Below are 144,179 nucleotides of genomic sequence, written 5' to 3' on the forward strand. Positions count from 1 at the left end.
AGAGAGAAAAGGGGGAGGGGGAGAGAAAAGAGCGAGAGAAGGGGAGAGGGGGAGAGAGAGAGAAAAGAGAGGGAGGGGGAGAAAGAAAAAAGGGGGAGAGAGGAAGAGAGAGGGAGAGAGAAAAAAGGGAGGAGAGAGCGAGTGAGAAAAGAGAGAGGGAGAGAAAAGAGAGAGGGAGGGGGGAGAGAGAAAGGAGAGAGAGAGAAGGGGAGAGAGAGAAGGGGAGAGAGAAAAGAGGGAGGGAGAGAGCGAGAAAAGCGAGGGAGAGAAAAGAGAGAGAGAAGAGAGGGGGGAGAGAGAAAAGAGGGGAGGGGGAGAGAGAAGAGAGAGGGGAGAGAGAAGAGAGAGAGGGAGAGAGAGAAAAGAAAGGAAGAGAGGGAGAGAAGAGAGAGGGAGGGAGAGAGAGAGAAAAGAAAGGAAGGGAGGGGGAGAGAGAAAAGAGAGAGAGAGAGAGGGGGGGAGAGAAAAGAGAGGGAGGGAGAGAGGGGGAGAGAGAAAAGAGGGGGGAGAGAGTGAGAAAAGAGAGAGGGGGAGAGAGAAAAGGGGGGAGAGAAGAGAGAGAGGGGGAGAGAAAAGAGAGGGAGGGAGAAAGAGAGAGGGAGAGAAAAGAGAGAGGGAGGGGGAGAGAGAGAAAAGAGGGGAGGGGGGAGAGAGAAGAGAGAGAGAGAAGGGGGGGAGAGGGGGAGAGAGGGAGGGAGAGAGAGCGAGAAAAGAAAGGAAGAGAGAGGGAGGGGGAGAGGGGGAGAGAGAAAAGAGAGGGAGAGAGAAAAGAGAGGGAGGGAGAGAGAGCGAGAAAAGAGGAAGAGAGAGGGAGGGGGAGAGAGAAAAGAGAGGGAGAGAGAAAAGAGAGGGAGGGAGAGAGAGCGAGAAAAGAGGAAGAGAGAGGGGGAGAGAAAAGAGAGGGAGAGATGGGGGGAGGGGGAGAGAGAAAAGAGAGATAGGGGAGAGAATAGAGAGAGGGAGGGAGAGAGAGAGCGAGAAAAGAGAGGAAGAGAGAGGGGGAGAGAGAAAAGAGACGGGGAGAGAGAGAAAAGGGAGAGAGAAAAGAAAGGGAGAGGGGGGAGGGAGGGGGGAGAGGGAGAGAGAAAAGAGAGAGGGAGAGGGGGGAGAGGGAGGGGGGACAGAGGGAGAGGGAGACAGTGAGAGAGAGAGAAGAGAGGGAGAGAGGGGGGAGAGAGGGAGGGGGAGAGAGAAGAGAGGGAGAGAGAGGGAGGGGGGGAGAGAGAGAAGAGAGGGAGAGAGAGGGGGGAGACAGTGAGAGAGGGAGAGAGAAGAGCGAGAGGGAGGGGGGACAGAGGGAGATGGGGGAGAGAGTGAGGAGAGAGGGAGAGGGAGGGGGAGACAGTGAGAGAGGGAGAGAGAGGGAGGGGGGACAGAGGGAGAGGGGGAGAGAGAAGAGAGGGAGAGAGAGAGGGGGGGGAGAGAGAGAGAGAAGAGAGGGAGAGAAGGAGAGAGAGGGGGGAGAGAGGAGGGGAGAGAGAGAAGAGAGAGGGGGGAGAGAGGAGGGGAGAGAGAGAAAAGAGAGGGGGGAGAGAGAAAGAGAGAGGGCGGGGGAGAGAGAGAGGGAGGGGGAGAGAGAGAGGGAAGGGGGGCAGAGGGAGAGGGGGGAGACAGGGAGAGAGTTTTCCAAAGTTACACGGGTCCTGATTAGATTTTTTTTTAATAGTCAATCAGCAGCAGGTCTAAACTGGTTTAGAGCTGTTTAAACCGGGTTCATCTCTTTTTTTTTTCCTGTTTTTATGTCCTTTATCGTATTTGTCTTTTATTTATTTACTTTTTAAAAACTTCTGTATAAGTTTGTGTTCATTTGATAGCTTTTTGTACTTGTTGATTTTTTTTTCTGTTCTAAAAAACTTTCAAAATAAAATATTGGGGGGACCCCCTCCCCGCTGGGTTTTCATTTCAAAATAATTTGAAGACACTTTTTTTTTTCTCGCCAATTATAATACCAATTTACCCTTACTTTTAAAATATTTCAAACAAGTTGTCATCTTAGAAAAAAAAAAAAAACATCTTTATATAGGTTTCGTCTTGGCATAGAACATTTTGAACCCAGATTGTGTCTAACTAAACGAGATTAGTTTATTTTAACACTGATGTACAACTGCTCAAACGGTTCTAAACAGTAATGTCTGGTTTAAAGCCTTTATAAACCAGTTTAAAATAACTTTAAACCAGTGTGATTCTTCATATGACGCTTAATTAAAAATATAATAACATTTTTGTGGTATAAATTTAATATGGCAATATGATTTTATTTTCAGGAATAAAAAGGTGGGTTTATGATACTGAAGAATTATTACTATCTTGACTGTAATTCTGTATCATTATCATAAAGGTATTATATTGTATTACTACTACTATTACTACTTATTATTCATTCATTTTCAAGCGCTTATTTTGGCCCGGGTCATGTGGTAGTAGATCAAGCAGCTCTTTCCACACTTCCCTATCATCGGCCAAGTCCTCTAACTTGCTGCCTCCTCCCAGTTGGTTGTGCCTGGAAGGCCTTCATGATAATAACAATGATGAGGATAATAATAGTAATGATGATAATAATAATAATTATTATTATTATTTCAGTAAATGTTTGGCATAAACTAAATTATGGCATTGCCCCATAAAGTCAACATTTCACAGCTGTGGTTAATGGACTACTATCAGTTAATTGAAGTTTATGTGACTTCAGGCCACTTTTTCATTTTATGCATTGTATTGTGTCTGTGCGGTGCTTGTTTATAATCTGGCACATTGTTTGTTATTCACAAGCCCGTAATCACCGAATCCTTTGTACTACTTACAGAACATATGATTATTGAATAAAATCGGAAATGACACACAGAGGACGTCGGAAAACGCCGCTGCCAAAAAAAGCACTGCCCGCCGATGCTACGCTGGTGCAGAGAATCAAACTATCCGATTGTTTCTGGGTTGTGCGTCGGAGACACTCCCTCACGTTGCTCCAACTGGACTGGAGAAAGACGTGTAAAGTCAGACAGAGGCATTACGGGAAATAGTGCGGTTTTACCTTCAAAATAAAAAGATTTCGACGCCACAAGACGCAATTGCCAGAGTTAAGATTAAGATTCGAATGCAGTTGCTCATAATGACATGAATTATGTCACAGGATTTATCCTGTTGTGCTCCCAACATATTTATTTCAGAGTTTAAGTTAACTAACATTCACTATGCGAAGCAATTTACAACAAAGCGATCATAATATATCTTGTAATAACAGCAAAGATAATATACATCTTGGTCAAAATTCAAGTCAAGTCTATTTATTTTTATCCAAGAGTTAAAAACAAATGCACAAATATTTTAATACAAGATTGTTGAGAAGACAAGGGGTCACCTCAGGCTACTTTTGTGACAAAATAAGTTGAGAATTTGGGTCTTCAATTTTCAATTCATTTGATTTATACAATGCCAACTTATAACAATAGTCATTGACAGTCAAAATTAATTTTTTAAGTGATAAGGACAAACTCCCTCAGTGGTTTTTAATTAAAATAACAAAATAAAACCACATTAACATTATATATAAGCGTGCTTTCTGATAGTATTGATTTGAGTTGACTGAAAGTGAAAAACTGGATTCAAAGTGATTTTGATCTGTGGAGTAGCTGCTTCAGGATTTTACTTTGAGAAATAATGAACTTTTAAAGTGTATAGCTATGTATATACTAGTATACAATTATTTATGGTTGTTATTATTATTATTATTATTAATTTTATTATTTTATGGTTATATCTAAACGTAAATTGTTCATTTCCGCGAAACCGGTTTAATCTCTTATTGTGAAATGTGAATCCGGTAGTGGTTGGTGGTGTTGTTTGGAGGTTGACAGTGCTATCAGCCAGGGGCAGCGGGCTCTCCCGGAACTCTGCAGCCGCAGCGGTTCTGACTATTTCAACATCGGGGTTCGGACCAACATGGCGGTGCACGGATGGAAATACTGATGACAGTCCGAAAAATCGCCTCGATTTGTACGATGGTACGAACGTCAGGTTTTCTTTCTCCCCTTTATCAATGATTTTGGTCAAGTTTCTGTCCGGAGCTTGGACGCTAAGCTAGCTTAGCATGTGTGCTAACATGATAAAAACACAAGCTTTTTCCACAAAGTTGTGTTCGTTAGCGTGTTAATTATCTACAGCTGTGCGGGTCTGTAAATGGTTCACTTTAATATGGTGTAAGGGACTAAAGAGTTTATTATCCTGGTTTGAACGTGTTTATTTGAGGACGCAGGTTGAATAAGCGGTCAAAACAAGCTAGCGTAGCTTGCTAGCCTAATGCTAACTCTGTCATACAGCAATTTAAATAAATGTCTTTTCTCCATTGTTGAGATCAAGTGAAAATTTAGGTGTGAGCTTGTGAAAAGCTGGAATTATTTAGTCTATTGATAAAACATGCTGTGTTTTGACAGTCAAATAATAGTTTAAGGAATATCTAAAGAAAAAGTTTATTTGTTCTGAGCGTCAGATAAACTCTTTTTCTGGTTTTATTCTTATTATTTTGTGTGATTTTTATTCACATTACTGGTTGATAGGACCCGAATCACTTCGCTGAAATTTATTCCTCCTCATCTGGGCTGTTTCTGCCTTCATACCCAAGAAATCGACCATCAACACTGTCTACTCTATGAGGAAAGAGAGAATATCAGCATTGCTTCGTTGCAGCATATGTTGGGTTTTTGATCTGGTTATAGCTGGGCTGCGCTTTGGAATATGCTGAGAATTTGCATTGAGAATCCTGTGCAGAGTCTGACTTTTTCTCCATTGAATTTTGGCGTTCAAAAGATTTGGTGCTTGCATGGAGTGAGTGTTGGGTAGGGACGTGCTTGCAAGTGGTTTTTTGGTGCCTTTGTCGGTGAGGAAAGGTTACCCTCGATACCCCGATTGTGGTGCTTGATAAGTTGAGTGAAGAGCCAGAGTGTCTGGATGTGTGATTTTTCTGGATCAAGACTAGAATAGAACAGAATAGTCTTTATTATCATTGTAAGGAGGGAGAGCGAAATTGGGGGTGGTCCCGCAGAGTTACTCTACACCACGAAAAACTGTTTAAATATGAAATATGTACTGTGTTTATATATATATATATATATATATATATATATATATATATATATATATATATATATATATATATATATATATAGTATTGAACAAATATCTCGGCGGTGTCATTCATGTTTTGATGAGAAATGTCTGGAAAGACTTTATGGAGTCATGTGTTTACTGGATAGAAGTGTTTGGAAATACTTTTACAGTTCTTCTGGGTCCTTGTACTTTCTGTCTTCTGTGCATATTTGTCTGTCCCAGATGGCTGAGTAGCATTGTGAAAGAAATGTGGCAATATTTTTGGTTGCTGCTCTGAAATGGCGGTTCCACATCATAATGTGTGAGAGGTTCAAGGATGGTAACCAAAGAATGCCTGGGAACATATCAGTGTTTTAACATTTTGCATGACTATCTCACAGTATGACTGCTGCTACAGCCTGCATCTAATAACCAACCAAGAGAAATGCAATAAGAAATGAAGCAATAACCAATGTGACACTGGAACTAAATAAAATAAAAATCAATGGAGGTAAATCCATGACCAGTGTATTCTGCTGTGCATCATTTAAAAAGGATATTGAACAGAATTTGTTCTTTTTTTTTTTTTTTAAAGTCATGCTACCTTTGTATAATGTGGGTTACATTTAAAAACTGGTCTGCCAGTGTTGAGGACTCATTGCAGGTTTTAAATCCAAAACCCTTGTGATGGTTAGATGCAGCGATAATGTAGAAGTGAGAGAAATCTATTTACAGAACAGTGGAACAGCTTTGTGCTGCAGCTCATCAGAGTCACTGTGAAGCGAATAATTATTCCCATGTTTGATTAATCTGTCAGTGAACGTTTTATTTACTTTGCAGCTGTTTAGTTTGTAGACAGAGGAGGATGTGAAAAATGTTGAGTTCTGTGAACTCTCATGTCACCGTGAACTTGTCTTGACAAAACATCAGATGCAGTAAACAAATGTTTATGGTGGTTAATTGACATAAGAACAAGAAATTTAAGTTTGCTTGACTCAGAAGATAATCCTAGTAATGTTTTTCTTCAGGGCGCCAATGCCTCTGCCTTGGAAAAGGAGATTGGACCGGAACAGTTTCCCGTTAATGAGCACTACTTTGGATTGGTCAATGTAAGTCACTCACTCACTCACTGCTTATTCGGGATCGAGTGGCACCTCCCACAGCATCCCCCGAAGCACCTGATCATATGCCTTCTCCAAGTCCACAAAACACATGTAGACTGGATGGGCTCCCAGGCTCCCTCCAGGATCCTTGTGAAAGTGAAGAGCTGGTCGGTTGTTCCAAGGCCAGGACGGAATCTGCATTGTTCTTCAATCCAAGGTTCGACTATTGGTTGAACCCTCTTTTCCAGCAGCCTAGAGTAGACTTTGCCAGAGAGACTGAGTAGTGTGATGCCCCTGTAGTTGGCACACACTCTCTGGTCCTCTTTTGTAAATATTGGGACCACCACCCCAGTTTGCCACTCCTTAGACACTGTTCCAGACCTCAATGTAATGTTGAAGAGACATCTCATCTAAGACAGTCCCTCCACAACCTTCAGCATTTCTGGACGGATCTCATCAACTCCCAGGGCCTTTCCACTGCAGAATTGTTTGACTACCTCAGTGACTTCCACCAGGAAAATTGATGATGATGGTCCTCCATCAGCTTCCGGCTCTGTCTCTACTGTAGAGGTTGCTCCAGTCTAATGCAGAAGTTCCTCAAAGTGTTCCTTCCAGTGCACGCTTACCTACTCAATTGAGGTCAACAGAGTCACATCCTTACTGTATATAGCGTGGATGATTCCCTGTTTTCCTCTCTTGAGGTGCCTCACAGTCCTCCAGAAGCACCTTTGTGCTGAACAAAAGTCCTTTTTCATGGTTGCTCTGAAGTCCTCCCACACCTGCTTTTCCTCTTCCACAGCAGAGGCTTCCACCCTTCTGGCCTGTCAGTACTTTGCAACTGCTTCTGCAGTCCTCAGAAATAACATATCCCAGAAAGACTCCTTCTTTATTTGGATGGGTTCTCTGAACACAACAAAAGCATCAGATAGATGTGTGTGTTGAAGTCTTTCTGCTGCATGTTTCACAACTGTTAATTGCTGAACTCAGCACTAAGACTAAAATTTCAGCAAAAAAAACTTAAGACCATAGAATGGAACCCAACCTGAACCCCCTCCAGTTTAGTGGACCCGTGAGAATGTTATAGTTGGCCCCATTTTAAAAGTTAAAGACTAGAGAGCATATTAATCTGTCTGTATCTGGATAGTGTTGTGTAATTATGAGAATCCACTGTCGAGTGACAAAAAAATATCTGCGCCTGTACAGTTTTATTTTCGTTGTTTAACTCACACCCTCATCTTCAGTAGTTGTTTAACTAAAAGCACATATTGGATGTGAAATCAAATGCCGTGTATCTCCCATATATAAATAACTCCGTGATCTTGTCTGAAAGTGCAGTTTAATTTGAGGGTGTGTCCAGACTGAGTGAATGTTTAAGAATTTCAGCATTTTTTTTTTTTTTTTTTTTTTTTTTAGTGTGCAAGTAGTAAACCTCCAGCAACAAGAAGGCGGATTAGTGTTACACACATATACAGTAAAAGTATGCACACTTATTAAAGAATGTACCGAACGGTTGCCTTGGTGACTGTAATAATTGTAATTGTTGTTGATCCTTCATTCTGTGTTTTTCATTCCTAGTTCGGCAACACCTGCTACTGTAACTCGGTGCTGCAGGCTCTGTATTTCTGTCGACCGTTCAGAGAGAAGGTGCTGGCATACAAGGTAAGTGTGGAGAGAAAACACGAGCGCTGTAAACCTGACCAGGTGTTGAGCAGCAGCCTGGCTGCTGAGACTGGAAAATGGGCCAGAAATGATCATTGCTTCTACTTTGGAAGGAAGAACTCATGAATCTGCAGTTTGGATGGAAGTGTGGCCATATTATTTAGAGTTTTAGAACATAACTGCTGTTAAACAATCTGAAAACTTCTACCGTTGAATACATATTTGTTTGCAGAAACTGTCTCTCCCTCACTGATGAGCACAGTTGCATCTAATCCATCATTATTCCAGCAGGGGTCCTGCCACGTCTGTTGGATATTACATAGGCAAAACAGAGTTTCTTTTTCGATTGATGTGGTGCATCAAAGTTCACCATGTGTGAAAGGATTTGTGCACATTATGTGGCCTTTTAATTTGGTGAGTTACAAGATGGGAGAATTGATCATTTTTGATTTCTTATCAAATTGGACTGACGGGCTCATTCATTCATCTGAGGCCTCGAAAAAGACTCGGTTTCATCCACATTTAATTGGTGTTGTCATTAATATTTTATTACCTGATGTTGAATCAAGTTCTGCTGTAGAATAATAAGTATGTCGGTGTAAGACACTCTGTCAGTATATGATGGAGATTTTGAGTTCCAGTTTGTTGCCTTGTCATTGTCTGTTGTTGAAGTTGGTGCAGCAGTGTGTTGTTTCTGGTCATGTGTGTTGCCGTCTCCAGGTGCAGCCTCGTCGAAAAGAATCCCTCCTCACCTGTCTGGCCGACCTGTTCAACAGCATCGCCACACAGAAGAAAAAAGTCGGCGTCATTCCTCCCAAGAAATTTATTTCACGACTGAGAAAAGAAAATGGTAACGACCAAATGATAACGTGTTTTTATATATATATATATATATATATATATATATATATATATATATATATATATATATATATAACTCAGTGGGAGTGAAGGAAAAGTCGTCTGTTCAACAGAAACCTTCTGTCTGAGCAAAAAGACAAAATTAGTTTGAATTGGCCAAAACCCCAACTGATGTCTCAGTCCAAATCCTGCTCCAACCTTTAGACCGCTGTAGCTCCGTTAGGAACCAAATTTTTAACAGAACACTTTGAATTTTACCTCAGAAAAGCTACATCATGTTTTATTTTTATTTTTTTTTAAAAGGTTGTAATTTCTTTTGGATGATTTGGTGTGTATGTATCAGCAATCTGTTACCATATTGGTAAAGAAATGCATATTTTCCTCATGGGGGGGCATATTTTGTCATTTTTGGTGGTAAAGGTCAAATATATTTTTTAAGTCAATTATTTGAACTACCGTTTGTTTTGATTTTATGTTGATGTTTTTAACGGCTTTACTTATCTTCTACTAGGCAAATAATAATTTTTACAGTATTTATAAAAAAAATGTGCGGTCTGAGATTCAGTGTTGTCACAGTTACTTTGAAAAGTTACTTTTAGTTACTTTATGCAGTTTTTGTTTTTTTTAGTTACTTTTATGCAGTTTTTGTTTTTTTGTTACTTTATGCAGTTACTTTAGTTTTTTTTTGTTACTTCATGCAGTTAATTAGCAGCTGCTGACAACTTGTAACTGATAAATAATGTAACTAGTAATCTAACTTGATTACTCTTAAGATTAAGTAATCAGCAAAGTAACTAATAGTTACTTATCTGAGTACTCAGTCTTAAAAGTAACCAAGTTAGATTGCTAGTCACCTTATTAGTTACATTACTTATAAAACTAATAAGTTTTTGGCAGCTGCTTATGAAGTTACTGTAAAAAGTAACTAATGAAGTAACTTTTCTAAGTAACTGTAGTAACACTCTTGGGATTGCAGTAGATCGATAACCTATAAAGTGCAATGTTTTCAATGATGGTTGAAGGACACACGTGTTTTCAGCTAAACATGACCTCTGTGATCTTCATTTTAGTGATATTGAACCATCAGTCAATAATTTGTTATAATGAGTAATATTTGGGATTTTTTTTTCTTCCTATGAGAAAGTGAAGCAGCTGCTTCTGTCAGAAAATGTGAAACTCATGACTTCCTGTGCAGCAGGGGATGTTTGCAGCACCAGCTGTTTCTTCAGAAATCTGAAATGATCTCTCATCACTTAACTCTGTAAAGCCGATGCTCTTTCACTGAGCTAATGACGAGGATTGATGGGGCAAGAAGGGATAAAATGGAGGGAGGCGGAGAGCAGAGGACAAGTGCTTAGAAAAGAGGATGCCAGGCTCACATCTGAGGAAGTAAAATCGTCCAAATCCTGGAGTAGAAAAAGAAGACTATCTTAATTGGTTCTGAGCCTCCTTCCCAACAATACTGATTTTGTTCTATTCCACTTCTCCTTCTGTCTTTGCGCCTCTGCAGCTTTTACCTGATGTCTCCAAATGATGTCTTCTGCCAGGTTTTAGGCCTGAAGCAGGGATTAGCTGTTTAGGGGCTGAGACTCTTAGGACGTCTTCTCCTCATCTCAGATCATCAGAGAAAGCTGCTGATTTGATTGTTTCCTTGAGTAAAAAGCTGCAGATTCTGTTTTTCACAGCACGTTCTGCTCTTGTCTCGTTTTTCCCTGTCGTGAGGTTTTGTTTTGCTCCTGCTAAGGAGTGACTTGGGAAGGTCATTTTGAACTAGGGGTCATCAAGTCTGCTCCTGGAGATCACCTGCTGTGCCACTGCTAATTATCAAATCAAAGCTTAACTAATCAACTGTGGTTGCAACACATTGAAAACATGACCTCCAGCAGCAGATTTGCTGAGCCCTGTCACCAACTAATGTGCAGCTGCTGAATGTTCTGCAGGTCATAACTATGAACCATTTGACCAAATAATTCTTCATCAGAAGTGCACCAGAGTGATCCTGTCAGTGCACAACCAGAAGCTTTTTGATCCATCTGGAAAAACTTTCCTCAGTAATCAAGTCCACCTGCTGCTTATTGTGAACATGAGCTTAACAGATGGGTGCTGCAGGGCGCCGTCGTTTATGCTAGCAAACTAACAATAACTTGTAGAAGAGGCATTATGTTTCTCAGAATCTTCCCTCACACCGTTCTGTAGCAGAATATCTTGTCGACGTAATGACATCACTGAAAAATACATTCTTATTAATCATCCCAACAAAGGAAGTGGGTGTATTAATTAAAAAACAAAACAAACATTTGCCCTGATTGTATTTTTTGCTTGTATAACTCATTAAAAAATTTAAAAAATCTACAACTCTGCAGTGGTAGACTATAAATATTTAGTATATTATCTTTTCATCCATCCATCCATCCATTTTTTTCCGCTTTATCCGGAGTCAGGTCGCGGGGGCAGCAGCTCAAGCAAAGCTTTTTAATTATTTATACTATTTCTGGCAGTATGTCACCAAGTGATGTGAGATTTATTTATAAGATGGGGTGTTGTCCTTCTTAGGCTTTTCTGCATGATCATCTGGGCCGATGCCAGGTCCCAGGTTCTAGATGTTTTTAAAATTTCCTTTGAGTCCCTCAAAAATGTGGACATTTTTATAAGATCTAGATCATCCTAACTTGGGTTCACGAAATTTTTCTGGACATGTTTATGATGTGAGAATTTGAACTTGTACTTTAAAATAATTGACAGGAATACAATAAGAATAAAATTTAATAAAATAGCAACATCGCCTCACTGATTGCTGGAACAATGCAGGTTGTTGGATTCATCAGGATCCGATGAAGAGAAATGTGTTTTTTCAGTGACCCGGAATTGCTGTTTCTTTTTATCCTGATGACTTTTTTATTATTCTTTTTTTCCCTGTTAGAGTTGTTTGACAACTACATGCAGCAGGATGCTCACGAATTCCTCAACTACCTCCTCAACACCATCGCAGACCTGCTGCAGGAGGAAAAGAGTCAGGAACGACAGCAGAATGGAAAACTGGTGCAGAACGGAGGAGGAGAGGGAGGAGACGGCGAAGGAGGGAAGGAGACGCAACAGACTTGGGTCCATGAAATCTTCCAGGGCACACTGACCAACGAGACACGCTGCCTCAACTGTGAAGCTGTAAGTGTCAGATTATTGTCATTAATGAGCTCGATAAGTAACTTTTTTTCTTTATTCCTGCTCTCCTACGGGAATGACAGAATCTCTTCCCCGCATGTGAAATGTGTTTGTGCTGCAGGTGAGCAGCAAAGATGAGGACTTTTTGGATCTGTCGGTGGATGTGGAGCAGAACACGTCCATCACACACTGTCTGAGGTGAACAGCACGGTTACCCAAAACATGTCGCTCCGCCCCTCTCCAGCTTTTCGTTGAATCCTGCTGAGTTTTACTCATTCTGTCTGTTTGCTACTCAACAGAGGCTTCAGCAACACTGAGACGTTATGTAGTGAATACAAGTACTACTGTGAGCAGTGCCGCAGCAAACAGGAAGCCCAGAAAAGGTGGGAAAGATGGTCCTGCTTCTGTTTGGTAGCTGGATTAAAAAAAAAACTAACAAACAAAAAATTATATTATGACTTTTTATTTTTGAGCTGTGGAGGATTAACATCATATACATGAAGTGCTAAAATTCTCAAAGACACATGGGGTATCTACTAATTATTCAGCAGAAGGGTGTGTGGTAGTTTAAGTACAGTTTACTAATACAGATGCAGTACTTGAGTAGCAGGTAGCTCAGTGGATCATGGAGTTGGGCTGCCAGTATGTAGACCTCAGTTTGATTCCTGGTCACTTGGACAAAACACTTCATCTGCATTGCTCCAGTCCACCCACCTGGAATTGGGTACCAGCCTTGGTTGGGGAAATAACCTGCTTCAGACAGGCGTTCCATCGAGGGGGAGTCGTAGACTCTGTCATCACCTTCACGAGACGGAACCCAGGAATAAGCGCCGGTACCAACGGGCCTCAGAGCCCGTATAGGACTTCTGTTTTCACGTCTGCTAACAACTACTACTACTAACATCGAGGAAAACCACTTTTTGTCTTAATACTGGTCACTGGTGGTTGGCTCTCACTGCGGTATTGTATCACTTCCTGTTCCGGAGCACAGCGGTGTTTTGCTGTATCTGTTAGCTGTTTAATCTGCGCAGTTAGATTGATCTAGTTAACTAGATAACGATTTGTTTCACAGTGTAATCTTCACGTGCCTTAACTAAAGCACTCCCTCTGCTGAATCACCTCTAAATTATTTACACATTATTCACTTTGTGTGTTTTTAGGAATCCGCTAGCTTAGCGCAGCTACTAGCTCTTAGCCGGTTTAGCATGGCGGCTTCTCCTGTCTCTCCCGCACTTTTCTGCTCTGGGTGTGAAATGTTTTAGTTATTCCTCGGCCTCCTTTAGCAGTAATGGTACTTGTAATAAGTGTAGCTTATTCGTAGCTTTGGAGGCCAGGCTGGGCGAATTGGAGACTCGGCTCCGCACCTTGGAAAATCCTACAGCTAGCCAGGCCCCTGTAGTCGGTGCAGACCAAGGTAGCTTAGCCACCGTTAGTTCCCCTCCAGCAGATCCCGAGCAGCCGGGAAAACAGGTCGACTGGGTGACTGTGAGGAGGAAGCGTAGTCCTAAACAGAAGCCCCGTGTACACTGCCAACCCGTTCACATCTCTAACCGTTTTTCCCCACTTGGCGACACACCCGCCGAGGAACAAACTCTGGTTATTGGCGACTCTGTTTTGAGAAATATGAAGTTAGCGACACCAGCAACCATAGTCAGTTGTCTTCCGGGGGCCAGAGCAGGCGACATTGAAGGAAATTTGAAACTGCTGGATAAGGCTAAGCGTAAATTTGGTAAGATTGTAATTCACGTCGGCGGTTGGACTATTGCAACAGCCTGTTCACTTGCCTGGGTAAGAAGGAGATAAATCGGTTGCAGTATGTCCAGAACTCTGCTGCGAGGCTTCTGACCTGCACCAACAGGAGAGCCCACATCACGCCTATCTTGGAATCCCTCCACTGGCTCCCTGTTGCCTCCAGAATTAATTTTAAAATCTTGGTTTTGACTTTCAGAGCACTACATGGTCAGGCTCCTGATTACATTGCTGACTTGATTCAGCCTTACACCTCAGCCCGCAGCCTCAGATCTTTAGGTCAGAACCTGTTGATGGTTCCTTGAACCTCCTTTAAAACTCAAGGAGACCGATCTTTTAAAGCCGTAGCGCCTCGTCTCTGGAACGAACTCCCTCCGTCCCTGCGATCCCTGGACTCTGTTGAGATGTTCAAAAAGCAACTAAAGACTCTACTTTTTAAACAGGCTTTTCATGGCCAATAATCTTTTAGTACTGAGTGTTTTACTGTATATTTTTATTGTTTTACCTTGTAAAGTGATTTGTGACCCCTGTCTGTGAAAAGCGCTATATAAATAAAGTTTACTTACTTACTTACTTACTTAATGACACCCGGTTACGCCAATCGGAGGTCACTAAAATTAACATTGAATCGGTGTGTAACTTTGCAAAAACAATGTCGGACTCTGTAGTTTTCTCTGGGCCCCTCCCTAATTGGACCGGGAGTGACATGTTTAGCCGCATGTTCTCCCTGAATTGCTGGCTGTCTGAGTGGTGTCCAAAAATGAGGTGGGCTTCATAGATAATTGGCAAAGCTTCTGGGGAAAACCTGGTCTTGTTAGGAGAGACGGCATCCATCCCACTTTGGATGGAGCAGCTCTCATTTCTAGAAATCTGGCCAATTTTCTTAAATCCTCCAAACTGTGACTATCCAGGGTTGGGACCAGGAAGCAGAGTTGTAGTCTTATACACCTCTCTGCAGCTTCTCTCCCCCTGCCGTCCCCTCATTACCCCATCCCCATAGAGACGGTGCCTGCTCCCAGACCACCAATAACCAGCAAAAATCTATTTAAGCATAAAAATTCAAAAAGAAAAAAATAATATAGCACCTTCAACTGCACCACAGACTAAAACGGTTAAATGTGGTTTATTAAACATTAGATCTCTCTCTTCTAAGTCCCTGTTAGTAAATGATATAATAATTGATCAACATATTGATTTTTTCTGCCTTACAGAAACCTGGTTACAGCAGGATGAATATGTTAGTTTAAATGAGTCAACACTCCCGCATCACACTCCCGCATCACACTAACTGTCAGAATGCTTGTAGCACGGGCCGAGGCAGAGGATTAGCAGCAATCTTCCACTCCAGCTTATTAATTAATCAAAAACCCAGACAGAGCTTTAATTCATTTGAAAGCTTGACTCTTAGTCTTGTCCATCCAAATTGGAAGTCCCAAAAACCAGTTTTATTTGTTGTTATCTATCGTCCACCTGGTCGTTACTGTGAGTTTCTCTGTGAATTTTTGGACCTTTTGTCTGACTTAGTGCTTAGCTCAGATAAGATAATTATAGTGGGCGATTTTAACATCCACACAGATGCTGAGAATGACAGCCTCAACACTGCATTTAATCTATTATTAGACTCAATTGGCTTTGCTCAAAATGTAAATGAGTCCACCCACCACTTTAATCATATCTTAGATCTTGTTCTGACTTATGGTATGGAAATTGAAGACTTAACAGTATTCCCTGAAAACCCCCTTCTGTCTGATCATTTCTTAATAACATTTACATTTACTCTGATGGACTACCCAGCAGTGGGGAATAAGTTTCATTACAGTAGAAGTCTTTCAGAAAGCGCTGTAACTAGGTTTAAGGATGTGATTCCTTCTTTATGTTCTCCAATGCCATATACCAACACAGGGCAGAGTAGCTACCTAAACTCTGTGAGTGAGATAGATTATCTCGTCAATAGTTTTATATCCTCATTGAGGACAACTTTGGATGCTGTAGCTCCTCTGAAAAAGAGAGCTTTAAATCAGAAGTGCCTGACTCCGTGGTATAACTCACAAACTTGCAGCTTAAAGCAGATAACCCGTAAGCTGGAGAGGAAATGGCGTCTCACTAATTTAGAAGATCTTCACTTAGCTTGGAAAAAGTCTGTTGCGCTATAAAAAAGCCCTCCGTAAAGCTAGGACATCTTACTACTCATCACTAATTGAAGAAAATAAGAACAACCCCGAGTTTCTTTTCAGCACTGTAGCCAGGCTGACAAAGAGTCAGAGCTCTATTGAGCCGAGTATTCCTTTAACTTTAACTAGTAATGATTTCATGACTTTCTTTGCTAATAAAATTTTAACTATTAGAGAAAAAATTACTCATAACCATCCCAAAGACATATCGTTCTCTTTGGCTGCTTTCAGTGATGCCGGTATTTGGTTAGACTCTTTCTCTCCGATTGTTCTGTCTGAGTTATTTTCATTAGTTACTTCCTCCAACCCATCAACATGTCTATTAGACCCCATTCCTACCAGGCTGCTCAAGGAAGCCCTACCATTAATTAATGCTTCGATCTTAAATATGATCAATCTATCTTTATTAGTTGGCTATGTACCACAGGCTTTTAAGGTGGCAGTAATTAAACCATTACTTAAAAAACCATCACTTGACCCAGCTATCTTAGCTAATTATAGGCCAATCTCCAACCTTCCTTTTCTCTCAAAAATTCTTGAAAGGGTAGTTGTAAAACAGCTAACTGATCATCTGCAGAGGAATGGTCTATTTGAAGAGTTTCAGTCAGGGTTTAGAATTCATCATAGTACAGAAACAGCATTAGTGAAGGTTACAAATGATCTTCTTATGGCCTCAGACAGTGGACTCATCTCTGTGCTTGTTCTGTTAGACCTCAGTGCAGCTTTTGATACTGCTGACCATAAAATTTTATTACAGAGATTAGAGCATGCCATAGGTATTAAAGGAACTGCGCTGCGGTGGTTTGAATCATATTTATCTAATAGATTACAGTTTGTTCATGTAAATGGGGAATCTTCTTCACAGACTAAGTTTAATTATGGAGTTCCACAAGGTTCTGTGCTAGGACCAATTTTATTCACTTTATACATGCTTCCCTTAGGCAGTATTATTAGACAGCATTGCTTAAATTTTCATTGTTAAGCAGATGATACCCAGCTTTATCTATCCATGAAGCCAGAGGACACACACCAATTAGCTAAACTGCAGGATTGTCTTAAGACATGGATGACCTCTAATTTCCTGCTTTTAACTCAGGTAAAACTGAAGTTATTGTACTTGGCCCCACAAATCTTAGAAACATGGTGTATAACCAGATCCTTACTCTGGATGGCATTACCCTGACCTCTAGTAATACTGTGAGAAATCTTGGAGTAATTTTTGATCAGGATATGTCATTCAATGCGCATATTAAACAAATATGTAGGACTGCTTTTTTGCATTTGCGCAATATCTCTACAATTAGAAAGGTCTTGTCTCAGAGTGATGCTGAAAAACAAATTCATGCATTTATTTCCTCTAGGCTGGACTATTGTAATTCATTATTATCAGGTTGTCCTAAAAGTTCCCTGAAAAGCCTTCAGTTAATTCAAAATGCTGCAGCTAGAGTACTGACAGGGACTAGAAGGAGAGAGCATATCTCACCCATATTGGCCTCTCTTCATTGGCTTCCTGTTAATTCTAGAATAGAATTTAAAATTCTTCTTCTTACTTATAAGGTTTTGAATAATCAGGTCCCATCTTATCTTAGGGACCTCATAGTACCATATCACCCCAATAGAGCGCTTCGCTCTCAGACTGCAGGTTTACTTGTAGTTCCTAGGGTTTGTAAGAGTAGAATGGGAGGCAGAGCCTTCAGCTTTCAGGCTCCTCTCCTCTGGAACCAGCTCCCAATTCAGATCAGGGAGACAGACACCCTCTCTACTTTTAAGATTAAGCTTAAAACTTTCCTTTTTGCTAAAGCTTATAGTTAGGGCTGGATCAGGTGACCCTGAACCATCCCTTAGTTATGCTGCTATAGACGTAGACTGCTGGGGGGTTCCCATGATGCACCGAGTGTTTCTTTCTCTTTTTGCTCTGTATGCACCACTCTGCATTTAATCATTAGTGATTGATCTCTGCTCCCCTCCACAGCATGTCTTTTTCCTGGTTCTCTCCCTCAGCCCCAACCAGTCCCAGCAGAAGACTGCCCCTCCCTGAGCCTGGTTCTGCTGGAGGTTTCTTCCTGTTAAAAGGGAGTTTTCCCTTCCCACTGTCGCCAAGTGCTTGCTCACAGGGGGTCGTTTTGACCGTTGGGGTTTTTCTGTAATTATTGCCTTACAATATAAAGCGCCTTGGGGCAACTGTTTGTTGTGATTTGGCGCTGTATAAATAAAATTGATTTGATTTAATATTGACCTGAATGTGCTGGTCACTATTTGTCACATTATGACTTACAGCTGGTTTGTAATAGTTTGCGTTCTTGTTTTACACACCTGGCCGTCAAAAACCCAAATATATTTGACTGAGCTGAGGTTGAACAAAGTCGCTATCAGATTACTTTAAAATCTTTTTAAGTTGGTCTTAAATCAGATCACCAGACTTTAGTTTTGACTTTCAAAGACCAAATTTTAATGTACATAAATTGATTATTAAAGTCGTAATCTCCCCTCTCGTCTCTCTTTCTGACGTCGTCAGGATGAGGGTAAAGAAGCTCCCGATGATCCTCGCCCTTCACCTGAAGCGCTTTAAATACATGGACCAGCTGCACCGCTACACCAAACTGTCCTATCGAGTCGTCTTCCCCCTGGAGCTCCGCCTCTTCAACACGTCTGGGGATGCCACCAACCCTGACCGCATGTACGACCTGGTGGCCGTCGTCGTGCACTGTGGCAGGTAGGTCTTAATAAATTGAGTATCTGCAGATTTTAGAGTTGCCTCAGAGAATCGATGACGTTATTCTCAGTGCTGATTGACATCGATGGACAGTTTTCTAACATCCCTCCTGTCTACGTTGCAGCGGTCCAAACCGCGGACACTACATCACCATCGTCAAGAGTCACGGCTTCTGGTTGCTGTTTGATGACGACATTGTCGAGGTGAGAATTTTTAATGTTGGGTTTGGTTTTCAAACCGGAGCCTGAAGGTTGCTCGTGTACAGAAAGAGTTCAGATTACTGTTTTTGGACGAGGCCGTGGGGAAAACTTTAAAATCCCTCTCCGCTCTCCACACGAGGCCCCAAACAGGAATTTGAAATGCCAGCATTTCAAATTCCGATAAGAGTGTGTGTGTGTGTGTGTGTGTGTGTGTGTGTGTGTGTGTGCGCGCCTCGCCCAGATACCTGTTTTTCCTTTAAATCAGGAGGAGTTAAATGTTTTTCTGATGTTAAGATAACGCAGAGACATGCAGAAAGAATCGAGGCAAAGGTGGACTGACAGAGGAGGACGCGGGAGTCTGCAGGAGTGATTTAGACAGAAATGTGTTGAAAGGGTCCACTTAGGAGAGATGGAAGGATACAAGACAGACTGGGGGGGAAAAAAAGACGCTGAAGGTCAGCTGGTGTCATCGTTTTCCTCTCCAAACATTCAGATTTAGTAATATATAAAACATTAGTCATCCCACTTCTCATTCAAACAGTTTTATATATATATATATATATATATATATATATATATATATATATATATATATATATATATATATATATATATATATATATATATATATATATATATATATATATAAGGGGTGTCAGAAAAAATCGATTCACGTCCGAATCGCGATTCTTATTTATCCAAAATGTCCAAGAATTCACTGCATGTACTGTTTGTCAGGCAACGGCTTCCGTACTACAGTGTCCCCGCGAGGGGGGTGTGGTTGTCCGGCGTGCTTGAAACACTCGTGAGTTGCAGAGTTCAGTGGCTAATTCAGCCAGCACCATCTTTGCTGAAGGCAAATGTTTGGATTTTATTATTTGCTGCGTAAGAAGGAGCTTGACATGACTTATGTAGTGTGCAAAATCTGCAAAATGAAAGTCAAGTACTTGGAAATACTTCAAATCCGTAAGCCCACATGCTACGCCATCACCCAGAGCTAAATGAGGGGAGCAGCGGTATCTGCTGACTACTGACCAGCGCTTCGCTAAACTTCCAGCCAACTCCGAACGAGCAAAGCACATAAGTAAATTTACATCTAGAATCACTTGGTTAACCTTGTAAAGCTGCATTTTCTTAAACATAAACATTTTTTTAAGTAATATAACTATTTCTCAGAGCTCTTTGAATTGAAAATCGATTCTGAATCGAATCGCCACCCCAAGAATTGGAATAGAATTGAATGGTGAGTTTTTGTATGATTCACATCCCTAAAATATATATATATATATATATATATATATATATATATATATATACGAGGTCTGTGATAAAATTATCCGACCTTATTATTTTTTTCAAAAACCATATGGATTTGAATCACGTGTGATTACATGCTTGAACCCTTGTGGGCATGCGAGAGTTTTTTTCACGCCTGTCGGTTACGTCATTCGCCTGTGGGCAGTCTTTGAGTGAGGAGTGGCCCACCCTCTCGTCGATTGTCTTTTCATTGTTTAGGAATGGCTCAGAGACTGCTGCTTTGTTTGATAAAAATTTTTTCAAAAACTGTAAGGCACAACTGAGTAGACACCATTCGATAAATTCAGCTGGTTTTCTGTAAAAATTTTAACGGCTGATGAGAGATTTTGGTCTTGTAGTGTCGCTTTAAGGACGGCCCACGGCGCCTGACGGCGATCTGCGCTCCGAGGCAGCAGCGTCTCGCCGTTTCAAGTTGAAAACTTCCACATTTCAGGCTCTGTTGACCCAGTAAGTTGTCAGAGAACAGAGAACTTTCAGAAGAAGTCGGCATGAGGAGTTTATTCGGACATTCCATTGTTAATGGACATTTTGTAATGAAAGAACGTGCGGGCAGAGTTGCATGTCGGGCTGGACCCGACCGCGGGTGGTCGCGACAGGAAAAACACCTCCGTTGGAAACCTTAACGTGCAAGTTGGAACATGCCCAAGCTGTTAAACAATTTCTCAGTTACTCACTTGTTGAAAGCCATCAAAAGCCGCCTGAATTTTACAAATGGTTTTCAACACGGAGGTGTTTTTTCTGTCGCGGCGCACACAGATTCGCCGAGTCATCACGGAAACGACTTGGCGAATTTGCATGCACGTCTTTCATTACAAAATGTCCTTAAACAGTGGAATGTCCATATAAAGTCCTCATGCCGGCCTCTTCTGAATCTTCTCTGTTCTCACACGACGTCCTGGGTGAATTAAGCCTTAAATTACGAGGGCTGTCCATAAAGTATAGGTCCTTTTTATTTTTTCAAAAACTATATGGATTTCATTCATATGTTTTTACGTCAGACATGCTTGAACCCTCGTGCGCATGCGTGAGTTTTTCCACGCCTGTCGGTGACGTCATTTGTTCATGGTAATGAGTCATTCATGTCATAAGGAGAGTCGTCAAGGAAGCCGGCAGGAGAGGTGTCCGTCCCATCATTAGGAGGAATAGCTGCCCTGTCATTAGGAGGGTGCTAACTAGAGCACAATAGGTGCTAATTAGAGCTATTGTTTAGTCACCAGCCTATAACAGTCTGCCTCTCGGTAGGAGGGGTTTGGTTAGGTTTAAAACTCCAGCTTTTGTGGCTTCTGTTATTCTTCTCTACAAGAGTCAAGACAGAAGTCAGACTACCAGAGCAAGAATTTTAGCTGAGGAAGCTTCTGTGATTTGAAGCGAAACGTCCTCGCGTTAAGCAACCCAGTCCAGTCGAAGATTCAAGCTTCTCTACTATGCTTGTGTTCGCTCTATTTATTTACGATGAGGCTTTTTAATCTGCCAAAATATTTTCTGAAAGCATCAGAAGCTGATTAATTGAAAATGGTTATTGACAGGTTAAAAGGCTTTAAAATTTTATTTTATTTATTGCTTAACATTAGCGTGTGACAGTGTCCAGGTTTTCTTCAAATGTGTGTCACAGGAAGTGCGTAGATGTTAGTTGTCCAAAAAAATTCTGTGTTTTATTTTGATACTTCCTGTGAACCAGGTTTGGGGAGAAAAAAAAAAATTCTGCTTCTAGTGATGAACTGTTAGTTGCGACACTGAAGGCGACATCGTGTTTTCTTCTTTTAAAGACGAGCGCGCGGTCAGCGGAGTGAAGACTGGTGGATTTCATCACTGGGTGTTTGAGTGTGACAATGAGCCAAAAAAATAAATAAATTCTACTGCATCATTTCACTGCCGTCTGCTGGCTGCCGTTTAGTGACGGCTGGATTTTAGCGCCGTCACACGTGGTGTTTTTGGCTTTTCTGTAAACGTTTTCCGGATGAAGATGAATTTAAATGTAAATGGGCTGGCAGTGAGCGATGTGTGCGTAAAAGCGTGTGTGCACTTGTGGAGGTCTGATGTGGAAAACGTCCCACCATCAGTGTCGTTATTCCACTATGGCGGGCGCTGGGGGAGGCCCGGTCCAACATCTGGTCTCTGACAGAAACCGCTCCAAATCTGGAAGATTCCGCTGAGTTTGCAGAGCAGAAACAGTCACGCTTCGTGCACGCTGCTGTCTTATGAGCTCTACTTCTCCTTTCACACACTTCTGATTGTTTATCTTTTGTATGTAGCAGTTTTGTAGCAGAATATTGTCAGAATACTTGATTTTAAATGCAGATTAGTAACGAGGATTAAAGGTGGATTTGGTGTCATATGTTCATATTAGTTTGTGTTTATTTTTCCTGTTGTGGGGCGAGTGGAGAATTATTTTTGATTGTTTTGTTAGGCTGTGTGAATAAAAAATGAAAATATATAGTTTAACCATATAATGGTGAAATAAAGAATTATGTTGTGTAATTTATATTGTTTAATGAAAACAGCAGAGTAATTGAACGAATCCTACTACAGCTCGGCCTCACTTGTGATTTTTTTTTTTTTTTTTTTTTTTAAATACTTGTGCAAACGGTTTCACCTCTGTGAAAAAGCTCACTATCATGACTAAATATCTTATGTATGATATCTCACACAGTTACAATGTCATAAATCAAACAGGAAGTGGAAAGAAGCTGAATTTCTTTTATTTATTTTCCCAAAAAAAAAAAAAAGAATTCCCAAGTAAGTAGCTTTGAAGTAGTGCTATTTTAGAGTTATATTTGAGTATTTTCTCTGATGGAAGTGTTTGCTACACATCATTAGTTCAGATACAATCAGAAATTTGATATTTCTGACTGTTAACTTGTAATTTCTAAAAATGTAATTTTTGGTAAACATTTCTTGTCCCTTTGTTGGGTTGTGTGGCTCGGAGGGTTGAAACGACGACTTTCAGTAATCTAACATATCTTGCCGTCTTGTTCTTCTTCTAGAAAATCGACGCTCAGGCGATTGAAGAGTTCTACGGGTTGACGTCGGACATTTCCAAGAACTCTGAGTCAGGTTACATCTTGTTCTACCAGTCCAGAGACTGAACTCAGTCGGCGGAAGAGCCCCAACAGACTGTCACTCAACAGAGGAGGAGGGGCTTATGCCTGCCACATGCTCCACCAAGTATGCTCGCATAAGTATCCAGGCTTTATTTCCTGTAGGATGAGCTTTGCACTGGAGCGCTGTTCGGTTGGTTCCATTGGGACGTGAGAGCAGATTATATGCCAGATTCCTGGATTATGACAGTTCAAACCCTCTGAATCCACACTGCACCTTAAAACAAGGCTCAGTCCGTAATACGCGGTGCGCTGTGGCATCAACTGGGACCACTGAGTGCGGCCAATCCAATCCACCGACATCGCCGTGTGCACTGGGCTCCATGTTTGGAGGTGAAACCAGGCTGGGATTGTTGTGGCCAAGCGGAGTAACGAGTCATCTCTTTGGGACGAGATACAAAAGCGCCGTTCTTGTTAGTGTGCTTATCATACCGTGCTAAATTAGCTTTTAAACTGAGTCATGGGCTACATGCTAACGCAGATGTACCATGCCAAAAAATCCCCCCCAAAAAAGAAAAGTCAAACACCTTCTCATATTTGACAGCGCTGTTGGATGTTGCGCACTAATACTATTGTTAGTGACCTCACGGGGGCGTGTCATAATGGTGTTTCAGATGCTAGTTTGCAGTGTTTGCTTCATACTGGTGGTTGGAGTGTTACAGGCAGGAGGAAAATCCAAACTTAGCCACCAGAGGTGCATAAAACTCATTACTTTTGTTTTTAAAAACATTTTTATTTAAGGTATTGATTTTGAGTACCAAGTTGGATCAGTTTCTGAAAATCTAATTTTTAATGATAACAGTTTGCAGTGCAAACCTCTGTAAGTTAACAACTGTTGATTTGTAATGATTATGTTGTTTTGAGCATTCTCCCGTTTTGACCTTATTTTGCCGGATGTGTTTTAGGATCGTAAACCTGTAGTTCCTAACTAAGCTGAAGGTGGCACCAAACTTCATTTAAGTTGGCGCTATTCCAACAGAAGAGTCAGTATTTCTTTTGAGTCAGTCGTCGTTTTTTCTGTCCTGATCTGAAGCTGGGGTGGGGTGGACTTGCGGTCCCGGGACAGGTGTGTGTTTGTTTGTATTCCAGCGGAGGAGCACGTCTGTGTTCTTGCTGTGGTCCATTTCTGTGCCATCTTCCAGAAGAATAAAAAAATCCCTTTCAGGCGTGGAAGGAATCCAATGCACTCGTTTTCACTCCTCCACGATTTGAAGTCATTATTTTTTTGTTTAGCTGACTTTTGTTGATTTTATTTTGTTTTCTAACTACAGTCAGTCGCGCTGCCGTTTTCCTGTTGCACAGAATCAGTTGTCACACTACATGCAGACTGAGCATTTCTGTCCATCTCTGTTTTGCAAAACTTACCATCTTGAAACAGGTGCAGCAGGTTCGTATATATTTGGGGGTTATTGGCGTTGCCGTGGTTACGCCTGAGTCCACGTGATGTCCACTGTTTACTCCTCTGTGGTCTTCTTCTGGAAGATGATTTTTTTATTTCCATCTGTTCTTGATCTGGCCAGTTATAAAACAGATTTTTATTATCTTTTTGACCAGAGAATATTTTCCGCCAGGCTTTTTAGGGGCCCTGAACTCATCGTCAGACTGTTTATTTTTGAGAATCTATCAGTCTGTTTCTTCATTGGCTGCAAGTCTGCAGACGAGCCGCCAGTTAGCTTCTTTTGGTCCCTTAGAAACCAGCGGCTGCACAGAGACGTGCAGTAACTCCTGCACCGTTGATCTGGATTTAATTACCCTAAAATTGGAACACCTTAAGCTCATTTAAAATTTGCTTTCAATTGTGACAGTGCTAACTTTGTTAGCGGTCAGTGTGCGTGCCCGCAAACTGTTTATTAGCCTCAAATTACTCCAATTTCAGCTGACTTGTTTGTGCTGCTAATGTGGAACACGACCACAGAGAGTGTATATTTAAATCAGTCTGTCTGACCCCGCCTCTCCTCTCCTAAAGGGCAAAAATAAAATAAAAAATTCACTATTTTGTACGGGATCGATCAAAATTCATTGCTAACCATTAGATTAGTTTATTAGTGGATTTGTAAAATTAACATTTTTTTTTTCAGTTGTGTGTGATTTGACACATTTCAGTTTATACAGTTAATTCACATCAGAAGAATGAGAACTTTTAAAAATAACTTTTTTGCAGGACGTAAAATTTGAATGCATTATACAGCTAGCAAATGTGAGCACTGCTGTAGCGGCCTCCTTTTCTACTCTACTTCCTTTCACTAGCTCAAATTGGTGAGCACATTTTCCAGTCGCGATGGTTTGCGTCAGAATGAACCGATTTTTGGTCTGAAATTGCGAACATGACTGGAGCCTGTAGCAAGGTTGCGAAACATTGTAGTTTTAAAATTAACATTAGTTATTATTTCTGTTTTTTTTTAATGAAGTTAACAGGCTTCTCATCAGGATTTTTTTTTTTTTTTTTAGTAGCGTAATGGGATGGAAAAATCACCTCAAAAAGCTGAGGGTTCGGGGGCCACTTAGGCAGCGCCCCGGTGGGGGGATCGGGGGGGGTTAGCATTATGCGCTTAGAAAAGACCTTTTTTGTCCATCTAAATAAATATACCAAATATTTCTGGAATTAACTTAGACGTTATATTTTTACCTTTTACATACCATGTTTCCAGAATATTGGACAATCAGACGCTTTAGCTCACAATAACTCGCAAATCATGAGGTCACAACAACATTTATTGAAAGTAAAGCAGTTGCATATACATTTCTATCATAGATTTTATTAAAGAATGCTCAGGCAGTAACGTCAATTCTTCGACCAAAACCTCTCTCCCCCCACCCAAAGCACAACCAGAGGGAGCTCATTGATATGTGATGTGAGTTTGGTTGCACTACAAGCAATAATTCAAATTTATTACAATAAAAAAAAAATTCCTGAAATTATATAAAAGTTTATTTTCCCATTGTGAATTTGGTGGCACTACAACCATAGATGAGACATTGAGTTTTTATCAAAGCATTTTCTTTCGCCGTGGTAATTTGTTGACAGTCCCTAAGCTCCGGTCTCAAAACCAGCTGCATGTCAAAATCAATGTAATTCATAAAGAACAGAGGACATCTCATTTTGGGGGAAAATTAGCGGTTTTGGTCAGTTGTAGTTTGTTATCTGTATAACAACGTTTGGAAAGAGGTGTCTTGGTTTTAAAACGGCGGTTAGCTTTGAAGTTATTGATTCCGGAATCGATCTTTCCAGCTTCACTCTGCAGAGAGATGCAGCATTAGGAGGAGCGATGTTTAATCAGTCCCAAAACAACACACGGAGAATATTATTATTATTATTATTATTGTTTTGTTTTTTTTCCTTTACATGAGGGGCTGTAACGCCAATTTACAAAGCGAGAAATATTAATGGTCAAGTCCATGTCAGAGAACTGCGTCGTTGGCTGCACCATGCACGTGAGGAACGAATAAAAACAGTCTGGTGTGAAACGGTTTATGATTCTCACTTCTTGCTCTCAACAATAGAAAAGCGTCCCAGTTAGCAACTTTAATCAGCAGAAAGGTGAGTCATGATTGATATCTTTAAATGGCTTTGACGGAGGTTGATGAAGAAATTGTGGATCCGCTGCTTATGAGTGGATCCACAATCAACGTTGAGAAATGACGTTTCCCGCTACATACCCTCGAAAACAACGTAACAGCCCAATTGCAGCGTAATTATTTCAGGCAGCAGCGTAATGGCCCGTTACACTGTTACCACGCTAGAGAGAACTATGGTTAAGTGAGCAAACTGCAGTAACTTTGTGATTCAGTTTCAGGGTCCACTTCTTTGTCGAATCAAGCAACAAAATTTCTAAATTTGTTGACACATTATTGTGTAACTCGACTTATTAAAAGTTTCACCAGCAGAATCTGCAGACTCCTAAAATGCTGCCTTTATTATACCACCATAAATTTTAGAATAATCAAAGTATTAATGAAGGAAAACAAGCGCACATTGTTTGGGAGGTAAAATGCAACAGAATCTGCTAAGAACCAGTTTTGATTCTGTTTTAAATTTTTTATCTGGAAACAATTTGGTCTTGAAGCTGTAAAAAAAAAAAAAAAAAGTCTGATAAATGTTTTTAAAATGCATGTTGACAGAAGGTTATTTTTTTATTTAAATACTATGAATGTTATTTTGAATGTTTTTTTTTTGTTTTTGGTTCACGTGTTTGGTATATTTTACTTGTCTGTGTTCTTGTGTTGTCGTTGGAGGATTTATTTAGATTTATTTTGGGAGTATGTAATAATATGTACATAAATACAGGTATTATTATTGGAATATAAATCACTGCGTGCTTTAAGTAATCAGCAGATCAAAAATGCTTTTGAAGTACTTTTTGTCCTGGTAGTGAATCAATACAGCCGGTAATTTAAATAACAAGCCCCGCCCCTTCCGGCATATATTAGACCAAATGACCAAGAGAAGGTTAAACGTGATTGGCTATCGTGTAACACGAGCTGCTACACAAACGATTTGTGTAAAAAGTTTATATTAATACATGAAAAGTAAAAAAATAAAATTACCATTTAAAAAACATTTAACCTTTTTTGTTTTATTTTTAATATTTTTGGTTGTACTTATTGAGAAAAATTACTTAAAGAATTTAACCGCATTTCATCAAATGTAGATCAAAAAGCTGTCAAATATTAATACTGTACCACAAAGTCAGAGTCGAGTCCCTGTTTCCCAAGTCTGGGTCACGTCCTTATGACGGTACTAAAAGTAATATTGCTGTCAGTTTTTACCAAGTTATTTCTAACAAAGAAAAATTTAAAAAATGAGTCCTTGTCTCCAAATTTTGAGTCCACGCTGTCGGTGTGAGTTTTTTCATAGCAGTTCCTCCTGTAACTGCAGCTAAAATACTACAGATGTTCAGCACAAAGTATTAAATAAAAATGTTTTGGTGTAATTTTCTTCCCCCCCAGTTTTAGAAAATATTTCTACTGGCCTTATTATTGTTATTTTGATGTCTCAGAAAGTAGAAGTGAATGAATGTGTCGCTAACTCTTCGTCACTGACAGTAGCTTCATCCACACTAACGACAAAGCTTCAGGCGACACCCAACAGCTGTGTTTTTGTCGTCCGTGTGCAAAATGTAAGAAAACTGAAAAAAAAATTCTTCAGCTGAGACTGAAATGTTTCTGACTGCACTGTTCAGACCTTCTTTCTTTCACCAGAGTTGTGACTGACGTTTGTTTGTCCTTGTGTGTGAAGCTGGTGGTTGTAAACAAACTGGCGTCAATGATGTTTGTATTTGTGCGTCTGCTGCCGTCTGGATGTTGACAGGATCCCAGTGTGACACCCAGCAGGTTTTCATCGTGTCTCAACAGTGTGAAATAAAACATAAGTGCTTTTCAAGATGGAATGTTTTCTGATTTTCTGTAGTTTTCCCATAATGCTTCCAGGCAGCAGGGAGACTAGAGCAGCCAGAGCACAGTGTGCGATGATTTGATCTGTTTAGATTTTTTTGTTAGCTTGCGAAATTTAGAAACATTGGCATAAAATTTTAAATGCTTGTTTTATACTGTTGTTTTGACGCACATCAGTCGAGCAGAATTATTCTGAAACTAATGAAATGATACCTTCAGATTTTGGGCTCTGGATCCAGATTGTAAGTATCCTTGACTCCCTAAAATATGTTTAATTTCACAAAATACCAGTATAATTTTATCTTTGGTAAACCTTTACAGGCACTGCCGATGGTTTCCAGAAGGATCTCAAGTTTGATCATGAAAGGTAAGTGACACAAAAAATAACTAATTTAACAAGTGTTAACATTTATACATTTAGCAGACTTGAGCTACTTTTAAAAAATGGGTGACGTTTGACACCACAACTGCCCCACATATGACCTGTTTCACCTTGATTGATTTCCCCAAGGAGTTCTCACCGCCTGGCTGCGTTTGGTGTCTGGTCCTCCCAACGAGGCACACCACTCGGCACAGGTCAGGAAAAGTTTTTTGTTTTTCTTTTTCTTTCCTCCTTTGCGTTTTTCTTCTTCCCAGAAATCTGTCAAATTCCTAGTCATCTCAGTCCAACCTGCACTCTGCTCGGTACATCCCAGCACAGTTCATCACAACAAAATTTTGGGCTTCAAAACCAGTTAAGAGTTTAACCAACCTTTTCTGCTGGGGCAACGCAGAGCAGCACGCCAAGAGTAAATTAACCTAAAAGCAAAAATCCTAGCTCTTAAAAATGGACTGCTTCTGCCAGTTGAAAATAAAACGAAACAAATTGGCATCCTTTTATTTTATACCTCATTATTAGGTGATTTATTTATAATTATAAGATGGTTGTAAACACGTCTGTTTTTAGGCGATAACCAGGTGAAACGAGGTTCCCGTTAAGATTTTCCAGTTGCGCTGCTGGAATCCATCTGTCTGTAGAGGACCACAGTGTGCTCTGATTGTAAACTTTGAATCGTGTGCATGGAGCAGCCAGGTAGTTTCACTGAAAACTATTGAACGTGAGCTCATCTTCACCCGGTGGTGTTTATTTTTCTTCTGACTCACTTTTATGACTGTTCGACACTCTGCCAAAAGTATGATGGCACATGCATGGCTAAAATCTGGTCTTCAACCAACAGATTAAAGGAGGAGCTGCAACACAGGACAGATTTTTTTTTTTTTTTTTTTTGCTGCATTTAAACCGTAACACAACTGTTTAAAAAAAAAAAAAATAAAAAATAAAATAATAAAAATAGGCAAAAACATCACATTGTCTACATGGAATCCAGAGAAGAGTTTATATTCACTCAGACAAAAGATTCTGTACATCTGATGAATTCCAAAGTAAGAAAACCGACACGGGAGTAATGGATTTATATACATTTCTGAATATGAAGCTCTCAGAGAAACATTTGTTTAATTGGCACGACTCTTGAACCTAATTCAGTTGTTCAAACTCTGTTTAGGCTGCCCTCTTGTGGTTAAAAGAACATTAACAGATTTAATGAACACTTTAAATTTTTTTAATGGGGTGATGAATCCAGAAATTTGTTTTTCTAGCTGAAGTCCCCAAAACCTGGCTGGAGCCAACTTTCCCAGAGGTCAAAGGTTCAAACTGTAGGTGAGTTACAAATTACAGTTTTTTGTCATAATGCGCTGTCAAAATGAGCGGCTTGTTTGTCAGAATTAAGCTCTGTTTGCAGCTCCAAACACTTAAGTATCAAATGCTCTTTAATTTATTACATTGCAAATTAATTTTTGAACATTTATATCTATGCAGCATTTTGAGTTTTAACATCTTAGGGTTTGTTTGTTTTTTTTTAAGTCAGAATTGGTAAAGTAGTTCACCATGGATGTCCTGTAAATGATGTGGAATAAGATAAAATGGGGTCATTTCTTTGTCCCTATCACCACTTTGTCCCTATCCAGCTTCTGTAGTTTTAGATTTCACTGTAAATACTGAATATACCTGAGTTGGCTGGTAATATCAGCTAATATGAGTCTCATTTTTTTTTACTGAATAAACAGTTAATGTATCATTTGTCCATTATTGTAAATAATGCTGTCAGAGCATTGCTGGGACCCCATCACCCCTTGGTCACATTAGCTACAAGAGACAGAAGTAAAATCCACATTTCTAGATTGAAATACAGTATAATGCCTCAACAAGATCAGTTGGACTTCAGAAACTATTTGCAGTTTCCCAGAATGCATCAGTGGCTGTGGTAAATTATTTCACTGATCCAATCATTTTTGACCTACAAATCCAGGCTTGCAGGCAAACACATTTATCAGCTCAGTGGAGTAAAATGGGTGGGGCCTCGCATATCTAATGTGAAGATGATCTTAGACTGGTAGCTGCTAAATTTAGTTAAATCACAGCTGGTTCTGAGTATGTTAGCAGTATTAATGGTCAAGTTTTGAATAAGTAATTGAAGCAAATTTGTTTTGTACTATGGAGTTTTATTGTATTGTTAGAGCAGGATTTTGGAGCCTGTGTTGGGTGTCAAATGTTTCAGCAGATCTGAATGTGAAGTCTTAAAGAATATAAAATACTTCATGTGTACATTCTGTACATCTAGTTTTACGCCATCCACTGTCGTATAATCTCAGGAGTTGCTTCATTTATTGTGTGAGCAAACGGTGCTTAAAAGCTGTCCACGTTTTCTGTCAGACAGTCTGCAAGGGCGTTGATGGCGTTTCCTGTCATCATACGATCGTCTCGAAGCTGGAGCCTTTCCCGGTAAAGAAGTCCCAGAAGTTGCTGGTGGGTGAGGGTTTGCTGTCCTCCCGGGGCGTCTGTCTGACCCAGATACTGTTCTCGTTTGAGCCGCTCAGACTGGAGCGGCTGCTGATGCCCAGTGTGAGGCTGAGCGCAGAACCCAGCAAGCTCCGGTGCTCCTGGACCTCGTGATTGGAGGAGATGGAGGACTGGGCCAGGCTGAGCAGGTTGTGGTGGGAGTGGAACTGCCGCATGTGGTGGATGGATTTCCTGGGAGGGACCTCAGAACCTGGAAGAGGAAGAACATGGTGAGTGATCGATCACATTCTCCACGTCTTCATCAAAACCAGACGGGATCAGCACCGTATGTGGATCCTTGATGCCTTCTGTTCTGGTTCAGCTTTAGGACGTTGAGGAAGACCTCGCTGCTCAGGCTGCCCTCGCTCCTGTTCCTGTCGGGGGGGAAGAGCGGTGACGGAGGTTGTAGTGGAGACAAACTGCCGCTGGAGGCTCCCACCGAGTCCAGAGACACTCCTGTGTCCCGACGGCCTCCTGACTCGCCGCTGCCCTCTGCAGTTACGTGGCTGTTGCTGCTGCACGGCGCACACAGGCAGACGGTGAGTTAGTTTAACGGCGTCGAAACGCATCATGTGAGCTGATAGCGTGGTTACCTCAGTTTCCTGCGGAGGAGGTAGTCGATGACGTCTGGGTCGGTCTGGATCAGACTCATCAGGACCTCCTGCTGCAGCTCCACAGACACCTGCACACACACACGTGATGCTCAGTGCTGCTGGGATTGGTCAGTGTGTGTGTGTGTGTTGCTGACGTACGGTGAAGAGCCTCCTGTAGTTCTGAATCAGCAGCAGCGTGACGTTGATGATGGCTGTGCTGTCCTCGATGCCCATGGCGTGCAGGCTGACGTCTCCTCGTTCTCTCTGCAGGAGGTTGGGCCCAAAGATCACGGCCAGGTTCGCCGCCGTCATCTTGTTCCCTGGAATCTAAACAGATGCCAGCCGGATGGAAAAGGTAAGATGACGATGAAAACTATCGCCAACTTTCGATTTGCTCCAACATTTAAGGTTTTGTTTCTTGAATGATCAGTTTGGTCCTTTAAATAATGCAGCAAATTCCACATCTGAGGTTACAAACCCATAAATTCACCAGATAAACTCCCTTTTTATTGTTTCATGTAACCTTTAAAATTTGGACCAGAGGTCGTCTCCATGACAACTAAGATTTATCAGGATAATGTTAAAATGTATTTATTTATTTTTCTCTGTTGCTGATTCAGCAGTATTGATGGATGAGACAATGTGCAGGTTTCTCCACACAATCTCCACGGTGAATATCGCCATGGAGACAGGAATCACAGGTTAAACTTCTATGATTAGGCTGAAAAGATGGAAGTTTCTAGTAAATACATTTTATAGTATGTTTTCATATTTGAATTTATGGTCTTACAGCAGTTCAATTGATGCTTCATATTTAAGGAGCCAAATAAAATAAATTTTGATGAGTGTGAGAGCCTCCCCCCCCCACCCACAGTATTTGTGTGCTTTAAAGTTGGTCCATAAGTACTTGGACGGTGACAGTTTTGTAGTTTTGTCTCTGTTTTACTGGAGTTGAAATGAAGCAATCCAGAAGTTCTTGTAGTGACGACTTTCATCTTTAATTTCAGATTTTCAGAGGACATAAGCAATTGGACAATTTAAATATGAAGATTATTGTTTATGCAACTCATCACTTTTACAGCAAGATTTCTTCAGACAATACAGGAACAATTAGAAGTCACTGAGTACGTCTTGAACTTAAGTCTTTAAGAAATACAAATGATATGAGACTGTGGTAAATCTGTCTGGCAGTTCCTAAAATCTGTGCAAGGAGACGAGTGAGGGAAGCCACCAAGATACCCATGAAGGTGTTAGAGGTTGTGCAGAGTGTAGCTTTTGCTTGTTGCATTAAATATACTTCGTCCATGGGCCAAGCAGGTTTTCGGTACCACTCAAGGTGACGAAACAACACTGAGAATCCAACCTCAGTGTACCATGGCCAACACAAAAATGTGGTACATCCATCCCAGGGTGGCAGCTGTAGTCAGGCAGGGGGTACACAGAGGTCAAAATGCTCCAGTCATGTTGAAAATTGTACTGCGTTATGTGTCTGATCAAATGTCAGTTTCAGTTTGTACAGGGGTCCAAAGTTAAAGGTGTTCCAATTTTGGTACAAAAATTATGCAAATTATTGTCTGGGTTAATAGGGCTTTAAAAGGAAAGGAACTTTTTTCTGCAAGTGAAGCATCTTTACCTTTTGACCCCTGTACAAACTGAAACTGATCTTTGTCACCATTTTCACTGTTTTTACCCCAGAACATTCAGTCATAGATAGTCCAAACTATTTTTGGAATCTTTATGATCAGACAAATCATGTGGTGTAGTTTTCAATATGAGTGGAGTATTTTTAAATCTTGACCCCTATGTAAACCTTCATTAACCCCTACCTGGCTACTGGCTCTGTAACAGAAGAATTTCTGTACAAGATAACAGATCTGATCTCCCATCTGCCTGACGCACAGTTTCTCCAACCACAGCTCTCTAGCACTTCAGAGTTGTGTTGGTGGCTTTCCTCATCACTATCCTTCTTGCACAGTGATTCAGTTCTTAAGAACTGCCAGATAAGATTCACCACACAGTACCATGCCGTTTGTATTCCTTCATGACTGATGGAAATTAAGTCCAAGATGTGTTCATCCCCTGACTTGTCTGAAGAAAACTGGCTGTAAAAGTGATGATTTGTATAAACAGTCTTTGTATTTAATTTGTCCAATTACTTATGAGCTCTGAATTTAAACTGAGTCCACACTACAAGGACATCTTGATGATTTCATTTTAACTGGTGCATGGAGACAAAACTGTCACTGTCCAGATACTTATGGCCCTGACTGGAACCAGAGAGAGTAAACAGGAAGACAATGTTATATATAAAAATAGGAGAGACCACCATGTTGTTCACAGAACTTTTTATCCCCATAGGGTTGGAACTTCCTGCTCCCCCTCCATGTGGTGTGCCCCGCCTCTTCAAGTGGAACTCCAGGATTGGTCAACCTGAGCTCTAGTTTTAGATGTTTATCTCCAGGTTTTCAGTCAGGACAAAAACGATGCTAATTGGTCCAGTGTTAAGTCTGTGGGAGGAGCTAAGAAAAGGTGGAAGTGTGTGTAAACTTGTGGGATTTTTGGTCTTCTCCCTGTGTGGACATGCTGCTCTGCACCAAGTCCAGGAGATGTTTGCTCCTGTTGTAAGCACAACAACAAACATCTCCACACAGGAAGACGACCAAAAATCCCACAGGTTTACACTGGACCAATTAGCATCGTTTTTGTCCTGACTGAAAACGTGAAGAGAAACATCTAAAAAATAGAGCTCAGGTTAACCAATCCAGGAGTTCCACTTGAAGAGGCAGGGCACACCACAACCTGTGGGCTGAGCAAGCAGAGACTGTACCTCTTCGTCATTCGTTCCGATGCTGTCGTGGGCGTAGCTCTGCACAGTGTGTAAGAGGGTGAGGAGGCGGAGCAGCGTGTCACAGTTACAGGGAGGGAGCAGGTAGAGGAGGTGCTGCAGGTACTGAAGCTGGTCTGCTCCCCACAGCACTGCAGGAGGAGGAGAAGAAGGAACAGTCTGATTAATAAAAAAAAAAAAAACTTACAATAAGGTGTGTGTGTTCAGTCTGTTATTTACTTACCCACGCGTGACTGATTGAAGAAGTAATCATCATTCATGGGTTAATAGTGCAGCAGATAACTGAAGCAATCATTCAAATAGTGATGCAAATACCATGTTTGGCACAAATACTCCTCAGACATATTACTCTTTTGAAAAAGCAGAGTGTCCACGTGAATTTTCAATAGGCAGACAGGTAGGGGTCAAATTTTAAAAATGCTCCAATCATATAGAAAACTACACCACACCACATTTGTCTGATCATAAAGATTACAAAAAGGTACAGTTTAGACTATCCACGAGTTCTATGGAGTTTTGGGGTAAGAACAGCAACAAGGGTGAGAAACATCAGTTTCAGTTTGTACAGGGGTCAAATGTTAGTTACTCCAATTTTGGTAAAAAGTGATGCAAATTATTAGTTGAGCTAATAGGTTTAATAAATCTAATAGTTTTGACTGTGTTGAATGTTTAGTGTGCAAACGACCTCCATCGGATTCAACTGCATGTGACATGTTACCCTGTAATATAATAAATAAGCATGGCGTGGTGCAAAATATAACTTTGCAACTATTTGCTCAACCAATAATTTTGCATAATTTTTTTTTACCAAAATTGGAGCAACTTTAACTGTTGACCACTGTACAAACTGACTCCATAGAATTCAGTCGCAGATAGTCCAAACTATACCTTTTTGGAATTATGATCAGACAAATAATGTGGTGTATTTTTCAACATGATTGTAGCATTTTTAAATTTTGACCCCTGTGTAATTCTTAAATTGACCCCTACCTGATCACCTATTGAAAATTCAAGTGGACACTGCTTTTTCAAAAGTGTAATGTCTGGGGAGTACGAGTATTTAATTTGGTGCTTGCATCACCATTTGAAGGATTCCTCTGTAAATATTCTCATCTGCTGCACTGTAAGTGGAGAACCTTTAGCAGGATTTATAAGATGGAACTGGAGAACTTGTGCCTCTTCAGAGTAAAGAGCAGGAACTCAGTATCACACATCAACACCCAGGAAATAAAACAGAAATGAGACATCATCCACCTTTAAGATCACCTACAGTGGTGCCCTGAAAAAGTACTGGAACACTTGGTATGATTTCACTCATTTTAGTGTGTTTATGCCATTTCAAGTACAAAAAAAAAAAATAATAAAAAAAAATAAAAAATACAAATTTCTAAATTGATCTTTAAACTCCAACTGAAAGCAAATCTGTACAACGTGATATAAATTCATTAAAAATATAAAAGCCAAGATGATGGGTTGTGTAAGTAATGGAACCTGTTGGTATAACACCTGTAAATAATACAAACAGTATGGCACTATACGGTAGATCTGTATGGAGTATAGACGGTACCCAAAAACTCTTCTCCTTCTTGCACAGTCAGTTTTTGAGAACTATCTTACTGCATACACATTTACCACAGAGTGCCATACTTTAAGTCCAAGACAAATGTTCATGTATCCATCCCCTGACAGAAAAGTGGCAATACAACTAATTATTTACAGGTATGTTACCGAAGTGTTCCATTACTCATACAACCTATCATCTTGGCTTTTATATTTTTAATTTATATCAAGTTGCAAAAATTTACTTTCAGTTTGAGTTGAAGGAAGGTTATTTTAATTTTTGTATTTGAAATGGCATAAACACATTAAAAATGTGTGAAATACCAAGTGCTCCAGTACTTCTGGAGGTCACTGTAAAAGGTAGATGATGTCTCATGCCTCCATCAGTTCCTCAAAGATGTAAAGTCTGTATGGTCATATGAAGACTATATTTTGTTTCCTGCTCTTAAGAAGACAAGAGTTCTCCAGGTCCACCCTTAAATCCAGCTGGAGGTCCCGCAATTAACCCCCATCAGTTCCTGCTGTATGTAAACATTTGACCAATGCTTGCCAGTTTTTAATATGTAATCATAAGTTAATAAAGAAAAACAGAGGTACAGGATTAACATGACTTCTCACGCTTAATGTCTCCACCCTGTTTAAAGTAGACCTGCATTGAGATAAATGTGGTCAGATCTCAGAAAGAAATAGCTGATATGTATTTAAGACCCTTATGAATGCAGTAAAGTAAATCTGCAATTCAGCGGAGAAAATCTTCGTTTAAAAATGACAAATTTGCAGCTAAAATTTGGACCTCCGCGAAAACTGTTTCTACATCCGAGACATTGCACTGACGTGAAGGAGAAGACGGAGCGCCACATTGAAACTGATTTTATCTGTTAGTAATGTTACTGTTATACACATCCTGGTTTCAACATCCAAAAGTAAGTTGCAATGAATGTGAGATACAGCTCTGCATGCTCAGATCAGCAGCGACATCGACAGCGGGTGACATTCTTCCCCAACCCTTATGCCTTGTTCTCACTGCCTCCGATGCGTTCACCGAGTCTGCGGGCTCGGTAAACGCCACGGCGGGCCACTCACACCTCCCCCGTGTCTGCTGTGCAGAGCTGCGGCCAACTTTGGCACCACCTCCCTGTCTACTGAATGGAGGTGCGGCCAACTTGGCAACAAGTCCAGAGAATACGCTCCCTTTTTTGATGCGGAGCGCTCCGGCCACCCGCAAGGACAGGCTTCTTGTGGAAAAATCTGCAGCACCGCACGGTTTCGGTAATCACAGATGCAGAGCTCTGTAGCCACTGAGAGAGGTTTGTATCTTTTTAATGACTTGGATTCTTTGCAGGTCCTGCATCCGTACCCCGCAACGGTAACACCGGAGGCTAAAGACAATAGGTTTTCAACGCGACACCACTCAATCAAATGGGTGTATCAAAACGTCCCCAAAAATAATTTTCAAGCAAAAATAAAAGAAATGTGTACTCAAATGTACCTGCAAGACAATATGAAGTTTTAAAAAAAGTTGATCCTTCCGTATAAGACAAGAAAAAGGTGCTTTTGCAAGAGATGCAAACTGACGTAAATCCACAAATTACAGTTGGCACGTGCAATGCATGCTGGGATAGGGTCTTCTCTCTTGTGTCTCGGCAGCGTCCCGGATGTGCTGACAGTTTTGCGGAGGGCTAACTTTTAGCTGTAAATTTGTCATTTTTAAACGAAGATTTCTCCGTTGAATGACATATCTGGGCTTGCAGATTTACCTTACTACAACCCCTGGCAAAAATTATGGAATCACCGGCCTCAGAGGATGTTCATTCAGTTGTTTAATTTTGTAGAAAAAAAAAAGCAGATCACAGACATGACACAAAACTAAAGTCATTTCAAATGGCAACTTTCTGGCTTTAAGAAACACTATAAGAAATCAAGAAAAAAATTGTGGCAGTCAGTAACAGTTACTTTTTTAGACCAAGCAGAGGGGAAAAAAATATGGAATCACCCTGTAAATTTTCATCCCCAAAACTAACACCTGCATCAAATCACATCTGCTTGTTAGTCTGCATCTAAAAAGGAGTGATCACACCTTGGAGAGCTGTTGCACCAAGTGGACTGACATGTCTCAAAAATCGAAAATGCACAACAAAACAAATGAGGAACGAATGGGAGGAAACTGGAGTCAACATCTGTGACCTAACTAAGAAACCGCCTAAAGGAAATGGGATTTACATACAGAAAAGCTAAACGAAAGCCATCATTAACACCTAAACAGAAAAAAACAAGGTTACAATGGGCTAAGGAAAAGCAATCGTGGACTGTGGATGACTGGATGAAAGTCATATTCAGTGATGAATCTCGAATTGGGCAAGGTGATGATGCTGGAACTTTTGTTTGGTGCCGTTCCAATGAGCTTTATAAAGATGACTGCCTGAAGAGAACATGTAAATTTCTACAGTCATTGATGATATGGGGCTGCATGTCAGGTAAAGGCACTGGGGAGATGGCTGTCATTACATCATCAATAAATGCACAAGTTTACGTTGATATTTTGGACACTTTTCTTATCCCATCAATTGAAAGGATGTTTGGGGATGATATCATTTTTCAAGATGATAATGCATCTTGCCATAGAGCAAAAACTGTGAAAACATTCCTTGCAAAAAGACACATAGCGTCAATGTCATGGCCTGCAAATAGTCCGGATCTTAATCCAATTGAAAATCTTTGGTGGAAGTTGAAGAAAATGGTCCATGACAAGGCTCCAACCTGCAAAGCTGATCTGGCAACAGCAATCAGAGAAAGTTGGAGCCCGATTGATGAAGAGTACTGTTTGTCACTCATTAAGTCCATGCCTCAGAGACTGCAAGCTGTTATAACAGCCAGAGGTGGCGCAACAAAATACTAGTGATGTGTTGGAGCGTTCTTTTGTTTTTCATGATTCCATAATTTTTTCCTCAGAACTGAATGATTCTATATTTTTTTCCTCTGCTTGGTCTAAAAAAGTAACCGTTACTGACTGCCACAATTTTTTTTCTTAATTTCTTATAGTGTTTCTTAAAACCAGAAAGTTGATATTTGAAATGACTTTAGTTTTGTGTCATGTCTGTGATCTGCTTTTTTTCTACAAAATTAAACAACTGAATGAACATCCTCCCAGGCCGGTGATTCCATAATTTTTGCCAAGGGTTGTATATTCACAAGGATATTATATGTAAATATAAGTCATTTTTGGGTCCAAAGATCTGACTGCATTTATTTCAATGCAGGTCTACTTTAACATGATTAAGATTTTTAAACTTCACACACACACATTGTTCGATAAAATGTAAAGCTGCTGCTGCTGCTGGTAACATCTTTTAGAATTAAAGTGACCTATAAAAGCTGACAAAGGACAGCAGGGCGGCTCGATGTGATGAAAACAGAGTTCAAGGAAATTTTCTTTCATGATTTCTTGTGTAAAACATATGTAAAAAAATGTAATTTCACAGCATCTAAGTATAAACAGATTAAAAAATATATACTATGATGCATTTTTAATTATCTTAGCCTCAAGAAATTCAAAATCCAATTAGTTTCCAAATTTAATATTTAGAGATTTTAAGGTCTTTTTTAAATTGTGGATACTGTTTTAATATAACTTATTGTACTTATTACTATTAATGAGTCTGTTTACTTGTTTAAAGAAAAACAGTCCAGAAGATTATACAGCGTTTATTCCATCAAGTTTACTCTTTAGCGTGTTGTCGCCCTCTGGTGGTTACACACAAGGAAATAATATTTGCGTCACCCATTGTGTTGTGTTGCTGGACTTACGGTTGGCGTGCAGGAAGGCCGGGTAAAGTTCTCTGGGCAGCAGAGGATCCGGCATGTCCCGCAGGAACTCTTTGAGCAGAGCCGCCACGTCGTGAACGCTGTGCTCCTCGTCCAGCTGGACGTCCGCGCCCATGTCAAAGTCGTCCCGCAGCTGGACACACAAAGGTTAAAGGTCACTAACCCTTTGAAAAATTTTTTTTTTTTTTAATACTGCAGGAAAATGAACTTAAGATGCTGCATGTAATTAATCTGTTCCTCAGAACCAGCAAACCTCTTTAAACCACTTCTGACTACAAAGAACGTTTATTTGATCGACATAACTCTTGTTGTCATGTGTGTCTGGTAACAAAACAGCTTAAAAAAAATTGCACACTGACAGCAGAGGAAGTCACCAAACGTTGAATTTGTGCAGATAAGAGTTCAGATTGTATCGTGACCAACGTTTATTTGATAAAATGAGTCAAACTGTGAGGCCTTTAAAGATGTCTGAGTTTGGAAACACACACACACACACATATATATATATATACATATATATACACACACACACACACAAAATTACTTAGAATTTTATATTTTCTGAATTTTAAGTAAGTTTAAATATTAATAAAGAATTTTAAATAAGTTTCACAGCATCCTGCAGACACTAATTTTTCCCTAATTGCACATTTTAATTCAGAATAAAATTTAATCACTTGGTCTTTAAAATTTTATGCACTTGCAGTGTTAGAAAAAAAAATTACAGTATAACCATTAAGTTGAAATACTATTAAGAGGGGAGGACATGTGCTTTATTCAACAAACTGCCCACTAGGGTGCAGCAGAGGGGTTAAAATGTTCTCACCTGTCTCACCCTCTTCTTCGAACTCCCAACTCGGAAAATGCCGACAGTCTGCAGACCTGAGGAGAAAAAAAACCCCTGGACTTTAAAATGAATTAAAAAGTAAAAAGAATCCTGATGATGTGCAGCAGTTCTGTGACATTTGGTAAAAATACAGCGAGCGTCTCACCATGCGTCTCGATGTGGCTGCAGCACCCCTCCAGCACTCGGGGAACCTGTCTGTAGACTGGGTTCAGGCTGAGTTTGGTCTGCGTCCGCCCCTCTGAAGGCTTCTTCAGCTCCAGCTCAGCAGGGTGGGACAGCTGCAGCGCCTCCAGCAGACGAGACTGACTATCTACAAGGTCTGAGATGGAGTCGACAGACAGCCCCCCCTACAGGGAACACAGAGAAATACAACTGTTTACCAGTGTTCAATAAAAAGATGAAAATGATTCTGATTTATAACTGGTTGTGCTGACCCGCCGCTGTCCTCGGCTCGTGTTCTCCAAGAACGTGGGTGACAGCGGCTTGTTTTGCGCCTCAAAAACTGGAGCCGGTGCCACCGAGTTTGCAGGCGGTGAAGCCGGACCACCTCCGATGAGGGACGAGTTGAAGAACTGTCGTTTCTCCTCGCGGAAACGTAGGATGCTGGCTTCCAGGTCCAGACAGTCACGTCGGCTCTCCTTCAGGGCATCCTGCCGCCGTTTGTACGCCTGGTCGTTGGCGATGACCTGGGACAGCGAGATGCCAAAAGCTTTTGGTGCAGATTCTGAGGAAGAAAAATTAAGAGAATAACAATGAATCAAGGCCACAGACACAGAAAGCTGATAGGTTTATTGTTCACAGAGAGCACACGATGAGAAGCAACATCAGAGATTAGAGGTTAAAGTAGATGAGCGCTATAAGAATAGACAGAATGGATGGACAGAGGGACAAACAGATAATCCCGTTAGAGCCGCAGCAGGAGCTGCAACACACTGTAATTACAACACAACAAAAAACCTTTTAAAAATGATTTTAAGTGAGCAGGTTGTCTGTTTTTCCTCTATAACGTAAAACAGCTCATCATCTGCAAACAACTGCAGAAATCACAACAGTTTAACCAAAAATCAGTCACAGACAAAAGGCTGCTTTAGTCCAGAGACAAAGCAAAAACCTTTTAAATGTCCACCACAGAAACTGGACATCAAAGAGAAGTGAGTCCCAGTAGGTTTACCTTGTGAACACACATTTACATAGAGGTTTTTGTCTTGTCATAGTTCAAAATGTGTTTGTGTTTAGTAACGTCAGGACTTTCGTGTCATTAGAGTCCCTGTGCACTCGAGCAGAGCCAACAGGAATGTCACCAGGTCCCAATGTTCCATGTTTTGATTAGCAGGGTTTTGCTTTAGCTAAGTCCGTTAGTGTAATAAGCTGGTGGCAGGTGTGTGTGTTTGACCTGCTGTGATAATCACGAGAACAGAGAACATCTCTCACACACACACACACACACACACACACACACACACACACACACACACACACACACACACACACACACACACACACACAAAAAAAACAAAACTTTATAGTCATTCCAGTTTAGACCAACACATATTTATTTCTGAGACATTTCCTCCAAAGACAGAGTGGAAACAACAGGAGTTGAGTATAACATTTAGGGAACATTCTCTGACGCATAAGCAGCTGCTTTGCTAAAATTGTGCCGAAAAAAATTTCGTACAAATTGTAATTTCCTTCTACGTAACTCACTGTGACCTGAATTAAAAACTGGTTAGGTTTGACTGGCAAATTAATGCCACCATCCAATTGCAAGTTATCTGTTATGTTAAGCAAATGAAGGTAGCAATCATACCAGCTAGCAGCGCCACCTATTTAATTTCACAGAAATTTGCAGTCGGTTCTCAGATTGAGACTGGAAAAATTACGGCCAGTTTACTATCGGAGTAAATAGTAATCCACTTTAGTCCCTGTAGTGGTTCTCTTCTATAGCTAGCTTAGCTAACACGTTTGTAACTTGCTAAAACGAGCCAACCTGTCAGCCAGAAAGCACCAATGAGATGTAAGAAATGACAAATTTCTTAATTACAATTATTAATTAATTGCATTTGGTCATTTTGCCCTGATGGGAATTTAAAATTCCGGCTCTGTTAAGTTTTTCGTTCTAGGGGCCTGGTCAGGTCGAGTTTGGGAGCGCACACTATTCATGTGCACTGTGTTACATCCACCGCCCACCCGCCAGGCAGGCAGGCCAATGGTCCAGCCACACCTCTGGACAGTAAACATTTATCTGCTGTTGCTAGGTGAGCGTGTCCTTGGCCTTCTGCAGCCATGTTACATGTATATACATGTACATTATATTATTATAGTATATGTATTTATATTTATTCCTTCCTCAAATGGTGGTAGAACCACTCTGGTCTTTTCTGGGTCACTTTCCAGTTAGCAGCATCACTAAATAATTTATAGTTGTTGACGTTGTGCTTTATGAGTGATGAGCGCAGCAGGAGCACATACGTCACCAAACCTCCTGTTCTGTTAATGCGTGCACATAAAATTTTCTTTGCGTGTAAATCCGGCCCTGGAGGAGTTGTTTTTGTTTTATGACGGTGAGTTGATGGTGTTCTCTTTTGTGCTGGAAGTCTATAGGACAGAAAAAGTCCCCCGAGCCGTCCGTGCTGCTCATATGAACACGGTTAGTGGTGAGTGCGCTCAGGCGTCAGTGTGGTATCGTGTTTAACCGCATGCGTGTTTGTGTCTCACCTCGTTCTTTCTTCTCCTTTGAAAAGGAGTCGAACTTCCTTCGCAGTGATTTTCTTCGTTTGCGTGTTTCTGTGAGAGAACAAAAAGACGTCATGAATAAAAGACGTCTCATTTAAAAGGTACTTACACATTTGTCTCTTTTTACGTCTGGTTTCGGTGATTTTAATAAGAGCTGTTCAGTCACACACACACACAATTTTTCATCCAGACAGACGATAACTTACAGTCCACAAGTTCACCAAGACGACATTTCAACAGATGACACTTTGTCTGACTTCACTGACCCAGAGATGAAAAACAAAAAGCTATTTCTGTTTGACTGCGTTTGAATACACATATAAAGTTAGAAAGTGCATTTTTCTTTTTGTTTAAGGTGCCCTTTTGGGGTTGGGGGTGCAGTCAGGTCCCCCTCCCCGTTCATTTTACGGTAAACTGTAAATTTTTCCTTTGATGCAGATGCTGCTACTTCTTGGATGGTGTTCTTGATCTGATCAAATGTTCCTTTAAAAGAGGGTGTTCTTTCACTTTCCACATCTTCCAGGCATATTGATGTCAATGAGGTCAGTGGTTTTTTCCAGACAGTTGATTTCTCCACAAACTAACATTTTTAGATCAACAGTGATGTTTTCGCCCTCTACAGGTAACAGATTCCAACTGCACGTACTGTGCATCCGGAAAGTATTCACCGCACCTCACTTTTTCATGTAATGTTACAGCCTTATTCCAAAATGGATCAAATTAAATTTTTCCTAAAAATTCTACACACAATATCCCATAATGACAATGTGAAAAAGTTTTTTTTTAAATTTATTAAAAATAATAATAATAATAATAAGCTAAGAAGTCACAGGTATACAAGTATTCACAGCCTTTGCCATGAATCTCATAATTGAGCTCAGGTGCATCCTGTTTCCACTGATCATCCTTGACATGTTTCTACAGCTTAATTGGAGTCCACCTTGTGTAAATTCAGTTGATTGGACATGATATGGAAAGTCACACACCTGTCTACATGTAAGGTCCCACAGTTGACAGTCAGAGCACAAACAAAGCTTGAAGTCAAAGGAATTGTCTGTAGACCTCCAAGACAGGATTGTCTCCAGCCACAAATGTGGGGAAGGAAGGTGCATCAACAAAGTATTGAGCAAAGGCTGTGAATACTTATGTACATGCGATTTCTTAGTTTTTTATTTTTTAATAAATTTGCAAAAATTTCAAATATACTTTTTTCATGTTGTCATTATGGGGTGTTTTGAGTAGAAATCTGAGGGTGAAAAATGAATTTACTCCATTTAGGAATAAGGCTGTAACATAAAATGTGGAAAAAGTGAAGTGCCGTGAATAATTTCTGGGTACGCCGTAAAATGTGTGAGATCACCTGAGAAATTTTATCAATGAGGAAAAATTAAAAATCTCAGCAGCCCAGATGTTTACTGTTTGTATGGTGTTTCTGCTTTTTAATTTTATAAAACAGAAGGTTGTTGATGACAACAGAATTATTAACTGGGCAGCATCATCAAAAAAGAAAATCCAAAATTATCCAACAGATATAAAACATTAGTACTCAACTTAAAGCAAAAGCTCAGACACTTAAATCGTATTATTAATTTGACAGAGAGACATAAACGTTCATGTCCAAATATTTAAGGACAGGACTGTTGGTGGTTTAATGCAGAAAGCCTCAACCGGTTATTTTTATTGCAGGAAGTGTAGGCTTTGTTTTTTAAGCAGAAAAGGCTCTGCTTAAGGTCAACACAGCCATAAATCCATGCCTACGTGCTAATGGCTAACACTACACGACACCCTCCTGCTGGGACCATGTTTACACCAGAAAAAGCCTTTGTTTGGGTTTGTAACACTAATGTTTAGAAATAACTCATTCAAGGCTGTATTATTCCTGTTAGTCCTGAATTACTCCATCTGGAAAATTTGGTAAGCAGAAACAGCAATGGGAATACAGCACATCCGGAAAGTATTCACAGCACTTCACATTCCCACATTTTATGTTACAACCTTATTCCAAAATGGATGTTTTTCCCCACAAAATTCTACACACAATACCCCATAATGACAATGTGAAAAAGCTAAGAGTTTTGCAAATTTATTAAAAATAATAATAAAAAAACTCATAAAATCTTACAGCACATGTCATTTCTTAGTTTTGATTTTTTTGCAACAAAAAAAAAAAAACTTTTCATGTTGTCATTAAATTGAATTTACTCCATTTTGGAATAAGGTTGTAAGTGAAGTGCTGTGAATACTTTCCGGATCCACTTTATTTCTCCCATTATTCCCAGGGAAGAGTGATGAACATTAATAAAAAAAAATAAAAAACTGAGCAGAGGAGGTCAAATTCTCATGGCAGGAAATTAAAGTTTATTGGTAAAGCACATGGTTCCTCCCACCACACACACACAGCAGCACGACGGCATTATTCCTGGTTGCACAGAGGTGAGAAGACACTGAGGAAAAACAACACGAAGCTACCAAACACAACAGCAGCACATACATTTATCTGGACAATAAAGTTTGTCAAAACTGCAAAATCTGATTTAAATCCAGATTACAGAATGCGCGGAACTCAAACCTCTGCTTGACTAAACCATTTCTGGTCCCGCTGATTTAATTGTGAAAATATCGTCGGTGTCCTCTCCGCGTTCATGAGCACACAAACAGATGGAGATGAAACACCTGATGGGAACAAGCGAGGGTCAGAGAGAGAACAGCGTTCATCCTGATCCAGGAAATGAGGCCGCGGAAAACCGGAGAGAATGTGCGTCACAAACGTGTTGTGTACACGTTTGTGTAAATTCAGTCACAGATTTAATGCATCAAATAATCAACCGGAGAGACAAACACGGAGCGCGGTGGGAGGCAGTGCAGAGACCGTGACGGACCACAGAAAGTCCTACATGACGGGGAATATATATATATATATATATATATATATATATATATATATATATATATATATATATATATATATATATATATATATTCCCACGTTTCCTCACAGAGTTCTTTGTCTCCGAGCCAAACACTCGTGTCTCTGATGCTGCAATTAAAGGTCAGAAATCCCAAATGTACTCATCATGGACACGGACGTCCTGGAGAAGGGAAGAGTGCGGGGCCAAGTTTTATTTAGCATTTCCTCAAACCCATTACGGTCAGAAATAAACATACAGCACACCTAATATTAGACTCAATGTCCTATGGTGGCCATCAAGAAGTTTCTCACAGAGTTCTGATTGGATATTTGTCAAGTTTAAGCAGGTCTGTTGGTTTGCTGGTTGAGATCCAACTTCTAATCAAAGTCCAGGCATTTCTGGTAACTTCGATGTCTGTTTGGGGTCACTGGCATCTCTGAACACGTAGCCCCGTCCAAGCTTCAGTTGATGGTTTGAGGTTTTAGTGAAGAATTCTGAGGTAGACCTTCTTCTTCACACAGTGAACCTCTTCCACTGCTATTAAAACAACCCCACGGCATGATGGTACCATCACCATGGGAACAGTCAGTCCAGCGGCTCCCTTTTACTCAAATATACCTCTGGTCACTGTGGCCAAACATCTCCATCTCCATCTCCAGGAGATTTGTCCATGTCTTCAGCTGAAGACTTTAATCAAGCATGAAGGTCTAGATTTTGGAGCAGGAGCTTCATTTTGGATTTTCCAATGGATTCACATTCAGGCGATGACACTGATGTTCTAGAAACGTCTACCTTACGGCAGGTTTGCCCCTTTGGGGTTCCTGACCTTCTGACCGTTCCTGTTTGAACACAAAATCTTGGACTCTGCAGTTGTTTACAAATGACTCCAAGAGATGTTGCAGACTTATGTGTATCTGCGATCATCTTTCTTTGGTTTTCACCGAGCTCCTCGGAATTTCCCTCTATATTGTGTGTTGGCGGATCCACATGAGTGCTTGTCAAACAAGCCAGCTGTAGTCCATCATCACTGACAGGAAGATAAGAGGTCTCATCAAGATTAAAAAAAACAGCCTAGAAACTTCAGGCACCACTGACATTATAATCCAATTCAGTGAATTAACTTTTTTTGTCCCGTGTTGATTTCACAAAACCCAAAACAGACCAAATGTTGTCACCATATTCTTTTAAGTAATAATAATAATAATATGTCACAATGGAAACAGATCAGATTCATTAATCAGCCTACATTGAGGGGGCGGGGCCAAACAGAGGACACTGTTGGACTAATTTGTCCATTTTCTCAATGCTGTGATCCCTTTGACATTTCTGTTGTTTTATTGGTATCTATGGAACAAATACCACAAATATATCCCAAGATGAGTCTGTGGGTTAAAAAGAAAAACCAAAACAAAACAAAGTTCCCAAACCAGCATTATTGGCTCAGGACCTGATAATATTTCATCGTGCACTCAGGTTCCTTGTTTTGCTGTTATCGAAACAAGAGCCTTTTTTCTACAATCAAAAAATGTAGTTGGATGAAAAATGTAGGCACTCTGGAATATTAGGATGGATCCAGATCAGGAATTGGGGCCCACCCATATTATTTTATTTATTTATTTATTTTTATACAATTAAGGACAGACCTTTATCACACATCCAAGAAATGTACATTCCTGCCGACATGATGGTTGTTGTTAAATTTCAGGAATGTTTGGCCTCAGTGGACGGACGCTCTCTCTAAATTTTTGTTGATAAATTGTTTTATTTTTTGTTAAATAATTCCTCACTGATTTTATCTCTGCTGGGAGTTAGTGTTTTGAGTGCTGTTGTATGCCGCGTCCTCCCTCGCTGGTTTACGAGGGTTTGGTAGATTGTATGGGAGACCAGAGATTGTGTTTGTAAATCATACAACCCCTGGCAAAAATTATGGAATCACCGGCCTCAGAGAATGTTCATTCAGTTGTTTAATTTTGTAGAAAAAAAAGCAGATCACAGACATGACACAAAACTAAAGTCATTTCAAATGGCAACTTTCTGGCTTTAAGAAACACTATAAGAAATCAAGAAAAAAAGATTGTGGTAGTCAGTAACAGTTACTTTTTTAGACCAACCAGAGGAAAAAAATATGGACTCACTCAATTCTGAGGAATAAATTATGGAATCACCCTGTAAATTTTCATCCCCAAAACTAACACCTGCATCAAATCACATCTGCTTGTTAGTCTGCATCTAAAAAGGAGTGATCACACCTTGGAGAGCTGTTGCACCAAGTGGACTGACATGAATCATGGCTCCAACACGAGAGATGTCAGTTGAAACAAAGGACAGGATTATCAAACTCTTAAAAGAGGGTAAGTCATCACGCAATGTTGCAAAAGATGTTGGTTGTTCACAGTCAGCTGTGTCTAAACTCTGGACCAAATACAAACAACATGGGAAGGTTGTTAAAGGCAAACATACTGGTAGACCAAGGAAGATATCAAAGCGTCAAGACAGAAAACTTAAAGCAATATGTCTCAAAAATCGAAAATGCACAACAAAACAAATGAGGAACGAATGGGAGGAAACTGGAGTCAACGTCTGTGACCGAACTGTAAGAAACCACCTAAAGGAAATGGGATTTACATACAGAAAAGCTAAACGAAAGCCATCATTAACACCTAAACAGAAAAAAACAAGGTTACAATGGCTAAAGAAAAGCAATCGTGGACTGTGGATGACTGGATGAAAGTCATATTCAGTGATGAATCTCGAATCTGCATTGGGCAAGGTGATGATGCTGGAACTTTTGTTTGGTGCCGTTCCAATGAGATTTATAAAGATGACTGCCTGAAGAGAACATGTAAATTTCCACAGTCATTGATGATATGGGGCTGCATGTCATGTAAAGGCACTGGGGAGATGGCTGTCATTACATCATCAATAAATGTACAAGTTTACGTTGATATTTTGGACACTTTTCTGATGTTTAAGGATGATGACATCATTTTTCAAGAAGATAATGCATCTTGCCATAGAGGAAAAAACTGTGAAAATATTCCTTGCAAAAAGACACATAGGGTCAATTTCATGACATAGGGTTAATGTCAACGAGCAGATGTGATTTGATGCAGGTGTTAGTTTTGGGGATGGAAATTTACAGGGTGATTCCATAATTTATTCCTCAGAATTGAGTGAGTCCATATTTTTTTCCTCTGCTTGGTCTAAAAAAGTAACCGTTACTGACTGCCACAATCTTTTTTTCTTGATTTCTTATAGTGTTTCTTAAAGCCAGAAAGTTGCCATTTGAAATGACTTTAGTTTTGTGTCATGTCTGTGATCTGCTTTTTTTCTACAAAATTAAACAACTGAATGAACATCCTCTGAGGCCGGTGATTCCATAATTTTTGCCAGGGGTTGTATTCAGTGTGTTCCCCCGTTACTCCACATGGAAAATCTAGGAAGTGTGCTCCCTAACGGTAGGAATTTACTACTAAACTTTCACTCGTACAAACTAAAAATCCTATTCATGCATTAAATAGAGACACATCACACACCCATCTGGATCCTGGTTAACAGGAAAAAAAGAATTTATGGATTTATCCCAGAAGAGAAAAAGTGCAGATAATAGTCAAGGGCATGAGAAAGCAGAAAGGGATGAGTGGACTCTCACAGGATGTACGAGGAACCAGAAACCACATCCCATCTTATCCTTACAAATCCTCTAAGGCCTGATGGAGTGAAGTGAAGCAAAGCAGGAAAATGAAGACAGCAAAGCTGAAATAACATGAATTTCTGGGAATTTCTTTAAACAAACAAACAAACGACATCAAACTGGTGGAAGAATCCTTGAGAACTTTACAAATCAAAGTGAAAAACACTTGCAGTAACGTTCAGTATGGAGAGGCTGTTGTAACGGTTTTACTTCCTGACTGTTTACTGCAGGCCTACATTAAAGTCAGCGTTAACATGTCAGCAAGCTAACGATGTCCCCCGCCCCAAACAGTTAAAAGTAGTTTATCTCTTATTTAATTTATTTACCACTGGTATAAAGTCGTTTATGGTCAATCCAATTTTAAAATATATATTTGGTTCAAAACCCATTTGTAGTGAGCAAACAGGATTTTAAACCACTCTATCATCAGCATAGAAGAGTTACAAATCAGATTAACTGTCATTTAACCAGATTAAAACCAGGGCAATCCATTTTATTGTTTCTTGTGATAAATTTAAAATAGTTTAAAAGACACTAGACCTGAACCTGTTGTCATGCTTGGTGTTAATGGGTGGGAGACTAGATTATCTCAAAAGAACTGCGACATTTGAGAACCTAGAACAAATCAAAAGAGAACTTTTACTTTTTGCTAAATGAAAATGTCTGATTTTTACAATAATAGTTTGGCTCAGGGTTGAAATGGCAGATCTGGTATGGACCTGTATGTTGATTTGGCACAAGTTTTACACCAGATGTCCTTCCAGACAGAACCTGAAATGCACAAGAAAAATGAGGCATGGGTGACCTCAAACCAAAGACCCTCTCGCTGGGAGAATTCTTGTACCACCGTGTTGCCCTGGTTATAAATATAATTCCAAAATATAAACAGGGCCATCAACAGGGCAACACTTGGACTAGTATGAAAATTAAATGCTACGACTTTAATAGAACTCTCATAGAAATGTTTTGGCAGAAAACAAACAATAGGGCTTTCTACCACATAAAGGAAGATATTTTTAAGGAGTGTTCACTCCTCCAGTGGAACTCAGAGGTTCACCAAATCTGTATCAAGCAGCACTGATGCTTTGTGAAGATTAAAAATTCAAAATCCTGCCAAGTGGTTCCACGCTGACTTATCACCTGTTTGCATACTGTAATTCTGCAATTCTTTGAAGTCTGAGTGGGAATAAAAGATTCAGCCACCATGAATCAGCATCATGTCATCCACATACCTTTGGGAATACTGATATTGAAGTCCAGGTCCCTCTCTTCCAGGTGGTACAGGGCCACATCCTGTAACCTGGCTCGCTCCAGTTCAGACAAACTTTGGATGGGGACTACCTGCAACCGCACACTCTGACCCAACATGGTCGCCCACGTGTGGTCGCCCTGTGTAGGGGAGAAATTAGCCGTGAACAAAAGTCTGGAAGGAGATGAAGGATCACATATGCACCCTCCCAAATAGAAGAACCACAATCACTGAGCTTTCCACCACAAGTACATGTTTGAGTACATGTGATTTCTTACTTCTTTTTTTTTTTAAACTGTCAATAAATTTGCAAAAATCATTGTCATTAAGGGGTGTTGTGTGTAGAATTTTGAGGGAAAAATATGAGTTTCATCCATTTTGGAATAAGGCTGTAGCATAACAAAATGTGGAAAAAGTGCAGGCATGAGAATACTTTCCGGATGCTCTGTATGTACACTGAGGTTTCTGAGCCTTCTACAGTTTTGGAGACAGCTTATATACTTGGCCACAGGGTGGTTGCGGGTCAGCAGAAAACAAAACTGTGGAATAGATGGTTTGTGGTCATGAATTCCAAGAAGTGGAGCTGACATTTGAGATAAACGTTAACTGTCACAGTCAGTTTAGAGAACGTCAACCGCTACATTATACAGTGTGTCATTCTACAAATGTCACAAAGTTAAATATTTACCACAGTTAGCATCACAAATTTTATCAAATATTAGTTTTTGGAATTGTTCCTTTTCTGTTTTATTTAAAAAGAAGCTTGATTTGAAATAACTTCAAATACATTTTAATCTCGTCTAAAACAGGGATTTTAAGTTTGATAGGTTTTAAATGTTTGTAAACAATAGAGCTGCAAAAATTAATTGAATAATTATTAGTCTATTATTAAATTAATTATTACCCCTTTTAGTTACCTATTAATGATTTTTAGTCTTTCAAAATAATGTCCAAAAAGTTCATTTTGTGTTGTTAGAAGTAAATATTTTGTAGCTTCTTTATTTAATTATTTGCTCCCATCTGACACTTTGATTGTGCACAAAACAAGGTTACTGACTGTGTCGTCTTGGGTATCAAGAAACTGATGGACATTTTTCGGCATTCTGAGATATTTTATGGACCAAACAACTAATCGATTAATCAAGAAAGTAATCAACAGAATAATCAAACACAAAACTGTTTTGAGTTTGGCTAATCTGGCTAAAATACAGACAATCCACTTCTACGTCATTCATCACAGAGGACAGACTGATTTAAAAATATTTCAAACACATTTTAAATTGATTTACTCCAGATATATAAATGTTCACAAAATAATAAATAATAAGACATTAAGCAGGTTTTTAACTGACTTCAAAATGTTTTAACAAAGACATGTCCAACGGTCAAACTTCAATAAAATATTTTTGGATTTGTGATATACTCTTTGCACAAAACAAATAATTTGAAGACATCTCTTTCCATTCTGATTCACTGTGATTACTTTTTAATAATAAACCAAACCTTTCTTTAATATCTAAAAATAAATGACAAATTACTAATGGATTTATTAGTAGCAGCTGTTTTCAGAGTTGAGCTCTTGGTTACATACGGATGCTGTTTTCCTGAAGTTTCCCGTTTGTCTCATTTATTTCTGTTCCCTTTGTTTGACCCTGCAGCCTGAAAATAATCACAAACACATGTTCCTCAGGGGGCTACCGGGCAGAAATTCCTCATTTTTGAGCCCAAAGTGAACACTGTCCATTTGATATTGATTAAAGTGATTAACGTTATGTCTGACTGGCTCCCACGTCAAACGCTTAAATGATTTAATCCGCTGTGCTGTGACGTCAGCGCCTCATTTGTCAAGGAGACGTCACTCTTTTGCAGTTAGAAAATGTGTTGGAAAATGTGTGACAGTTCACGTCTAGTGCTTTGGAAAACAAACCTGTAGAGTCTCATGCAATAAAATTAAGCCTGAAAATATGGAAGCATTCAGTGGAAATCTGCAAAACATCATTTAGAAGACCAAGGCTGAATTTTTTAAATGATTTTTAAATAAATAATAAGTAGATGGTCGAGCTTAGCTTTCCTTTGGGAATTTCCTACTTTCCATAATATTTAGTCAGCAGCTAGGGACTGTTGATGCAAAACTTTAACAGTGAATTCTGTCAACAGGTCCCCGGGAGCTTGGTCATGTAACGTCCTCAAGCTCCTGTCATGAATATCGTTTTCTCACTGTGAATCATCACACACAAATATCTAAAATCACAAACAAATTTAAATGATCTTATATATTGAAAGCCAAGTGGCCTCTGTGTACGTGTGCAACTTCAATCATAGACAAAACTGGGGAGAGCTGACATTTGCCGTTTGGTATGTTTATATATTTTGGGTCAAGGATGAACGCTGCGAAAATGGAAAGTTGACAGGACAAATGTTTTTGGAGAAATTAGGTTTAATAGGTAACAACAGTGATCAATGGAGGATGATATCACTATTAATCAGTCCCTGTAACCACACAAGCTCTGAACAAAGGAAATATCTCAACCTTGCCATTTGTAAAACATGACATCAATTAAATGTGCCAAATAATAAATACAATTATTCACAAAACTTTCTCATTTTAATTCCCTACACTTTCAGTTAAAATAATTACAGAAACTTTGTATAATTTATTACTATCTTTGAAAAATGTCAGTTACCTATTTAATAAACACTACCCAATCTAGAGCCCATGGATCCCCACGAGCAACACGCTAGTTTAGTAATTTAAGTCACTAACTCTGTAGCTAGCTCACTGGATACAGGAATATTACCAAAGCATAGTGTTGATAAAAGTGTTTGTTTTTTTTGTAAAGCATGGTTTTATTACCATTATTTTCCAAGAATATTTTGTTTATTAAAGAGACAAGTCTTTTCCAGAAATATGTTGTGAAAAAAGTATTCTGAACAATGTGGATCGCCAGTATTTGAGTGAATACACTGATTGCTGGAAAATTCAACTGAAGTTTGCTCTGAACTGTTGCAGCTACAATGCAAGAGTAACCGTCCCTGTATGCATCCATGTGTCAATACTACAGGATGAGCCTGGGCCTGGTTTCATAAAGCAGCCTAATCTTTTAGTCTACTAAACTTGCTTAGTCAACTATGGTTAGTAGCCCAACATTATCCGTCTAATCACCATTTCACATCAACGGCTACACTTGTAGATTAGCCGTCTTACGTTAGTATACGATTTTCACGGGCATTTAATGGCCTTGTGTGCGCCATTGCCAAGAAACGTCTCCAATGCGTGAGAGTTTTTTTTTTTTTTTTTACTTCTGAGTTGGTGTCATGAACTATCCAGCCTCTGTTTCGTTAAGTGGCTTTATTAACATTTACGGACACATATGAACTGCAGAACGACGGACTTAGGTCTTACCCTAGCAGTTCTTCTTCTACATCCTTGCAGCACTTCAGTCAAGCCTTTCTGTGCACACAACGCTGCTCAGCATAACAGGGACACCCGGTGGCTAATGTGAGAACTCTCACAAACATCACATGACAGTCAAGTGCTACAACCATGGCCAAAAGCAGAGGAAGCTCTCCTTTTGGAGGAATACGAGTGACATGGGGTGCTCAAGTGTTCCATCAAGAGGTGATACATGATAGCCACCATTTGTTGAGGAATGACACTGAAGTTTTGTCAAAAAAATATTAACCTCCTCTGTATCAGGCTAAAAACTTTAGTCTGGTAATGCGAAACTTTAGCCGCCTAAAGTGTGCAACAACTAATATCAAAAAATTAGCCAGCTAACTGAGGTTATTCGATTAAACAAGATTAGACCGCTTTATGAAACCGGGCCCAGGTCTGGAATTTGAGTTATGAATGGAAAAACGTCACACATAACTGGGACGATGGTCCTGGTTAGAGGTGCACCGATCAGGATTTTTTAGGCCGATCACCGAAATTTTGATCAGCCGATACCGATCAAGTACATATTTGGATCATGCCCAAAATAATAATAAATTAATATATAAACAAAAATAAATTTAAGAAATATTACAATTTGAAAACAAATGCACCCGAACGTGATGACAGCTGCAAATGCGTAATGCTAACTTTTAACATTGAAAATGCCATAGACATGCTAACACGTTAGCATCGCTCCAGTTTTTAAGTTATAAAATACATCTATCAACTGTTTCAGAAGACCATAACAGGTCGGTTTAACATAGAAAAGGTAAATAATACTCACAGACGTATGCTCTTTAGGGTTTTAGTGGGGGAAAAATTAAGCGAAAGAAATAAAGTATAAACAAAGCAACAGGCTCGAAGCATTGCTTCAATCTGCAAACCACTGGTTCGATTGGTTCAAGGTTCAGAGCAAAGCCGCGCTGCAGAAAAGATGATCACGGACCCGCTGCAGGGTCTGTAATCAATGTAGAGAAATTATCGTTTTTCTGACAAACACCCCCCAAAACAACTGTGCACTGTTGTGATCGGTCCTTTTGATCGGTACATTTTGCCGATCACCGATCAAACCGTGATCGGCCGATAATGATCGGTGGCCGATCGATCGGTGCACCTCTAGTCCTGGTGATTGACCAGTATGTCACAACTGAAATAAGCCCTACTTTTCAACCCTGGAGATTGAATTTAGACTCATGCCCATTTGGAGGTGGAGTTAAATTGTGGATATTTTTTACTATGGTTTCAAATAACATTTAACAACTTAAAGATGAAAATAATTAAGTTAAAGTTGGCAGCGACAACACGCTCACTGAGTGTTCCCCTTTAACTAAAAAACAAAGTCAGCATTTGGATTTACATGTTAATTACACAAAATTATTCTCACTTCTCGTAGTTATTAGCTAATGAAGTTACAGAGAAAATCTTCTCTGATGGTAAACGGATGTTTCTCGCTCTTTCCAACTTCATGTTCCTTATTTTATATTCCTCTCTCCCGTGTGTCTTATAATTTCACGCTGAAATCAAACAAATGTCAAACAATCACAAATGGACTGAACTCGTGAGTATAAAGTGTCGTCTGGATTTCCTACTTAAATTTTTAAGCATCTTTGAGCTGCTTTTTTTTTTCTTTTCTTGGAAGTCAAATTGAGGGTTACCTCTGCACTCTGTGGATAATTTTTTTTCCCGGCTCACTACATTTTCTAATTCCACCCTTAAAGGCTTTTCTGCTTCAGTGGTGTGGAACAATAAACTGAACAAAAATACTTTTCTATCAACTCCACATTAGACGGCTGGTCTGCCAGTACGAGTTTTTAATGGCTGACAGATTGTGTTGTTTAGTTGTTTTTTTCCTTCATTAATTTAGTAATAACAAGTGAGACAAATTCCAGAACACTTATTTAAAACTCTTATTGCGGACTGAGATCAGGGCTGCACCATGTCAGGCTGTTCAGTTCTGTAATCATGAAAAAAAAAGTGATTTCAATAAATAAATCCATGAACAGAGAAGGGCAAAGGTCATTTAATCAGACTAATTAATCCGCCGACTCTTACATCACAAATGATTCAATAATGCACCAACGGTGTGCTGCATCTTTATGAGAGGTGTCAAACTGAACCACACCGTGGATCATAAAAGTTAAATGAAACCCTCGTTTATTCTGAACAATTATTACACCTTTTATGGTTCAATAATCAGCTGTGTGTAACAGAACAGGAAATTACTGTTAGACCATAACAAATGGAGAGATGGGTAAAGGAGAGAGTGATGTGATGTGTACATGAACGAGAAGCTTCAGCAACAAAAAGCAATGATGAGACAGGCAGCCACGTTAGAGTTCATGATGATGCTGGGAAACGTTCAAGGAACAAAACACAATAAAGGTGTTGCAAAGGTTTCATTAAAATGAAGAGTTTTGGTTTCATCCCCAGGCGCACATTCTATCCATTCTTTATTTCTGATTTGAATTTCCCATTTTCTTGTATATTTTGTTGCTTATTTACTCACACAGAAGGCATCATGGTTCTCCCTAAAGTTGCTAACTTAACTTATGAGCTGACGTCAATGTGAATTTGGGCGGAGCTCTAGAATGAACCCCAGTTCTTTTTAATCATAATCCACCCAGCAGGTGGCAGAAATATTTATGGGATATTACATATGCAAAGCACAGTTGCTTTATCGACTAATCTGGTGCGTCGAATATAACCACTGTTTAATCATTTCATGATTATTGTGTACTCTTTAATTCTCGTGAGTTACAACATGATAGCATTTATTGTTTTTGAGTTATTGCTTGCACAAGCTGTGGACTAACACGACCAGCCGCTCATTGATGTTTATGCTCTACAAGCTGTAAAGTAATACCAGCGCACAGCACAGAATGCATATGATCTCAAAGGCAAACAGCGGGTCAGCCAGATTTAATGAACAACTTTTAGACACCAGCTGAAGAAAAAAAAAAAAAAAAAAGCTTTTCTTTGCCAGTCATGTTTTAAAAGATCCATCTTCTCATAATGGCCTAACTAGCTAAACGGTCTAGCTAAACACGATCTTCCCATTCTTCAAGTATCCGTGTTCTGTTTTGAATAACCTTCCTGGCGGCTCTCACTGCAGGGTACTCACAGAACACAGACCTGAACCTTGCACGCATTACGCAACAGCACTTAGCTATCCACGACTCACAACGAAGTACACACATGCACACTCAGATCCTCACAGACGCTAATGGGCCCCTTGGCAGCGTTAAAGACGAGGTTCAGCCTCACAGACGTCAACACAGCAGCTGACTAAAGGTGACACGATGCTGCACACATAAAGCCTTCTGGGATCGCACAGAGTCTCTGCTCTTTGGAAAGTCCACGGATGACGAGCACCAACAGAAAAGGATTAATTTAATGAAGTCACTTGTTTATGTATTAGTCTATATGTGTATTTCAATCATTACAAGGATGACACTCGTTAGAATGCATACTGCATCTTCCACAATGGCCCAAAATAGCCCATGTAAATTAAATTAAATTAAATTCATAATGAAATCTGGATTAGTTCCACCCCTTCTTGTCAACACACCCCAAAATGTATTGGTTTTAATTCCAGGTAAAGACTCGATCTTTTCACCGGGGGTTCTGAAAATAGACAAGTGAAATTTGAAAAGATTATTTTCAAACATATTGGGGTGATTCTTAGACTACGGGCACTTATTATGTCCTTTGATCATATTGTATGAAAAACAGAAAAAAGGGGAAATTTCACACTTTTATAGTTATCTTTACAATGAAAGTGTGTTAAGAAATTTGTTCTAGTAGTCTATGATGACTTTTTCACCTTTTTTCAGCATCATTATATGCAAATATTGCCGTTTTGTGCTTGTCTCACACCCAGACTTTTGATCTTCAATGATAAAAATTGAATGGTAAAGAAACGTTTTTTCTAATGTTTTAAAATATCTCAGAATAAAATATCAGTAAAATAATCAAAACATAATTGGGGTATTCAATGTCGTACAACTGTTGTGATTTCTTTAAACAAAATGTAGTTGTCCCACACTATTGCCGTAATTTCCACCACAACACTGTAATGTCCCTTTAAACAGTTTGTATGAAAGATTGTTTGGGTAGTTTCTATGGAGATAAACAGTGACATCAGAGCACATGTATATAGCGCCAAATCACAACAAACAGTTGCCCCAAGGCGCTTTATATTGTAAGGCAATGGTGTGGTGGAAATTACATTTACAAGGCCAATAGTGCCCGTAGTTAAAGAATCACCCATTGGCTGTGTGCACATTTAAAAATGAAAGACTTCAAATATTTAGGATCTGCAAATTTAAACATACTTTTGATGTCCGACACGGCGACACAATCCCCAAAGTCTGCACGACAACTGCATAACAATGTCTGATTGACGTGTCACAGCTGAAATAACCACTGTGTTTAAGAGATAAACATGAATCATTAGCATGTCAACAAAACGACACTAAGCAGAACATGTCGCAACTATCCCTTGTCTCCCCTACTTTGGATGGAAAATGGGTCACACAATTACATGGAGTCATTATATTATTTTTTTTTTCTTTTTTTTGAGAAACATACAGTTCTAAGAATGACTGTCTGAAAGTGAGCTGATTTTGATTAAATTACATTTGACATTTTCAATAAAAGCTACATCCAGACAATTTGAATAGTTAAAAAAGCTCCAAATTCATCGTTAAGAATTCTGTTAAAATGTTTACGCTATATGTCTCTAATATAAATTTAATCTAAGTAAAAATGTCCACAAAAATCTAATTTAAAATCCAAGACATCAAACCAAAAATAGAACTTCCTGGAAGGAAACAGTTTGCCTAATTTTTTATGCACATTTTTTTCAGTAATTCTAATAAACTCTAAACGTTTTGGTTTTTTCCACCTCTACAACAGCTTTCAAATTCAAAAACTCACTAATTGTTCACTACTTTATACTTGAATCAAAGATAAACATGCAAATGTTTCACATTTACAGAAACAAAATAAAAGTCTGCATCGTGTCCGTCATCTTAGGTTTTAAGCGTGAAAGCTGTCGTACCTGTGAGTGAATTTAAATCCCTTCGATCCTACTGCTTTTCGGGTCTCCGTTATGCAGATCTGAGCCCATCACAGCACTGAGCTCAATGACAGAGGACGGGCGAGCGAGACAGAAACAGAGTGAGGGGGGGAAGAGCGAGAGAGAGAGAAATAGAAGAGGAGGAGCGCCACATACTGGCCGAGCATCCAGGAGCGACAGAACATAAACGGGAGAGAGGAATGAGAGTATCAGGAGGACACAGGTGGGAGGGAGGAATGGAAGAAGGGGCAAAGGAAGGGAGAGCAGCAAGAAGAACGAAGGAACAGGAGGTTATAGAAAGAGAGTGTGAGGAAAAGAAGGAGGGACTGATAAGGAGGCAAGAAAAGTGGAAGGTGGAATGTAGGAAAGGAAAGAAGGGTGTAGATATAAGAAGTAGAGAGAAGAGGGAAGGAAGCTAAAGATATGATGGCAAGAATGTCAAAAGAAGTAGGAAAAAAAGAAGGAAAGATGAGAACTGAGAAATGGAGGAAGGAAGACAAGAGGAGATGGAGGGCGTCGGGGAAAACGGGGATAAGGTTGAAGAAATTAAAAAGGCGGAGGGGTAAAGGAAAGATCAGGAGAGAGCAAGAAATGGAGATGAATGGATGGAAAGGAAGAAGAGGGACGCTACGAGATAAAAAAAAGAAGACAAGGAAGCACAGAGTAGGAAAAAGGAGGCCAGTTGAAGTATGCAGCAAGAACAGGGAGAAATAAAGGAATGAAACATGCTGAAGGAAGAGAGAAGGAAAACAAAAAGATAGGAAGAAGGTGGGTAAAGGTGTTCAAGAAGGAAAAACAAAGGCGCACAGAGTGAATGTAGAAGACCAGGATGCATAAAAACGAGGAATCACAGAAAGATAACGAGTCAAAGCGGAAGAAAGTAAAGCGGGAACGGAAGGAAACGTCTCTGTCTTCCCGTTTAAAGCTTTTGGATTACACATCATCATAATCAAACGCAACCTCATCTATTTAGCCACTTTAAATGCCTTTAAATTCTGAAACAAAAAAAAACATCAATGCTTCACAATGAAATGTGTTTATTGCAGTAGAACAAGGCATGACCTTTGACCCTTAACCTGTTCTTTCAAAGGCTACAGCTGGATTGAAGAGAAAGTTTGCGTCAGCTTATTCTCCGATTCCGGCTTTTCTGATGCTTTCAAGTTCATAACGCTGCCATGCGTTTCCAGGTCAAAGGTCAGGACATTACACGCTTGCACGTCCTCAAAGTCATGTGCTGAGTCCAACTGTGGGCTTCAAAACAGGATGGGTAGTGAACGGTCTCACTCACACACTCTCTCTCTCACTCACACACACACACACACACACACACACACACGCACACACACACACACACCTGTTCAGCTTACTCGACAACACTGCCACCTACAGTTCCCACTCTGTCATGTCTTCTAGGCCTTGGCAGAGGTGTGTGCACAACTGAGTTTCCTTTTAGTTGTGTGGGTTTCTCTCACAGAATTATCTTATTAAATGAGCTTTTTTATCGTCGTTCTCAGAGGATAGCAGAAAGGGAAATGCCAACACTGACAGAGGAAACAAGATTTCAGTGAGGATATTGATAAAAAGCCTCTTCGTCTTTTCTAAACAGGACGTTCACATCCACACCCATCATCATCATCACCACCACCACTCAGACAACTTACACCCTGCTCTTCAAAATATCCTCTGTGCCTTCATCAAAACGATGATCAGTAAGAAGCCACGTTCACACTTCGAGTCTGAACTGCAGCAAAATGATTCCAAACGAATCAACTGATTTTGATTGACAGACTTTGACACATTAAGCCTTCATCACTAAAGACTGATCTAGATTTATAAAACAAAACCTGCACCACATGCATGTGCACCAAAACGTGGCTCTTCAGCTAACACACCCAACCCTGTACATTTTAGAGGAGAGGTGTCAAACTGGCAGCCCGAGGACTGGATGCGGCCAGTCAGCCAAACATTTACGGCCGATACCCTGCACATTTAACATGTTAAAGCTTACTGCTGTCACTACATGTCACGTTTTTGCATACATGTTTGATAGCAGCCATTTTTATGCCATGAGCCATGTATAATTAAGTTTGGCCAATCAGATCGTATCATAAGAGTAGCTAAATTGTGCTTTTTTCAAAGAAAAGCAGAAGGCGAAAACAGATTTTTGCTGTACGACTCAAACACTCAGCAATAAACAATTAAAATTTCCACAATTGATTGCTGCTGAATAACACATTAATTAGAGAAAGGACTTGAACAGGAAATGTTTTCTGGAGAGGCAGCAGACAGGCTTCATCGATAAATACACTTGGCAATTAATCAAGTTCATTTTTGTTTTCTTCCTTTTTCTTGCTTCATTACACAATGCTTCAAAAGTTTTCCTTCACTCAGCGATGAAGCTTCCCAGAGTTCATAAGGAGAGGAGTCTGCATTTTTGGGGATGTGATGTAATCAACATTTGATTTTGCAACCACACAATCTGTAAACATTCTATCGTTCATTTTTATCGTTCAAGTTCTTTGATCCAGACATTCCCCACTTTGTTTTTGCAATGGTGAAAAACAAAAACCCTGAAGAGCAGTGGAGGGAAAAAAGATACAGAAAAACAGGAGAAACTAGAGCACCGTGCTAACAGAGTGCAAACCTCCACCAACACTAGTTTCCAATTCCACCTCTTTTCACCTTGGAAAAAGTTTTCAAGGTCAAAGTCCTGTTGAAAGTGGCTTTTCATAAGATAAATTAGATGTGCTCAAATGTCAGGAGTATGTATTTAGTGCCATGCACCTGAATCAAAGTTTTTTGTTTTTACTTTTTTGGTTTCTGAATTCTTTTTCAGATCATTTTCACAGAACTTTGGTTATCTCTGCTGTGCACAATGTGTCACTGCTTTTTTGCACTTGGTTTCCGACTGATAACGCAAAGACAAACATGCATAAAATTGGAACCTCCATCCAATTTTGGTGGTGTAGGTAAATCTGTAACAGAAAAATGAGCATGACTGAGGCACATTTGACTGAGATATAATGAAAAATGTTTACCAAATGGGCTTTTCAATATTAAATTTAAATGTCCACAAAATCCACAATCCGGATCAGATCCGGATCAAACTTTGTCAGGTGATAGTGAGTGCCAGTCTGCACCTCACTTTCAAATATGAGAGTGACTGGTGCACGTTTGATTAAGATACAATGTAAAATATATATTAAAGGGGAGTTTCAATATTAAATTTAAATAGCCACGAAATGTGTAATCTGGATCAGATCTGGATCAAACTTTGTCAGCCGATGAAGGACACCATTCTACACAACGTTCTCAAATATGAAAGAAATTTGATCTTTTTTGACAGTTATTAATTTTTGAAAATTCATTCAATGTTAAAGGACAGGGATTTTTCTAATTTTCCAAGATTTTTCCTGACTTTGACCTTGAAAATTGAAACAGTTCTTGCCTATCAGAATATGAATAATTTGTAAAAACGTCATAACAACATATGAAAAATTGTGGGTTATGGGCCGTTCACAAGCATACGGGTGAAAACATAACCTCTGCCCAACTTCATTGGCGGAGGTAACGTATTGTTATAAATCTTATCTTCATGTCTGCTATTATCTATGACATTAATAAACTTGTATTCATGAATCATGTGATTCAACAAGAAAACCCTAAATCTCTGAGTTTTGAACTAAAGTGGAAACTGCGATTTATTTTCCCTGAACGGTGGTTCATGAAACATTAGATCTGTTGACGTTAAACTACAACATTTATTTTATGTAAACAAAAATAAATAAATAAATAAATAAATAAAACATGAAAATGACTGAAGATGTGTTAGATTCAGGTGCCATCATTATTTGTGCACTGTGATGAATCAAATTTATCTTACAGCCGCAGTCTGCTGTGATTAAAAATCCATCAAACAGTCATGTCCATATCCACCCACACTGAGGCCACACTATGTGTGAAGCACGTGCTCGTGGTGGCACCAATGACCTAACCATCCATCTTATGGGACGTGACACTATTTGGGGTCAGGCAGCAATTCCTCTGCAGGGAATAATAAAAAGGAAATACTGAAAATGGATTCCAGGGTTTTGATGAGCTGAAGGCAACTGACGCTGCTCTGCTACTCAGTTTTCTCATCTTTCTTCTCACAAGCAGTTCTCCAACATTTACTATAATACAACAATCACATCCAATGTGGGTTGAGAACTGGTTAGGCTTTGTGTTCAAGCTAGCGTAGCCTCTCTCACAGTAGGTCAATTGATAATTCTATCCTGGACTTTGAAAAACTTGTATTATAAGAGGCCAGTGACCCAGTTTTTCATCATAGGGAACAACAGGGTGGTGTCACCTGCGCGTTTACCACTGTGTCTGCCACCTGCACCGCAAACACCAGCAGTCGCTCTCATCCACTGCCAAATCAAACCCTGACAACAACGACGTGTGGGTTTCGCCGACGAATTTCCAGACACCTGCATCACATTGGACACTTGCAAACTGTTGACCGTCCAGCTGGAAAAGGATGAAATTCTAAGTGTCACAACCTTCATAAAGTGTAGCTGGACAATTCCATGAGACAGTCACGTCCATTACCGCTGTCAGTGTTGCTGCTGTAATCTAGTCGTCACAGAGAGTTCTTATTCTCAGCAGGAAGAAGAAGAAATAATGGACAAATCTTAATTCTCTGGGATGGAAAGAACAAGAAAGAGGTCATGGACGTGACCGTCTCATGGAATTATCCATCTACTCTTCTGCCTCACAACAATTAAGGTGAGTTTAGCATGAAATACTCACTTTGTGACACACACACACACACACACACACACACACACACACACACACACACACACACACACTGCATGGCTGAATCTTGCATGAATCAAGTTTTTCTTAAACCGACATTTCAATCATTTATTCTTTTGCAGATACAGAATACAGCTCACGCGGTTTTATTAATGGTGTCAAGCTCGGCTAGTTCAACACAACTTACGTGAATTGTCCACTTTTTAAAAAAATCTGAAAGTGTGCAACCTCAAGTCGTTACACGTGAATGTGATCAAATAACAGAAGTCTCTCCCACATGTCACATGACACAAGCACTCGAAAGAGAAGGGGGGAAAAAACAGACTACGGAAAGAGTCGTGGCCGCGTTTCCACTGTTTTGTTTCCTCACCTCAGATTTACACTGACACTGAGGGAAAGAAGCAGTAATTATGTGGTTTATGTGTCATAATTCACAGAGGGCTTCCCAGGACAGCAGCAGGTTAGACTCACAGTCACACGCGTGTGCACAAACTGAGCACACACATCTCTCAAGCAATGTGCACATGTGGTTTTCGTGTCCAAGGGTAACTGTGTCATGCGTCGACAAGATTCTGCTCTAATACACACAAAACCATTTGTGCACTGGGTGAAAACGCACAGCAACATGAGAGATGTTATCATCTCCGGAAAAAGACTATGATTAGCTTCTCTTAACACTAACGCAGAACTGACTTCATGACTGCTTCCCAAAATGTTGCAGCAGCCACGATTTATCAATGAAACCAATCTCAGCGAGCTGCCAGTTATGTACCAGTAAGTTAAAAAAAAATCTAAATAAAACGTCTCACCGCGAATGCATGTAAACCAGTTAAAAAAAAGTAAAATACCCTACTCAAAGTGCATGCCCCTTCAGCTCCTTTATCCCAAAATAGTTCAAATTTATTAATTATTATTAAAAATTCACCAGGTCTTACACAATGTCCCACAACTGCAACAGAAAAAAAATGAAAGCTGTACAAAAAAGCCTCAAAATGAAGATGAAATGATGCCACAAAGGAAATCATCATGAACGCTGATAAAACTACAACTGTTATTGATCTAATCAGCCACAGCAACAGTGACATGAGCACTTCAAAATAGGAACTAACAAGAATTCAGTACATTTCTTCCTGATACTATCAAGCAGTATTAAGTCTTTCAGTATGATGTCACAAAGCAAGAGTGCAGCAACTGGACAAATACAAAAAGTCTGGATTTAACCTTGCAGCCTGAAATTTAATTGGTTCTTCCATCATCCAGGCCAACATTAAATTTCATGAGGATTGGGCACGTTTTTTTTTGCATATTCCTGCTGACAAACAGCCAAAATTTTAAGTCCCTCGATGAAGGTAACGGCTGCATTTAAGGTGTTTTTGCACCGAGATGTTGTGCTTGTTGCGTAACTCTGTGTCTGCAGACATCCTGAAGCCTCTGGCACTCACAAACAACAAATCTGAACATGCAATAGGACAGAAAAGTGAATTGAGCTACTACGAACACACAACAGGAAATCACATCTAAATTAATACTATAACAAGATGTGCTTTACGTTGAGATCTACTCCAAAATCTATGCTGAGAAGAACTCAAAGACACGGTTTAGTTATCACTGTCCAGAAGTTCTTCCCGGTGATGTCACAGTGAAGGTTGTTAAGCCCCAAAACGGGAATCTGCTGCAAATCGTGAATTATCCACAAACCGTGAATTACGAAATGTGAATACCAGAAAAAAAATGTGAACACACATCTTGCAAAACGTGAATTTCAATCAATCAATCAATCAATCAATTTTTTTATATAGCACCAAATCACAACTAACAGTTGCCCCAAGGCGCTTTATACTGTAAGGCAAGGCCATACAATAATTATGTAAAACCCCAACGGTCAAAACGACCCCCTGTGAGCAAGCACTTGGCTACAGTGGGAAGGAAAAACTCCCTTTTAACAGGAAGAAACCTCCAGCAGAACCAGGCTCAGGGAGGGGCCTGGGGCCTTTCTTCATGACTACAGATATTTCATGTCACTATAAATTCATTTTTGATCATTAATGGAGCAAACCACAAGAAGATAGAAAATGTGTATATTTTCCAAAATATACTTAACTAATCAACAACGGATGCACTTTGTCGATTTTACCATTTATTCCACCATGCTAAAGCCACACCTGAGTAAGAGAAACATACATGTGCCTAGTCGTGATGTGTGGAATGCTTAGAAAGATAACTGATGACAAAGCAGGAGAAATATTTGAACATTATAAATTCAAATATTTTATTTAAAAAAATTAGCAAATATCCAGCTGTAAAGATTTAGTGAATATCTATTTAAATAAAAGATTACTCTGGAAAAAAAAAGTCAGGAGTCAGCTGTTTGTCTCAAAAACGATAAAATAATGTTTATAAAGTAATATGACAGAAAAATTGAAACTACAAAATGTTATGATATCATGCGGCATCCTTTCAGTAAACAATTCAATTCAATCATTTTATTCAGATTCACATAAAATGACAGTACAAAACTGAATATGATTATAAATGGATGGTAATACTGAAAGGCATAGTCTGAAGCAGAGCTTATAAATGACTACCTCAAAAAAAAAAAAAATCACGTTATATACATTACAATATAGCTTAGTAAATGATAATAATGATAACATAAATAATAATTATATAAGTGTACAAGTAATGTTGCGAGTGTGATTTTTTTTTTTTTTTTTTACTAAAACATATATTAGCTGTACCTGCAACAATCCGTAGGCCTTTTGGCTGTACTGAATGATAATGTTCAGTTAAAAACCAAATTTACTTTTATATTATTTAAATACACAATCATATCAATGGTTTAAGCATTACATTTATTAATTATATTGAGCATGTCACTCACTAAGTTGTCTTATTTTATGAGTGCAATGCTTTCTATAAAGCATATATTAGCTGTCATGTAATAGACATTTGCCGATAATATTCATTCAATAATCTGACAGAATTTTCTTTTTGACTGTAAAACAAATACGCACATTTTAGCCTATTAACCAAGAATATATAAATAATACACGATAATGCATTTCGACTGTAAAACAAATACACACATTTTAGCCTATTAACCAAGAATATATAAATAATACACGATAATGCATTTCTGCTAAAACACATTTACAGTCAATCGGTCAAAAGCCCAAGATGGATTTTTACAGTGTTAGATTTAACTATAAATTCATTGTAGGAATATTTTAGTTGCTTCAAAAAATTGCTGATTAGCTTTTAAAGAATATAAAATTCACATACACTTGAACATAAAAAAATACTTTTTGTATAAAAACTAATATTTTGTTCAGCTACTGCTTGGAATGATTTATCACATAGTGAATTTAAGCCCACCAATACGATGCAAAATATAGATATGACCGCCATATGAATAGTATGATTGAGAGAAAATTTGTATATTTTACAAATGTTATCATTTTTTCTTCACAAAAACTTTGAAAAATATACATACAATGTAAACAGCAGTGTACAGCTAATATGAATGTACAGCTAATGATCAGTGATATGTGCACTTTATACAACATAGGCCAAACTGTAAAGGTGCACGTACAGCTCATGAAAATTAAGATTGTGTTGACACAGATCTTTTGGTAGTGCCCCCCCCCCCCCCCCTTCCGCGGAGATAGGTTTTGCAATCAAAATTTCCTGAAGTAACTGACCTGTAGACTACTTAACCCGAAAGAAAATATATATCATTAATGATATTCATGTTTTGCAAGACCTGTGTTCACATCTTGTGGCATATTTTATTTACAGTTTTCAGCAAAATTATTTACAGTTCACAGATATTCACGGTTTGCGTAAATTTCCGTTAATGGTTTGCAGATCATTCACGATTTGCAACAGATTCATGTTCTGGGGGTCAAGAAGGTATTACCGCGACAATTTCGCTGTCAGACAGCTACCGCATTTCTTCCATCACTCTGTTCTGTTTAACTGGATGTTGGCCTTCATGGTTGGAAACACGGTAAAAGCTGGACAGCTATTGTTTTTCTTTGTTTGGGAAACTTGATGTGGAGATCTCAGTGGACTGAGGTTGTGGTGGAACTTTCTCCTGACGCAGCAGACATACATGTGACTTCAGAGCCTGAGGTTACAAAATAATGTGTCACCTCTGAATATGTTAAAAATGCTCAACTTCTGCTCCTCCTCTGCAGATAAAATGTGGTGTTTATTTAACAAACTATTCTAAATGTAAAAAAAAAAAAAAACTTAAGCAGCAGCACCACACAGTTCTATAAAAGCTTAAGTGATTGTCTTTTCTGCAAGAAACTATTCAACTTTTATTTCAATTTTAACCATATGAATATTTTACTGCAGTGAACAGTGATGTTCACATGACATGATGTTTCACATGGCTAATGTTTGATTTAATGCCATTTTACTGCAACAATTCCAGCCTTGTCCAAAAAATACTACTTTTTGTTTTGCTGTGGTTCATCAAAGTTAACAAAAGCTTAATCAGATTGTCCTCATTACATGTCCTTTTAATTAGAAAAATCAAAATCTTGAAGCATTTATTGTTTTTGAGTTATTCTGTCAACAATCTATATGGAACAGACTCATTTATCCAGCTTTTCACTCACATTTTACAGGGTACATGCATGTAGGCTTAGGAACACAAGCATGTGGATGAAAAAAAAAATGTTTGCAGGGACTTTAGGTTGAAACTGGGTGTAAAACAGATGCTATTCTTTATTTTATTCATGCAAATGCAATTATTTGAGCCTGTCCCCTACATCCAGTAATTGTAAACACATATACAGTGAAAAATGCATTCATTTGAAAATTCCTTAATTTTTTTATGTCTACTGTTTGCATAAAATGCATTTATTAAAATCAGATATGTAGTTCTTTATAGTGTACAAAATTATTAAAAACTGTGTGACCACCTATCCCGCTTAAAAATAATTAAAGGTAAAGTGATAAAAATAATTTTCTTTGACACCACTATAATTTTATTCCTTGGCATAATTTAATTTTATTCCCTTTAGATAAGGGATTTATGATATGATAAATCAAAATTCATGCTGTCTGGAAACAATTTAGAATTTCAACCCTTGAGAGGGAAAAAAAAAATCAAGGGATCAGATGCTATGACCAACATTTGCTAGTTTTGGAAGGGATTTACAAGAGATCTTATGGATGTTAACGTAAAATGGGTCACAGGTAATCTCAAAACCTCACACATGAACACAGGCGCATCCTCCTGCAGTTAGTCTGTATGATGGCGATGAAGAAAAAGACAATATTCGGTGTAGAATTTCTCCCTGATAAATATGTAATCTTCATTAAAATGAGCTGTAATTTTGCAACATGTTACAAAAATAAACCTACACAATAATGCTTGAATTTCAGTAGAAACAAAATTTTCTGTTTTATGAAATTTGAAAGGCTCTATATTTAATCCTGGGTGTTCTGCAATTTATAAGTTGTTTTTTTTTTTTACAGTCTATAAGTAATCGATGATCATCTGTCTTTTGTTGTTATATTACTTTTTAAAAAATATTTTTTTGATTTTGACAAAACAGAAAAAAGTGTTAATTTTTCATTTTGTCAACACTCTAGAGCACCTAAAGTTTCTCTAAAGCGATGCATATACCTATGCAGCACACACCCCAAATCCATTAACATCAGACCTTAAAACTGTCATTAAGAACACTACTCAATAACACAACACAATGTTCACAGTATAACTACACTTTCATAATGACCAACTCAGGGGGAAGTCTGCAAAAGACAACAAAACAACAAAAACAGCAATATTTTAAATGTGAGCACAACTGCTGGAGTACAGCATAGTGATGTTTAGGTGTTTAAAAGTGACTAACTTGAGTAATATTTCTTCACACACGGTTCAGTCCAGCAACACAAACCTACATCAGCCAAACAGCAACAACAGCCGTCTGCCATCACAACACAAACAATCAAAAGAGGTGAACAGCAATAATAATAATAATAAATGACTATTATTATTTTACTGTTATAAAACAGACGAACTGCAGTACTCCATTCTGACAGTAGGCTGTGCACTAACTAGGCATGGAACAAAACATGTTAAATAAGTCAATAACATTTTTTTATTTTATTTTGGGCACTGAAAAAATGCTGAAAAAAGTTAACTTTGGGATGTTTATCGTTGCGCACCAAACAAACAAACAAACAAACAAAAAAGACAGCAGATGATGAAAGCAGTCATGTTGAGTTCATATTAGCTTACCAAGCTAGCAGTTATTCTCCAACGTGCGACAGATTTTATGGCGATGTTTGACCGAAAAAAAACACCAAAATGTAGCACTTTTGATCCCATAGTATGACGCAAAAACTCTAAAGTAATACAAAACAAAGTTATTCCAAACTAGCATTAGCACCGTGTTGACATCGGGAGCTGAAAGCCGCAGGTGCCGCTAATTGGACGAATAAAACTCCGATTGGCTCCTGTGTGGATTAGAGGCGTGGCCAACACTAAAAGTAAATGATTGGATAAAGGCACTTCCGTAGATATTTTAACACTAGATCTACTTATGCCTTTACCCATATAGAACTAGAATCCACATAGTTTTAACGTCTCACTGCTGCGATAAGGCAACATTACCGCCATATTGGTAAGGTAACAACACGAGAACATAAATCTAGATTTCCCTGGAGAAATTCAGCAAATTTTCAGTTAACATCTTTTTTTAAAACGAAAAAAAAAGGCAGTTTAAAGGTCTGAACAAATACATCTGTTGCAATACTTTAAGTGTAAAAAAATATTAATAACCCATATCAGATGAAGGGCTTCCAGAAATTACAGTAAAAACTCACCATTTTCAAGCTTGCTAAGCAGCCATGATGTCAGCTTAGAAGCTTGCTCCAAATCCAGAAGTGCACAGCACCCTTCCAAAATAGGTGGACAATTTCAGGAGTGCAAAACCTCCAGCATTTTTTTACTTCTCTGAGCATATATGTCACAAACATATATATCACCTTTTTTTGCTTTTTAACAGATGGCAGCTGCAGGAAACTCATGTAAGAGCATGCACGCTATGCAAAAAAAAAAAGAAAAAAAAAAAGGCAGAGCCAGGGCAGGCAAAAAATGCATCAACTTTCTCACTTCTGCAACCTGAGGTCACCTCAGACGACCCCTGTGGCAGCTTTTTTTGTTGTTGTTTTCTTTGTGCAGCTCAGCAGTGGCCCTCAGGCCCTCAGTTTGACACCACTGATTTAAATCCTTCAGCTTTAAACTGTCTCAAACCAGAGGTTTTAAACGCAGGCGGTTCGTATCCAGGTCATAGTGTCGGTTTTTAAACCTGTGTAATATTTGACTGTTATTCACTCAACATTCTTCCACAATGACTAAGTAAACTCCTCCACAGCAGGAGTGGATGTGTTCCTCACCACATAGTAGAAGTGCATGTTGTTGTCCTGTATGGGGTAAGCTGCAGGAGACGCCGTGGATGTCCACAGTGTTGGTCCATCCAGCAGGAGACACGCCGTCATCCTCACAGGGACTCCATCAGTCACCCAGGAGAAGCACACTGTGGATGTCCTCTGTTGTCTTGATGTTTCTTCTTTCTCTCCTTGACATTACTCCTCCCCTCCCTCCCCACATGACTTCAATCCTTTGTACCTCCCTTTTTCTGTTTGCTTTCACTTCCTCTCTTTTTTCCACTTCTAGTGCAATTTTATGTCCTGTTTCTATTTTTCCCCTTCTGTTATTTGCTCTGTGAAACTAGGACTCACAAAAACATTTGATTTGATCATGAGTCCTCCTCAACAACATCAGGACAAGGCACAGAGCCCTTAAAGATGCACTAAAATGGGAAAACAAATCTTTTCTAAAGTCTATTCTACTGTTTATTGGTACATCTAAAATACAAGTTGTAGAAAATGTTCTGACAGTGAAAATATTGTCCACTAGATGGAGACAGAGGGTCAATTTGAATTTGCATCAATCGAAGTTGTTTGAAGACAAGATGCTTGTAAAGGTACTCTGTTCTGGCTTTCCAAGATATGTCTCCCACAAGATCACAGTCAATAACCGTGGAACTCTTGGCCACTTGCGCGTGGTTTGATGGTATAACGTACCAGTTTTGTACCGTGTGACATGCAAAACCGACTGTAGTGTAACTTTAGCGCAACCTTGTCGCTTCCAGGCTCCATGGAGATGCAAGGGATTGCTAAAGTTGCAAATCTAGCCACAGTTGTAACAAGACCACGGCACAGTGACGTCATATTCTGAATAAGATTTTCCAAGGAAAAAAACCTAGCATGCATATGCGAAAACAAAATGGGATTGTAAAATTGGGGTTTGGCTACAGCATGGAGTTTGTATGGTGCATGCAGTCAGTCGATTAAAGATTCACTTACTAACATTTTCTTCAATTTCCAGGGGTGTATTATTTTGCGCAAGTGTGACGTGATGAAACTTTTCCTGCAATCACTTTGCACTTACTTGTGTTTCTCATAGATGAGATCACTTTACTGTGTCACAAATTGTACCAGCGAATTACAGCCCACCTCAGATTTGAACAGGGCAATCACAGAGGCAGTGGGCGTGGCTCAACAACTGCTACCTTTATTGACAGTTTTGTGTTCACAAGCTATTTAGGAATATTGCTATAGAGTCATATGATGTGCCTGAAGATCATTTAAAGTCCCCACAAACACTCAAACAGGAACATGTGTGTGTGTGTGTCTCTCTAATAGGAAGGATGCAATTTAACGAGAGGATGTCATTATGGTGCCGGAACATTAAACAGTTTCCTCCATAGTCCACCTGAACTCAAACACATAATTACATACGTGTGTGTCTGTGTGTGGGCACATAACCACACTTGTGAGGACCCGCTCACTACCGTAGTCCCATCCCAGGCTTCAATGATCAATCACCTGCCGGTTTTTGTTGCCATCAGACCATTAGTGCACCAAAACACTAATTGGTCCTTTCAGAGGTAGAAATCCAGAATCACGTAATGTACACACAGTGACAGTAAAGACAGGCCTGGGACGGGTAATTATGGCAGTTTGTTTTCTGGAATGAACACTGAAAATGCTGAGCCTCACCGGTCAAGCTAATTAGGAAAATAGGCAGCGTGCGAATTCTTCAAGGAAACAAGCATACGGCATGAAAACACCACAGGCAAGCAAACAGAAACGCAATGATACCGCTAAATGAACACACAGCTAGCATGCTGTCAGTGTGGCACTATAACCATTAAGTTTTAACATTACAACTGGAAGATTAATTTCCTGCTTCAACTCAGTAATTTTACCTGATGAACACATACTTATAAAATTTGATAAAAAAAAATAAAAAAAAATAATAATAATAATAAAAAAACAGCTCCTAAACTCATTTGTGTCAGCTACTGTAAATAAGCCAGCTAGCTTGCAATGCTACGTGATTAATAACCTATTTTTACTTGTTTCTATGATTTTTTTTTTTTTTTAAAGGGAGAGTCTCACTAGATGTTAGCAAAAGCTTTTGTTGAAAACAGGCTAATGACTAGCACTGCCATTGTGATGCTAATAATCGTGCAAATTAAGAATATCACAGCTGTAAAATGTTAATTGTATAGCCAACTGGGCAGAAGCCAAACTATTTATCCAATAAACACAATTTTGTATACGCAAAAACTAGCTGACAGGTGTGTTCTTGAGTTAGCTACATGCTAGCTATCTTAGTGAGCCACTGCATTAGCTGGCTTCAGCTAACTAGCTTTATCACTTCCTACTGTATTTTCCAGAGTATAAGTCATGCTTTTTCCTTTTTTTTTTTTCTTTTTTTTTTACTTGTGTGGGTTGCCCCGTGGCTTACTCAGGTGTGACTTATATACAGAAAAACCATGAGTTTGTTATTCATAATAATTACAGTAATTATTCATGGCCGTGTCCATAACTCTCATTTGGCTATTTGCACGGTGGCAAAACTTGGAACTACTTGTATAAACAAACATACTGCATTTAAGATGTCATAACTCCTTTAATATTTTTCGATTTTGATGATTTTTTTTATTCGGCCGTGTCCACATTTCACTATTCGCACATTAAGACTCTGGTGGCAAAAGGCTGACCCTATTCGAACGGCAGCCATGTCCATAACTCTCATTTAATGCAGTATGTTTGTTTATACAAGTAGTTCCAAGTTTTCCCACCAGAGTCTGGCAGTGCGAATAGCCAAATGAGAGTTATGGACACGGTGGCTGTGTGAATAGCCACTTCCATTATTTATAAAGGACTTTCACAGGAATCAAACACTAAACAAAATTAACTCATAAGAATGCCAATAATAAGTAGTACAGTTTGACAATGCACAAATATGCCACATTAATAAGCTGATAATATAGGCTGACTATATTTTGACTATCGAAAAACCAGGACACTCGGCCCAGCAATGAGATACTCGAACTTTCAATATACGTATTTAGAGTATGGTTCCTCTGTATGGATTTAAATTGTTATATTACAAAATACTATGTATAACCAAATACACAAATTCAGATAGGCTTCTCAGAGAAACCAGGACATGTCCTAGGAGAACAGGATGTTTGGTCACCCTATGATAATACAAAAAAACGTGCGACATACTCCAGTGCGACGTATATATGGGTTTTTCTTTTTAAAGAGGCATTTTTTTAACAGGTGCAACATATTCTGGAAAAAAAAACAGTAATCAAAGTAGACAGCACAAACAACAGAGAGGAACAGAGTTTTTTTTCTTAACCAATAAAAATAATTTATTTATAATGATATAATTTCATCATATTGGTGATGCAGAGCTGCAGAGGGAAGCGTTTCCTCGCAGCTACACATCACAGCATCAGATGGGGCGGGGAAACAGAGGTTATTCAATACATACACGGAATATTCCTTTAAATATGTCTTTTTTTTCAATAAGGAATAACAAAAATAGAATCATTCCAATAGCTGTTTGTCTTTCTTTATGTCTCATGTGTCTTCATAAGCTGCCTGTACAGCCCCCGGAGGAGGGTTAAAACTGTTTTACTCTATGTAGAGTGCCAGAGGGGCAGGGCTTGTTACAGGTGACACAAGAGAAATGTCCAAACATACAAACCCCGCCCCTCTGGCACAATCAGTGGGCTACAACAGCTGTAATAGAACTTTGTTGGCCCAAATCTGCAGCCACACTTTGTTCCGCGCTCTATTTTTGTCGCCTTAATTTGATTGGCTGTTACACAGTAGTTTATAAGGCTGGACTTCCACACATCAAATTATCACGTCAGGGAACTCAAATCGGAAACAAAAATTCACCAAAAATGTGCAGGAAATGAAGAATTCACACAAAGTTACATCGTCTGTCAGTCACTTTGACACTTACTGAGGTTTGGGCTTAAAAGTTGATGCACTCGACAGCAAACATATCACTAGGGTTGAATGTTTGTCAGAATGTGGACAAAACTACTGAGACACACGTGGTCAAACTCTACTTGGGTACAACAATGATCAAAAACATGAGTATGAAAGAAAGTGACAACTTCTGTGTCTGCATTGGGACGGTGAACAAACATATTTTTAGAATAATCCCAACAAATGGGGAAACCAACAGAGAAATGCTTGTTTTTCATGAATTATTCTGCTGGTTATTTTGGTAAATAACCAACTGAAAACAAATTTACAAAAGTCCAAAATGTCATCTGAAAATTTTGTCGACTCAACCGCCTACAACCCAAAGATATTATATATATGAAATATATATGAAATTACACATGAAAAAGCTTTTTTCCCCTTGATAAATGATCCATCAATTATCAATAGTCAAATCACTTGATTATTGCTTCATGAAACAAGCAAACAAAAACATGACATCTGTAAATCAGGAATAAAGACTTTAAGCAGTGATGACTTTAAGGGGAAGAGAAATGTTTCTTTTGCACAAGTAATTTGTGCAGCACTTTACAATCTGTTAGTGTGATTTTTTTAAAAATAAATTTTTATTGCATTTTGTTATAACATTTGATTTGCAACGGTAAAAGTGCATTTGCATTGTCAACAATTTAAGGGTTTCTTTGTATCATTTAACAATAACGATTTTGAAATTAATGTGTCCCTTAAAAGCATAAGATATATGACTTTGAAATTACATTTATCTCTCTTTGAAAATTACACACAAACTGTTTGTACACATCTGTAGCTATGGGAGAATAATACAGAGAATAATTATGCTTCGTTTTGCACGTACCACAGTGTAGCATAAATGTAGATGTATGGCTGGACACTGCAGCTTAGCGTATCACGGCTTAAAGTCCTTAACACCAGATATTATTCACAATAAACAATTTTGTGTACTTTTTTCAGTGACAACTCTTCAGATTTGTTTCAGTAGTGGAATTGTAAAGCTACATTGCTGTTGACATTTTCTGAACAATTTTGTGGAGTCGAGAATCCAAAACCTCAGCAACACACACAAAGTTATTAACGGGGAAAACAAGTTAAAAATTCTTTCAAATAACAGTTTTACAATACAAACATTCTTTTTTGTAAATCTGGCAACAACACAACTCTTCCCGGGCCGTAGGCCGTACCGCTGTGCTTATGTTGAATTCACACTCAATGTTAAAAACACACATTTGGTCAAAATATGAATGTTTTAAAAAGTACATTTCCTTTTGAATTTTCTAACTTCTCAGGTCAAAAACTGCCCTTAGTATTTTGATGAATGTGGATTGTTGTATTTATTTTTAAAGCTTTGGTTTTAATAATAAAAGTTTAGAATTCCTTTGTAGCTTTATTTATCTTTAACACTTTTTATTTATTTATATTATTATTTTTGTATTTTGCAAACTCTGGACTGACTTGCAGTCTAAAGTGACGTATCCAAGGGAAGTTGTTTCGGGTTTTGGCTTATTTTATTTTTTTCTAAATATATATACATACTGTAAACTTGGATTTGCTCAGTTAAACCAAATAAACTTTGTCATTTCTGTTGGCTTTAAAATAAAACTGCTGTTCAGCTGGAGTCTACAACTCCTGACTGTTTCTAAAGAGGTTTTATTCACGCTGTGTCGACATCACTTTACAGGCACAGTGTGACTATAAATTTAAATTGAATTAATTACGGTTCCTTGCTTTAGTTTTTCACTTTGCAAAGAAAAGCTCTTAAGGTGATTACTCCTTTGAGTCCAGCTGAGACGAACACAGAAAGGAGGTGAAGGAAAAATGATGCCGTCACCGTATTCCTTGCATTCAGAATCAAACCTTCCTCTGTATTGCATAACAGATTAAACATTCTAAATATTCTTCTTGTCATATTTCCACTCTTTTTGCACTTCATAGAAATTACTTTTCAGTATAATTTTAAATCCTTTTGCACTCAGACATTTATGGACTGAACCTCATTGGTTGGTTAAAACTGCAGTGGGTGTGGCCAAACAACTTTTAACATATATTTCGCAGTCTCACTTGGGTTTAGCAGGTTTTCATTAAATTGGCGGGGCTGCAGCTACTTTAGCGTCAGTGCATTACTAAGACAACTTACGGTGTTTTATAAAGTCGCTAACTACGTAGCAGGTTAGCATAATTTGATAAAAATATATTAGTAGAATGCCGTATTTACTTAGAAACTCATTTTAGAGCAGCCGACTACCAAGCTAGCATTGGGGAGCCATTGTAGTGACTGGGATTGGCTGGCTAGCTTGCCCACTAGCTTACATCTGTGGACGTGCTCTTGACTATCAGTGGAAGTAGCGTTAATTATTAGCCAGAACACCTGTAAATGTTCAGAGAGAATGTGAGTCAGTTCAGTACAATTTCTCACAATCAGACAACAGATAAAGTGGAAGATTTTAGAAAGTATGGGATTCTTGTAACATAAAGTCTGGCTCAGTTAGCACTATTTAAACATGACGTATGAATTACCCTCACCCAAACACCAAAGAGTTTGACACCTGCAACTTAACCAATGACATTATCTCCTTCAGGCAAACATTTCTAAAACAAAAATGACAACAGAAAATAATTTTCTCCCTACAAAGGTATATGGCACTTTTTACAGTGTACCCATATGTATGTTTGTACCGACGCGAGAGAAAATGTGCCGTATTGATGATGAGCACCATCTGTCTGCACACTAGTTGAACGCCAGGGTGAACAGACGCTCCTGAACACATCTTCTGTGAAGCATCGCCGTCACGTCTACGCGTCAAACTTTAACAAGGACAGAAATACACATACGCTTCCCACTGTAAAAAATAAAATAAAAGAGTGAACCACTTTACACGTTGAACCAGCCATACTCTGCATGCACCAATACGAATGAAGATTTGGATGAATATGTATTTGTTACATACTTGAAATACATACGAGAGGCACCAGCTCAAATTTAACTAACCGCACTCTTATACGTTATGACGTTTGGCCAGATTTGGCAAAGGATGCGTTTGTGCATGTACTATCAAGGCAGCTGAAACTTAAAAAAAAAAAAACTACAGAGGCGCTGAAACACATGTAATCAGTATGCAAGGCAAACAAAGTTTTACAGCTTTTATCTTTTTTCATTCACAAAATATTTAAAACAAACGTCACTTGACGAGTCATAAATGATGATAATTTATGCATTTTTAATTATTTTTTCTTTTCAGGATGATGGAATACCTGAATAACTGTTGTACAGAATAGAGATTTGTTTAACTAGTCATTTAATGTGGTTTCCCCATGTTGTATCCACAAGGGGGAGCTCTGACTCAATAGCACCGAGGGATAGGCAGCTGGGAGTTGAGAGATGAAAAGTCCACCTCTAGTCTTCCATATGGTCTATCCGAGTCGGGATAAAACCAGTTGGTTTTAGAGCCAAAACCTGCCCAAGCTCCAAAATTATTCGATCGTCCACACGGTGAGTCACAGCTGAGGGCTACAGGGCCAAGAGTCCAAATTCCTTGAAGCAAAAACACATTCAAGCCCTGCATGTCCTCGTGTTTGTGCACAGATCCTACCTTCCCTTCACCCACTCACTCATTCATCCACACTAATTCTGTTATAGGGGCACTCCAAAGGAAGGGAAAGTATAAAACATACCAAAGTAAAGCACAGGATCTGTTTTCTTAACAGTCGCTCGTTGACATTCATCCGGTGTTGCGTCGTTTGCTGAAATCAGATGCATAGACTCAAAGCAGGGGAGGATGGAGACGCGGAGACGGGGAAGAGAGGATGGATGAAAGGCAGAGCTGAAGCAGCAGCAGGGAAGAGGGGAAAAAGAAAACGATGGCGAAGCTGTGCCACATGGAAACGGTCGCATGAGCCTGAGGAGAATGAGAGAGAGACGATGATGTATGCACAGAGACAGACAGAATCAGTGCTCCGGCCGCAAGACAGAGGAGGAGGGCGACATAAAAACACCAAAATCGAAATGGATAAAACAAGCAGAGCCAATTCAACCTCACAATGTAACGCAGCGGGAACATTAGGGGATTAGCAACTGGTGTTTTTCCCACATGTTCTAGTGGAAAGCGCGGGACTGGAAGTTCGGTGACGTGGTGACTTCTTTTTGGGCCGGAAACCTCGTTAATAAATTCACATGAGTGACTAATCAAATCCACAACCAATGTTTTTCCACTAATATGTTAGCTAAAAACGTCATTATTAATTTACAGCATCAAAACAGAAGATTTTAGTTGTAACCATCTACGAGAAGCTGTCTTCTGCTTTTGTAACGTGTTTCGTTAGCGGCGAAGCATCGCGTGAATTTAGGCATCGTCATTAGAGACAGTGACACTGGGAACTGTGGGGTTAAATTATTTAGTAAAATTGCTAACTGGGTAGCAGCCCGTTGTTGCCTAACAAGCATATATTAGCGAGGTACGCCACTTGCTCACAAACAAGCTCAAGAGGCCCATTTTTAAATCAGCTACATGCTAACTAATCAAGGGAGTCCATTGTATTTTGGGGAACTTTCAACTAGTCCTAGGGTCCACTAGTGCTAGTATCAAGGACAGCATGTTGAAGTTGCATTTACAATTATGGTAGGCTATATGTTGTACTAAAGTAGATTAAGTCATGTTACAATAGTGTGACTATTAAAAACCTAATTAATTATTTATAGACAAAAGTACAATTAAAGGTGATTAATGGTGTATGTCAACAGAATCATGTTTTATTTTTTGTAAATGGAACAAAACTGGATCTGGTTTGTCTGCTATTTGAAATTATTACATTTATTTGTGAACTTTAAAATTAGTTTGGGGGTTGTAATATACACCATCAAATAATATAAAGACATTTGGACCATTGGATCTTAGGACCAGTGGACCCTCTCTGTATTTTCAGAAGGTACCACTTGTCAGAAGTTGTGGTAAGGTGAGGGTTAGGTTTAGCAGTTAGAGATAAGGATTTTCTAACTACCAGACCTTCTATCAATAAGGGTATTGCTTTAAACTAGCATGGAGAGCTATTGTAGTGATTGAGCTAGTTGATACAATAAGCTCGCTCACTAGAGAGTAAACCAACAATTATGTTAGGTCCATGTATTTGTCCTCTCTTGTATTCTCAAAGTGCAAGGGTTTAGTCTTTCATCGTACAGAATGTAGCATACATTTTGGGTGAGAGCTTTCCTCGTCATCTCACAGGTTAATAATATTAAAACTGCTTCAAATTAAGAACTAGGGCCAATTCATTAAAAAGGTATAATGGGTTCATACACTCAACAAAAATATAAACGCAACACTTTTGGTTTTGCTCCCATTTTGTATGAGATGAACTCAAAGATCTAAAACTTTTTCCACATACACAATATCACCATTTCCCTCAAATATTGTTCACAAACCAGTCTAAATCTGTGATAGTGAGCACTTCTCCTTTGTTAAGATAATCCATCCCACCTCACAGGTGTGCCATATCAAGATGCTGATTAGACACCATGATTAGTGCACAGGTGTGCCTTAGACTGCCCACAATAAAAGGCCACTCTGAAAGGTGCAGTTTTGTTTTATTGGGGGGGGGGGGGGGTCCACTCCTCTTCAATGGCTGTGCGAAGTTGCTGGATATTGGCAGGAACTGGTACATGCTGTCGTATACACCGGTTCAGAGCGTCCAAAACATGCTCAATGGGTGACATGCCCGGTGAGTATGCCGGCCATGCAAGAACTGGGACATTTTCAGCTTCCAAGAATTGTGTACAGATCCTTGCAACATGGGGCCGTGCATTATCCTGCTGCAACATGAGGTGATGTTCTTGGATGTATGGCACAACAATGGGCCTCAGGATCTCGTCACGGTATCTCTGTGCATTCAAAATGCCATCAATAAAATGCACCTGTGTTCTTCGTCCATAACAGATGCCTGCCCATACCATAACCCCACCGCCACCATGGGCCACTCGATCCACAACATTGACATCAGAAAACCGCTCACGCACACGACGCCACACACGCTGTCTGCCATCTGCCCTGGACAGTGTGAACCGGGATTCATCCGTGAAGAGAACACCTCTCCAGCGTGCCAGACGCCAGCGAATGTGAGCATTTGCCCACTCAAGTCGGTTACGACGATGAACTGGAGTCAGGTCGAGACCCCGATGAGGACGACGAGCATGCAGATGAGCTTCCCTGAGACGGTTTCTGACAGTTTGTGCAGAAATTCTTTGGTTATGCAAACCGATTGTTTCAGCAGCTGTCCGAGTGGCTGCTCTCAGACGATCTTGGAGGTGAACATGCTGGATGTGGAGGTCCTGAGCTGGTGTGGTTACACGTGGTCTGCGGTTGTGAGGCTGGTTGGATGTACTGCCAAATTCTCTGAAACGCCTTTGGAGACGGCTTATGGTAGAGAAATGAACATTCAATACATGAGAACAGCTCTGGTTGACATTCCTGCTGTCAGCATGTCAATTGCACGCTCCCTCAAATCTTGCGACATCTGTGGCATTGTGCTGTGTGATACAACTGCACCTTTCAGAGTGGCCTTTTATTGTGGGCAGTCTAAGGCATACCTGTGCACTAATCATGGTGTCTAATCAGCATCTTGATATGGCACACCTGTGAGGTGGGATGGATTATCTCAGCAAAGGAGAAATGCTCACTATTACAGATTTAGACTGGTTTGTGAACAATATTTGATGGAAATGGTGATATTGTGTATGTGGAAAAAGTTTTAGATCTTTGAGTTCATCTCATACAAAATGGGAGCAAAACCAAAAGTGTTGCGTTTATATTTTTGTTGAGTATATTTTCAATATATATTTTCCGTGTCAGTTGGGATAGCCGTCTTAATACTGGCAAAGAGCTGTGACTTTCTAAATGTTAAATCATGGCTCCGAGGTACACTGGTGGTTCTGGGATCCCCTTCGACTTGCAAGGTGAGGGGAAAGCGGTGCTGCTTGTGTTCTCGTTCTAAACCTAGCCCAAGAAGTGGAAGCATGAACATAGAGTGAGGACATGTGCACACAAACCCCAAACGTCGCTATCTTCTCTTGCTTTCTCCTGTTTCACTGCTCGCACTCTCGCCTACGCACACATAAAAAAAGAAGAACAAAAGAACACAAGAGCACACATGCACATTGCTAAGTCTCCTCTGGTCTGTTTGTAGTTTTTAACAGTCTTTCGATCCCATCACCAGAGACTAAAGTAAATAAAACCCTGTTCAAGAGAACCTGGCCTGCTTCATGCTCTCCCTACAGAAAAATCCACAGGCATCGTTTCGTCGGCACGCTCTCTTCGAACATGCGGAATGCTGTTTGGCTCCTTGATGTGTTTGTCTGTCGTGTCAGCGGTTCATTGTCCATGTTTCTTGCTGCTCTGCGCTAAACTTGTCTTTGTATCCGCAAACGATAGATATGATACATTTATCTTTGTACACAATACAAACAGTACAATCCCATTAAACGTGTATGGCCATCTAGCACGTGTGAAGAAACAAAACAGAAGCCAAAAGGGGCCAAAATGATTAATCAACACTCATCGAGTGATGACAAACAACAAAATGAAGCAACACAAAAGCTGCATTGTGTAAACGACTTTTGACAGTCACACAAAAAAGAAAAGTGCTTGCGTTGAAAAATGCTGTTTTTTTTGGCGGGGTGCCTCTGCAGAAGGCTTCGTCAAACTCCACATATGCGATCTTTGCACGTGCGACAAACTCACTGACGTGCTCATGCTTCATCTTTGGTGGCAAAAGGCCTCCCATCCCCACCCCCCGCGACTTGTCCTTGTAAATCCCGCTATTCGTCTCCATCTACTGAGGTCTACTGCTGGATGGACAACAGAGAGCAGAGAAAGCATTGATGCTCAGCGGTGTGGGTGTATTTACATACCAAGGCACCACACCATCTGTTCATGGAATTCAAAAGGCATCCAGTAATGTAGGGAATCCTTCTTGAGGGATTTCATGGACCAATAAGTGAATGACTTGAAGTCTCACACTCTCTGTAGTTATTCCATTCATTTCTACGGCTCCTCCTGTCGTATCTCGGCGGTTTGGAGTGCATCTTTATCAGGAACACTGGTAATTATCATCCAGGAATAAAGACATCCAAACTGTAATCCTGATATTCCCAGCATCTGCCCATCCATCCTTCTAGCCATCTCACCCCCTGACAAATTTCCTGCCACCTGCAGAGAAGCATCGTTGAGACATGAAGTTAAACGTCCGCCGCTCACTTCCACAGATTTCTTGCTTTATTGGAGGGACCAGTTTGTCAGGGATCAATACTGAAGCTCCAATCTCGAGAGTGAACATTCTGGGCATTCTAAAAAAAAAAATAAAAAAAAATCAATCAGTAGATGGAGCAGTTGAGCTGGACTTTTCTTCAGAAGGCCCCGTCTGTCCGCTGTAGGAGTCAGATTGCAGAATTGCTTGGATGTTTATTAACTTTATCAATAAATCATGGATTCCGCTAGCGTTCATTGATGATACATCCATTCATTGATCAACGGATTTTCCGTTAGTGGATGCCTCCTCGCCTCCCTCCACAGAGGTTGAATTAGGAAACTCGGTGACACGCCGCGCCAGAGGGTTTGTGCTTTTGAGGAGCTCCATGGCGGAGACCCTGGCTCCTCCGCTGGTAGACTTGTTGCCTTTCTTCTGAAGCAGAGCCATGAAATTCTCATTTCGAGAACTTGATCTCTGGCTGTTGCCCATGGTCAGATTTCGTTGTTCACCGCAGCTGGTACTGTGCTTGACTGGTGACACCAGGCTCTGGCGACTGCCGAAGGAGTCTGACGGCTCTTTACGACCTAGAACCTTCCGCTTGGACCTAGAAAGACAAGAACAGAGAACAATTATGACAAAAGATATGACCGGAGAAAGAACTGTTAGCAGGTGTTTCTGTTCATTATTTAAAGATTAGTACCCAAAACAGATGAGTCCCATGTTATCAAAGTAAAACTCTAAGGTGTGTAACTACAAAAGGGACTCTGTCCGTTCTTGTAAAAAATGAAACATTGACCTGTGTTTGCTTCCTGCTTTTTTCTCTACCTTTCATGCTGTTTTCAGATAAAACATGTTGCTTAGAGACTCAGTAAAAGCTTACTGTTGATCCCAGTAACCTACAGTACATGTAGCTGTTGCTAAGAAACCTTCTGATCCATCTCCCAAAACCGTCTCTCCAACACAAAGTATCACATGTTCTGTGTTCAAACAAGCTGGTTGGCCAGTTTGTTGTGGGCAGAGAGGGCATGGAGGCTATGCGGTTGTCCTGATCTTGTTTATGTACAAGATTGGTGAAAAGTTTTGGAAAGTTGGTTCTTGGGACTGGTCTGTGGTGACACTGACCCCTAAAGGCCTTTTATGGAAATGCATGTGCCACTACACATAAGCTCTGTGTGTTATACACACCTGTGTATAATGGTGAACAGATCTTCAGTTGTGTGTGTGGTCGGCGTACTCGCCAACAGGTCGTCGTCCATTTCCTCAGCAATGTGTAACGCTGTCGTCTCACTGGCTGCCGAGCTGGTCTCTTCCATTGTGTCATCTGGAATAAAAGAATGCGTTTAGCTTTAATGCAAAGGGTCAAACTTGACTTGCTACCCTGACCCTCTTCGTTTCCATGAACTAGGTATCCTCATGTCACAGACATACCTGTCCCAATCCCGGCGCCGCCCATCTTCCCTTCCAACTCTGTGAGGGACGAATCCTGGAGAGTCGACTGAAGAGACGATTCTTTAGAACTTTCCTCCTCTGTTTCTATGTGGTTTTCATCTCCTTCAGGCATATCAGGAACACTTGGAGTATTGGGCAGGTCTTCTGGTGGAAATACTCCTACAGGAGACCGCAGGCCCACGGGGCTGTCAGCTTGCAGTGTCTGGCGGTCTGTGCTGCCATTTGATGACGAGTGGACAGATGTGGGAAGTAGCAGGACATTTGGCTTTTTAGGAACCGGGGGTGGGACCTGGAAAGTAAAGTGTTTACATTGTACTTCACTGTTAATGTTAATGCGTGTGGACATGAACACTAACATAGAGGACTCCATCCAACAGTCTATCTTTGTGTACTGACTCAATCTTCAGGAAGTTGCACTGCCAAAAGTAAACAGGAACCCTTAAGATCTACCATAAACCATTTTCAAAGAGATGTCAACCTCACCTTGGGTTTCTTTTTGTCAGAGAGCTCTGACAAACAGGATATTGTCATCCTTGAGGGTAGTGTCTTGCTCTTGTCTGGGAGCTCTGGGGCTTCTTCATTACTGCAAGGGGAGGGAAGAGACCCTCCTTCCTCCGGCCCAAGCTGAAATACTTGGTCTGGGTAAAATTCTGGCTCTGTTGCTGGATCTTCCAAGAGAGGTTGGGGATCTGGAAGGGGTGGGAGGTCGAAGAGGGACTGGGAGTGCGAAAGGAAGGAGTGATCGTAGACAGCTTGTCGAGTGCTTATGGAAATTGAATCAGGTAATACTGAAGGAGTTATGGTAGGCTGTGGTGGAGGTTTTTTAGGTTTGGGTTTTTTCATGACTTTGTAGATGTTGCCAAGGGGCATGGGCCGATCCACGGGTGAAGCAGGAGGAGAATCAATGGAGATTGGGGACGTCGAAGAGGGGGAATTTGACTTGAGAAGCAGGTTTAAGGGTCGCTTGGGTAAAGGCGGCTTGATAGCAACGGGTGGTTTTGGTCTTGGTGCAGTTGGGGGTGGGCTGACATCTTCGCCTAGGTCTCGACCATGCTGCTCTTCTTCTATTGTGTCGGATGCCCCATCAGGACAGTCTTCCAGGTCACCGCGGGAGACTGCACGGAGACGAACAGTCTTTAACTCATTCTGGGTAACCATAGGCAATGCCTGTGAAGAGTTGGGGCTGATTTTCCCAGGTTTTGCAGCTGTCGACGTGTCGGAATGCCGCCTGCTTGCTTTCTGTTTTGGTTTGATTGATGACAGCTCCAGATGTGCATTCCCAGGCATCTCAAAGGACAGTCTTGACCTCGCTGCTGGGTCTTTAGGTGATGGTAATGATGATTTCCTTTCTGGTATCTTTGGGCGCATCTTGCATCCAGACGTCACTGTTTTTCCCACTGTTCCTGGACCCGATATGTGACTGAGTGGAACGGTCGGCGTGGGAGTCTCTGACTGGCTGGAATAACCACTCGATGGGGACATAAATCCTGGTGGTTTAAAGGGAGAGGAGGCCTTGATGTCCGTTTCCACTGAAAGCTGTGAGGGCGAGGTGGCTCTGGAGGTGGAGGGAGAGTCAAGCAGTGATTCTGAGCTGCCTCTGACTTTCATACATTCAATCACCGTTGTTCCAGTGGCAGTGCTCGAACCTGACAGAGATCTGGAGGCAGACCAGAGTGCAGAAGCTTTGAATATAACACTTTACAGTGATGCAACCAAGCATGTGAAATTCTCATCAATAATATCTGGGGGGATGTTCAGACATAAAATATACAAAAGGCTAATTCTCTTTGATGCATAATACTTGAATCGTTGTTACTGGAGCCACTGAAAAAGCCTTTTAACAGAGAACTACACAGATAATTCTGTAAATGAGCACCTAATAGGCAAGATCTGATTTTTTTATTTTTTTTTTACCTGTAGGGGTCATTCTTCCAGTCTCCCAGCTGCCAGTGAGTAGAGAAGTTCAGCTCTGTCTCGCCCTCTCTGTCCGGTGCCTGGATTTCCAGGCTTGGGGGCCCGTCACTGTTCCCATGGCCCAGCTCTCCCTCACTAACACCATGTTTAGAGGAACAGGATGAAGTGGGCAGAAGAAAATCAGGCTGGAAGTCTGGAAAGTGGTCTCTAGGTATGTGCAGACTCTTTGGCCGACCGTCCCGGTAAAGACCGCCATCGCGGTGGATTCGTCCTTCGGCTTCTCCAAGGTTCTTCATGAGAGAAACACTCCGCACGGGTGGTGGTGGTTTGCGCCTGGATTTCTTCAGCGAGATGGATCGGGAACGCAGCCGCAATCGGCCATCAACGCTGTAGTCTGACGCTGTGACGGATATTGTGTCAGCGGTACTGGTGCTGTCTTCAGAGCTCCCGCTAGGGTAGAGGAAAGCGTAATTCTCACCTAAACCCATGAAGCTGTAGTGCTGTTGGTGATCTGTAATTCCCATAACATTCCCATTCCCGGTTGAGGCAGCGTTATTCCCAGCTGGCTGATCCGCAGAGTTTTTATCTGGAAGGCAAACGGAATCAGAATCCGTCGGCGTTGAGAGGGATCGCTCCCGGAACCTAAAGGCATTCGCCGCTGCTATAGAACGTGCCGACCTCTCCCGCCCTCTCCCTCCCTCCCCACCGCCCCCACCTCCCCTCCCTGCATCTGCTGCAGCTCCTTCGGTTTCAGTCCGCTTTCCCATCATCACTGCTGCGAGTGAAACCCCTGCCATGTTAGTCCCTCCTCTCCCCAAAGGCTCAGATGTGGCTATGAAGGAACTGGAGTGTGAGCTCACTGACTGTCCCGTGTTCACCAGCACAACCCCGTCAGCTGTCCCTCCTCTCGTGTTGACCACGATGCTGTGCTGTTTAGGTGGAACTGCTGGGCCTTTGTTTGTGCTGTAACTGTACGCCTCACCCCACGCTCCGGGAGAAAAAGTAGAGCCCTTCGGTCCGTTCCAGGAACTGGAAGGCGTGCTGGAGCACAGCAGCCCAGAGTGGTCCATGGTTCCTTGGTGGATTTGGTCCGAAACACGCTGCTCTGAGGGATTATCTGTGAAAGAGGAGTCAAAGAATCAGAATCTAACCAAAAAAAATTCACGGAATGTTTGCTGAGGCATAGATATGGAATAATTTTATACAAAGGCTACAATGCATAAGAATCCATTTTTTTTAAATACAAGATGCTCTGCTTTTACTTGCCTGTATGCAGTACTTCAATTAATGCATTTCTTTTAAATTAATCTCACTCAGATTACTGCTAATACAAGGGACAAAAACGATTAACCCAGCTCTAATCTCTGTAATGTGTTTGCAGAATTTAATCTTTGATTAATGAACAGTAAAAGTGATGTAACTGCCATGTTTTTCTGCCATGGAGACACCATTAATATGGGATTAAACCACACAGGGGGTATTACATCCAACCCACTCTACAAAAATGCACAAGACAAACAACAGGATAAAGGTATAAACATATGATCTTCTCATAAATATATAGCAAGAAAGTGTAGGGGAGATACCTTAGTCTCAGACTGGTGCACATTGTGTTGATCATGGCAACTTTTACTTATCCCAGATAAATTTACTATGATGTAATTAATGGTTGTTGGCAGAAGTGCATGAGGTCAGTAGTGACCCGGAATATCTATGCTTCATATAGACACATCATTTGTGTCCGAAAGACAGAACATTAGATTAGATAGAACTTTATTGATCCCTTGGAAAGACTCCCTCAGGGAAATTGAGGTTCCAGCAGCATTGTATAGCAGCACACAGGGTAAGAAGCACACATAGTATCAAAAGGGTAAGTGGAAAAGAAAAACAGATTGCAAATATAAATACCAGACATACTGATCAATACTGATTTACTAGCTACAGTAGTGTTCAGAATAATAGTAGTGCTATGTGACTAAAAAGATTAATCCAGGTTCTGAGTATATTTCTTATTGTTACATGGGAAACAAGGTACCAGTTGATTCAGTAGATTCTCACAAATCCAACAAGACCAAGCATTCATGATATGCACACTCTTAAGGGACGTTCAAGACATTGTTCAGAAGAACAGTGTAGTTTGACTAAAAAGTTCATTGGAGAGAGGAAAACTTATACGCAGGTGCAAAAAATTATAGGCTGTTCATCTACAATGATCTCCAATGCTTTAAAATGGACAAAAAACCAGAGACGTGTGGAAGAAAATGGAAAACAACCATCAAAATGGATAGAGGAATAACCAGAATGGCAAAGGCTCACCCATTGATCAGCTCCAGGATGATCGTCTGGAGTTACCTGTAAGTGCTGTGACAGTTAGAAGACGCCTGTGTGAAGCTAATTTATTTGCAAGAATCCCCCGCAAAGTCCCTCTGTTAAATAAAAGACATGTGCAGAAGCGGTTACAATTTGCCAAAGAACACATCAACTGCCCTAAAGAGAAATGGAGGAATATTTTGTGGACTGATGAGAGTAAAACTGTTCGTTTTGGGTCCAAGGGCCACAGACAGTTTGTGAGACGACCCCCAAACTCTAAATTCAAGCCACAGTTCACAGTGAAGACAGTGAAGCATGGTGGTGCAAGCCAACGAAATCAATGCCTCGCAGATGTGAAGAAATCATGAAAAACGGTGGATATACAACTAAATACTAGTTTAGTGATTCACAGGATTGCTAAAAAAGCAGTTTGAACATAACAGTTTTGAGTTTGTAGCGTCAACAGCAGATGCTACTATTATTGTGAACACCCACTTTTCTACTTTCTTTTACTAATAGCCCGATTTCATAGCCTTAAGAGTGTGCATATCATGAATGCTTGGCCTTGTTGGATTTGTGAGAATCTACTGGTATCTTGTTTCCCATGTAACAATAAGAAATATACTCAAAACCTGAATTAATCTTTTTAGTCACATAGCACTACTATTATTCTGAACACTACTGTACTATTGTTCCATTCATTCCCGACCACTGTCTTCCTGTCTTCGATTTTGGCTTCACTGGGTTTATTGGCTTCATTGGGTTGTTTATGCACCTATTACTTCTTACAGAAGTATTTTCTTTGATTGTTGTTTATGCACCAATGACACCAGATCAAATTCCTTGTACGTGAGAACTTACTTGGCAATAAATTCGATTCTGATTCTGATTTAAACCCTAAAGTGACGAGTGTTTTTTGGCATGATGTCTTCAAGCACCTGCCGGTAAGGTTGTTTCGAGGTCAGAGTGCGTCTTCCTCAGCGGGAGGTTCTGGTGGGGGGTGTCGGTGACCAGCTCTAGGGAGCGAGGCTGGTGGGGGAAGGGGTCCCCGAGAGAGGGGGATGGGGATGGAGAGTGCTGCAGGAGGTCAACACCATGAAATTTCCCCCCTCCTCCTCCCCCTGCTTCACCTGGGGGACAAAGAGCGAGGGGTTAGAAAGGGAGCAAAAACTTTACATAACACATAAAATTCAGGAAAATACAAACCCCATCAAGTTAATGCACTCTAGCCTCAATCATCATCATTTGGAACAAAAATAAAACATTTTCCAGACTACAATCAAATATTTTTTATATAACGGCTGAGTGGATCCTTGTCATTTGATTGGTGGGTTGTATGTCATGTGATATGGATTATTTATACCATTTGTTGTTGTGTTTCATTGACCGTGCAATATTTCTTTTTTAGCATGCAATTTTGGTGCTATATAAAATGTCCTATTGTATGCCTGACCACTGCGCGCATCTTTTTTCTTTCTTTTTTTTTTGGAAGTACACAAAGTCAATGCAGGGCATCACAGACTACATCACTGCAATCTTAGAGTCCAATTTAAAGTTCGTATTGGACTGTTAAGCACCAGTGGGACACCAAAATGTAAGTCCCCTTTCTGTTGTTTATAAATTAATAAAATATCAAATGACAAGGATCTATTTTAGCCGTTATATAAAACAAATAATTAATGTTTTTTCATTCTTTCAATGAAAGGAACATTTAATTTATAATATTTAATTTCACCTCATGAAATATTTGTACCACTGAACTCATAAACATTCATTATTTGTATACTATTAAAATCACTATGACCTGTGCATTTACGTGAAGAGGGGGAAAAAAAAAAAACACAAGTTGATGTTGATGTTGCTTTTCCCACTGGACTGTACAGCGTACAGGTTGCTCTAAACTCCATTAGTCGTTATTAATGATGGTCGGCTGTGCATGTCACACCTTTGATCTCTTTGTTATTTAAATGTCCTGAATCCAGAGTAAGTTGCTGCAGACAAACCTGCTGTTCTGTTGCACTTTCTGTCTGTTGTGTCTTATCAGGACTGAAAGTAATTCAACCAGACACTGTGTCAGCAGGTACCGACTTGATTACAGCAGAGTCCGTTATTCATCCTGTTTAAAATGAGTCGTGTTTTGTGGCGGCAGAGTCTAGTGGTGAAACAAAATGAGACAGTTGAGCTCTCCTATCTTCAGTGACTGAACAGACAAGCCGTTTGCAAACAAGATCAATAAAACCAAACAGTGGAATCGATGAAAAAGCGTACGCCTCTTATGCAACAAACCGTGTTCAAGAGACAATACTTGATTTATTGTACACCAACTGAAAGGTAAGGACCCAAAATACAGATCTGCTTTTTGTTTCTTTGTGAATTAAGCATTGTGCCATCACAGCTGCTTGTTTTGCAGATGACTCACCAATATGACAGGAGCCAAAGTCATAAGTGAGCTGTGGATTTTAACTTGTGGAAAGTACACACTCATCGTCTAACTCCCTATGTGAAATCTAAGCCTTTTGTTTTTTGAAGGGTCTCCAGCTGCTGAAGACTCCACACTGCTCAGATTCTTGTAGTTTCTAGTTAAATCCCTGTTGCCTCTATATGTATAAATTACATATCCATATAACACAGAATTCCAAATGTTTCAGCTCACGGTGAGACCAAAGAGCAAGCTAATAGCCTAAAATGACAATACTTGTCATTCTCTGCATAAAACATTACCAACATTCCCATTTTTCTGATGATTTTCAGATATCTCACACACACACACGTTATAACTATTATTCTAATAATAGTTTTATGCTTTTTCGTTTGTATAATCGCAGAACTAACAACATTTGGAACTGGGTGTCACACCTGAATGAGCTAATCAGCTTGTGGCAGAACAGGGAGAGACAGGAAATGTGTAGGTTAGTGGTACGTGTGGGCCAGGTGTCTGAGAACCACTGTTTTCGGTTAATTAAATAAACTGTTTGTAGCCATCCTGCTCTTGTGTGCACGAGATACCATCAGATCTCAGAAGTGAAGGAGAGTAGATTCTGATTCGTTTTGAACACAATTTCAAGCATGTTAGAAATCCTGCTGTGCGGCTTCATCTCGCCAGTACACACAAGATCCTAATGCAGGTTCACCATATACGGTAGGCATTTCTGTGCGATCTTGCCATAACGCCGATTTCTATCATCTCATCGTGTACTGGAAAAACCTTTCATCTGCCTGTTTTCTATTTGCTGTGCTGCAGCCATTTATCATGCATCTGTTCTTCTGAAGCATGTGTTTGTTTAGCTCATTCACTGAGCACCATTCAGGAGCTGTTCACCGCTGTGCATGAATAAGTGAGTGTCTGGGCCGAATTTTCTCCCACCGCCCGCCAGAGACAAAACGGCCATCGAGCTAAACACAAGTTCCCGCTGGATTGTCATGAATTCACCCACGTCCTGCTGTGCTGTCTGTCTATTTAACTCAAGTTTTATCTAGTCAATTTGACATTTGGAGTCTACAATGCGGTGCGGCATACAAACGCTCACATTTACTGCCATCTGCTTTCCTGAATGTCTGACCGAACTGTCATTCATGGCGTTGGTGTTGCACCTACAGCCATAACAGACATTATTTCAGGTCTGAGCTGGAGACAAGACAATGATTCATTCATCATAATGTCTCTTCATACATGTCTTCCTCAGCTGCCTTCAGGGCCCTGTTAGATATTTTTAACGGGCCGACTTTTCGTCTGTACCTGTCGATATGTGGCATGACACGGTGTCTCTTCAGGCAGTTCCCCTCTCTCTGCCACTGACCAGACCTCACCTTGCCTATCCCGGGACACTGCTAATGATTTCACCACCAGTTCTTAAAATTTTTGCTTTCAGTTACCCTCTGTGGGTCTGCAAAGTCCAGGCTGGTCCACTCTTTGATGTTGCATTTCCTTTATTTCTTGTGTCTTCCTTATTTTTGCCCCTCACTGTGACCTGTACGATTTGATCTTCGAATGCCGTTCGTATCATTTACAGACACGTTGTGTGGCTAAAGAGGCAATACATCATTTTGCCACATTGGTTAATCATTAAACTATCATAGTGCTAGTCCAGACATACGCTAACATACAAAACAACAACAGTCCGACCCTTGCAAGGCAGATGCAAGTAGCCACAAACCTAACTAGAAGCACTCGGCCATAGGGTCACTGAGATCACATGGAATACCCTTTGGCAAAGAGACTTATTACATGTCGTTTCACGCATCTACCGTCATGTTTCAGATTCAGTGGTTAACCCTCTGGGGTCTGAGGGCATTTTTTGAACAGTTCACTCGCCTGGCATAAATGTTTTATTATTGCTGTTAACAGCTCTCCCTGCAACCCACAATCAAGTTTTATGTCTCTTTTTTTTTCAGGACAACCTGTACTTTCAAAAATATATATGCTATAGTTGTGTTTTATAAGTGTAATAAAGGTTTACAATCAGAAATAAGAAAGGTAAAAGTAAAGCGGAAAATAATTTTCCACACACATTTATTCAAAACACACATCAAACTATAATAGACTAGTAACGCATCACTCCTAAAAACAATCTTTGGTGTGTCACGTAAGGTGAATCTGCCCTACGATTGGATTTTGGAAAACCATGTGACAGTGAACCAATTCCGATTGAACACTCACATTACTCATGTCATCACACAGCTTCTATGAGGAGTACAAAGATGGTGGATGGTGGCTCGAAAGTCCGCGGAGTTAACTTTTCAACAAAAAAAAAAAAAGTAAGTTTCTATCTCATATCATTAAAAACTTATTTATAATTTAGTAAAGCTTGGTCTCAGCTGTTGTATACAACGGCGTCGGCCCCAGATGGTTAAACCCTTAGATCTTCAGCAAATTTATTTATAAAGAGAAACTGCACAAACTACACAAGTTTTTTTTTTTTATTTCCTAATAACGAGTTTATTCAATGAGGAGAAACAAATGCTAAATTATTGTTGTGTCGTAACTTAATTTTTGTTCAGCCTTTGTGACCCGTCTTCATGAAGTTAGATGCAAAAATGTTGAAATTGGCCCTATCCTGCAACGATAAAGAATCCTTAAAAAAATAGTGGATCCGGATTGTGTTCCAGATCATTACCAAAATTTAATGACTTCCAAGTTAGGCCAAGATACACCCCTGGTAAAAATTTCATTGAAATCTGTTGAGGATTTTTTGAGTAATCCTGCTAACCATCCAACCAACCAACAAACGGACGCGACCGAAAACATAACCTCCTTGGCGGAGGTAATAACCAGGTGTGCACATAACTGGTGCACGTTTGTGCTACAAATAAATGACGTGTAGCAGAAAACATGGCAGAAATGCTTCTTAGGATGAAAGTGAGTATGACAGGTTGGAGGGAAAAACGCGTCCCTCTGTGGTTTCTGCTTCGCATCATTTATTTTTAGCACACCTGAGCACCATTTATGTGCACGCCTGCTGATTACTACTATTCAGCCTGACAGCAGAGGGTAGAAAAGAATGAGTATAATGACTTGATTGTAAGAGCGCCGTCCTGAGGGCATTAAACCAAACTCTGTGGAGTGAATGTGGCCAGACTGACTAATAATTTTGATTTCTGAATCATATATTTTCTCCCATAGTGAACACTTCTTTTAGCTTGATTCCAGTAATATTAGAGAAAATTCTACTTGCTGTTCAGACTATTTTTGTCCTTCACAGAGAGCCAATTGAATAAGAATATACAAGAAAATGTGAAAAGACTTTCAGTTAAAGTTACATAATTATATTTAATGGTGTACAACACATGCATATTTTACTAAACATGCTAACACATGTTCCTAAAATCGATTCAAAGCCTCCAAATTATCCAATGAAAGACAAATCCACACAGAGCGACAAACACAATAATAGATTTGATTTGACGCGCTGCACACCTGCCAGCCTGCCTCCTCAAACGCCGACACCACTTCATTCATTCATGAAAATTGCCACAGGAGGATGCAGCGGGACGGAAAGAGGAAAAGGAAGCAAAGTGGAAGGAGGCCGCTCTGTTCCCTCATTATCCTTCATTCATCAGTCTTTCTTTCCTCCATCTGTCTTCCCTTCTTTTCTTTCCCTTCATCTCTACCTCCTCCTCGCTCACGTTCACCCTTGCGGCTCTTTGCCGCCACCCCCCCTTTCTTTTTAAAAAAAGAAGGTGAGGAGAGGTGGGTTGTCATGGCAACAGCAAGCTAGATCCAAGCTACCTGTTTGAGAGAGAGATGGAGTGAATGAGAGGCAGAGGGATGAGGGAATGGGTGCCACGGTAACCAGCTGGGTGAGACATGAGTTTAAGTGCTCCCCTCTCTCTCTCTCTCTCTCTCACTTTCTTGTTACTCCCTCTTTCTGTCGCTCCTCCTCTATTTCTTAATGCCGGAGGCGTGCATCATTACACCTGACCTTCTTCTCCTGAATACAGAGATGGAGACAGAGAAGACAGAGGTAATGGACTCACAGACTGTGATGACAGAGTGAGCAAAAACTCAAAAAGATGTAGAGAAAAAAACAAAAGAGAGATGAAAAGTGAGCCAGCAGAGATTTAACTATAGATGGATAATGTGTGAGAAACAGGGGGAGGCGCCGAGTGACGAAGCAGTTGCTATGCCAAAAACCAGGAGGACCACACAGTCACATGCACACACATTCTTTGTCTTTCTATCTTTGTGAGGACTCTCACGGGCACAAAGCATTCACAGGCCGCTGACCATAACCACTGCAACCTCAACCCCAACCTGATCCTGAACCCTTAAACCCAAACCCTCAAGGAAGCCTTTGGAGGCCTTTAGAAGAACAAGCCAGGACTAGCCAAAATGACCAAACGTCCGAAACAGCCACTCTGTCCTCACAAGGACAGATAAACAAGTGTGCAGACATACACACACACACACACACACACATGGACACAAAGTAAAGGAGGTTTGAAGAGTGGAAACGGGAGTGACAGTACGACGTGCAGGATGACCGCTGCATACCGAAGGCTCCAACAGCATGTGCACACAGGTGTGCATCCAACACGCACACACGCGCACGCACACACACATATATATATATGAAACATGCACACAGACACACACACTGCAGACAGAGTGAACATGCACATACATGTGCGCACAGACACTCACAGAACATGACTTTATGTGCACATATGCAGAACACACACACACACACTCACATAAAACACACATGCCCATACAGAACACGCACACAAATACACACTGCTGGAACATGCACACACACAGACGCCCAGCTGACTGCCAGATGTGGCAAAACTGAGATTCAAATTTTCTTTCTTTAAATGTTAATTAGCCAAGTCTCCTTGAAACAAGTCTAGTAAACTACTGTGAGTGACACAAAATTAAATTAGATCTTCACAGTTTTACATAATGCTTGAGTAGCACTCAAAATGATTGACATTTTTCATAAATTCTTTCTTACAGGTCTCCAACCTCACAGTAGATTTATTTTGTTAAATGATCAATTCTGCCATTTTACTTTGACTTTTGTGTTAGAAAAATCCACCTGATCTGATCCTAAATCAGTGGTAATGACCCACGGATTAAATCAAAAGCTGCTGCTTTCTAACGTACTGGATGACAAACACGGACGTGATGAGGCCGTACGTGCAGAAGGGCTTCATGAACTGAACGCCAACAGCTTGTTTTTCCGTGTTCTCATTTAAATAAAGCAAACTGTTTACTGTGAAGATGGATCAGGATCAGCCTGCTACAGATGATGAAACATTCATGAAATACTTTAGATATCCAAAAACCGACGAAGCAACATCCTGCACACTCAGTTAGTTCAACTCAAGAATTACTGATATCGGTAAAGACGGTGCTAAATCATGTTACTGTACCAGGCACAAAGAACTGAAGTAAACGGCTTCTTTTGGCCACTAAATAGACAATCACGAGTGAGGTAAATGCACAATGAAATTAAACATTTGGCAACTCAGCGTATTATTTATTTATAATGCAAAAAACGCATTTGTAATCAGAAATTATTGAACTAATAAATGTTATTGTACGAGGCACAAAACAAGTAAACTGCTTCTTATCTCAGCTGAACAGACATTCACAGTTGAGGTAAACATGCAATGTAATTAAATGTTTGAAAACTCTGGACATTATTTATTTATAATGCAAATTCTTAACTTAGCCTAGCTGACCTGCTATTGCTGTTCTTGTTGTCTCATATAGTCCAAAGAAGTGTTGTGGCAAAAAATATGAAAGTTATATTCCTTCTTTTTCTTCCAGGGCATGGTCTTTCAGTTTGAGAGCATGATTTCTGAAATTCACTCATTCTTTAAGATACAGATACATGTAAACACTGTATCCTTTAACACTTGTCACACAATTTGTGAAAAGAGATCACCATCCACCGTGCTTTCCTTTGTTAAAAACCCAATTCCTGCCTAAAACGTGTTTATGGCATTTTAGCGTACCTGTGATGTCAAGCGGTATGAAGTGAGGTGTTCGTCTTCCCAGATGCCAGCGGGGTTTCTCTGCCACAGGCGGTCCAGTGGTTGCAGATGTGACTGTGCTGCTGCTGCTGCTGTTATTACTACTACAGCCCAACAGGGGGCGATCTGAGCTGCAGGGAGAGGGGGACGGGGAGGGAGACGGGTTGATCACGGACCTCAGCCCAAATACCGAGGAGGTGGTTTCATCTTCATAGAGCTGTTTGGACGCCGGCTAAAAGAAGACAGGAACAGTTCCGTCAGGAGGCCAGTTTGGATTTCTTATTCGTCCAGCTGTTTTCTACTAAGAGCTAGAACATATAGCTTATTAAAAGTGCAAACACAAAAGAACGAAACTATTTTAAAATAAAAAAACTAGATTAATAAATTAATGCATGTAAAAAATGAAAACAGAAATATTAAAGGTAGTGTAATGAATAAAGCAATAAATAAATGTGGAAAAATAGAGAAATTAAACAATATATGATTTTTTTTATTTTCAAATTCATTTATTTATTTATTTAACATCCTTTTAAAAAACTGTTCCTATTTAGTTATCATTCACTCAGTCTTTCTTGTGGCACTTTGAATATTCCACAAGAACAAGCTGAACAACACCAATCAAGCTTTTTCTTGTGTTTTCTTTGAAAACAATACAATCTAATATATATTTTTTGTAATTTTCAGAGAATGGATTTTTTTTTTTTTTTTTTTTGGATGGGATAAAGGCAACATGACAAAAATGCGCTTAGTGAGAAGAAAACCTTGTGAAGAAGCAGCAGAAGTGCAAACATAGAAAAATGGCAGTAAGGTGAGAAAAGCCTGTCGATGTGATTAGCCGATGGGGAGAAGCAGCAGACACGTTGTTAGCTCCGTCCCTGGCATCGATGGAAGGAAAGTGGAATCTGGCAGCAAGGTAGTTTTAAATCGATCACACCTACTGATGCTGCCAAAGAGCCCTTAAGCAAAGCGAGGATACTGCAGTGTGCCGTCTGTGTGATACTCCGTACTATGTAGCGACTGACATCCTCATTTTCACGTGCAAGCAAATTCTAAAGTGAGTTGAGCTCAAATCGACAGAAAGGCATTAACTTAACGGGGCCGTTTGGCAGCCTGATGAAGGAAAAGTGCATCAATGTGGCAAACGTGCAGCCACAATGCGGTAAAAATCCCTGCAGGAGTCTCTCAAGCTGCCCTAATGACTCACAGAGTGGAAAAACTCTGAACAACACACACAAATAAAGAGAGAAAGCGAACGTCGATAATTTACAAAACAATAAACAAGTTTTTTTCCCTTCAACGGATAAATTCGATTATTTTAACCATTTAAAAATCTGAAGCGCACGCGGTACAGATTTCACATTTACACTCACGCCTGACACATTTGACATCTTCCCATGCGGAAGAAGCAAAAAGTTTTATTGTGTTTAACGGAGGCCTGCTGAGACTGTGACAAGATGATGACTAATTCTGACAAATCTGAGCGTTAGGGGGCGGGATTACAGGCACATTGGAATAACTCAGTTTTAAAAGGGCAACAATACATTTTGTCACAACACAGGATCTGAGTGTAGGAGTGACACTGGCACCAAGATAGTGATTGATGCCAGAGAGATGATACTTATTGGTTTATTAAGTTTAATGAAACCCATCAATTTCAATGTTGGCGATGCCGACATCTGCAGCTTTCTATTTTATGCAACGATATCAGGAGGAAGAACGCAGAATTTTGTGTTGTGCAAATTTCAAGCTGTTCACCTGCTTCAGTAGAGAGAAAGAAAGTGAGGAAAAGAGGAAGACGGTATTTAATTGATTTAGAAATCCTAGACAAGAAAGAAGACAACGAAAACGAGGCCAGCGAGGGCGAAGTAGTGAGAGAGTGGAGAGAGTCTGCCAGGAAAATGTAGTGTGGTCTCTACCTGCTCAAAGAGAAAAGTGTAAAAGATGAATAACAAGGGTTTTCTTTGGTTTCTGGGTGTGTGTTTAAAGGAGAGAGAAAATCAAACCTGATGGTTTCAAGATTTAAAATTCTACTATGAGAAGTGTGCAAGTGCAATTTATTAATCTGTTTTCATTTCCTAATCTGGGTGCAGTGAAATACCATGAGCTGGAATCTTGGCTCACAACTGAAATCTGTATTTATCTGTTTTCATAACAGTTTATATCTTAGTTGGGCAAACTTGTAGAGAATTTAATTATGTGACATCCATTTGGGGTGTTTGTGTCTGAGCACATTTTGGAATCGGTATATTCTGAGCGTTGGGCACAAAGGGGTTGGATTAATGCTGGCCAGTATGCAAGGGTGTGATTTCATAACGTCGGACAATCAGAGTGTCGCCTGTCAAACCTTTAAACACGGGTGCACAAGGCACAAAGTACTGTGGTACTAAAGAGACATTAGAAATGTGTGAAGATTTCTGGAGGCAACAAATATGCACTGACAGGACAAGCACACAGGCATGGTGGGAAAAACAGAGACACCATGCTGGATGTTGCAGTACCAGTTGATACTGTGTTCTGTTACTCTGCTGTCCAAGACCCGTCATACTACTTTTTAAGGTTAAGAGCTGTTTGTGTGTCTTTAGTTGTCATGTGCATTGTCATGCACACTTATGTGTGAGATGTGACCCAGCTGGGATGAGCTTTCTTTGTCTGTTATAAGGTTGGAGCACGTGGTTCACATTTGTAATGTATTTTTCTATCGAAACATGAGACTGTTACACATCTTAACGAATGTATTATCAGTGTTTATGTTTTCATTCCAAACTGTGAGTAACGTCTAGACTCCCTGTGAAAACAGAACGCACCTCTCTCTTCATCCACACAGGGCCAGCCACGGGGAGCAAAAAAAAACAAAAACAAAAAAAAAAACAGTGGTATCAGGGTATGGTACAAACCAGTTATTAAATCTGCATTTTTTGTGTTACTTATTCCTTTAATTTCATTATTATTATTGTGTTAAACTGAGTTTTATTCTCCTATTTCTGCTCCTGTGCATAACTGCACAGAGTGTGAGTTGTGAACCTGCTTATGTAAGGTGCGTTTGAGTGCTGCAGTCTTAAAATACCTCAAAGTCACTTCGCTAGATGTGCTGTACTTCCCATGTGGTTTAATGTGAGAACGCTTTCTTGAACGCGACAATGAGCCCATGAGTTCACACACACATGACATTTGCATCGCGTTGTGTGCTGCTTTGCACCTGGTCGAAGATAAGTGTTTACTGGCGTGATGACATTCGGTCTGAGGGAGCCCGGTGATCGACTGAGGCAGGTGCAAACACAAACGGTCATGTGCGGGTGTGCACGTGTGTTTACCAGGAAGATGAAGTCAGGTCTCTTGTTGTTGACGGAGACAGGCGACCGACTGAGAGAGGTGGATGTGTCGTCAGAGCTCTGGGACGACGGATGGCGGAAAGTCTGACCAGTCAGCTTGGAGTCATACAGCTGCTCCTCAAAGTCTGCACACAAACACATACAAAGTGTTACAACACCACACCGCGTCTCGCGCAGAGAAAAATGAGAGTTACTCTCAACTTCCAGCAGAAACCAGCGTGACACAATGCACATAAGATGACTTGCACGTCTGAGAGCAGAGATGAAGTATGACTGCTGCTTTGCATCACCCTGCACTTTTCCTTCTGAGACTCCCACCGAGGAGAACTCCTGAAATTTGTTTTTAATTCCCTCAGGAGCTCCGAAGTCTTCTTTCCTTTCATTCATTTAGTCAATTTTTTCCACAACTTTTCCCCCCTTCATTTACCATTTTGTTTCTTATCTCTCGATATCTGATGCTTTCTCTGTCCTGCGGCTGAGGGGATTTGCCGTTAAGGAATTTTAAACAGATCCCTAACTCCACCTCCCCCTTCTTTCTCTCTCTCTTTCTCTTTCTCTCCCGGACATCCAGCGCTTGTGTGCACCGGCTTCGTCGATGGGGTGGCAGATCTCCAGGCTGAACTTGGTCCTTGGGACAATATGGATTCCTTCCTGGTGACCTACGGTTGCCTAGTAACACAAGGGGGCGGGTGGCAGTGAAGCATTTCAACACCCAACAAGGGGTTAATAGTCAAATCCCTGAAGCCACATTTCCACCAACATGATCCTGGTGCTAGGCCAGAGCCCAGACCTGCTCCTGCTGAAGCTGGAACGTCCAGAAGCGTGAGGAATAACACGATCAGCACAACTAGTAACTCCTAATTCACAAATACTAGGTCACCTTTGACTGTGACACCAGCTTTACTTCTTATGAGGTTTTCAATACTTCTCTAGCAACATTTGTGTCTTTGACAGATCGCCACTGTCCTCACTTTAAGAACAGAGTTAAAGGGGTTTAAATTATGCATCTTTTCTGCAGGATAACAGAACATCACCTGGTGTTTAAAACACAGAAAATGCAGAAATTCAGATACACGTGTCGGTGGCGTAACATCGCAAAAGTACAAAACGAGCTGTTTCAGGCTTAAATGTAGTAAGGGATAGTTTCTGGAAATGTTTATGTCAGGAAGTATGCGTTGCTGCCATGCACCGCCGCATCCGCCAGATTATCCAGTGACTGTGCAAAGATCACAGCATCATCCATGATGTCAAGACCAGTAAAACTTTATTTGTAAATAAAAGCACCAAAGCTGTCCAGTCCAGAGAGCCCAGACACATTTAACTAACTAATGAATTGCCCTTTTAGGGATCAATAAAGTTGTTTGAATCTTGAATCTTAAAAAAGTAGTTAAAAACAATGTTTCTTCCAACACTGAAATCTAAACAAGTTGCTGAATGACTGACCATCAGCATTTTTATAGTGGAAATGCCAACAAAGGACAAACATGTTTTCAAAGTGCTTTTTTTTGGCTGTGACTTGAAATTTATATAATTTTTGAAAAATTCAAAATAAAAAATAATTATTATTATTTTATTTTAATTTTTTCCCCCCCCCATTTAAAAACTCATAACTGCCAGGAAAACACATATAAACTGTACTTTTTAGACATTTATTTCAGTCATACCTTATATTTCAAATTAAAAGAAACTACAAGGAGAATTTTATATGTAACATAAATATGTGTAAATTGCTACTTTGGTGAAAAATGTGCCGTCCTCTGTGTTGTTGTTGTTGTTGACAGAGTACATAAATCTGAGCGACTCTAATGTCCTGTCACACAGGAAAGTGGTGGAATTTACTGGGCGAAGGCATCCTTTCTTAAAGTCAGTGGGGCGTAATGATGCTAAGCCTCTGCAACACAACTTTCACGCCTGGCAAACACATTCAAACACGGAGCGAGTTTTAGACAAAGTTGGCAAGTATCAGATTTCTGCCAGGGAAAGCAACGTGGGAGTGTTTTGGATTCATAAAAGGAGTCATAAATAGAAATTAACATACGGCAGCAGCAGCATCACAAAATGCTGAGCGATAATGATGTGGTTGTGTGCGAGACTCTGCAGTCCGTCCGCCCACAGGATTGGTGCCGTTTTTAATGGCATTTGGGATGATTGCATTTGACATTTTTCCTGTTATGTGAAGAACTGCCAGCAGCAAGAAAACAACTGAAGTCACTTTCTAAAGAGCAATTACGCTTCTAAACTACACATGGAACACACAAAGATTTTTGCACAGCAACACTAGCATCGTTTAAGGTGCTAATACGTGTCAGATGCTAAGAGATGAAGCCAATTTGCATCATTGGAGGTTATTCATTAAGATTTTGCTCAGGATTGTCTGATGGAAAATCTGCAGCTAAAAGACTTTCACATGACGAGGATTAGCTGTCAGACACTGTGCCTGTTAAACCCAATGGCTCGACAGCTAATGTTTATTCTCCACTTCTCTGTGGTAAAGATGGACGTTGAGAGAAATGAGGAGGAGGAGGTCAAGAAGTGGCAGAGGAGGGTGAAACACGATTCAGACCAAACGAGACAAGAGCTGCTTGGGAAGCGACCATGCTGAAAATGCATGGATGCAAATTTAAATTTTAAGAAAGTCTATAAACTTGTGGTAAACGTGTACACCAAGAGGGTGGTAGGTGACTAAGCTCTCTCTCTCTCTCTCAGCTCAAGGCTAGTAGTCTTGTGCAAATGCCGAACTATTTAATCTGGTTAGAATTACTGTTGCCGGTTTCTCATTAAACAGCCTCCTGCAAACTCACAGTTGGTGCAGCATTGCTGCATCGTGACTCATGTTAGCCACAGCTACCGTAAATGCAGCTATTTGGTAAACGCTACAGGAATAACTTCATGAATAAACTATTCAAAAATACACAACGTCAAGCAAAAACCTGTGTCAAATTTCTCTCTTTGATTCCAACTTTGAGCAGCGCCCCTGTGCATGCTGTTTGCAGATGACAACCTGTTGTGCAGCACCAGAGGGGAGGAAGCAGACATGAATAGCATTAGCAAGAAAGTCACAACTCTGTGTGAAATTACAACTATACCTGTGTGTATGTACAAAAGCAGAAATTCATCAGATTTCTAAAGCCACTTCTATGCATGGTTCTCGTTTATAAGTGAGTACTCACAGAAATGTGCAGGCCTGATGTCCACACCCAGTCTTTAGCAATGAATGGATGTAGACACACCCTTAAAAAAATCATTTGCATATCCAACCTGTCAGTGTATTGGCACTCTAATGACTGTAACGTCACACAGTGGAAAACAAATCTTGTGGATGTTTTGCAGAGGTGAGCAAGAGAAAGTGTCGTGCACAAAGTACAGACACAAGCATGGTGTTAGAAAACTGTCTGCATGCACGGCGGCGTCTCACCCGTCCCGGTGATGGAGAAGTGCCTCGTGTGCAGTGTTAAAAATAATTGATTAAAAAGTGCTCGGCTGCTGCACGCAAAAGAGCAGGATCAGCTGGTGAGCCGGCGGAAGCTAAAACTCAGCCCATCCTGACTGAGGAGGCCCAAAAAAGTGAGGATTCAGCAGGAGTCCAAAAAGATGGGAGGGGATAAAGAAGAAGAATTAACTGGGGATGAGAAGAGCAATAAAGGAGGCGGAGAAAAGAAAGAAAACATACAACGAGTGAGGAAGAGAGTGTGGACACAAAGAGCATGATTTAGAAGATACAAATGACCAAGTGATGTAAAAAGATCATGTTCGAGTAAGTTGACAAGCAAAAAGAGCAAAACGCCAGAAGCTAAAGAAGAGGCAGTGAAAGAAGGATGAAAAATAGATAAGCGGAAAACAGATTGAGGCCAAGAAGGATGAAGTCAAAGTAGGTGGAGAAAGAGAGGAGGATGGAAGAGGATGAGTGATTTCACACAACATAATGTCAATGAGGACCAATCTGTCCACATGGAGAGCAGGAAGACAGGAGGAGGAGGAGGAGCTGCTCGCAGAGCGCCGTCACAAACAAAGACACAAACACAATCCGCCGTGTTTCACGTGGAAATATATTCAGGATCGATTTATTCTGTTACCTTCAAAGGAAATTAATGTACTTTTTAATAAAATCACAGAACACAGATGACAATGTCTTCAGGCCAGTAATGGCTTCCTTTTATTGGTTTCATCATTCTATAAAAGAATTAAACTGCTGCAGTTGTTTGAAAAGATAAAACAAAGTGCAGGAAGAGAAACACACGAAGCACTCTCCCAATGTGGCAAATTATTAGTTAATGTTTTTGAGATTGAGACAAATGTTTTTTTGTTTGTTTTTTTGCATGAATTCATGCTTAATTTTAATGTTTGCAAAAATGCTCATGAATTTCATTCTATTATCTTGTATATAAGTTCAACCCTCATATGTTTCAGGTCATCATTAAGCAGTGGCTCAGGACCTTATGCGGCCCCCATGCTGCCAGTTTGAGATCACTAATCTGCTATCGGCAGTAAAAAGCACCTTTTTTGAACAAGTTCAGCAGTGAATCTAATTAAATACATGCATAAAGTCATACACTCGAGACTGATCATTTTGCAGAACTACATGCATTCCCCCAACAGTTACGGATTACTTTCAGTTGAAAAGCTCTCATGCAAACTTTTTCTACTAATGCAATATGATTTATTTTAGAAATTAAACCACTAAACACTGGTATAATTTGCACTTTTGCATTATATTTTGCATGATATGCAAACTTCTGAATGCAGTACTTACGTGCTATTAAATTCACACTGTGCAGCTGTTGCTTTTACTAAAGTAAAGGCTGCGTGAGCTGCATTTTGTCTGGTTATCTGCCTCCACAGCCTGCAGGATCATTCTGACTGATGTTTGAAAGCCGTCCTGGTGGACCTGCACACTGACCGGCAGAAGTTGACTCCGGCGCTACAGCAGAAGGAGCGTGAAGGTAAACAGTTGTAGATCCATGCTTCAGATAGCAGCTCTGCTGGTATGAGTGCAGCTCAGCTACATGACTGCAGGATAAAGTGGTGGGAAAAATCAGGGAGGAGGAGCATAAAGGTATGCTGGTGGTCACTCCCACTTATGCGCACAAACACATACAAAGCAATTCGGAATGACCTACCCCACCCCCAGCCTCCATCAAGAACAAGACCAGCGGGCCGAGCACTCACTCATGTGTCACTAACCTGTACATTGTGTTTGTGTGCATGGATGTCTCACATTTATGCACAACTATAAGTCCATTTTCTATGTAAGAAACAAATAAATATAAGCGCTCAGCTATAGACTTTTAATTTAAAAGAAGATAATTGTGTCTTTGTGCAGAATTTGGAATTTGTGCATGCAGTGCACACATTCATACATGAATCCAGCCACCGTGGACAACATGCACGTCGGCTGTGTCACATTTGGGTCAGCCGTTCTTTTCCCCTTCAGAAACACAAAGTGAGGGGGACACAAATTCACAATACGCCTCTTTCACCGCAGCCAGCACGACGCTTTGTGCACAGCACGTGCACGCAGCCGTGTGTGTGTGTGTGTGTGTTTGTGTACTCCCATGTGCATGTCACGTCTTCATTCCAACAGATTTAACAGACACAAATAATCGATCCATTAGAGGAAAATGGTTGTGGGTGGTTGTGACCTAGAAGGAAACGTCAGGCAGTTAGCGGCCTAGATTATGTTGGTCAGGAAAAGCCGCAAGGCGTGTTTCTGACTGAGCCAATCATCTTCTTCAAGTTTGGGTTCTGGTCCTCTGGTCAGTTTGCAGTCAGGTCCATAAGGTGTCAGACGGGGACACAATCTTTGTGTTTTTGCCTCTGTACATCATCATAATACTGTTTAAGTGAAACAGTCAAGGTGTGTCTGTCGTGTAGACGTTCAGATTCAATTCAAGGGATTTCAGAAAAATATCACATTAATCACTGAGGAATTACAGACATTTTTAGACACAGTCCCTCTGTTTTCAGAGGGCCTGAGGTTATTACATAAAATAACCATAAGGATTAAAATAATACCAATAATAGAACTAATGACCTTTACAGCCACTTTTCTTCAGACGGGTCAGGGGATGGATACATAAACATTTTCAAGTCAATGAATAGGATTTGGACTTCATTTGCATCAAAGCTGCACAATACTGTACAGTAAATCTGTATGTAGTCGACAGTTGTCAAGCAATAAGGAGATGAGTGAGGGAAGCCACCAAGACACCAGAAACCTCTGAAGGGGAATTCTGAACGTGATTCCCAAAATGTCTGTCACCCCAACAAAACCAAGCGACTATACTGATACTGCCTCATGATGCACTCTTGGCGTAACCGAAGAGTTTGTTTCCAATACGCACGAAAGACAAAAATTCTAAAATTTTACATCAGCATGGGATAATATGAACACGGGTTAGTCCACCAAATTCTATGTACACTCCAGACGCATGCATGAAGGATGAGGTGCCAGAGTGCATATGGAGTATAAAAGTCTTCACAGGGTCAACACCGGCCGAACCTAATTGCTGCTAACTGGAGAACATAGTGGCCTTAATGTGATTCCAACAACCTGGCAACCATGCATGTGCCAGGAAATGTTACAAATACTGAAAAAAACCCACTCCAAGCACACATAAAATGAATGCATCCTTATTTATGGCAGAGCCTCCTGTCACTGTACAGCTTCTACCGGAGGATAAATGCTTTGCTCACTGACACTCGGACATCAGATGTTAAGAAACTCATGCACTTGATGAGTGCTTGTATTTGAAAGGTCTCTGAAGATTCAAAGTGGCAGCTGTCCAAGCACACGTCTACTCATCTTTACCTTAAGGACACCGTCAGTCCAGCCCCGTCTTTAATCAGACTTCAGCTTTTGGCACCTTGAAATAAATGCAAATGCTGCTGAACTGTCGGATTTAAATTGGTTACACTTCAGACTGTATTTGTAAAAGACGCGTCCAAAAGACTCCTAAGGGAAGAAATAAGACAGACGAGTTTGTCTCACTTCATTCGTAATGATGTCACTCTGAGGCAGAATGAGACAGACAAAAGGACTTTTAGACACTTGACTTGTTCGCAGAGAAGCAGCTGATATCTTGTGGTTCAAACACAGGCTACCAGATTATGAAGGTCACTCAGGAATGAAATTCAAATAATCAATCTATCAATCCAACAAAACGGCCACAGTCATTGCCAAGTATTCTGCTGCAAACTGCTTTTCAGGATGAAGACAACTTATTTATCATCAATTTGCTCCGTCCACCAACGGACCGAGCCAACAACTCCTTCAGTTTGCTTATTTAAAACAGTGGTTGCAGAAGCAGCTTCAACCCAGAACCTGTGCCTAAAACATGTCCTCAGAAAATCCTCACATCTTAGTGAATTACACTCAAATTCTGAACATTTTCCTGACAAAAGACGAGCAGTCTATCTCATAATAATCTCTCAATAAAGTCAGTAAAACAGCAACTAAAAATCAAGCAGCTCGCCCATACTGAGACCATGTGACTACTTTGTCTTCCAAGGGTGAAGAAGAAGTCAGCAGGTCAAAGAACTTTTTCTTATCGTGCACCTGCTCTGTGGAACAGTCTTGCTGTGACCGTGAGGCAGTCGGAGTCTGTGGACATTTTTAAGTCAAGACTTAAAACCTATTTTTATTCTCTTTCTTATGAATAGCTTTTTTTTTATCTGTTTTATTCTTTTACTTCTGTTTTTAATTATGTATTTGAATTTTTTAATTTGTACTTATTTATTTAAAATTTTATATTGAACTGTGAGAATAAATTACTTTTGTACGAGGTCTGTCAATAAAGTAACGGACCTTTTTATTTTATTTTTTTTAAACTATATGGATTTGATTCATATGTTTTTACGTCAGACAAGCTTCAACCCTCGTGCGCATGCGTGAGTTTTTCCACGCCTGTCGGTGACGTCAGTCGCCTGTGAGCACGCCTTGTGGAAGGAGTGGTCCTGCCCCCTCGTCGGATTTTCATTGTCTGGAAATGGCGGAATGATTTGGACTTTTTTCCATCAGAATTTTTTCAGAAGCTGTTAGAGATTGGCACCTGGAAACCATTTGAAAAATTTATCTGGCTTTCGGTGAAAATTTTACGGGCTTCACAGAGAATAAGGACTGTTACTACAGCTTTAAGGACGGCTTTAAGGACACTCAGCACGCCGCACTCCGAGCTGCGACGATGAGGCAGAAAACGCCAGATCATTTCTAAGCTGATCACAAGAACTGTCCCGATCTAAGCTGATCACATTTCTAAGCTGACCACAAGAGCTGGACATCAGCCGCGCGGCTTTCCATGACAAAATCTCTTGTTAAAAGTGAAATTGGCCGGAAAATGGCTGATGTCCAGCTCTTGTGATAACCAGAGAAAGTGCACACGACGGTCTCGTATCCACAGAGCCATCAGCTTAGAAATGATCTGGCGTTTTCTGCCTCTTCGTCGCAGCTCGTGGCGCGCCAAGTGTCCTTAAAGCAGTCCTTAAAGCTGTAGTAACAGTCCTTATTCTCTGTGAAGCCCGTAAAATTTTCACCGAAAGCCAGATAAATTTTTCAAATGGTTTCCAGGTGCCAGTCTCTAACAGCTTCTGAAAACATTCTGATGGAAAAAAGTCCAAATCATTCCGCCATTTCCAGACAATGAAAATCCGACGAGGGGGTGGGACCACTCCTTCCACAAGGCGTGCTCACAGGCGAATGACGTCACCGATAGGCGTGGAAAAACTCACGCATGCGCACGAGGGTTCAAGCTTGTCTGACATAAAAACATATGAATGAAATCCATATAGTTTTTGAAAAAAATAAAAAGGGCCGTTACTTTATTGACAGACCTCGTAAATGTGAATTGTGAATCTGTGAATTGTTTTGTAATTTATGTCTAGAGGGTCACCCTTTTGAATCTGGTCTGCTTGAGGTTTCTTCCTCAGAGTGAGTTTTTCCTTACCAGTGTTGCTCTGGGGGTTAGTAAGATTAGACCTTGCTTGTGTGAAGCGCCTTGAGGCAACTCTGTTGTGATTTGGCGCTATATAAATTAAAATAAATTGAAAAATTGAAAAAAAAAAAACTATTCTGTGTGAGGCGGCTTTTGTTGCGTTTTGGCACTTTATAAGCTGATTAAATTGAACTGAACTGCACTGAATGTGTCGATCTATGTTCACGTTCAAAAAGCCCTTTGACTGATCGAATGCACTGAAGAGAATCTTCATTTGCTCTCGTCTTCATTCAAAGCTTCCATCTGACTCAGTCTGCTTGGACAAATGAGGGAAATCCCAAAACGTACTTCAGACTCAGGTCGCTCTCGTTTCTTGTCTCACTGATTTCTCTCTTTTTTTGAGGCCCGTCTGTATAAATTCAAGATGTTACTTAATCTAAAAAAATTTAAAGGTATTATATGTATAATGCGTATTTATATTTGTGAATTAATAGGAACAATCCTTCAAAATCGCTTAAATGCAAAATAGCACTCAGATTTAAGCTTTTGGCTCATGTGGCTTTGTTTGTTTGTTTGTTTATTTTTGCTACAGCATGAACCTTATTATAACATTCATTAGATTAGCATCCAAATCTGACTTTTGGATTCAAGCCCTGTTTATGTGAATCAGTGCTCATCATTGCATTTTCATGACATTTAATTCCACAACTACAACTTTATTGTATTTGTTGAGTGACTGTAGTAACTGGGCGGGGTCAGCTCGCTGGATACATAGTGAAGTAAGTTCCTGGATAATAAGCTAACAGTTGCGTAACGGGAACGTATGTCTGCTATGTTTAAAGCTGATTTTATTTATTTATTGATTTATTTTTCACTTTTTGGACACATATCATTAACATTACACGCATCTTGATCTTGAACATTGTTTACATCATGAGGTGATGAAACAAATTTGCCTGTCAAAGAACTAAACATCAACGCACATAACTCAAGCACACCTGTAACCTTTAAATCAGGTGTTTGAGGCAAATGCGCAACTCCATGGTAACGGAATTACAATGACCAAAAAAATCTGGCAATACTTTAGCTTACCATTGCAAAATTTGCTCTGATGGTAATTACACAGACCTGGGTTGAAATTCAAGAATAAATGTTGCTGCCAAAATGTCAATACGATCGGCCAATTATGGGTACCATCATTTATCTGTGATGCTAACTATCTTAAAATGGGGATTCTAGCAACAGGTTATATGTTTTTTTTTTGTCAAATGTAAAGAACAAATGTGGCCATAAATAATTTAACACTATTAAAATGTTGTGTAATGCCTGTAATGGACCTTAATTCAAGATAGAGATTCTTTACTTAATAAATCATGAATTGTACATGTTTTCCCAGCGTCACAATACTTTTAAGTGTTATTTTCTTCTCTCAAATATTTATGAATCCGAACCTGCACCAGAATCTGATGCAGAAAAATACAATTGTGAAAGTAAAAATTCCTTCCAACTTATAAATTATGAAATCAGATCTGTGTAGCGGGACAACAGCGTCTCAGCAGGATCACCTTGCTGTCATTACACATCCAAAACAAAATAAAGTGTCTCATTTAGGAATGATGCCAACACGCGCTGCCGGGAAAGCTTCAGTTCCACTCTGGAAAAGACGGTCTGCAAACTACAACTTCTACAAAGGAAACCAAGTCATTCTAATGGTAATGTGAAGAGCAGCAGTGAAACAAGAAGATCTGTAGCTGCAGAAACATTGTGCTAGACCTAGAGGGCGCTAAGATAGCATATACCTCTACTGAGGCTCAACGGCAGTTCAGATCCATTAGCATGCACTGCTGCGCATTTCGCTGCATCCAGCTGTAGAGCTGTGCCCCCAGACCTGATCTAACCTAGCCATAAGGTAGATAACGTGTTGTGTGTGGGCCACCAGAAGAGGAGGTACTGCTGGCCCACCACCAGTGGGCACCCTGCCTGAAGTGCGGGCTTCAGGCACGAGAGGGCGCTGCCGCCACGGACACAGCCGGGGGTGACAGCTGTCACTCATTACCTCTTGACAGCTGTCACCCATCTACTCAACGTCCTCTCACTCCATAAAGACCAGACGTCATCTCCACCTCGTTGCCGAGATATCGTACTTCACTGGAGGTAGTATACTCAGCCGTTTGTGTTTTACACATCAATCTGTATATTGTGAGTCTTTGCAGGAGTACCTGTTATCCTCTGTCTGCGGGAGCTGATTGAGTGCTGGACTGCACTCTTTTTCCCTGAGGAATCACTGCGGTACTCAGCAGGATATTGTGTGAGAGGTGGAGGTGGCATTCCCACCATAATAGTTACTGGGTGTACACACACCCACACTTGACTGTCTTTGTTCTCGCCAGCAGTACCAGATCCGACAGTCGGGGACGGTGATCACCTGGGAATTCGGGACTTGTCGGCTCCAGTATTCCCCAGGTTCGGTGGCGGCGGAAATCGTGTGGTTCCGGCTCTTCTCAGGACAGACGTCTTCTATCCTCGAGCCTGCCCACACGTCACCTTTGTGGATTGACTGTAATCATATTCTGAGATTGTCTGTATGTTCGTTGTGCTCCTTCACAACATTAAATTGTTACTTTTTGGCTCATCTATTGACCGTTCATTTGCGCCCCCTGTTGTGGGTCCGTGTCACTACACTTTCACAATATAATGGATGTAATGATGGACGGAGTCATTCTCATTATGTCACACATATCAACTTCAAACCCCCCCCCTTGATGTAAATGTATCAATTTCCCTGAAACATACTTCCAAAATAAAGTGAGCAAAAATCATTTTTACTCAGAATATCTACTAAATCTTGCTGGACATTTTCCCTCCTCCCTCCCAAATGATAATTATGCCACTGAAAGTGTCCATTTTTTGACCTGAAACAGTGAGAACACAGTGTAAGCAGCCACCGAGACACCAAACATTTTAAATTGAAAATATCTGAACTTTCATAAAAGTGCTATGACATTACAGCAGCACTTTTCCAGGCAACCAATCAGACAGACCAAAACCTTTCACCCTCACAGAAGGAGAGAAGTTCGTTTTTAATGTTTCTGTCTACAGTCAGCTGATTTGCCACACAAAATCTGTCATAAAACTATCTGTGACAGATAGGACAGACAGTAGATTCCTGCTGAGGGTGAGTACTTTTTATCACCGTACATTATGTTAATCGTTAGCTGTTTATTATTGCCACTGAAGTACTTCCACATACAGGCTTTCCCCCACCACTGAAAATGCTGAAACGGTTGGATGTTTTCTCAGCGTTATTCCATAAGGAGAAAAAAAATGCTGTATGGATATAGGGCCAAACTCTGTCAACATTTTTCCTCACTGCAGAACATGAACATCAAGAGAATTTAGATCACTCCCAACTATGATAGGGTCAAATGTCAAAAAATGGATTTGGACAATTGTCACTAGTGTAGCATGTATTCTGATCACATACAATAAGCCCAAACATGCAAAAAAAAAAAAAAGCTGGTTCTGCTTGTCTTTCTTTGGCAAGGTGTTGATGATTGACCTATAGGTCAATGTTCTCCACTTAGCACAAATGGGAAATCTCACTGCTGGGAGCTGGGACCTAGAAGCTAGTCAAATCTTGGCAAAAAAAAACTCAGCAGAGCCGTCTACACCAGAAGACGACAACCAGCTTCATAAATATGGAGGGCAGAGTCATGAAGAGCGAGGATGAGCATGAATATTTTACCAACCAGAGGCCAGTGGGAGAATGATGGTGAGTATGGTCACAGACACAGAGAGAGAGCAAGAGAGAAAGAGAAGAGATGAAGAGAGAGAGAGAGAGAGAGAGAGAGGTGGGGAGCTGACTGATTCAGTGTTATATAACAAAAAGTGGACACTGGTATATAAAACAAAACACACACAAGAACCTACACATGGATCAAGTATAAATCAGAACGACAAGTACAAATGCGTATTTCAAACCACTGTAAGAAAAACAAAACACGATATCCAGGCTACAGGTTGCTCGAAGGCACAGGGGACAGTCTGTGTCCTTGCACTGGACTACATCTATAACACTGAGACAGAAAACCAAACTAAAGTGTTGCATCTTGGAAGTATAAACATCCAAATGCATCTCAACCCACAACTGCAGCTAAAGACCAAAACATTTCAACCCAGAAACATTAACAGACCTGCCAAAAAGAACTGCAAAGGCTTCAGCAACCAATTACCTTTACTGTTGAGTAATTTGTCAGTTTTAACAAGACAATTATTTATTCAACTCCTAAAATATAACTTCTCAAAAGCACTTCAAACCAGTTTGTCTTTCCTGTACAACAGTTCAGTACCAGTTACAAATTGTTTACCTCCAACTTAGCCAGACTTAAGATGGTTGAAGACATATTACTGTTGGCGTAATGAGTCCAGGACACTTGATTTGTTTGATCAGGCTGCTGTGTGGAACATCCTGAGAGTTCACGGGACCTGCAGTAAGTTGTTGAACATCATAGCCCGCCTACACACAAATACTTTGAGATGGGGCAGGGGTATTATTGGGTATTAGGTCCAGTAATAGGATACTGTGATTTGGGCATGTTTAACGTTGAGGAAATACTGGGTAATGTCCTATTTAATGACTCATCAATCCAAACTGGTGCCAGCTGTGTCCATTTTAGTGGGACTCTGCTCTTCACCTCTTGGCCGTCTTTTCAGCCATCGCTTCTTGTGTATATGGTTGCTTAGCCATTAATGTTTGACAAGTCCTTAGCCTGCTTTTACATTATTTCATTGCTTTGTTTTGTTTTGTTAGTAAGGCTAAAGCAGATGGTCACCCCCACTGAATCTGGTCTGCTATAGATTTCTTCATTTAATCTAGAAATGCCTCAAGGAGGTTTTCCCTACCACAGTTGCCAATGTGTTTTCTCATGTGGTGGGTCAGGATTAAATCTTGCTCATGTGTGGTGCCTTGTGGTGACGTCTGCTGTGATGTGATGCGGCATAAATACTGTACAAATAAACTGAAGTGAAAGGAAACCGTGCGGAGTCTTGAGGGGAGCTTCCAAGACACCAATGATAACTGAAGGAAACACAAGCGCCTGTGGATGTGACTGGAGAAAATGTCACACAGGTACAGGTGCATCACCAGGTACAGCATCATGGCACAAAGAAGGACTTTGTTCAAATAAAATCAGATGGCATCTTGGCTCAAGTCTCTCCAATGTTTAAATGACAGCTGAAATTTCTACTACTTTTTAACAAAATGCTTCTTTGTGCCACTCCAGCATGAAGATGTAACCGGTACCCCCTCGGTCATTTAGCTCCAAATCTACTGTCATTGTTAATGGAAGGGCAGAGTAAAGAGCGAGACAGCATGAGTCACAGAGAGAGAGAGAGAGAGAGAGAGAGAGAGAGAGAGAGAGAGAGAGAGAGAGAGATAGAAACTATAGTACCTGAGCATGACCAGAAACCCAGAGTCCCTCCAGTGTATTCTAGTTCATACAAATGTTCCACACGAAGCCGTCTCTGCTGTAAACAGATATTAACATTAACAACATTCCACCTTAAAAAACAAACAACACGTAAGGAACATGTGATGAGTGAGTGAAAGGTAACGAGACGCCGCTCAGCAGTGTGTCTGCATGCTAACACTCTGTAGGTGGCCAGCACACACCCTGTCGACGCAGTTCACCGCCACACATGGATGTAAACACTTTCCCGCCCACCTCTGCTCCTGCCTCGCCACCTTTCCCTCCTACTCGAAGCATGGTGCACGCACCCTCCACCGCCCTCTCTCTCTCTCCGTCCATCCTTACCTTGCAGCAGGCTCTGGAGGTTGAGCTGCGCCTGCTGGTGCAGCTCCTCGACACAGTCCGGCCTGCTCCACGAGCCGAACACGTTCACGCTCTGTTGCCATGGAGACCTGAAGTGGGCTGCACCTCCGCTGCTGATGCTGCTGCTGTTGTGCTTGCCGTCGCTGTGGCTGCCGTGACCGCTGCTGCCACCGCCGCCGCCGCTGCTGCTGCTGCTGCCGCCACGCCTACTGCTCTCCGCCTCTAGACCGCTGGTGGCTACAGGGGGTGGGAGGGGGAGGAGTGAGGGGAGGAGGGAGAAGGCAAAGTGTTGGGAGGAAGTGATGGATGACAGCAGAGAGATGTGAGTAAGTAAAAAAAACAAGGAGGATAAGAGAGAAGAGAGGGGTGAAGAAAGTAAAGAGCAGAAGAAAAGATGGATGCAATGAGGAGGAGAGGGATGAAGAGCAAGAAAAGAGGATGAGGTGGAGGAGGAAATAAGGAATGGAGCGAAACAAATGGAGAAAGAGAAAAAGTCACATAAATATAAGTGTGTGGATTTGCATATAACTAATACCCAGAGCCTTAGGTTACATAAGGCAGTGTGTTGTCAGGGAGAAGAAGGGAGAAAGAGAGAGAGATTAGGGAGAAAATAAGGGATGGGTGGACAGGGAGACATTGAGAGGGAACAGATTTAAGGAGGAATAAAAGGGAGGGAAAGCTTAATTAGGAAAGGGAAGAGTGGGAAGACGATAGAATGATGCATGAAAGGAGATAGGACACATTAGAGCAGGGAGGTATAGAGAAAAGGAGGAGGGAAAGAAGGATAGTGGCATTAGGGAGAAAAAGACGAACAAGAGTGGGAGGAGGAGGAAAAGAGATGACATACAAAGGGAGGAGAGCAGAGGAAGGAAGGAGTTGGAGTGGCTTGAGTAAGGAGGAAGAGAGAAAGGAAAGGAAAGTCCAATGTCACTATCAAAATCTATAACACAGACGATCAGGAGATATCGCAAATGACCATTCAGCGGCAACATGAATGAGGCGCCGTGAATCAGCGCTGATTAAATAATCTGACACATCCAGCAGCTGATAAAAACACGGCAAGTGTCTCACTGAGCTGCCAGGGCTCCGACACAAACACACACACACGCTGATGGGATCCAACGTGAAGAGACAGATGAGCACGCTTTAAAGGATGCAAGGAAAACTATTTTATACCACGTCCTGCCAGCAGGCGGCGTGCTATTCACACAAATCATGACATAACTGAGTGACAATAGAATACCATTTATCATTTATTGCCATTGCAGATAATGTGAAATTAAAACTGCATGAACTTATTTAGTGCATTAAAAGAATGATACAACATATATACTAAAGCCTATACACTGAATATAAAAGTACTATATATATATATATATATATATATATATATATATATATATATATATATATATATATATATATATATATATATATATATATACACACACACACACACACCAAATTATCAAAGATATGGCTTCCAATGAGATTTCGGACCAATGTTGGTTGAACCTACAGCTCATCGGTGAGAGGTCTGGAGTTCAAATCCCATCAGAAATCATAAGATATTCTCCAAAATATCATTATTTTGGACAATGTCCACATTTTATGAGTACAGGTGATACATGATCATACAATTTGGTCAACTAGACATCCTGGCAATGGTAATACTGTATTTAGGTCCCTTAAATGCCTTGACTTATTTAGGAACAAGCTGCATTGGCCTTGGTGGCCACCGTACCTTGGCTTTGGAAATGAAAGAAACGTGCACTCAAGTTCATTTTGAGCAATATATAGCATTAAATGCTTTTTCTGGACTATAAATCTGTTGGTTTTTTTTTTTAACTTGTTTGGTTGGTTCTGTGCCTCACATTTTAAAGTGATTTATATATGAAAAATGACTGCATTATCATCTGTGGCCACCAGATGCCACAGTCTACATGCATGACAAGCTGCTCCTGCATACTGATCACTGACTGAGGTACTGCCTGATTCACACTGTGGAGCAGAAGGTGGTGGCAATGCACCATTAAGCTGAATGCCAAGTACCCTAAAAAAAGAAGAAGAAGAAGAAGAAAATGTAACTGAGGATGTGCTGGGTCTTAGAGAATGAGCAAAATTAATAAGCCATGCTCTCAAACTGAAAGATCACACTCTTGAATGAAGAGAGGAAACAATGTTCATGCACTCTTGAATTCAGAGAAGGAATAACCTTCACACTACTTGGCACTCCAGTTGGAGGGCAGCACTACAAAGAGGAGGACAGTTTGGTTAAGGCAAGGCTAATTATAGTATTTTAAATTTGGAATCTCAATTTGTCCTGTACAGTAGTGTTCAGAATAATAGTAGTGCTATGTGACTAAAAAGTTTAATCCAGGTTTTGAGTATATTTCTTATTGTTACATGGGAAACAAGGTACCAGTAGATTCAGTAGCTTCTCACAAAACCAACAAGACCAAGCATTCATGATATGCACACTCTTAAGGCTATGAAATTGGGCTATTAGTAAAAAAAAAAAGCAGAAAAGGAGGTGTTCACAATAATAGTAGCATCTGCTGTTGACGCTACAAACTCAAAACTATTATGTTCAAACTGCTTTTTAAGCAATCCTGTGAATCACTAAACTAGTATTTACTTGTATAACCACACTTTTTCATGATTTCTTCACATCTGCGAGGCATTAATTTTGTTGGTTTGGAACCAAGATTTTGCTCATTTACTAGTGTGCTTGGGGTCATTGTCTTGTTGAAACACCCATTTCAAGGGCATGTCCTCTTCAGCATAAGGCAACAGGACCTCTTCAAGTATTTTGACATATCCAAACTGATCCATGATACCTGGTATGTGATATATAGGCCCAACACCATAGTAGGAGAAACATGCCCATATCATGATGCTTGTACCACCATGCTTCACTGTCTTCACTGTGAACTGTGGCTTGAATTCAGAGTTTGGGGGTCATCTCACAAACTGTATGTGGTCCTTGGACCCAAAAAGAACAATTTTACTCTCATCAGTCCACAAAATATTCCTCCATTTCTCTTTAGGCCAGTTGATATGTTCTTTGGAAAATTGTAACCTCTTCTGCACATCTTTTATTTAACAGAGGGACTTTGTGGGGGATCCTTGCAAATAAATTAGCTTCACACAGGCGTCTTCTAACTGTCACAGTACTTACAGGTAACTCCAGACTGTCTTTGATCATCCTGGAGCTGATCAATGGGTGAGCCTTTGCCATTCTGGTTATTCTTCTGTCCATTTTGATGGTTGTTTTCCGTTTTCTTCCACGCGTCTCTGTTTTTTTGTCCATTTTAAAGCATTGGAGATCATTGTAGATGAACAGCCTATAAGTTTTTGCACCTGCGTATACGTTTTCCCTTCTCCAATCAACTTTTCAATCAAACTACGCTGTTCTTCTGAACAATGCCTTGAACGTCCCATTTTCCTCAGGCTTTCAAAAAGAAAAAGCATGTTCAACAGGTGCTGGCTTCATCCTTAAATAGGGGACACCTGATTCACACCTGTTTGTTCCACAAAATTGACGAACTCACTGACTGAATGCCACAGTACTATTATTGTGAACACCCCCTTTTCTACTTTTTTTTTACTAATAGCCCAATTTCATAGCCTTAAGAGTGTGCATATCATGAATACTTGGTCTTGTTGGATTTGTGAGAATCTACTGAATCTACTGGTACCTTGTTTCCCATGTAACAATAAGAAATATACTCAAAACCTGGATTAATCTTTTTAGTCACATAGCACTACTATTAGTCTGAACACTACTATATTTCAAGCTTCACACAGTGGTTGTGATGTGTGGTTCCTTTACGAACATTTGTACTACAATGGTTACCCCAAACCTTCGATCAATGCTCCCTTCCTTTATGCCCATGTAAACAAAACCCCAAAATACAGCCTCACATGGTGCAGGCAATGTGCCTTGAGGTCAGAGGGAAGAATCACAGCACCTTGGCCTCTGGACTGGAGGCGCCCATTCTCGGCTGCAATATGTCACAATGTGCACTGCAGGCTACACTGTGAACACGCTGTGAAGCGCTGCAACAGCCACACAAAGAACAGATCCTGACACCATCACAACAAACACTGGAGCAAACCTGTTCCACAGCAAAACTTCCCGCCCTGCATGATACCACAGCCAAATACTGTAAAGGCTGATTAATGTGCACAGAACATGCTTCTAAACAGTGTTCTGGTTTTTAAAAAAAGTTCAAATTTAAAGAGGAAATCAGATCTCGTCAGAGAGGCGGGTGGACACATTATGCAGGGCTTCCAATGCTACGTCCCGTCACGTTTGCTCTGAAGCGGCTGTCTCATCTCACAAACTGCGTGGAATCAAAATTTCACCGTCCCAGCCACAGCTTCATCAGCTTAAGCGGCTTTCACACAATCAGCTCCCACCAGAGAAAACGCTGGTTTGTGATACACGAGTGCATGTCAGGTAGTATTCTGCGTGGGGAGCAGCGGTGATCATGCATGATTTATAATGTTCAGCAGAATGCTCGCACATCCTTAATGTACCATACGTTTTAATTTTTTGGTATTTTCTTTTCACATTGAGTGAGCCTGCTGTGCTTACATTTCCACTGTTCCAGTCCTACACTTGAGTTGTGGTTTCTGCTGCAAGCTAAATTTTCCATCAGGGAGCTTGAGCTTGAACTGAAGACTCAGCTGTTCCGTGTCTATTTTTTTTTCAGTCTACACCATTCTCATCAGGCAAACAACTCTTCAAAATGTTTTTGGTTTTTTTTTTAACATCAGAGACTAGCTCTCAGATGCATTTCTTTACTACTCATGTGTAAAACACTGTGCATATTATTGCTGTGAGATGATATAATGGATGGACTCAGCTGTCAGGGTTGGCAAAGAAATCACAACAACTGCCTGTGATATAGATGATATGCTGGCACGAGTATAAAAACACTGAGACAAACATCGGTGGACTTCTCAAATTCTCAAAGTGCTGTTTTCAGACTTCAAACTGAAGCCCCATGCAGGAATCCAAACTTTCTTCCTGATGCTAAAAATTAATCTTGAATGAGGACCCTTGCAGACGTGTGAGATGTTTGTGATCCATCTGACTATCAGAAGACCCATCAGCACGTTCTACGTGGAGAGATCAAATCCCACCGGTTAGGACTCCAGTGTTCAGTCTCACATAATCAGAAAACTGAAAATGCTCTACTTGTTTGTTTGTAAATGTTTATGAAGCTTTGAAAGCTAAACAAAAATTAGCAAAGATACACAGCCTAAAAAAAAAATACAAAAAACTAGCTTTTTTCCCCTTGTCTCATTATGAGAGAACCTATTTTAGCCTGAGTGCTCACCACTAACATCTTCTTTTTTTTTAAAGCATATGCACTTTCTTCATGTACAATAAAAACGATGTACTCATAAAATCACCCAGAGCGATGTACTTAAACAGGGGAGACGAAAAGAAAAAAGATGTTTCAGCCTTGGTAAAAGAGATTCACTTCAGCTTTTCTCCAACATCATTAAACAGCGTGAGTGCTAATCTGTTAAGATCTGAATAAAATAAAAAAGCAGAATAAATAAAGCAAATAAAAGATGCAGATCCTTTGAGTAAGTGCTGTATCATTACTCTAACAGCTTTTTAGATCTATAAAAGGTGATGCGGTTTAGACAGGTGTAAACACTTATTGTTCTTACTGTATGTCCAATTAGAAAGAGAAAGCAATGACATCTTGAATCTATCAAGAGTTAAAAAAACCCCCAAAAAACTAAAGATCAGAAAATGACGCATTTTATAAAAAACATGGCACATTACAAACTAGAGGCCACTCAGTGAGCAGATACCTCGGCCAAATTCTTTTCCCATCTATCCTGGAGATAGATGGGAACGATGGTGATAATTTATTCGAGTGTGTTTGCTTAATGACATCATAACGCAAGTACATAATGTTTACATTGATTTTTTTCATGAAGCAAGAACATTAGCTATTCAAGTTTTCCAGAGCAGCTCCTCTGAACAGCTCGTGTGAAAACTGTATAGGTTCTTGGTTCTACAGGATTATAGCAGTAGAATTCCAAACTAATTCTCAGAGGAATGTATTTTTCACACTCACACCAAGAAGACCCAGGGTTCAAAGACCACCCCTCGCCCAATCTGCTCGTACATCTGGATCTGGATCAGGACAGGCAACCACATCTGCATGCAGAGCCATACCAGATCTACTGTGGTGACCCCAAGCAACACATCTGGCTCGAAAGAGACACTGTGTGTTAAATAATTCGGTTAGCGTTGTACCGTTGAGACAGCACTGTTACTATGACTGTTCTCAAAGATAACAGCACAGCAAGGTGTCATTGTCTAATAATGTTCTTCACATAGTGGAAGCCTCAAAGGATTCAGGCTCAAATCAAAAACACAATGTGGCTAAAGCACTACAGCATATCACAGTATGCTACGAGAACCAATGAGATTTTTAGCAGTGCTAAGCATCACATTGACTGCAGCCGTGGGTATTACGTGGTTTAGTTTCTCTTGATGGTTAAAACGTGACAAGAACAGAACCTGTCACCTAATCCAACAGCGATAAACAAAAACACCAGTCGTAAAGGAAAACCACCACTATTCAAGAACACTGACTCTAGGAAATACTGGGTAGGAAACACTCAGAATAAAAAATATCTTGTGACACATTCATCACAAAAATGTCTGTGTGTCGTCTGTCTGTCGAAAGTAAAATTAACAAATTCTGGATTGATTACGCATAAAATTTAGAACCACTTTTTTTTTGGTAGGGTCTGTTTTTTATTTTATAGAACATTTGTGAGACATTTTTCTTGACACATACAGTAAAGTTTATTGTAGGAATTCCTCCTGTGCTCAAGGAGGCGACATATCCACTTGCGTAATCTACATTAACATTTTTAACAACATTTATAAACATTTATCACATACAAAATGGACCTCACCTACCGTATTTTACAGAGAATAAGTTGTGTTTTTTGTTTGTCTTTACTAATTTGGGAGGTCCTGCAACTCCTGCATACTCCATTTGTGAGTTATATACCAAAAACAAACAAATAAATAAATAGAAAAACCACACATTCACTATTAATAAAAATAATAACTATTTATATCAGGCTTTCTTGGGAATCAAAGCACCAAACAAAATTAACTCCAGTGACTAAAGAATAAATGCCAAAAATACAAAGTACATGACAACAATGCATAAAAATCTCAAATTAAAGAGCTGATAATACAGAAAAAAAGGTACAGTTTATACATAGATGAGACTTATACTCCAGACAACACAGTAAGTACAAACAGTTCTAAAAACGTTTTGCAATCATATACAAGTCAAGACTGACCATTTATGCTATTATGTGGGCAGTGACTGAGCTAATAAGACAGAGGCCAGCTCACTCCCCAATGCCGATTGATGCTAGGGCCAATGGGTTTTAGCCTCATGGAGTGCCTGCATCCTGTCCAGCAGATCATGACTTCGCATCCCAAGGGGGTAAACACAGCACAACTCAGAGGTTAAACTAGCTACCAGTTGGCTCGCCAAGCCACCAAGCTTAGCTAGTTAGCTTATAGATAGTGTGGAAAGTGACTTGTGAAGGTTGTTTGTTTTTCAAGGTGGGTATCTGGCAATGTTAGACTGCTAATCCAACACCAAGGTGCTCTGTCAAAAGATTGTTATTTCACTTCCCCATATGAGAATATGTTGGGAGGCTGGTAAAAACAACAACAATAATAATAATGATAATAATAACAATAATATACTATGCTAGGTAGATTTTTCTGGTTGGCTTTAAAGTAGCACAAAGTTCTGGGAACTGCTGTTTGACGAATGCACAGACGAATCTATGAGCAGGCTCGTTGGCTTTGAGGTTAACAATTAATTCCTGATTAAAAGCTGAGCAGCATCAATATGCACATCGTTCCCCTCAGCACACATGCCACTCTTTTTCCTTCCTCCTTCATGCAGTCACAGTGTCACGAAAAGAAAGAAAAAGAAAGATGGAGGGACTGGATGGTGGAAAGACACAAGCCTCTGGGCATCACTGGGCAGATTTAGAGAAGAGAGAGAGAGAAAAAATATATATAATAACTCCTTGATTTTCCACAGTCGTTCTGTTCGGACTTCAAAAAGGAAAAGATGGTTCAGAAATGAAATGAAAAGCAGCGACACGAATGCAGAGTCTCAGGTTCAATTCCAATAAAAGCTGACATGCTTGTCCACAGAAATGTCCTTCAAAGTGTAGAGACGCTAAATAGATTCCATCATAAGAAAAACGACAGGAAAAGCTCGTTAGAGTTCAAATGGATTTTTTTTTTTTTTTTTAAATAAGATTAAATTAGATAAAGCAGAGGACTTGATCCATCTGAAAGAATTTCACACCCGCTGACCTTGTTGATTATTACACGGCAGACAGAGACGGAGATGCAGAGGTTCCAGCTGACGCGCGGAAAACGCTGCAGTCACACTTTGCTAAACTCACTTTCACAGTCGTGAGAAATTTGACAAGAACGTGTGTGTAGTGACACTGTACACTCAAACTCACAGACTCACACTCACAGTGAGCAAACTCCTCGTTATTTTCATTAACATGTCCATTATGTGTGCAAGTCACCATTCATTTGAATGGCAAATAATAATAATAAAAAAAAAATACCATCAAACGCAAACTCAAATTTGTTTTGCTAAAATAGTCCAAAACATAATTTTGTTTAAAACAAAGGCGGGCTGTCATCTCAGAATTATTACGTTTGGATCCACCTTCACCAGTGTAACTATGGTTTAAAATGGTTAAAACCAGTTTTTAAAAAAACAGCTAATATTGGACTCAGAACCAGTTTGGTTGAAACAGTTTCAACTAGTGACATCTTGATTTGAACCAATTACAATCAGATGATTCTTATATGGATCAAAGATGTTTAACACCATTACAAAGTAGGCCAGGTTGCCGACTGTACATGTCGCCATATTCATCAGACGAAAGAACCGCGTTGGGTTCTGGATGGCAACTACCAGGGTACCAGAGTAACAATGGTCAAAATACTCAAAGGCAAACAACAGCCGCAGAGAGGCGCCGCTGACACTCATGCTAGCATTCAGACAGCATATGATCAGTGGTTGACTTCTTGGGTTTAAAGCAAGTAGACCATCTAATTTAAACTGTACTTTATGATTCTTCTGTAGAGTGATGCACACAAAAATAAAACTGAAGTATGTGAGGCATGTCTCGTGATGTGCGTGCACATGTGCGCTGGTCTCGTGTGAATTTGTGGCCAAATCATTGTTTTCCTTGAGTGCTGGAGGATTCTGATTAAGAAGTGCTATGGTCAGCGGACACACATTTACCCAAACATCACTCACTAGGTTTTATCAGCCACTGACTCGCCCGGAAACACAATGAAACACGGTTATGTATCCCTGACACAGGTGTGAGGAGGTAATTCTCTGCCTGTGAGTGACAGGCTTATGAGACGCCATTAGCATTAGCCCAGAGCTCAGCAAGTTGCTTTATGTTGGTCTTAAATAACACCGTCTCTGACCGGGATCCAGGTTTAGCTGCAGGTTAATTAATGTGGTGCAGTAAAGCAGGTTTATGACGGCACTCAAACCGAGGCCAGTGCCTATTTCCTGGGGTGTCTGTCAAAATAACCCTGGCTTCCTGCACAGAAACCTGCACCTATACTGCTAAAACATCTCCAACAGTAAGATTTCAAAAACTGAAAACAGATTATTTTTCAGACATTATGCAACTAGATCCCATCTCTAGGGTAGGGGGCAGTGTATAGATTTTTACACCACTTGCAATGTTTTACTCTAGTTCCTTGTTGGTTTGTTTTTTGTTTTTGTTTTATGGGATGAGGATTAGAATTCATGCCAAAGTGTTCATACCATGCTGGGAAATTTTGAAACTGAAAAGAACTATCTTGTTTTTAGTGGCTGAAATGAAAAATTAGTTCTTCTACTTAGACATTTTTTACATCTTCATTTATTAATTCACGAGCATCAATTAACATTAACCAATGGAGATGAAAAATCGCAGTATTTTGCTTACAGACTTTGCAGGATGCAGAAAAAAGTTTATTCTTCCTGCTGTGGAAAACGATGATATCAGAAGGACAGAAAATTAGACGTACCAGCAGCCAAGTCCTATAAAATACTGCACAAATACACAAAAGCAGTTTTCTGTTTTGGTGGGTTGTGGGTCTTTTCTCTGGAAGGATTGCATAGTTTGACCATTTGAAATCTCAAAAAATATTCAAATTAAACAGCAGAAAAAACTATCCATGATCACATGTGTTCATGGATGTTTTTATTCACACATGGCCTGCCAGAGGCATTCCACAGCTCAGTGCTGCCCCCTAAAGGAGCATCAGCCACAACAGCACCATTTCTGTTCCTGTGCAACTTTGATGTCTGAATATTTTTGACATTTTCTTAAAACATTTGGCACACATTCTATCAGAAAGTATCAAATTCACACAAAGAACAAATGGTGAGCAAATTGGCTTTTTTTTTTTTTATTCATCACTTCTGAAGTGTGACTCAGTACCCCTCCAAATTCAAATTTTTGTCCCACGTAATCACACTGATATGGATTGATATGGTTCTTTTAGCAAAAATATTTTGGTAGACAAAGAAAAAAAAAACATGCAAGTCAATTTTGTAGAATTCAAACATTATAGAATGCATTATTCATACGTATGTGTTGCAAAGTGAATGGTTTTAGATGTTCTAAGATAAATTATTATTATTATCTCACACCCAAGTAGCTAACCCATAATTTGTGTACTCTGCTGATATCTTTTACAATTCCTGAGATATCTTGGTTGGCTTCCAGGTGGCAACACACAAATATCAAAATCCATATTCGCAAAAAAAAAAATCCATTCTCAGCTGTATAATGACAAAAATTCTGATTGGAAGCAATTTACAGTGATGTGAGCGGCCATTCCACTTTTTCCTTCTTTCTTTTCTTGACTGTACCTCACTTTTTCCTTCTCTTCATCTCATATGACATGCTTTTCTACAGAAACTACTTCCAGGACACAGGAGCTAAAGTTTCTCATTTACTAATGCTGCAAGGTCTTATGTGCCTTTGTGGCTGCCAAATTTCTGACCACATTTTAATGCATTTCAGTACTGAAGCAATAATGGTGTCTGCTCAGATTTGAACGAGGAGCCAATACAGAAATTTATGTGCATCGTTGGCACCAAGTTCAACTTTGGCGAACTCTAACATCCAAATGTGCATCAGCGACTAATCACAAGCCATCCTGTCACTGCAACCTTTAAAGAGACTGAATAAAAAAGCTTGTTGAATTATTTCTCCCTATTATGAAAAACAACTCTATAAAATTCTGTCTGACAAAACTATCAGCTGTTTCAACAACCGATTAATATTATTTGCACTGACCTCAACTCCAGCCGTGTCATTTTAAACTTGTTGTCGAGAATGCAAATGATCTAGCTACCTTTGCTCAGGCTTTACAATAATTCCTCATGATAATTTGACTAATTAACCCAACTGACCTCATTAGCCAGCAAATAATGCCTTATTCCAATATGTGTTTAGTGGATAATGTTAGGATTTGACTTGCATTTGAGCAGTTAGATATTAGCTCAAAGCTGACAACACGTGAGCTGCAGCACATCCTGCAGGTTGAGACGTCAACCAGCACCCAACTTCCACCTAAACAGATAAAACACATGTTGCCAAACCCTAATGTGGGTGTGACGTAAAGGTTTTGGGGACAGAGTCAGACTTCATGTCCTGCACGCTCAGAAACATGTCAATGTCTGTTAGTGCTTCATTAAAAAGGAAGATTAATTCAACCATGTTTGCAAACAGGAACAAAAATCCTATTTTATGCTAATTACTGATGTGGAGATTTGCGTCACTTTGATTATGATGGTTAGCCGGACACGCAACGCAGAGACAGTTAATATGAGTCACAACTGGCAACACATACACACACACACACTCACGCTTGTTCATCTGTCTTTATAAGGACTCTCACTGACAACATAACCCATCGGTTATGTTAACCATAACCGACACCGCTACATTCCTCCCCGACGAACTCTATAACCCTCATCAATCCATCCTCATTTAAGTGGTATAAAACTCTAAGTGGTCCTCACAAACAGACATAAATGAGCACGCGCGCGCACACACACACACAAACATTGGCTTTATTCCCACCCACCCACCAAAAAAAACCCCCACAAAGTTTATTTTGGGAATTAATAACCGTTATTTTCAAAAACACATTTTCATAATCCCATAGTTGCCATGGATACAGTCAAATCACACTGGTGTGATGCTGCAGTCACACACATTATTTACAATCACACAGTATACACACACACACACGTATAAAATAAAGAGAAAATATTCAGTTCAACTGTTGAATTTAAACGGCACCACTTGAACCAGAAATTAATGAATTGTGGCCCAAACTCCACCTTGTTTAACAATATTAATGGCAAAATACATAACTAAACAAAAACCTTTGAAATTGTTCGGGTGAATTGAAACACCTCATTTAAATTTTTTAAAGCCACAGTGTGTAGGATTTAGTGTCATCTAGTGGTGAGGCTGCAGATTGCATTAGACCACTCCCCTGTCACGATCTTGTTTCCCTTCATGCTGTCTCTTCTTTGGTGACAGGGATTCACACTCCCTTCCCTCCTCTCTTGTGACATGCAAAATTTACGATCCTTCATTTCACAGAAATGAGGGTTAGCCTGCCCTAGCAGCCAGCAGACAGTGTACAGGGGATCCTCACACAAGCGGACAGCTACTGTCCTATGGAAGCAAATCTGTGCCATCAGAGTTTGAATTTGAATTTTTAAAGGTTGAATATTTGAATATTTTTAGCTTCAAAATCAGAGTTTGAAGTTGAATTTCTAAGGCTGAATTTGTTTAGCATCAAATTATTCAGCCTCAAAAACTTCAACCTAAAAAACAAACAAACAAACAAAAAAATCAACCTAAAAAAAATTCAACCTAAAACAAATCAACCTAAAAAAAAAATTTGACCTCAAAAAAATTTAACCTAAAAAAAAATTCAACCTCAAAAATAGAAAAGCAGGGAGAAGCAATCAATCCCTGTCTCAATCATCCAACATCACAGACTTACTTCCATACATAAATGTTGGATGATTGAGACAGGGATTGATTGCTTCTCCCTGCTTTTCTATTTTTGAGGTTGAATTTTTTTTTTAGGTTGACGTTTTTGAGGCTGAATATTTTGATGCTAAACAAATTCAACCTTAGAAATTCAACTTCAAACTGATTTTGATGCTAAAAACATTCAACCTTCAAAATTCTAATTCAAACTCTGATGGCACAGATTTACTTCCATACTGTCCACCCTGAGAACATATTTAGGCTGTTTAACAAGTGGAAACATAATGAAGGTTCAGTGTGGATTCTCACATACGCACAATGTGCCCACATTCACGAAAACACAGATTGTAACAATAAGCAAATCCAGATTGGCTCAATGTGCTGATGTGCCAAAAATAAGGCCCAAACACACAGTACCCACAATGATTTAATGCTCAATGCTGCCAAACGAATGAGTCATTCTCATCACAAGAAAAAAGAAAAGCTGCAGTAGTCAGTTGTAACGCGGGATTCCTTCCAAACGCAGGATTCCAAGTCTTTGACATCATTCACAGACTTTCTGCCACCGTACTCGCGGCTCCGTAAACGACCCAAATGTGAGCTTCATCTTAATGTGTTCCCGCCTCTGAACTATAAATCCCTCCAGATCCCCTTAAAACTCTCCTTTGGTGATAATCTGACATCATGCAAGTCATATGGGAACAGAAACCGGCTGACTCACACATACGCTGCACGTTACAAGGTGCCGTGAGGAGAACTGTAGCCGACATGCCGGCAAACCAACGGGAGCAGCTAACAGGCGGGACTTACAGCGCCAAACAAGACCCGTGTCAGAGTACCACGCAAAAAATGCAACTAATTCGCAACAGGGTGTATACGAGCAGGTGGGGATTTTAAACTCCCATTTGATGAGACAGAAATGATGTTGTTCTTTCTGAGTAAAATAATATGGAAGTCTAAGAACAAAAATTACAGAGGACCACTAATATTAAAAAGCTGCACATATCTCCAGCAGCCTGCATCAACACCACAACATGCAACTTCCTAATTGACCAAATGAGGTCAAAGTCCAGTTTGGGAACACGCCCTGATGCATCCGCTACACCATTGAACCACCTCGAGTCCTGGATGGCAACCATCCTTCTAGAAAGGAACTATCATGAGAAATGTGGACGTGTCCTTGGCCTTCACCAGCCAGTGAGGACTTCAACACTGAGGCTCCAAAATGCCGTAACTGACGTTCCCTTAGAATGCAAGTGACATTCAGGTTGACTGCATTAAGTCTGCATCTTCCTGATCCAGAACAATCACAAACCAGGACACGTCAATGCTGCAATCCATTAATTCCACAACAAACTCAAGGTCAGTCAACCTTTCCACGCCAACAGAAACCGCGGATGATCCATCATAAATGTTGACATCATTACGACGGAGTGTTCGTCACTTCACTAAGCACTGTTGCTGATTATTCATCGGCGATTGATACCACAAACTGTATATCATTGGGCGGGGCCCACAAGACTGACTCAGCAGAGTTTGTGTACCTGTGTGTGTGTGTCCCTCATCTCCCAGGGGAGGAAAAGACTGCAGCATAAGGATACAATATAACACTGCACTAGCAAGGTCGATAAAAATACCCATTTTTCCCAGGAACCCTGCCCAATTCAGACACCGCCTCTGTCTATCAGTATCTCCTGCAAAAGTTACTCCCGTGACCTTTTAACCCCACCAGTGAAGGTCAGCGTGCATGCATCCTCCTGCTGTACTCCATCAATCCTACTCAACACCTTCCAACCGCTCTCCCACAGCAAGTACATGCTGTGACGCCACATAAAATGGATCACAAATGGCCCCAGACATACTGTATGGCAACATGGCAACAGCTTTCACCAATCCAAATTAAAGTAATCAAGTTTCAAAGTGAAGGTTTAACAACAACGATTTCACATCTTCAATTAGTTACCTTCCAATCTGAAGACACAACAAAAGCATTTTTTAAATCAACCTTGTTGCTAATTAAAGAAGGCATGAATGTAAACAGTGGCGTTACAGACCTGAACAGTCAATGTCAGACTGATGAAGAAATTCTTGTACAACCTGTAAAAACCTTGTAACTGTTAGAATGGCCTCAGCAGTGGGTCACCCCTCTCGGTCTGGTCTGCTTGAGGTTTCTTCCTCATTATCACCAGAGGGAGTTCTTTCTTACCACTATCACCTGTGCGCTTGCTCAAGGGGGTTGGTAAAGTTAGATCTTACTCATATGAAGTGCTTTAAGGCAGCACTGTTGTGATTTGGTGCTATATACATGAAATAAATTGAATGATGCTAATGTAGCATTGAGTGCTATGTACTTCCATTTGACATGGTTTGTAAATTCTCCCAGGTGGAGGGGAAAACAAAGCTTGACACTTTTTCATTAACAGATGCACAGATGAAAATGTAAAATTTGGGCATGGGGGGGACACGAACCCAGGAGCAGAAAAACTAACCAAATCAGCAGAATATGTGAGGGCTAATTCAATTTGTGCTGTGCATCACTGTGTGCCACTGCACAGGAGGCAGAACTTACTGAGGCATTTCAGTCAGTAAAAATGAAGGAACTGCAAAATTTGACAGCATCCAGGGTGCAAATGTTAAGACATTTTAATAGCTCTCAGAATGCAATATAGCCCTATTTCCCCAAAAACAAAAATAGCCAAAAGAACACAATTTCTCTAATAAATCAAACTTGGGTGCACAAAACTGCTACTAATGTCAAAATGAGGAGAAGATTCTACTTTTCCGCTCTTTGGGTAGTTTTTCCCCTTTGACAGGTTTGCTACTGTTTCTACCTGCAGATACTGACTTTATCAAACATCCCAGCTAAAACATGTAGCAGCTACTGTCCACATGACAATGAGAAAAAGAGAGAGAGAGAGTCCCGTGTTTGAAGTGATTCCTGTTCCTCACAGAGCCACGTCAAGTGAAACAGTTTTTCTCTGCAGGTGAACCAGCTTGCTCAGTCAAGCATAAATGGATTTGTCGTCGCTTTCCAAACACAACATGGACATGATGTCGCTTTAACATTTTATGCAGACCAACACTTGCTTCAATATTTTACGGTACAAACTGCAACAAGCTTTAACACCAGCTGAATTAACGTGCAAAAAGCTGCACTCCTGCTGCAGAGTTTAAATCACACGGCACAATCGTACGTTTAGCATATTCATGGATTTGTTTGTTTGTTTGACCAGATAGAACAAAAGTCTGACAAAGTCAAACAGACGGAAAACAGGTCTTATACAGTACGGGCGAATTTTGCATCAATACTTAATTACGTCATCCCCATACCGCTAATCTCAGAGGCAGTGGAAGTAATTGCTACACTGTAAAACTCAATGAGGAAACCAACTGCCTTAAGCCATTTGAGTTTGCCAACTTAAATAAAATAATTTTCAGAAATGTAATTGTTAAGTTTTATTAACTTAACAATTCATAGTTATTTAAACTTATGTAAATCTAGTTTATGTTTTCCAATAAAAAAAAGTGACATAAATTTCTGCATAAAAAAATTTGTATTACATTTTGGATTAGATTTTTTTTTTGATGCATTCTTTGGTTTCCTTGTTGACTCTGCGTTGTGTTGTTATGACTCCGCCCATTGGAATGCATTGGAAATACACCACTAACACTTAAATGTCCCCAAACTAAATGCACATAAAGGAACTGAGTTGTTATGACAACAATTCATTTTTGAGTTAGTTTAATTAATGGAAACGAGTAACTATAACTTTTTTCAAAGTTTGACTTACATTAACTTAATTATTGTATTAAAATGGAGTGTTTGTTTTAACAGCATATTCACATATTAGCTTGTTATGTAGCTTAAAACCGTCTGACACAACCCTGCTTTAGTGCACTATAATGCTTCTAGTATTAGTACAGCAATTGTGCTAGCTGGAGAGGTAGCATAGCCATGTCACTATAACAGCACACCAAGACAGTTAACATAGCTAGTTAGTTTTTTTGTCTTACACGTTTGCTTGAGGAATAGTAAATTTTCAATATGTCTGATCACTGATGGTGCCAATTCCTATTTTTGTAGAATTAACGCAGCTTCTGTTTATGTTATTTCTTCTTATCGTTTTTTGGTTCCAGATTCAGCGCTATGATGGCCGCCTTCCTGTCTGGCCAACTCTGACAGTTGTCCTCATCTGTCCAAACCAACTGTACTCCCCAGAGGCACCTTATCGCCGGCTTCCAGGCCCTCAGATTTGTTCTGGCACTGCTTCCTGTAGTTCCAGCCTGTTTTGCCAGCGCTTACATCATCTGACAGCAAACTACAAGCCCCATGGCACCCTGGTGAATGATGCCAAGCTCCCAGAGTGACTCATATCCATAACAGCATTCATAAAGACTGCTTCCTCCTGTCTCCCATTGACTCCTGTTCCCACACGGCAGGAATCTGAGTCTTCTCGGTGGGTTGATGTTTCCCAGACCACTTCACAGCACACAAACACTAACACCAGAGGGCTTTTCTGTTTTCTTCTGATTACTTCCAGGAGCTAATTGGCTCTGCAGAGAATCTGACAGTAAACAGGACTCCTGTATTTTCTGGTTCTCATCATGTTCACTAGACAGACAACTTTAATACATGCAAGCTTTGGGTGGATGTGGGAGAGTTATATGTGCTCTTTCAGCAATGTTCTAAAACAAAATGCACTTTAATCATTGTTACTTCATCATTTAGTCCACACATGTAAGTTCAGCTGCAGAAGTAAAGAAGCTATGCTATACTTCCAGGGTGTCCTGCTAGCAGGAGGAAGGTGAGGACCAGCTGCAGGGCATGCCATGTTTCACCAAGCACAAGCCAAAGGAAGACGAAACCTTTCATCATACTGGCCTTAATGTGATTTCCAGCCCAAAGTGATGAATGGATCTGAAAGGAAAACGCTGTTTGGATAAAGTGATGAAGTGTACTGAACGTACTTCATACTGACATAAAGACGGTCAACATTATGTTGGTAAACCAACAAGAGCAACTATTCAAAGTCAAGTTGATTGACTTTGGAAATGCACCGGTTGTCAATGTCAGTCTGAAGATCTTGGGTTTTCAATTTTCCGAGGCCACTGAACACCGACAGTCAGTGTTTTGAAACGTCTCCACAAGTGCTGTGAGCTGCTCTGCTAGCTGGCTGCAGGAACCCCCCTTGATCGGAAGAGTCTGCACATTGTATCAGGAATTTCTGATCCGTCAATTACGTTAGTATCGGAACCCAATACCAATAGTGGATTGGTTCAGCTGCATCCCTACCATTGATATGGGGGCTGAAGGATTGCTAACCGTGCACATGTTCCAGGGGCATAAACTGTACCATGTTGAACAGGAAGACCTGATCATAGACATACAATTTCAGCCACCAGCAGATCTTCTGAATAACGGAATATACCCCAAGAATTTCTTCAACAAAGATTTGGATGTCTGGAGACTCTCATATATAATCTGTCTTTCCGACCTGAATGAGTTTGTTGACCTGCAGGTGAAAGTGATCTGGGTGAATTCTGCACAAAGGATTGCACTCACATCACGGGACAGCACCTGGTGATCCCCTCCCTGACTGCTCATACATGTAATCCTGCACATATGATGACCACTTGGACTGTGAATACGGATTTAGTCATGTGGACACCAACAACAGTGGAGGCAAGTACTGGTGCTGCATTGTGTAACTGTCTAACGAAATCGGTCCGGAGTAGGCAGTTCTCAACAACTGAGTGACAGTGCAAGAAGATGAGTGAGGGAAGCCACCAAGACACCCATGATAATTCTGAAGGAGTTCTGTGGCTATGACTGCACCTACTCTATACAGCAGTATTACAATCTTTCTTGGGCAAATTTGGACACAGAAGAAGACTGAGGAATTTTATACTGATTACAGTCCCGACTAAGTTGAGATACCAATACAAAGCCTTGGGTTTGATTCCTGGTCATGCTACCTGTCTGTGTGCTTGGGCAAGACACTTCATCTGCACTGTTCCAGTCCAGACACCTGTAAATGGGTTCTAGCCTTGGCTGGGGAAGTAACCTGCGATTGACTGGCATCCGATCCAGGGAGAGTCATAGATCCTCATCTGTCTCACACTGCAGAATCCGGGACTAAGCACCGGCATCAATGGATCTCAGGGATTATACTAGACTTCCTTCTTTCTTTACCACTTTGGGCAAGTCATGCACTCAACTGAGTGCTTTTCTAGCACTAGTTTGCTGTCAATGTTTCAACTTGAACAGATATTTAAATCTTATATCTAAGTAATTGATATTAATTTGGGTACATTTAATTCATGCACACGTGACACAGGAAGACGTACTACCAATATACCTCAGGGAAAGTCACTCCAGGTCAAAGACATAATTTTCACACTAATTTAATTTAAATGCACCAACACACGCACACAGTTCAGTGTAGAACCACCACAGGCAAACCACCAGATTACTAATACCAGGCTCATGCTCTGCTCTCCGGAGTCAGATCGTTCAGAGAGGATAGATCTGCTGCCGTGTGCAATTTCTACCCACCACAGAAAATGTATTACATCTGCCAGCTGTCCACCTCGTTATCTCTGAACAAATCAGCCCCTCTTGGTATGGTTTCTTCTGGAACCTAAGGATATGTCCTTCTCTCAGTCCATCTTTTTTGATTCATTGCATCGTTCTCTCCTTCAGAGTCAGATGTCTACAGAGCAGCTTACAGCTGGAAAATTTTTGTCTCATGGCTCACACTCACACCACAGAGAAGAATGTCTAACATATCTGAGACCTCAAGCCTGCAGAAGACACATTAGGGGGGAAAAAATTTAAATCTCCAAACGTGCGGCTAGCCAAGCAAATGACTGAAATGCTAACAGGACGGAATATGGAATTTTAAAAAATCCTTTGCGGCTGTTTTCCTCACGTGAAATGTGCTGACAAACCATTTGCTTTTTGCCTTTACCATGAATGAGCGTCAAGTAACACATGCTGACAAACACACAAATGACCTCAGCTGAACCTGTGGCACCATCACAGCCGGGTGTGAACACTTGAACAGACGGAGACCTGTCTTTGTCACTTCGAAAGAGTCCTCACTGACCTGACTGGAGACAAAAACTGATGTTCTCTGCATGGATTCTAAGTAATACCTCGCTGTTATAGTGATGTTTTGGGAGAATGGAGGAAGAAACCTCCAGAAGATCAGACTCAGTGGGATGACCATCTGCTTTGACCACATGAACAAGTAAAATAAAAGCACAACACACAATTGTCAGAACATGCAATTAGAGACATTTTGCAGCTAAGCAACCACATAGTGTCCAGTGTTCACAGTAACAGACAGCTAAAAGGACAACCTGGAGACAAAGACCAGAACCCCAGCAAAACAGACCACACAAATGAATTAGTGACTGTGTCAATGCCAGATCAGTCACTGAATTAGGACATTCCCCAGGTTACTCTCCAACCCTGATAAAACGTCCAACCCCAACAAACGTCAGAAGTATCAACGTGGTTCATGAGCACACTCTGGTTCAAATTTACATGCCAGAGTTCAAAATTTAGGAGGGGGAATCTCTCAATGAATTACCTCTCATGAGGTTTCTTTTTTAAATTATTTTTAAGGGACTTTTCCTCATGTTCTTGAAGAGCTCGGATGTCTGTGTAGGTCTGTAAAGGGCTTTTTATCACTGCGTGATACAAATAAATGTGATTTTGAAATAAACAACATACTGTCAAAACGCCAGCCTCACTAACCCCTTACTCTAATGCCAATTAAAAAAGTGAACACTCAGTTTAGTTTACGGCAAAAAAATGTTTACATTTCACACTGTAAATTTTGTTACGGACAATCTACTGCTGGTTGTCAGTAGATTGATGGTTGTTGGGAAACCACAGTGTTTAGGATTTTTGTTCCCCCACATAGGAGCTTGGTGGAAGTGCACCTGGAATATCAACAACGCCTCCAGCCTTTTTCGGTACGTGTTGTTTTGCACCTCATTTGAAACTTTTGTGAAATTAATGCCTGAAAGAGTAACTGCTTTTTTTAAGCGATCTGAGACAGCAATATCATTCCATCTGCTATTTTTGCACAACTGACAAAACACCTCCACGCACACAGCAGACATGATGCTTCTGCAAGCTCTAACTTCCACAAATTTACTGCCGACTCTGAAAGCCGTAAAACAGTAAAGAAGCTGCAACATCCAAACATGCACGTAAAGCATCACGCAGTATGCAAACTCACATTTACTGGAAGAAATAATACGCTTTTGATGCCATGTTGGTTACACTCAGATGGTAACATTCCTGAGCCTCTCTTATCATGAAAAGAAAGCACTTAGGTCATTTTAATACCACTCCTCTCCATTCCCCAACTCCTCCAAACCCACACGACTTCTGTAAAGTATTCCCATAGTATTCCATACAAGTATTCCCAGCGGCTCTCACCTGGTCTGGCCCACAAAACGTCCAGCTTCTCCATGTCCACGTCTCTCCTCGCGTGTGTCCGTCACAAACATGTAGAGTTTGAGGGAAAAGAACAGCAGCTGCTGCTTTATGAGGTCAAACCAGTGAAGAGGCTACGAGAATGAGGGAATAAAGAAGGAAGAGTGGAGGGAAAGCACGTTTTCCCTCATAGTGAGAGAGGAAAGAAAAGGAGGAAACTGGTGGTGCCGACTGGTGTGCCTCCCCTCCTTCTTTTCCCTCAAAATCCCTCCCCTCGTGGTAAAGGAACATCCAAACCTTCTGAGATACCAGTGCAACTGACAAACAGCGGCAACACAACACTGATTATATTAATTACTAATTATTCTCTTGTTTTTTTTTTTAAATCATTGATGACCTCACCAATAAAATGTATTAAAAAAATATAACAATTATGTCTCAATGTTCACTTTTTTATGCCCTAAAACCAAAGATGTTTGACTGTTTTTCACAATTTCTTGAATGAACTCATCTTAAATCATTTTAAACCCGTTTGTCATTGATACAACACTTTTGTTGTGTGTTGGGGGGTGTGGCTGGATATTTTGGTGTTCTTTTCTTTTCTTTGCTCTTCAGGTGGCATGGAAACTGATTTGTCTGTGGAAGAAGGTGCAGGCTGAAGAGTCCTCACCCTCATTATCATGTGTAGCACCTGTGACTGGTGCTCACATGCAACCTTAAAGACTTTCAGCTGAAGCAGATAATTGGATGGCGTTCTGCATTTAAGTCATGTGTGATTCAAGCAGAATGGCCGGGAACTCGACCTTGTGATGTTCGTTTGTGAGACGCTGAGGACCGCGCCTGGGTTTGACACATTGAGCCCGTGAAGCAGGGAAGGGTGAGGACACATGCTGTCAGCACACATTAAAGGTGATTAAGTGTTTGACTAATTGTTGATAGTAACTTGGTGTTTTGTTACACAGTATACTTGAATTGAGATGAGAATTGTGCAGCTTGCTTCTCACTGCTGTGGCGTGCGGATAAGTGATCCTCCACCTGTTGTGAGAAGCTGCTCATTTGCATAAAGTTAAAAAAGATATAGACCTGAATGTGTTGCTGATAGCGTGTCTTTTGAAAGATATTGTTGTAACTGCTGACTTACCTCACCTCTTCTTTGCTTCACAGAGAGTCAGTTTGTCGTGTCCACCTGGGGAGTGTTTGGCGGTGGTAGTGGGTCCAGGAGCGCCGGGCTTAGATCCTTACGGGCGCTGGAGAGCGTGCCAACAGTCACTCCACCAGAAAGACGCTGTTTAGTTTGTACACATTGTTATGCACCAAAGAGGGTAAAAAATAAATTGTTTTGTTTTGGAACCGCTTTCTGGTTATTTTTAGCGCTGGGTTCTGTCAGACGCAGGTCCGCTCCTCAACCCGCGTCGACACATAACAACTTTGAAACTCTTTAAAAAGCTACAGATGTCTTATTTATACTACTTCAAAGTATTTTTTAAAGGAATATTTTGCATACATCTGTTTTCAAACTAAGATTAAATCAAGATTAAACCATCTTATTTATTACTGGCCATAACAAATCCAGTTTAACCCATTTTACCATTGACAGGTTAAAGCAAATAAAACCAAATTTCTAGTATTAAAAGCCTTGAATCCCACTTAAACATCTTTAAAGCCCTTTAAACATGTCTGCCTCTGGTGCAGAACAGTTTTAAATTTGTTAAACTGGACTGCTTGTAACAATGGAAAATAAGTAATAAAGGTGCAAATTCTCATGAAGAAAAACACAGAGCAGCGGATGTAGGAACATTATTTTGTTCGTTCGTTCTAATTGTTTTAGTTTCATAGGAAACCTGTGGTATTTAACAGATTAAAATTAATTAAAACCAATCTATCCACTGTATGTGGGCTTACAATTACATATTATTTTTTACTAAGAATAAATAAAAAATGAGTTAACTGTCACATTTGACAAAAGTCAAAATCATTTTGTCTTTGTAAAATGACTTCAAATAATTATTCTATAGTCAAAACAGTTGATATTTGTTGATGGACAGGGGCTGGTGGCAGGATTGCTGTGGTAAAAACATTAACCCAATTGTGAACCACGTGAGGGTGGACACGGGTGTGGTGCCACTGAGTGCACGTGCTCCAAAATCTGCCTAAAACATCATACAGTTTCCATTCTAATAAAAACCAAAATTAGCCATGCATGAGTTCATTTAAATGTGAACTCCAGTGTTTTAAACTACATTTTTATGGTGTGCACTGTGAAATATACAAAATAGCCACAAAAGCACCACATGCCATTTTTTCATCCCCCTTTCCTCTCCTTCAGCGTGACTATTGTCGGTGCAGCTCCGACTCCTTTCCTTCCTCACAAGCCTCTTCCTGAAAACACTGGAGGTGACAAAAAGCGAACACTTTGTCTTTTCACATGCACGCTGTGAGGCTGTGTGCAGCATGCACCGCACTCCAATCCATCTGCTTCAATCTAACGAGGCCAACTAGGAAACATATTGGGATTATGAGTGTGAGTGGCTTTTAATTTAGAAAAAAAAGTGAAGTTTGTGAGACGACAGAGCTCAAAAAACCCAGAATATGTTGCAAACATACACAAAGAATGAGTTGTTGTAATTTATCTAAATTTTGCTTAAATTTGACTTTGATCCCAAAGAAAGCCCACCATCAAAGCCAGAAAAGATTCTTATTTTATTTTTTTAAGGAACAGGGACTGAGTTATGGGCAAACAATATAAGCTAAGCAATTTCTATGCATTTATATGACAGAGACCCAAACTGTCTTTTTTTTTTTTTTTTAATGGAATAATAAGTGTGTCAATGTTGTTAAAATGGGAGGTCAGAGTTCATTAATTTCTGGTGACCGTCTTAGAATGTCAAATTTACTTAATATTTTCTGTAACTTACACATTTTGAACTTTGTGTATACTGCGTGATTGTAAATAATGTGTGCGACTGCAGCATTACATCAGTGTGATGTGACTGTATCCATGACAACTATGGGATTATGAAGGTGTTTTTGAAAATATCGGTTATTAATTCCCAAAATACAGACAATTTCTGGCTTTTGGGGTGGGGGACAACGGCAATATATGTATGTGTGCTTGTTTCTGTATTCTTGTGAGGTCCAGTTTGAGTTTTATGCCACTTCTGAGATTATAGAATTATGTTTTGGAGGCTTTGCGTCACCGATGTATTTGTGAAGGTTAAGGTTAACAAAACAGGTTTTCTCCACCTTTCACATTTTGTGTGGAATCCAGAAGACTGAAGGTAGACTCAATGGTTTGTCCTCTGTACACTGTCTACTGATTGCTTGTACAGACTAACAAGTTCGAGAAGCTTCATTTTTGTGAAATAAAGGATCATGCTTATTGCTTATCACAACAGACGCAGGGGGAGGGGGATTCCCTGTCGCCAAAGAAGCAAAACCATGAAGGGAAACCAAAACTTGAATGGTGACAGCATAAGGCAATCTGCAACCTCACCACTAGATGGCACTAAATCCTACACACTGCAGATTTAAGCTGACTGAATTCAGAGACTGGTTTCACTGAATCTTATGTGCTGTGATGTGTCCTAGTTGTTGAACACTTTGGATTCTTCTTGAGCGGGACAGAGAAGTAACATTAGTGAATTTCTGATATGCTGCAGCCACAGCAGCCAAAATATTGCAGAACCCAGCCTCAGACTGAGAGGGTGTCTGGTTTACAGATCTGCAGCAGAGAGCATGCTCTTGATTAATGCACTCTCCACCTTAAAGAACCACCCCCAAGGGTTCTTACAGCAAGACACCAAACTGTGACCGCCGAAGCTGCTTAGTCACCATTAACACTGCAAGCGCACCGAAGAGAAGAACATACAGGAAATCTTCACGGCATAAATTAAGGCGCGGAATGATTTGGCAATGCTAAAGGTGCTTCCCTGCAGGTACGCGAATCAAGTGAGCAAACTTAGTGTTGCTATGCAACCAAAGGAACAGGACTGGAAATAATGATTCACATTAAGTCTCAAACATGTGAACAGCTTGTGGGGGAAGAAATGAGCATATATATATATCTGACATCTGAAGATACGCCGATTCTGAGCCTAACACTGATTTACAGTTTGCAGTGACTGATACTGCTGTCAAACTGATATGATGCAGACATGACACTGGTGACAGAATACAATCATGCAACCAAAGACACTGAGGTCATGAATATGTCCAGTACAGAATGGTGTGCACCATGAAATGATGTCATAATGTTCTTAATACAAATTGGCACAGTGATCTATTTCTTTTTGTCTCTTTCTCTAAAATTGTATATAATAATCATTAGATTATTAATATATAAACAAAAATAAATTTAAGAAATATTACAATTTGAAAACAAATGCACCCGAACGTGATGACAGCTGCAACTGCTTAATGCTAACTTTTAACACTGAAAATGCCATAGACATGCTAACGCGTTAGCATCGGGATCCGGATCGTGATCCGGATCACCACTAAAATGTAATCACTTGTTACTCTTGTCATTTCAAACCACTCCACAAAATTTTATCAAAATCCGTTCACAACGTTTTGAGTTATCCTGCTGACAGACAGACAAACAAATAAACAAACGTGACCGAAAACATAACCTCCTTGGCGGAGGTAAATATTGAGTGGAAGGAGGAACAAGAACAGCTATAAGGGCTCTCAGTGAGCGCGCCCATACCAAGCTAAAAACGGACAATCCTTTTAACCCTAAACAAAGCAGTCAGAGGACTTTGATCATGATCAGCTCTTTGTGATGTCACAAAAAGAGAACTTTCAAAAAGAAACAAAGAGCTTGCTATACCATACACCTTGCTAGCTGAATAATTATCAAAATAACGGAATGGCTCATTTTGTGCAAAATCAACTGGAATTCACCATTTACAGTTAGATATGGTTGGGTTCCATCCATCCATCCATTTTCTTCCGCTTTATCCGGAGTCGGGTCGCGGGGGCAGCAGCTCAAGCAAAGCCACCCAGACCTCCCGATCCACACACACCTCTCCCAGCTCTTCCGGGGGAAACCCAAGGCGTTCCCAAGCCAGCCGAGAGATGTAGTCCCTCCAGCGTGTCCTGGGTCTTCCCCGGGGCCTCCTCCCAATGGGACGTGCCCGGAACACCTCTCCAGCGAGGCGTCCACAGGGCATCCGGAAAAGATGCCCGAGCCACCTCAACTGACTCCTTTCGATGTGGAGGAGCAGCGGCTCGACTCCGAGCTCCTCCCGAGTGACCGAGCTCCTCACCCTATCTCTAAGGGAGCGCCCAACCACCCTGCGGAGGAAACTCAACTCGGCCGCTTGTACTCGCGATCTTGTTCTTTCGGTCATGAGCCAAATCTCATGACCATAGGTGAGGATTGGAACGCAGATCAATCGGTAAATCGAGAGCTTTGCCCCCCTACTCAGCTCTCTCTTCACCACGTCGGTCCGATACAGTGACCGCATCACTGCAGATGCTGCACCGATCCGTCTATCGATCTCACGCTCCATCCGTCCCTCACTCGTGAACAAGACCCCGAGATACTTAAACTCCTCCACTTGAGGCAAAGACTCCACCGACCTGAAGAGGGCAAAGCACCTTTTTCCGGTCGAGAACCATGGCCTCGGATTTGGAGGTGCCGATTTTCATCCCAGATGCTTCACACTCGGCTGCAAACCACCCCAGTGCACGCTGAAGGTCCTGATTTGACGAAGCCAACAGAACCACATTGTCCGCAAACAGAAGAGACGAGATTC

General features: G+C 40.3%; 3 protein-coding genes across 4 annotated transcripts in view; 1 reads left to right on the forward strand and 2 right to left on the reverse strand.

Annotated features, from left to right (window-relative positions):
* Nucleotides 1–3,840: 3,840 nt before the first annotated feature.
* Nucleotides 3,841–28,489, forward strand: usp12b (ubiquitin specific peptidase 12b). The gene is made up of 10 exons (XM_034164969.1): nt 3,841–3,998; nt 6,108–6,188; nt 7,758–7,841; nt 8,562–8,691; nt 11,623–11,864; nt 11,983–12,059; nt 12,161–12,244; nt 18,297–18,494; nt 18,619–18,697; nt 22,996–28,489. Exons 1-10 carry the CDS (start codon nt 3,951–3,953, stop codon nt 23,095–23,097), a joined length of 1,125 nt encoding a protein of 374 aa, XP_034020860.1. The 5' UTR covers nt 3,841–3,950; the 3' UTR covers nt 23,098–28,489.
* Nucleotides 28,490–30,257: 1,768 nt separating this feature from the next.
* arhgap36 (Rho GTPase activating protein 36) lies at nt 30,258–72,552 on the reverse strand. Of its 2 annotated transcripts, none has more exons than XM_034164966.1 (12): nt 72,375–72,552; nt 51,617–51,773; nt 43,764–43,832; nt 41,480–41,769; nt 41,191–41,392; nt 41,025–41,080; nt 40,181–40,331; nt 34,799–34,947; nt 32,131–32,298; nt 31,972–32,060; nt 31,664–31,893; nt 30,258–31,589 (listed from the first exon to the last, which is right to left on the reverse strand). In XM_034164966.1, the coding sequence occupies exons 1-12, from the start codon at nt 72,474–72,476 to the stop codon at nt 31,288–31,290; spliced, it is 1,965 nt and encodes a 654-aa protein (XP_034020857.1). In that variant the 5' UTR covers nt 72,477–72,552; the 3' UTR covers nt 30,258–31,287. The 2 variants fall into 2 exon arrangements, with proteins under 2 accessions (XP_034020857.1, XP_034020858.1); XM_034164967.1 differs by lacking the exon at nt 72,375–72,552 and adding an exon at nt 60,132–60,377.
* An 11,784-nt stretch (nt 72,553–84,336) lies between these two features.
* The window catches only part of nhsl2 (NHS-like 2), a 108,119-nt gene continuing 48,276 nt past the window's right edge, over nt 84,337–144,179 (reverse strand). The window contains exons 2-11 of the mRNA XM_034164974.1: nt 117,015–117,050; nt 116,796–116,912; nt 102,038–102,180; nt 98,709–98,958; nt 91,184–91,375; nt 87,936–89,052; nt 86,505–87,678; nt 86,001–86,310; nt 85,758–85,893; nt 84,337–85,176 (exon numbers count right to left, since the gene is read on the reverse strand). Of these exons, the coding sequence (XP_034020865.1) occupies nt 84,843–85,176; nt 85,758–85,893; nt 86,001–86,310; nt 86,505–87,678; nt 87,936–89,052; nt 91,184–91,375; nt 98,709–98,958; nt 102,038–102,180; nt 116,796–116,912; nt 117,015–117,050 (3,809 nt within the window). The 3' untranslated portion in view covers nt 84,337–84,842. The remainder of the gene's footprint in view (nt 85,177–85,757; nt 85,894–86,000; nt 86,311–86,504; nt 87,679–87,935; nt 89,053–91,183; nt 91,376–98,708; nt 98,959–102,037; nt 102,181–116,795; nt 116,913–117,014; nt 117,051–144,179) is intronic.

This window comes from Thalassophryne amazonica, chromosome 23 (genome assembly GCF_902500255.1).
Source record: "Thalassophryne amazonica chromosome 23, fThaAma1.1, whole genome shotgun sequence".
In the NCBI taxonomy this organism is placed as follows: Eukaryota; Metazoa; Chordata; class Actinopteri; order Batrachoidiformes; family Batrachoididae; genus Thalassophryne; species Thalassophryne amazonica.

What these genes read in the sequence shown, in the direction of transcription:
- usp12b (XM_034164969.1), top strand. Translation starts at nt 3,951, where the DNA reads ATGGAAATACTGATGACAGTCCGAAAAATCGCCTCGATTTGTACGATG. An exon ending in AAACAGGAAGCCCAGAAAAG is followed by an intron (nt 12,245 to 18,296) that starts GTGGGAAAGATG and finishes TGACGTCGTCAG; the next exon opens with GATGAGGGTAAAGAAGCTCC. An exon ending in TTGATGACGACATTGTCGAG is followed by an intron (nt 18,698 to 22,995) that starts GTGAGAATTTTT and finishes TTCTTCTTCTAG; the next exon opens with AAAATCGACGCTCAGGCGAT.
- arhgap36 (XM_034164966.1), bottom strand. Translation starts at nt 72,476, where the DNA reads ATGACGGCGTGTCTCCTGCTGGATGGACCAACACTGTGGACATCCACG. An exon ending in CAATATCAGTATTCCCAAAG is followed by an intron (nt 43,833 to 51,616) that starts GTATGTGGATGA and finishes GTTCTCTCACAG; the next exon opens with AAACACGCAAACGAAGAAAA. An exon ending in CAGCCACATCGAGACGCATG is followed by an intron (nt 41,081 to 41,190) that starts GTGAGACGCTCG and finishes TTTTCTCCTCAG; the next exon opens with GTCTGCAGACTGTCGGCATT.